The sequence below is a fragment of the Hibiscus syriacus genome, unplaced genomic scaffold (genome assembly GCF_006381635.1).
Source record: "Hibiscus syriacus cultivar Baekdansim isolate YM2019G1 unplaced genomic scaffold, ASM638163v2 tig00110945_pilon, whole genome shotgun sequence".
In the NCBI taxonomy this organism is placed as follows: Eukaryota; Viridiplantae; Streptophyta; class Magnoliopsida; order Malvales; family Malvaceae; genus Hibiscus; species Hibiscus syriacus.
In genome coordinates this window covers 817,804-961,982 of record NW_024062926.1, presented here as the reverse complement: position 1 = coordinate 961,982, position 144,179 = coordinate 817,804, and the positions used below count along the sequence as shown (strand labels likewise).

The following is a 144,179-nucleotide window of genomic DNA, read 5'->3' as shown; positions in this document are numbered from 1 at the left end:
ATGTTGTGAAGCGTCAACCACCGTGGAAGGTAGAAAGAGATTTGCATATATATGGCTCATTGATTCGGGAGAAACATATCACATGACCTCAAGAAGAGAATGGGTCTATCATTATGAACCTGTCTCAGGAGGATCTGTGTATAGTTGCAATGATCATGCCTTAGAGATTGTTGGCGTTGGAACCATCAAATTGAAGATGTATGATGGAACAATTAAATTGTTTGAGATGTGCAGCACATGAAAGGCCTGAAGAAACATTTATTATCCTATGGATTGTTGGATAATAATGCAAGCAAGATTGAAAGATTAAAAGGAATCATGAATGTGTTCCATGAAGCGCTTGTGGTAATGAAAGACTAAAAGATAACAACAAACTTATACATGCTTAAATGAGAGACTTTGCTAGAAGTAGAAGCCTATGTTGCCTCATGTAGTTCAGATTCTATAATGTTATGGCATTAGAGACTTGGACACATGTCAGAACAAGGAATGAAAGTCCTTGTGGAGTAAAAACTACTTCGGGGATTAACAAAGGTATCACTTACTTTGTGTGAGCATTGTATAACAAGTAAGCAACACCAGTTGAAATTTAACATGTCAAATTCTAGAGGCAAAAGTGTTCTAGAATTGGTTCATTTTGACGTATGGCAAGCACCAGTTACATCCCTAGGCGGAGCAAAATACTTTGCCTCATTTATTGATGACTACTCCAGGAGATGTTGGGTGTACCCTATTAAGAAGAAGTCATATGTGTTTTCAACTTTCAAAAACTTCAAAGCGCGGGTGGAACTTGATTCTGGAAATAAGATCAAGTATTTCAGAACAGATAATGGAGGAGAATACACAAGTGAAGAATTTGATGACTTTTGCAGGAAAGAAGGCATCAAAAGATAGTTCACAGTGGAGAACACTCCTCAACAAAATGGAGTGGCAGAGCGGATGAACAGAACCTTGTTAGAAAGAACAAGAGCAATATTGAGGGTTGCAGGCCTAGAAAAATCATTTTGGGAAAAAACAGTAAATACCGCCTGTTATTTGGTGAATCAAACTCCATTAATTGCAATAGAGTTGAAGACACCAATGGAGATGTGGACTAGTAAACCAGCTGATTATTCAAACCTCCATGTATTTAGAAGTATAGTGTACGTATTGTACAACTCCCAAAAAATTTCAAAGTTGGATCCAAAATCCAGGAAATACAAATTATTGGGGTATACTGATAGTGTAAAGGGGTTTCACTTGTGGGATCCCACTGCCCGCAAAGTGATCATCATCAGGGATGTTATCTTTGTAGAAGATAAACTACAAAGAAAAAGAAAATGTAGCGCTGAAAAGTCAGAGACTACACAAATACATGTGGAAAAGGAAGTTGAACAAGGAGATTCTTCTGAAGCAGAACCAACACATGATGAACAAGAACAAGAGAGTTCTATAGCTCCAACAACTCGTCAATCAGATCGTGTGAGAAGACATCCCAATTGGCACTCAGATTATGCTATAGAAGAAAATATTGCATATTATCTTTTAACATAGGACGGTGAGCCATCAACATACCAGGAGGCAATAAACAGCTCAGATGCTTCACTATAAATGATGGCGATACAAGAAGAAATTGAAGCCCTTCATAAAAATAATACATAGGACCTTGTGCCACTACCACAAGGCAGGAAGCCAATTGGTAACAAATGGGTCTTCAAAATCAAGCGAAATGGTAACGATCAAGTTGAGAGGTATCATGCAAGACTCGCGTCAAAGGATATGCTTAAAAAGAAGGTATTGGTTTCAATTAAATCTTTTCTCATGTGGTTGACTAACAACAGTTCGAGTAGTCTTGACAATGTGTGCTACATTGAACTTACATCTAGAGCAGCTAGATGTTAAAACAACTTTTCTTCATGGAAATCTTGAAGAAGAGATTTATATGCTCCAGCCTGAAGGTTTTGAAGAAGACAAAAAGAAGAACTTGATTTGTTGGTTGAACAAATCTCTGTACGGTCTAAAACAGACGTCGAGGTGTTGGTATAAGAGATTTGATTCATTCATTATGTGCCTTGGATACAACAGTCTTAATGCAGACCCTTGTGCTTATTTTAAGAGGTTTGGTGATAATGATTTTGTTATATTACTGTTGTATATGGATGACATGTTGGTTGCAGGACCCAACAATGATCATTATTGAAGAATTGAAGGCAAACTAGCTAGGGAATTTGAAATGTAGGACTTGAGATCAGAAAACAAGATTCTAGGGATGCAAATTCACCGAGATATAAGTAATAGAAAGATTTGGCTTTCACAAAAGAATTACTTGAAGAATATCTTGTCACGATTCAACATGCAAGATTGTAAGTCAATTTCTACCCCTCTTCCTATTAACTTCAAATTATCCTCCAGCATGAGTCCTAGCAGTGAAGAAGAGAGGATTGAGATGTCTTGAGTACCGTATGCATCGACAGTGGGAAGTTTAATATTCGCTATGATATGCACAAGACCATACATTGCACAAGCAGTGGGAGTGGTTAGTCGGTACATGGTGAATCCAGACAAAGAGCATTGAAATACAGTAAAGAGGGTTTTGAGATACATCAAAGGGACCTCAAATGTTGCATTATATTAAGAAAAATCAAATTTACTTATCAATGGGTATGTTGATTCTGACTATGCAGGAGATTTTGATAAAAGAAAATCTACTACAGGATGTGTGTTTAAAATGGCTGGTGGAGTTGTAAGCTGGGTTTCAAAATTGCAGTCAGATGTGGCTACATCCACAACAGAGACAGAATATGTAGCAGCTACACAAGCCAGTAAAGAAGCAATTTGGTTGAAGATGCTAATAGAGGAGCTTGGGCACAATCAATAGTATGTCTCCCTATTTTGTGACAGTCAAAGCGCCTTGCATCTAGTAAGGAATCCAACATTTCATTCAAGGAAAAAACACATACGAGTTCAATGTCATTTCATTCGTGAAAAGGTGGAAGAAGGAACGATAGATATACAGAAAATCCATACCAAAGACAACATAGCAGATTTCATGACGAAGGCGATCAATATTGATAAATTTACTTGGTGTCGATCATCTTGTGGCCTGTCGGAAATGTAAGCAACATGATGGTACAAGGTAAAAAGAATGGTGTGAAGATATGATTGTTCCAATCAAATCTTCAAGTGGGAGATTGTTGAAAATTCTTAATAATGCACCGAAAGTTAATGACATAAATTGTTGACAAAAGAATGAAATTTGTCAACAAAAAATAGGGCACCGAATGAAGGCTAGTTAAAATGGGTTGTTTTTGTTGAAATTTTAGTAAGAGAAAATTACCAAATTTAGTCCCTATACTTTAGGGTATTTACAATATTAGTCCTTAAGCTTCAACTATAAATACCATAACCCATTTATCTTCAAAATCATCCCAAATCATTCTAGCTTTCTCTCAATACTAGATAATTTAGAAAGTTTTCTTGAGAGTTATTTTCTCCTTTTTATCAAGAGAGAATTATCATTGTTTTCTCCTTGTTAGATCGAGAAAAGTTATAATTCATATTTTCTCATAGTGAAATTCTTCTACCATTGCCCGTGATTTTTACCCTATATTTTAGGGGGTTTTTCACATAAAATTTGTGTCTTATTTATCTTTATTTTTATTTTATCAAATTATCAGTTACGATTTTACTGTATCTTTTTTTTCGTTTTTATGTTAGTTTGTTCTGTTGCCCAGTTGTGGGGGAGGAACTTTATAGTTAGATTTGATTTTGAATGATTTTGAGAGCATATTGCTGAGAGAAGTGTCGTAGAGTTGGCATTGAGGTATGCAGCTTTATTCATCCGTAAAGGAACTATGGAAGGTGACACTACCGTATCTACTCCTTCGGCTGGGCTCAGCAATAGAGATGGTACTCAAAGAATCCGACTTATTCATGGTATTTATTATTTTTAGTTCATCTTACCTAAAAGTTTTGAAACCATTACTGGGGTTCTTGGATGTGCTTCCTTCTATAGGAGGACTACTGGTCCTACAAGAAGATCTACTAAAGGACAATGGACAGCTGAAGAGGTATTGTTATCTTTCAGTAGTTTGTTTCCTGGATTTTGTTATAAGTTAACACCTTTGTGCAACTTTATTGCTCTCGTTGTGTTATTTGTTATAGTATTCATTAATTCTAGTCCTGCTGCTCTTTTCCTTCAATGCAATTAGTGTTGGTGTCCATTTAGATATGCGGGTGTATTTTTTTGTCAATCATTGCATGTATATACATATTCTTAAATGATTTTTCAATTTGACAACATAATTGTATGGACTTCCAGGATGAGATTCTGTGCAAAGCTGTTCAACATTTCAAGGGAAAATATTGGAAAAAGATAGGTATGGTTTTGAATGAAAGTGGCATGGCAGCCCTTTGTGCGTCGTTCTGCATAATCTAATTATATTGTGGTTCATCTGCAGCGGAGTATTTCAAGGATCGGAGTGATGTACAGTGCTTACACAGGTGGCTAAGGGTCTTGAACCCAGAACTTGTTAAAGGGCCATGGACAAAAGAGGTGATTGCTTTTTCTACTTATTTATTGTTGGTAATGCTCAATCCCACATAGTGTTGGAAACACTATTGGGAATGATATTTAAGGCTTGACATTCCTCTTCCTTGTTGAGTGATAGAGAACAAGGGGGGCTCTCGTGCATCGCCGCCGTCCGTCCGTCTCGTCTCGTCTCGGCTGCACGGCTCGTTGTCGTGGTCGTGGTCGAGGTCGAGGTCGAGGTCGAGGTCGAGGTCGTGGTCGTGGTCGTGGTCGTGGTCGTGGTAATACATGTCTTCGACACGTCCGCGCGGATACTATCTTTTTAGAGAAAATTCTTGAGGAATTTCTCTTTGAAAGAAACAAATGGAAAATGTGAAAGATATCAACTGATATTTATAGGCTGCTGAGGACTGTTTGAATTTCAAATAATAACAGCTGAATTATTTGTTATCAGAAATTAAACAGTTTATTCCTAAATTAAATCAGAAACGTTAAGATGTACCTGGACTGATTTACAGCTTTGTACAGAGGAGACAAGCTGTTAATATCAGGAGTTACAGGAGTTATTTGATTTAATTCCAGGGGTTACATGATATAATTTCGGGAGTTATAACAGCTGAATAATGATACAATGAACCTGGACTATTTCTGAGTCAGGTTCATCTAGACGTTTCAGCTGTTACAAATAAGAGATTTAATCCTGAAATTTTATAGACGATTTTAACCCTATTTCTAGCCTATAAATAGAGAGCTATATTAAGCTTCTCAACTCATTCAAAAACATTCACAATTCACTTACAAAGTGTTTTCTAAAGTTCTCTCTGTGAGTTCTCTCTGAGTGCTTTCCGATCAGAAGTACAATACCACCAGCAGTCTACTCCGGTTTTGGGTGTACGGAATTCGGAGCGACCGTGTTAACCTCAGGGGACGGTCGCCTACTGCAGCGATTACACACATCGGGGCGAATTCGTTTCTAAGGCAGTGGTTCTTACCACGACACGGTTTAAGAATTTGTTCTTCTTAATTACTGTTTATATTTCCAGTCAGTGCTAACGGTGTATTTTTGCAGTTCATATATCCAATAATTTAGAAACGAATTCCATAAACTGTAATCATGTCGACACCTTTGAGCAAATTCATTCCCGATCTTTCCAAGCTCGATGCACTTGATGGAAAGAACTATAGAAGGTGGTCCCAAAGAATTCTGATATTCTTCGAGCAACTTGATCTTGACTACGTGTTGCTCAAGCCACCACCTACCATGCCGTCAACCCCAGCTGCCGGTAATGATGCGGATGCGGTCCTCAATATGATGCCTTAGCAATTACCGCCGCCGCTCTCGCTACCTACGAGAAATACGAGAAGGACATCTGCCCAGCCACATGTCAAATAAACTATTTGATATGTTCCTTAGAGAAAGGAGTGCCAAGTCAATATGGGACACTCTCGACAAGAAGTATGGTACGGATGATGCGGGGATCAAGAAGTACGTTGTTGGCGAATGGCTCAAATTCCAGATGACAGACGACAAGCCAATAATGGATCAAGTCCATGACTATGAGAACTTAGTCGCTGACATCATCGTTGAAGGGATGCAAATGTGTGAGGTGTTGCAAGCCAATATACTCATTGAGAAGCTGCCCAAGTCCTGGTCTGACTACCGTAACTCTCTTAAGCATAAGAAGAGAGACATTTCGTTTGAAGAACTTGTGGGCCATATGAAGATTGAAGAAGCCAACCGTTTAAAGGATAAGCTTACTAATTCTATGAGTAATTTATCTTTTAGAGCTAACTTGGTTGAGTCTAAATTTAAGAAGATCATGAAACGTGGGAATCAAGACAAGAAGACGAAACCACAGAAGGCTACCAACTTCAAGAAGTCAGGAAAGGCCAAACCGGAAGGAAAGACGTTCAAGTGTTATGTCTGCGGTTTACCCGGCCACAAAGCTTACCAATGCCAACACCGCTCAGACCGCCAGAATGACAACAAGCCACAGATGCACGTTGTAGAAGAATATGATGAGATCATTGTTGCGGTGGTCTCAGAAGTTAATCTGGTGGAGAACAGTTCAAATGGGTAGTTGACACTGGCGCTTCGAAGCATTTCTGCGCAAGGAAGGAGTTTTTCACCGAGTTCGAGTATGGGAACACTGGTGAACGTGTGTATATGGGGAACTCTAGCAGCTCTGAAGTGCTAGGCAAAGGCAAGGTTTTACTCAAACTGACTTCTGGTAAAACTCTGGCTTTAAATAATGTTATGTATGTACATGCCTTGCGTAGAAATCTGATAAGTGGTGGGCTTCTGAATAAGGCAGACATTAAGTTAGTTTTTGAGGCAGATAAACTTGTACTTTCCCGAAATGGTGATTATGTGGGGAAATGGTTTTTAAGCAATGGTTTATTTGTCATAGAAACTCAATTTAATGAAAATAAAGCTACCACTTCTGCTTATATTGTTGAATCCATTGATATGTGGCATGCTAGATTAGGACACGTGAATATTCATGCTTTAAAGAAATTAATGAATATGAATAGTCTGCCTAAACTAGACACAACTAGATTTAACAAATGTGAGATTTGTGTAGAAGCTAAGCATACTAGACCTCACTTTAAGACTGTTTCTAATAGAAAGACTGAACTGTTAGAACTCATTCATACTGATCTAGTAGATTTTAGAAACACTAAAAGTAAAGGAGGAAAACACTACTACATAACTTTTGTAGATGATTATTCAAGATATACAAAAGTTTATCTCTTAAGAACTAAAGATGAAGCTGAAAACTTCTTTCTTATTTATAAGGCAGAAGTTGAAAATCAGTTAGATAAGAGAATCAAACGGGTTAGATCTGATAGAGGTGGTGAATATGGATCTAATTTCTTAAAAGATATTTGTGAAAAGAATGGCATAATTCATGAAACATCAGCCCCTATTTTCCTCAACAGAATGGTATAGCCGAAAGGAAAAATAGAACTTTAAAAGAGATGATGAATTCTTTACTAATAAGTTCCGGGTTATCTAATAATGTGGGGGGAGGCCATTCTATCGGCAACTCATATCTTGAATCGAGTTCCTCATAAGAAATTAGATTCTACTCCATATGAATTGTGGAAAGGATACGCTCCTAATTTACAATACCTGAAAGTGTGGGGGTGTCTGGCTAAAGTGGGCTTGCCAACTTTAAGAAGTCCACCATCGGACCTAAAACCGTTGATGCAGTGTTTATAGGGTATGCTACGAATAGTGCTGCATACAGATTCATGCTTTTACAAGATTATTCTATTTGTGAGTCAAGAGATGTTGTTTTCTTTGAAAATACTTTTCCTTTAAAGGAACCGAGAATAAATATTGAAACACAAATAGAATATATTCCATCAACTTCTTCTAGTAATCCTGCTAGGTCTTCTGAACAAATTGATTTTGAGCATAGAAGAAGTAAAAGGCAAAAGTTGAAACCTCTTTTGGACCAGACTTTATTACTTCCTTTATTTTGAGATAAATGATTTAGACTTCATTTCAGATCCTATAGCTCAAATTTTTCTATTAGATGAGGATCCTAAAATTTTGAAGAAGCTATAAGATTATCGATGCTAGTTTTTGGAAAAGCGTTGTTAATGATGAACTAGAATCGATAATGTCTAATCATACTTGGGAATTAGTTGACTTGCCTAAGGGATTCAAACCAATCTCCAACAAATGGGTCTTCCGGAGAAACTAAGGCCAGATGGTTCGATTTAGCGGTACAAGGCAAGGTTAGTCGTCAAAGGGTTCACTCAAAGGTTTGGTTTAGACTACTTTGATACATACTCTCCGTTACAAAAATCTCAACGATTCGTGCATTATTTGCACTAGCCTCTATTCATAAGTTTCAGGTACATCAAATGGATGTTAAGACTGCTTTCTTGAATGGGGATCTAGATGAGGAGATTTACATGGAGCAGCCACTAGGTTTTGAGGCACCTGGTATGGAAGGCAAAGTCTGTAGACTCAAAAAGTCACTCTATGGACTTAAGCAGGCTCCTAAACAGTGGTATGAGAAATTTCATAAAACTATTCTTAGTTTTGGTTTTGTTGTGAATGGTTCGGATGCTTGTGTGTATTCGAAGATGTTTGAAACTGAATGTGTTATCATAAGCCTTTATGCTGATGACATGTTGATTTTCAGTTCTAACATTGAGTCCATTAACAAAGTTAAAAATTTCTTGTCTACTAAGTTTGAGATGACAGATTTGGGAGAAGTAGATGTAATCTTAGGAGTCAAAGTTACCAAAACTGAGAAGGGATTTTCTTTATGTCAAGCACATTATATAGAGAAAGTGCTAAAGAAATTTGATAGTTTTGATGTCGTCCCTGTTCGAACTCCTTATGACCCTAGCATACATATAGCTAAGAATAAAGGAAGTAGTGTTTCCCAAACTGAATATGCTAAATTAATTGGAAGCTTAATGTTCTTAATGAACTATACTCGGCCTGATATTGCTTATGCTGTGAGTAGACTAAGTAGATATACTCATAATCCGAGTGGTGAGCACTGGATTGCACTTAAACGCTTACTGAAGTATCTTAAGGGTACTGTGGATTGGAAACTTGAGTTTGTTGGCTTTCCTGCGATACTGGAAGGATATTGTGATGCCAACTGGGTTTCTGATAATGATGAGGTAAGCTCCACGAGCGGGTATGTTTTTACTTTGGGTGGAGCAGCAATCTCGTGGAAATCATCAAAGCAGACTTGTATTGCTCGTTCTACCATGGAGTTAGAGTTTATAGCTCTTGACCTAGCTGGGCAAGAAGCCGAGTGGCTCAGAAACTTGTTAGCAGATATTTCGTTGTGGGGAAGACTGACTCCTCCAGTTTCATTGTTGTGTGATTCACAAGCTGCGATATGTGTTGCTAAGAACCAAGCTTACAATGGTAAGAAAAGACATATTCGCATAAGACATGAATCAGTTAGACACTTGATAAAGAATGGAGTGCTCTCTTTAGAGTATGTGAAGTCGGAAATGAACCTAGCAGATCCACTTACCAAAGGGTTAAGTCGAAGCTGGTCCTAGATTCGTCGAGAGGGATGGGTCTAAAGCCCATTGGTTGAGGAATTCATGGTGGATACCCAACTTAGTTATCTAAGTTCCATGTGGTCAAACGAAACCATGGAAAGACTCATAGTGCACATTCCTACTGCCTATCCCTATGATGAATAATGTGCATGCCCAGGATGAGCTTAATTGCTCTTAATAAATTCATAGCCCATGCTTTGGGTGGTCTTAGTGAGAAAGACTTGATGAATTTACCGATAAATGAGGTTGAATATTTATTCTTAATGACTTCTTAGCCCAGAGTTTGGGTGGTTCATTTATAATGAACTTGAAAAAAGTCACCATACCCTTTTTGAGGTTGAGCTATTATAAAAGCTCTTAATTATTTCATATCCCTTTTTAAAGGGTGGTTTATGTGGAGATAAACTTGATGAAATAACCTATGTAAGTGAGAAGGGTTAGCCGCCTTCTATGAAAAATGTTGGGCCATTTTTCTAGCACACTTACTAGAATCCTGAAGTAAGATGGCCAAATATATACTTTTGTATATATATATCTTACACATCGAGGACTCAGGTGGATGAAGGGGTTAGTTGTGTGTTATGAGTTTACCCTGATCTTAGAAAGTTCCAGACTAGTTTCACTTATCTAAGAGAAGGATTGCTCATCATCACTATGTACTAGTTCCAGATATGTTCACTAGTGCTTAAGCAACTAATCTTGCTATTGCTCTTCTGGAAAGCTTGTTTTCGAGTTTCAGAAGATTTCTTTTGCATTAGTGGGGGAATGTTGGTAATGCTCAATCCCACATAGTGTTGGAAACACTATTGGGAATGGTATTTAAGGCTTGACATTCCACTTCATTGTTGAGTGATAGAGAACAAGGGGGCTCTCGCGTACCGTCGCCGCTGTCCGTCCGTCTCGTCTCGTCTCGGCTCGGTATGGCTCGGCTCGGCTCGACTCGTGGTCGTGGTCGTGGTCATGGTCGAGGTCGAGTTCGAGGTCGTGGTCGTGGTCGTGGTCGTGGTCGTGGTCATGGTAATACGTGTCTTTGACACGTCCGCGCGGATACTATCATTTTAGAGAAAATTCTTGAGGAATTTCTCTTTGAAAGAAACAAATGGAAAATGTGAAAGATATTAACTGATATTTATAGGCTGCTGAGGACTGTTTGAATTTCAAATAATAACAGCTGAATTATTTGTTATCAGAAATTAAACAGTTTATTCCTAAATTAAATCAGAAACGTTAAGATGTACCTGGACTGATTTACAGCTTTGTACAGAGGAGACAAGCTGTTAATATCAGGATTTACAGGAGTTATTTGATTTAATTCCAGGGGTTACATGATATAATTTCGGGAGTTATAACAGCTGAATAATGATACAATGAACCTAGACTATTTCTGAGTTAGGTTCATCTAGACGTTTCAGCTGTTACAAATAAGAGATTTAATCCTGAAATTTTATAGACGATTTTAACCCTATTTCTAGCCTATAAATAGAGAGCTATATTAAGCTTCTCAACTCATTCAAAAACATTCACAATTCACTTACAAAGTATTTTCTAAAGTTCTCTCTGTGAGTTCTCTCGAGTGCTTTCGATCAGAAGTACAATACCACCAGCAGTCCACTCCGGTTTCGGGTGTACGAAATTCGGAGCGACCGTGTTAACCTCGGGGGACGGTCCGCCTACTACAACGATTACACACATCGGGGCGAATTCGTTTATAAGGCAGTGGTTCTTACCACGACACGGTTTAAGAATTTGTTCTTCTTAATTACTGTTTATATTTCCAGTCAGTGTTAACGGTGTAGTTTTGCAGTTCATATATCCAACAATCTAATTATATGGTGGTTCATCTGCAGCGGATTGTTTCAAGGATCGGAGTGATGTACAGTGCTTACACAGGTGGCTAGAGGTCTTGAACCCAGAACTTGTTAAAGGGCCATGGACAAAAGAGGTGATTGCTTTTTCTACTTATTTATTTCTAGCAGTTCCTTGAAGTGACTTTTATTAAAAAGCAGAAGTTTTCGTGATACTATAACAACATTCTAAGTTGCTTTTGCAAAATATGAGCAGGAGGATGAGATGATTATTGAGTTGGTGAATAAATTTGGGCCAAAAAAGTGGTCAACCATTGCTCAGCACTTACCTGGACGTATTGGAAAGCAATGCAGGGAAAGGTGTGTGATGGAGCTTTTAATTATGATATTTTTAAATCCAGCTACATTTAGAACTTCTTTGAAGGCCATGAAGAGGGGAATTTTGTACCTTGCAATGTGGCCTTCCTCACGATGGTTTAAAATTACTGGGAAAAGGCAAAAAGCCTGGTCACAATTGTTCTTCCTGTTGAATATTTAACAATTTTTTTAGAGCTTTTCCTTCTGGGATGTTATTGTGGATAACTTCTCTCGGAATTTATGACATATTTTGTTGTTGAAATTTATTGTGGACAATTTTTTTTATGAAATATTTTCACCAAAATTAAGGAAAAATTTTCTTGTTTTACATTTGTGCTCATAAAACTAAGTACTGATGTAGGTGGCACAATCATCTCAATCCTGGCATAAAGAAAGAGGCGTGGACTCAGGAAGCGGAGCTGGCTCTTATTCGTGCTCATCAGATTTTTGGCAACAGATGGGCAGAGCTCTCAAAATTCTTGCCAGGAAGGTACTTATTTTAGAGGCCATACCTTTCCATCAATGTTTCGTCAGGGTTACGTATATGTCTTTGATTCTTCTTACCACTTCCCCTGTAACTGCAGTCTGCAAGTCATCCTCTGATGTTTGTCTAAACCTGATTGCTCTGTTAATTAGAAGTTAATATATTTATTTTGCATTTGAATTTACTGATAACTTGTTTTATTCCCATCTTTGTATGAGTAACAGGACAGACAATGCCATAAAAAATCACTGGAACAGTTCAGTCAAAAAGAAGTTGGATTCTTACGTAGCATTAGGCCTTCTGGAACAATTTCAGTTCCCACTTATTGCAAATCAAAGTCAGCCCATGCCTTCATCTTCTACGAGGATGCAAAGCAATGGAGATGATAGTGGTGCCAAATGCATGAAAGAAGCAGAGGACATGTCGGATGCAGTCAACAGTCGAATATGATTGGTTGCTCTCAATCTGCCAGTGATTTAGCTAAAGCTGCTTTACATACAGGTGAGCAATTACACTTGACTGAAATGCCTGGTGTGGAAAACGAGAGGCATTGCAGTCCAGCACCTTGTGCAGAAGAGTACTACCCATCTTTTGAAGATGGCAACTGCTCTGTTCCAGAAATAACTTGTGAATCTGGGTACTCTTCCAGTGGGAATTACCTACCAGTTTGGTGATAATATGTTGATAATTGATGATGAATGTTGTAAGGTCCTATTCTCAATGGTGATGAATGATGGATGCGTTGCCTCTGAAAATTTTATGCAAGGGTCTAATATGGACGAATTGGGTGGTTGTGCAAGTACATCACTTTGTCAGCCTTCAGTCATCCAACAATCTGAAACTGGAAATACTCCAGCCTCACAAGCCGCTCTTCCTTCAAGGTCTGAGGTATTGGCAACCTCATGCTGTCAGTCTTCTGCATCTCCTTCACTTCCTTCAGTGGAGGATGGTACACTTATGTATAGCCGAGATACCAGTCAATTAAATGGTCAACCTTCTGGAACTCAAGAGCAAGATTTTACTATGAATGGACATGATGGCTTCATCTTTACTAATGATGATCATACAGATGATACAGACCTACTCGACGAATCTTACCTTGCAAAGGATTCTCAGAAGTTGGTTTCAGTTAATAGTTTTGGTTCAGAATCAAATGCATTGCTAACTTGCCCTGCTGATGATGATAAGCAAAATTTGCCAGCAGAACAAGATGCCGAAGGTCTATGTTATGAGCCTCCTCGATTTCCAGGCTTGGATATCCCATTTTTCAGCTGTGATCTTATACCATCTGGAAATGATGTGCAGCAAGAATATAGTCCCCTTGGTATTCGCCAGCTGATGATGTCTTCTATGAACTGCATCTCTCCATTTAGGTTGTGGGATTCGCCATCCTGGGACAGCAGTCCAGATGTTGTGCTTAAAAGTGCTGCCAAAACTTTTACTGGCACACCATCCATACTGAAGAAGCGTCATCACGACCTATTATCGCCTTTATCAGAAAGAAGAAGGGAGAAAAGACTGGAAACTGACATTACATCCAGTTTGACAAAAGATTTCTCTCGTTTGGATGTCATGTTTGATGAGAATGTCACTGGCAACACATCTCAGATGTCTCTATCCGAACATAAAACCAATGCTAGAGCCTCTGATGAAGAAAAAGAAAACCCGTGTCAAGAATTTCAAGGAGAACTTGACAATGGTGAAGATCACACCGAGCCATTCGATGTTGAAGCTCAAAAGAAAGATTCTGATGGAACTAATTTCCAGGGAAACATAAAAAATGAAGCCTATGGTATTGATACCAAGGACAAAACTTATGCTCATGCTTCCGAAAAAATTGTGAGTTTTTCCTCTCTCTATGATTTTGATGTTTTCTAGCCCAAGGTGAAGTTGCCAAGTTTAAATCCATTTCAAAATTTTATTCAAGTCATGTATGATGACTATAGCTCTATGTACAGCGTACCCTGTTTTCTCTTTGGTCTTGGTTTTAAAATCTTGGTCTTAATCATTCTTGTTGTTACCGTAGCATTCCTTTTGATATATCATGCCAATCTTTTCCCTCTCTACTTTTGACAGGTCCAACAGCCTTCAGCAGTTCTTATCGAGCATAATGTAAATGAGCTACTATCGCTTTCTCCTGATCGTGTTGGTCTTAAAGCAGACAGGCCATTATTGTCTTCAGGCATACGAACTCCACAAAATCAGCATCATAAAAGCTTCAGAGCTGTTTCATCAAATCTAGGGCTTGCTTCTGAGTGTTTATTAGGAAATGCATGCTTAATTGTTAGCTCTCCCACTCTGAAAGTAAAGAACAGTGAAGGCCACTCAATTACTGCAACTGCAGCACAGTGTACCAATTCATCGGCGACCCTTGAGAATTTGGCTGATAATGCCGGGATCAATGCTGCTACTGAAAACTATAACATGTGAGCTTCCGCTGCTCCCCGTTATAATTACAATTGTTATAGGACCTTCTATTCAGTGTCTTTTATGTCAGGAGCTGCTTTTCTTTTATTTCTACTTCCAATGCTAAGGTAAATTTGATTGGTTCTTGCATGTGTTTGCTTGACATGGATTGCCAGATTCTCTGGAACTCCATTCAAAAGAAGTATTGAATCACCGTCCGCATGGAAGTCTCCTTGGCTTATTAACTCTTTCATTCCAGGCCCAAGGATTGACACAGAAATAGCAATTGAGGTATATGACACACTTTCAGCCTTAAAGATAGATTCAGACTTTAACCTTCTTTTGTGCTTCTTAATAATCTTATTTTCTTTCCAGGACATAGGATACGTTTTGAGCCCTGCAGAAAGAAGCTACAACGCCATCGGGTTGATAAAACAATTAAGTGAGCATACCGCTGCTAATTACGCCGATGCCTTGGAGGTTTTGGGAAACGTAACTCCGGAATCAATAGTAAAGGGAAGACATTCCAAGAATTGTCATGTGGACAAAGAGAATAACTGGCTTGAGAGCCATTCAAATTTGGCTCCAAATATCTTGGTATTACTGAAAAAATAACATGCTTAATACTCTCCTCTTTTGTTAATAAGTGAAAATCGTTGAAATTAGTATGCGATTTGTCCGCAGGGGGAATGCCGACTCCTCGATTTTAGCGAATGGGAACACCAAGAAAGGAAACTGAAAACGTGAAGTCCTCGACACCAATAGCCGTGAGTTTCTCGGGCCCCTCTTCCTATCTTTTAAAAGGTTGCAGATAGTGCCTTTTTGGTTATCATTTTTTGTGTCTATAGTCCTTGCCACATATGTATGCCATCTTTTTCTTGTTTTCATAATCGCTCCATTTGTTGTCGAAAAGAGAACGAATCCAAGTAATTAAATTGATAAAAATATTATATCAAGTGCACATAAATTCTTCAGCTCTCTGAGTTGGTGTCTGTAGAACAGAGGTCAGCATTTGCTATTGGTTTAACCCGATTTGACCATGAAAAACTCAACAATCTCTGTCTAACCTGACCCATAACTAATTTAAACTAAAAATGATTCGAACAAGAACCGAATAAATCAACATGATCCCAAATTTAAACATAAAGATCAGAACAAGAACTTTATATGTATGGGTGTTGAGTGGGCATACCGAACTCCAACCTTACATGAAGTACATTGTGACAATAACAACTTCCAAAAAAAGAAGGGAACAATCGGTGATAATGTACCATCAGAGTTGAAGAATTTTGTATCTTATTTATTAATTTTTAACATTAATTATGAATATTTAGTTTTTTATGTATAATTATTAGTATCTAGTTTATTAATAGCGATTAATTTGTACTAGTATTGTAAAGACTTATTATGAGAATGATTTTTAACCGAATTTTCTTTCAATTATAACATCAAATTTCAAACCTCCGAACTTAATTAATGGATCAAAAATTTCATTTTATTAGACTAATTGATAATTAGTTAGTTGATGATTTCTTAGAAAGTAAACATTTATATACAAACCTGTTAAACACAGGACCAAGATATATGTTTCTTCGCAAGATTTCAAACAAGTGAAGAGTAAAAAGTTTTTATCTGAAGTGGGATTTGAACCGACGCCCTCTTTCGAAAACAAGAACTTGACTCTGGTGCCTTGGACCACACGGCCATCCTAACAAGTTATAAAAGTTGAATAGAATATTCATAAGTAATAAAATTTGGCAAAAGGTTAAATGGTGAAAATACTTTCCTAGTCCCTCTATCATAGGGGAGTGTATCATTTGGTCCATCACCAAATGTAGAATGTCAGAAGTGGGAATTGAACCCACGACCTCCTTTCGAAGACCAGAACGCGCTTAGACCACTCAGCGATCATGACAGCAAACAAATATCAATTGAAAACTTTATAAAGTCACATAATTATATGGTGAAAAATACCTTCCTAGTCCCTCTATCATAGCAAGTATATCATTTTGTCCTTGTAGACTTCATTTGTATAATTGTGACCGAACAAAAAGCTTCCTGTGGATACATCATACAGGGGCGGGGCCATAATTAAATATTAGCAGAGGTCGAAATATTAGATTATTTAAGAAAAATATAAAGACTTATAGGTATTTAAACTCGAAATTCAGCATGAATTAAGCGACCTTAGTGATTAAGGGATTATTGTTATTCTTAGGTCCCGAGTTCAAGCGCGTATGTAGGTATATGAGCGTTCATTGTCAAATAGTTGAAAGTCTTTGTAAAGATATTACCTTGTATTCACCCTAAATTAAAAAAAAAATTCAAAACTCAAAAGACAACTTCTAATTTGTCTAATATTTAAACTTACAATGACTTAAATTGTAAGTAGACCAAAAATTTGATAACACAAACTTATCATTCTTTAGTTCGACCCCTACTTGATTAAATATTTAATAAATTTTATATTTTTTAAATTTAAATATTTATTTTTACATTAACCAAAATACTATTAAACCAAAGTTATATCGAATATATAAATTTTAATAAGGCAGGTGTCCCTGACATCATACATGGTGTTACCAGGTGTTTGAGAAGCTTGGACCAAGTTTATTTGATCTTCTAAAGAAAAATAACTACTACTCAGAAACTGTGGCAGATACTGACCTGAAACCAGAAAATATATCGACTGAGCATATGATGGAGAGGGTGTTAGGATCTATTCCTGTGCATATGATTCAGAGGGCAAAGTAACTCGAGCCTACTTTTTAATCTCATATATCAACTGGTTATAATTGCATTCTTCTTACCCTAAATTCGATATGATACAGCCGTGGTACAGAAAAATATTTCCGGAGAGGCTGAAGACTAAATCGGTCCGGACTAGTAGTATCTAGGGAGAGTATTAGGGCTGTTAAGAAGCTTGATCGCCTCAGGTCAAATTTCCTTTCATGTGTCCGCTTTTTATATGTAACACAAATAGAAAAAAGTAGGTTAATAATGGTTGGATATCTATGGGAGATGAATGACAAATGCCATGAGAGCTCAAGTGCATGCACATTTGGCAGATGGAGCAATTTTTGGTTTGAACTAAGGGATGGGCTTTTCAAAACTCAATTTGTGTTTCACTGGGCAGTGAAACCATGATGGATCCGTGTTGTGAAGCTGCATGAACTAGGCGGACACAATGGCAAAGTGTTTCGGAGAGTAGTGTTTTGGGGACAAAAAAAATGTCAAAAGTGAAATTTGAAAGCATGTCCTCTTTCGAAGACTAGAATTTGAGTCTGACACCTTAGACCACTCGGCCATCTCGACAATTTCAAATAGCAGTTTGCAAAAATGTATTTAATAAACATGAGTTATTTAAGTTTGATGGGGCTTTTTGTTTTTTTGTTTTTGTTTTTGTTTTTTTTAATAGATGATGAAGCAAGGTTTTACAACTTAAAATATAGCCTTGTTGGGGCCATTGGAATCACGAAATGAAACATCGTGTAAAAAGGTCGGGGGTGTCAATGAAGGAATGATCAAATCTTTGATTAAAAGTGTGTTTTGCAAGTAAATCGACTATTGAGTTTGTTATCACGGAAAATGAGAATGTAATCAACGAGCCATGCACGTTCATGAAGAGAGGTGATGGTCCTAACCAGGGAGGAGGAGCCGAAGTGAGCGTTGGTATCAGAGACCATGTGATAAACATCGATGCTATCAATTTGGCATTGAATTTTTTTGAAGTCTTGGGACCATGCAAGTTTTAAGCCTCGGAATAAATCTTAAAGTTCTGCATGCAGATCCAAGAGAGGATGAAGTGGAAACAGCTCCATCAGAGTTTAAAGCAATCCAACCAGGTGGGGATTTATGCCAAGTGATAGGGAAGTCAGTCGACAAAGAGTTGACATCAGGAGAGTTGGGATTTTCATATAATCTGGACCCAATGGAGACTCAGATGAAGAAAGTTGTCTCTTGATCTGCGTGTGCCAATGAAAATGAAAGTGTTCTTCCTCTCTATAACTGTCAAGTTAGAGATGCGAACAACTTGTTCCATGGAATACTCGTCGCTTGGAGAAGGCCAGAAGTACGAAGATTGGCAACCAACCAGTTTTGATGAGAGGTTGAAGAATCGCCTAATTTTACTTTGTTGATGAGTTTTTATTAATTATCATGTCAAATTTAAATCTCAATATTTTTTTACTTTTTATTATCAATGGAAATATTGACCTAATTTCTCCCATTGGATATATTTTAGATTTTTTTTATTAATTTGGGCAAGTACAAAGAAATATCTGTTTAAACATAACTCTCAACCATTTACATTAAACGTTCACATTTATCATATTTTTTATGTCAAACCCGAAACCTCAATGAATAACAATAATTCATTTACCACTGAGTGACCTGGTTCTCGTAAAACTTTCATGACTAAATTATTCATGAATCATGGTTTATATTTGCGCTAGTAGTATACTTAGATTATTGGATTATTAATTTAATGACTAAACTATAACAAATCAATAATATAAACGATAGTATTGTATATTTTCAAATTACTTTGATAGAAAAATAAACAAAATCAAAATAAAAAGGGTCACCCATGGAATTGGAAGGAAATTACTAGAAAGGAAACGTTAAGGGCGAACAACCTCGGCCGGCAGAGTTTTGTCAGATCTCGCCGTCTCACTCTTTTGGCATCGGAATCCAATCCTACTATTTAGTCAAACATTTCCATAGCTTACTAAAAGGGCCATTGGTTTTCTAATTCTTCACTCTCTCACTCAACAAAAGCATCCATGGCTTCTCCTCTGTCAGCTCCTTACTCAAAATACAAGTCCAATTTTCCGACAAGATATACCGACCAATTGTTTGATTTATGTCTTGTTCCAAGAGATCTTTCACTTTTGAAAAAGGGGTCTCTCAGAGATTTGAGAATCATTAGAAGTTCTAATCAATCTGAATCAATGATTGGTCAGCGTTTCTTTCTTTCTCTCCTTTTTTTCTTGGTTGTTGAATTATTTCAGTTCATAATATCACATCTTTTCTTATAAGTTCATTGTCTGGTGGGGCAGATTCTACTGATAAACTATCGGACATTCCTCTGCTCTCTTGTTTACAGGTTTTGTCTTTCTTTCTTTATTCTTACATGATATCATTGATTTCCCATCTGTGATTTTTTTTCCTTTCATTTTTTCCATTTGTTTTAAGGCTACTGAAAGGCTAAAACAGAACAGAGAAAACAACAGAGGAAAGCATCAATATCTGGCTATGTACTCTAGCATATTTGGTGGAATAGTAACTGATGAAGCAGCCATGGTGATCCCCATGGATGATCACATGGTTCATAGGGGGCATCGTGTATTTGACACTGCTGCAATAAACAACGGGTTAGTCAAGCTTTCAGAAGAAACAGCTGGTTTTTGTCCTAATTTGGAATCTAATTATTTCTTAATTATGGTATTAGTAATCATACCATGATTTTTATAACATAGTTTGAGCCTTTGAATCCATAAGAATTGAGTGAATTAATTGTATGAAGTTTTGGAACTTTATATGAATTGTTAAAATGAAGCCATTGGAACCCCATGCCATTGTTGTGCTTTATTAAAGTTCCAATATGTTTTTTCTACATCTCAGGCACCTCTATGAATTAGATCAGCATGTTGATCGTATCATAAGGTCAGGGACGATGGCAAAAATCGATCTTCCGTTTGATCGCTAGACGATTAGAAGAATTCTTATACAAACTGTAAGTGCATCTAAGTGCATGAATGGATCATTGAGATACTGGATGTCTGCTGGACCTGGTGACTTTCAACTGTCACCTTCTGGCTGTCATCAACCAGCTCTTTATGCCATTGTGATTGAAGATAAATCTTTGTTCGATTCGAGAGGCATCAAAGTAGTTACTTCATCGATCCCCATAAAACCTCCCCAGTTTGCCACCATGAAGAGTGTGAATTACCTTCCGAATGTGCTTTCAAAGATGGAAGCTGAAGAACAAGATGCATTTGCAGCAATTTGGCTGGATAATGATGGATTTATTGCTGAAGGGCCTAATATGAATGTGGCATTTGTCACAAATGAACAAGAGCTTCTAATGCCCAAATTTGACAAAATTTTGAGTGGTTGCACTGCTAGGAGAGTTTTGACTCTAGCGGAGGGACTGATGAGAGAGGGGAAGCTTCGTGGAATAAGAGTGGATAACGTGAGTATCGATGAAGGGAAGAGCGCAGATGAAATGATGCTTCTCGGCAGCGGAGTCCTTGTACCCCTGTAACACAGTGGGATGAACAGGTCATAGGCGATGGTAAGTTTCAATTTTTTTACTTAAGTTACAACATTTAGCCACTAGTTTCTGGCATTCATTGATTCAAATTTGCCTGCATTCCACTTCACTTGCATTATTTTATCCTGAATCTTGATTGATTAAGTGCTTTTTCATACAAGGAAGTGTGTCCTTACTCGAACAGATGTCGAAATATTTGATCCTAAAACATCTCTTGGAAGTTCTCGAGTTGATGCTAAACAGATATTTTTCTCATCTATCGTTTAATTACCAGTCTTTGCAATGTAGCATCGACAATTCCCTTTTATGGGTTTCTTTGTAGGCAAGGAAGGTTCAATAACAAAAACTCTCTTGAATTTTATCCTAGAGGACATGAACTCCGGTCCTTCATCGGTCCGAGTGCCAGTTCCTTACTGAAGCAAAGCTTGATTCATTATCTTGCTCCATATCAGAAGGTTTGACGTCAAATTGTGAGAGGTTGCTGCCATGAATCTGAGAACTTGCTCGTAGGATCGGCATGTAACATAACGACTGTAATTTCCAATAATGCAGAGCATGTAATGGCTCTTTTTACAAATAAATAAATATATTGTGGGATTTCTGGTTTTGGGGTTTATAGGTTATAAATATAACGATTAACTGTACGGATAATCGTTTATATTTGTGTTTTCTTCACTTTTGGTTACCGATTTAAAAAACATAAGATATAGTCGCTTACGTTTTATTTAATTAAGATGTGATCACTCAGAGTTAATTGACGTTAACAACAGTTAAATATTTTAATATAATCACACATTTGGTCCCTATTATTTATGTATTTTCTTAATTTAGTAATATTTTTAATAAATTAAAATAAACCAATCCTCCAATCGAATGATGTCAAATGTCACATTCGATTGGAGGACTAGCTTTATTTGAATTTAATATATTTATTTTCACCAATCAAAGAGTGACATATGTCACCCTCTGGTTGAAAGAAAACAAAAGAAAACAAATTGAGGCAAAAAAGATTCAAACCTTGGTATTTAGAAAACTAAACATGTATCCAACCAAGACTATTGCTTGATTTAAAGTAGACAATATGGTGTATATATTTTATATGTTAGTGTATAAATACTTAAATTCATAAAACTTAAAAATATTTTTTATATTAACTTATTAAATATATTTTATTATTAACTTAATTTAAAAATATTTTATTTTTATTTAAAAATATATATTTCATGTTAAAATTTATTTAAAAGTATAACTAAATTGAGATAATATAAATAAATGGACCAAATGTGTGATTATACCAATTGTCACGTCACATATTTTGTTCATTGTTAACAACATTAACCTTGATTACTCCATCTAATTAAATAAAAACGAATGTGACTATATCTTAATTAAATAAAAACGAAAGTGTTGAACAAAAGTGACAATATCTTTTAATATTATATCAAAATATTAATTAAACAGAAAGTGACAATTTTTTTAATAAGTGGATAAAACACTAACATAAGTGATCATCTGTATAATTAATCTAATATAATATGTTTGGGGGTTAGGAATATGGAATATATGAAAAATATGATATGAATGAAAATGGTTTTTCTTCTTTGTCATTCCGCTTCGCTTCTTCTTCTTTATTGTTCTTACTGTATTATTCTTTGAATCTTTGATTCTTCTTATTTTCGTTATCTATTTTGTTTTGGTCTCTTACAAAGATATCAGAGTTATTGTTCCCGGTCAAGATGGACAACCCAATGATGAGGAGTCAGTTGGCTAAACCGACCCAATTGCAATCAAACGTTTTACGGTGGGAAGTATGCTATATAAGCAACTTCATGAGTTTCGTTTGGAGTTGAATATTGAGGTGCAGACACTTTTAAAGAATTATTTGGGGAAATCAAATATCAACGACTCAATGAATGGCAAGGAGTCGGATGAATCATCAATGACGATAAGCTCATTATAGAAAGAACCTGACGTAGTCAGAATGTTCGATGAAAAGCACGAACGAAATGATGAAGCTAAAGATGGTGAAGTTATAACGATTGAGATGGAGCCAAGGTTTCTCACAGTTATGGTTTCAGATGTTGATAGACTGAAGCTCAGTCAATGGTTTTAACATGTTCATATGACTCGATTAGGGACTCGTCTACATCGTTGAAGGTTACAACTCAAAGCTCTGTGTGACGTTGAAATGATTAAGGGGTTGTTGGGGAAGTCAAAGACCAAAGCCCTGACCTTTGAGGGGTATGATGAACAACTTTATGCAGTTTCGATGATGGTTAATTCGAATTGAACTATGGAGCCTAAAGGAATTTAGGACTCCTATATGCATTGGGAGGGCACTGTTCGACCAATCCAAAATAATTGGATTGATATGTTGCGCAATACGACTATCAATAGAGCAAGATCGCAACTGATAATTTGATAAAATAAAAATGAAGATAAAAAAGAGAAATTTTACGTGGAAAACTCCTAAATAATATAGGATAAAAACTATGGAAAATGTAGAAGACTTTCACTATCGGAAAATATGAATTACAACTTCTCTCGATCTAACAAGGAGAAAACAATGACAATTCTCTCTTGATAAAAAAAGAAAACAACTCTCAAGAAAATTCTCTAATTTCTTTAGTATTGGGAGAAAGCTAGAATGATTTTGGGATGTTTTTGAAGCTAAATGGGTTAGGGTATTTATAGTTGAAACTTAAGGACTAATATTGTAAATACCTAAAATACAGAAACTAAATTGGGTAATTTTTCCGTTGCCAATTTTCAACCAAAATCTGCCGTGAATCTTGAATTTTACCACTGCACCATTCGATGCATTAATGCACCGAAAAAATCTTTGACTTTTAACAATCTCCCACTTGAATATTTGATTGTAACAATCATATCTTCACACTATTCTTCTATATTGTACATTCATGTTGCTTACGTCTCTAATAGGCCACAAGAGGATCGACACCAAGTAAATTTGTCAACATTGACTGCATTTGTCATGAAATTATGGATTTTCTGCATATCTACTGCCCCTTCTTCCACTTTTCACGAACGAAATGGTACTGAACTCGTATGTGTTTTGTCCTTGAATGAAATGTTGGATTCCTTGCTAGATGCAAGACACTTTGACTTTCACAAAACATAAAGACTTACTCTTGATTGTGCCCGATCTCCTCCAATATGATCTTCAACCAAATTGCTTCTTTACTGGCTTGTGTAGCTGCTACATATTCTGCCTCTGTTGTTGATGTAACGACAACTGACTGTAATTTTGGAATCCAGCTTACAACTCCACCAGCAACTTTGAACACATATCATGCAGTAGATTTTCCTTTATCCAAATCTCTTGCATAGTCAGAATCGACATATTCATTGATAAGTAAGTTTGAACCTCCATAACATAGGGAAATATTTGAGGTCTCTTTGATGTATCTCAAGATCCTCTTTAATGTATTCCAATTATCTTTTCCTGGATTCGCCATGTACCGACTACCATTCCAACTTGTTGTGCAATGTTTGGTCTTGTGCATATCATAGCAAACATTAAATTTCCCACTGCCGATGCATATGGTACTCGAGACATCTTCATCCTTTATGCTTCACTGTTAGGACTCATACTGGAGGATAATTTGAAGTTAATAAGAAAATGGGTAGAAATTGGCTTACAATCTTGCATATTGAATCGTGACAAGATCTTCTTCAAGTAATGCTTTTGTGAAAGCCAAATCTTCCGATTACTTCTGTCTTGGTGAATTTGCATCCCTAGAATCTTATTTACTGATACCAAATCCTTCATTTCAAATTCCCTAGCCAGTTGTGCCTTCAATTATTCAATATGATCTTTGTTGGGGCCTGCAACCAACATGTCATCCACATACAATAACAATATAACAAAATCATTATCGCCAAATCTCTTGACAGAGTGAATGAATTAAATCTCTTATACCAATACCTCGTCGCCTATTTTAGACCGTACAGAGATTTGTTCAACCTGTAAACCAAGTTCTTATTTTATTTTTCTTCAAAACCTTCAGGCTGGAGCATGCAAATCTCTTTTTTAAGATTTCCATGAAGAAAAGTTGTTGTAATATCTAGATGCTCTAGATGTAAGTTCAATGTAGCACACATTACCAAGACTACTCGAACCGTTGTTAGTCGAACTATAGGAGAAAAGATTTCATTGAAATCAACACCTTCTTTTTGAGCATATCCTTTGACCACCAGTCTTGCACGATACCTCTCCACCATATCATTGCATGATGTGATCATGACCACACTAACTGATCCCAAAGTCATGCCTAAAGGATCTATCACTCGTGCAAGGGCAAAATAATTCAGGGAAGTACTTTCTCATAAGTGTATTCATGCTTTTAAATCCTTTAATTAAAAAGAACCTTTAAATAATAGGTTATTTAATATATTGCAAGTTGATTATTAAAATAACATATAGTCCACATCTTTATAATATGCAAATCATTATTACTTTATAATATTTCCTATAACTTAATTTCTATATCTTTAAATATAGGTACATTCGACCACACTTAAGGAAGCTGATTTGAGCTAAATGGTGAAAGCTACAGTAAGGAAACTCATATAGGGACACTCAGGAGAACATAAGGAATATTTGGTGAAAAGGTATTCGGAGGCAAGTGAGCTCATAGTTGGGTTGAGCTGAAGATTCGAGCTAGAAGATGACTTCAATTCAGCTGGGGAGCTACACCATCATCATCACCACTCAGAATACTCCAAATATGGGTCAAGTCAAATTTTCAGAAATCATACCTTTTCGCGAAGAGGTGCAATTTCAGGAGTTGACTTTTCACAAAGAGCTTCCATAACATTCACCATGTTACAACTCACCTATGGCCAGCTCACCTCCAGCTTATTCACCTTAGAATTAGCTCAAATATAAAAGATTACCTTCCAACAATTGTGACATTTCGTGAATGTTGTTGCCATGAAGATGTCTTTCAACAAGGTGCACGTTGGTGAAGAGATCTCATCAAATAGAGGCCTAAATCACGAGGATGTATGAGGAAAGCAACATGACCATTCGACCAACCCCCACACGCCTAGCACATGCATAAGACTTGGCGCCAAAGTTGAAATATCACCTAACCATTCGGCCAATAGAGATATCTTCATTCCAGCCGAATCATCAAGTCCTTTCATGAAGGAGTAGTCGAATCAACACAAAGGCCAAGGGACATCTCCATTCGTCCAAAGCATCATGCACCTTCAAATAGCCATGTATTTAGCCAAATAGACATCTAATTATTCAGCCATCCCTCTCATTTCTTATAAATTGAGAGTCTGCCATCATTTGTAATCATCTAATTCATATTATAAAATAACTTTTTTTGTGAGTTAATATATCTTCCAAGTTCTTTAAGAACTTTATCGATTAAACAAATATATTTCTATACTAGTGGCATCATACTTTCCATCTTGATTCTTATAATTCCTAGATTTCATATCTAGTGGGTTTAAGACACCATTATCATCCCTCAAGAAAGTTTGTGAACACCGGGTTGCGCTCTCTAGTATATCTTCTTTTTTAGGGTGTTTGAGGTACAACTTCATCTCCATCATCCATTCAACTTCAACACCATCATCCACCTTCCATTGAAGACCACCAACAACATCATCTTCAACATAATTCCGCAACCAACTCCTCTTCTTTTTATTCATTTTTATATCATTTATTTACCTATCCATTCCATTATATCCTTAGTAATCAATTTACTTATCTTCCTTTGTTGCAACCACACTTATAATTCAAGGGTATTGCTTTTTGTCATTCCTAGATTGTGACAACAATAAGGCTATCTATTCACTTCCTTTGAAGGGTGTAGATTCATCTTATATCAACTGGTATTTAGAGCATAGTTGGATTGATACAAAAAGTACCATTGGAGTGCAGCAAACAAAAAGAAAAAGAAAAAAAGTTCAAAAGGAAATCAAAGCTCCTACATCAAACAAAGGAGTACAAAAACAAAAAGAAAGTTCAAATAGGAAGAAAAAAAATTCTAGCAAAAGAGAAAGTCAAAGCCAAGGAAAGTGCATTACCATTTCAAGACAACTAAGGAGGCATATCTACACCGAGAAAGATAACCTTATTGTGTCTCGTGAAAGGGTACATAAGTATTGTTCTTGGGAGTTAAGTCACATATTCCTTCTTTGTTTTCATTCAATTTCCTAAACCATTTCATTCTTTTAATTTCTTTTATTTCAACCATTTTTTATCTTCCCATTTATTATTTTCCTGTCCATACTAACCTATATTACAACCGACGCACAAGAGAGAAAGTTCTTGTTATAATATTGAGTTAGTTCTTTAAAAGAACCTAACAAGAGATATAGAGTGGAAAAAGGCATAATGAGTGAGTGAGGTCAGAAGGGGAATTGTTAAAAGCCAAAATATATTCCCGAGCGTAAACACGAGCATTGAGTGGAGTGACATCTTATCTTTTCTTTAGAGTGAAGATTGTGAGGCTTTGTGAGTGTGTTGGTAAGGTTTATTTTATTTTATTTATCATTAACAATTTCTCAAGTTTCAAGACAAGTTCTGGTTGTTAAAAGGACTTTAAATATTCGATATATGGAGGACAATCAAAGAGAGAATATCTTTCACACTCGTGCCATATAAACAACAAAGTTTGTTTCATGATTATCGATGGAGGAAGTTGTAAAATGTTGCAAGCACTTCAATGGTGGCAAAGCTCGGACTCAAGACGATTAAACATCCCACACCATACAAGTTACAATGGCTAAATGATGGGGGAGAAGTTAAGGTCACCAAGCAAGTCACTATTCCATTCTCTATTGGGAAATACCAAGACGAAGCCCTTTGTTATGTGGTACCAATGAATGCATGTCATATACTCCTAGGGAGGCCTTGGCAATACGATAAGCAGGTTGTTCATGATGGCTTCACAAATCGGTACTCTTTCTTCCACAATGAAAGGAAAGTCATTTTGACTCCACTTTCACCAAGCCGAGTATCCGAAGATCATGATACTTTGAAAAAAAACATTGAAGCTTCCAAATCTATTAAGGAGGAGGAACCAACAAAGATGAACATCTATGCTGGAGGGAAGGATATTAGAAAGCACATTTTATCCCACAAGGCTCTAATTGTACTTATGTACAAGGAAAACCTGTTTTTTATTAACATTCCAGAAGGTTTGCCTTTTTCAATTTCATATTTATTGTAGGAATTCGAAGAGTTATTTCAAGAAGACATCCCTAGTGGTTTACCACCCATTAGAGGAATCGAACATCAAATTGATTTCATACCTGGTGTATCCATTCCAAACCGACCAGCATATAGAAATAATCCTATAGAGAACAAAGAACTTCAAATGCAAGTTGGAGAATTGATGACCAAGGGATACATACGAGAAAGCTAAGTTCGTGTGTTATTCTGGTGTTACTTATACTAAAAAAAGACGGTTCATGGAATATATGTGTAGACTGTCGTGCCATTAACCAAATTACGTAAAGTATCGACACCCTATACTGAGACTTGATGATATGTTGGATGAATTGAGTGGTTCCACCCTATTCTCCAAGATTGATCTAAAGAGTGGATATCATCAAATCAGAATGTGAGAAGGAGATGAATGAAAAACTACATTCAAGACAAAGCAAGGTTTGTACGAATGGATGGTGATGGCTTTCGACTTAACCAAAGCTCCTAGCACTTTCATAAGGTTAATCAATCACGTACTTCGGTCATTCATCGATAAGTTTTTTATGGTTTACTTTGATGAAATTTTGATTTATAACCATAACTTGAAAACACATGCGCAATATTTGAGGTATTTTCTTGAAAACCTTCAAAAGGAAAAACTTTATGCTAATATGAAGAAATGTGTCTTTTGCACTAACAGTTTATCCTTTTTAGGCTTTATTGTAAGTTAGTAGGGTTTGGAATTTGATCCTGAAAATATTAAAGCCATCCAAGAGTGGCAAACGCCCACTTTAATCAGTCAATTCCGAAGTTTTCATGGTCTTGCAAGTTTTTATAGGAGGTTTGTGCCTAACTTTAGTTCTATTGCTGCCCCATTAACAGTGATTATTAAAAAGAATTCTACCTTTTCATGGGCTAAAGAATAAGAAGATGCCTTCAATGAAATGAAGGGATGTTTGACAAATGCACATTTACTTGCACTACCTAACTTTGATAAGACTTTTGAAGTGGAATGTGATGCCTATAGAATATGAGTTAGGGCTGTTTTGACTAAAAAGGGTGACCCATCACATACTTTAGTGAAAAGTTAAATGGTGTTTTGCTAAACTATCCAACTTATGACAAAGAGATGTATTCTCTCAGAAGAGCACTTGAAGTTTGGTAGTATCATCTTTGCCAAAGGAGTTCGTCATTCATACAGATCATGAAGCCTTAAAGCATATTAAAGGCCAGCACAAGTTGAACAAACGTCATGCCAAGTGGGTAGAATTCTTGGAATCATTTCTATATGTTATCCATTACAAGAAATGTAAGTATAATATTATAGCAGAAGCACTCTACAAAAGGTACATTCTCCTTAGCACTCTTGATTCAAAATTAATTTGTTTTTCATATATTAAAGATTGTTATGCTACTAATCATGACTTTGGAGAAAGGTATAAGGCTTATGAAAAGGGTGCAGAAGAGAAGTTCTATAAGCATGAAGGTATATAGTCAAAGAGGGGCGTCTATGAATTCCTCAAGGGTCACTTCGAGAAGTACTCGTTCGAGAAGCACATGAAAAAGGTCTCATGGGTCATTTTTGGGTAAGTAAAACCTTGGAAATATTGAAACAACACCTCTATTGGCAAAAAATGAAGAGACACGTTGAAAAGGTATGTGAAAGATGTGTTACTTGCAAAAGGGCCAAATAAAAGGTTATGCCACATTGTCTATACATGCCTCTACCAATTCCAAAAGGACCAAGGGTTGATATATCAATGGATTTTGTAATGGGGCTGCCAAGGATAAAGAACGAACATGATTCCGTATTTGTGGTAATGGATCATTTTTCCAAGATGGCACGCTTCATAACATGCCACAAAACTGACAATGCAACTCATGTTGCTAACTTGTTCTTCAAAGAGGTTGTGAGATTACATGGCGTTCCAAAAACCGTAGTCTCTAATAGAGATGTTAAATTTCTTAGCCATTTCTGGAGGACATTATGGAGCAAGATTGGAACAAAGTTACTATTCTCCATGACATGTCATCCACAAACAGATAGACAAATGGAAGTGGTGAACCGAGTGCTATAAACTTTATTGAGATCTGTCATCAAAAAGAATATCAAGGCATGGGAAAAGTGCTTACCACACATTGAATTTGCATACAACCAATCTGTCCAGTTAACAACGAAGATGCCACCATTCGAGGTAGTATATGGATTTAATCCTTTAACACCTTTAGATTTTCTTACTTTGCCGCAGAATATATAGTCAACCAATATGGCAAGAATAAGGCTGAGTTCATTAAGAAGCTTCATCAACAAGTCCGAGACAACATAGAGAAGCGTACAAGATAATATGAATAATAAGCCAATAAAGGACGCAAGCATTTAAAGTTGGAGAAAGTGATTGGGTTTGGGTGCATTTGAGAAACGAATGTTTACATTCACAAAGAAAATCCAAGCTATTACCAAGAGGAGATGGACCATTCCAAATCATCAAAGAGATCAATGATAATGCATACATGTAACACCCCCAACCCGTATCGACCCAGATACAAATCTGAGGTGTCACATTGACGATTCAAAACATATACTTTTATAAAAACCATAGAAAATTTAAACTTTCATTAATATAAAGTTAACCTTTTACATCAATATATTAATAACATTACCAAAATCGATCAGAGCATAAATACTTAACGACTTTGTTTACATCGTTTACATGCCAACATGTCTATTACATAAAAGACATACTTTACAAAATATTTTTGATCTGATCTTCAAGTGGAGATATGATGTTCTGCTGGTCTTAAGCTTGATCCTCTTGCTTATCAGCACCTACGTGTAAAACACTTACACGCTAAGTAATAGACTTAGTGAGACATGTAACCATTAATCGAAATTTCTACTACCTTCAGGTCTATCACTTGTCCTTTCCTTTCGGGAACTCTCACGATCAAACATCTAAAACATAACCATATAATTATATTAGAAGACAACATTGTAACATCCTCAATACCGGGTTAGTGACTAAATTGTAAAATTTTAGAATTTAATAATTAAAGTAGAATAATTGAATAGTTCAAAGACTTATATGGGAAAAATTTGTGTAGGATTGAATTACAAAGAAGAAGGAATAGAAGGAAAAAATGGTCATTTAGTAAAGAAAATAATGAAATTTTGTTATGGTTATATTAAACCCACGTGGATTGAAGGGAGGCAAAAATCAAAGTCTCTAGAGTTTTCTTCTTCTTTTTCTTATTCTTCCTTCTTCATACGTGAAAGCCAAAGAAAAGGTGAGTTTTCTTATTAACTGATTATTAGTTAAAGTTAAGCATGGGTTTTGGTCATTAGATGATACTTAAGCTTAAGGAAACCTTAAGCAATCTTAAAATCAAAGGATGAATGAGATAGGAGAGATTAAAGATTACAAGTTTTTTAATGAAAACTTGGAAAATAGTTGATAAGTAGAATTGGAATCTAAATTTGACTTATCAATAGTTGAATTAAGAGATATGTAGTGATAGAATTGAAATTAGAACATATAGAAAATTTGGTATGATTCTTGATTTTCATTTTGAGGATGAGATTTTAAAGATAAAGAGGTATTAAATGCATATGAATTGGTTTGGGCATGTATATTTGAGTTAAGAGTATTAAAGGGGTTAAAATATAAAGAATTTAAGTTGATATGGAGTAATTTTCGGGCTTAAAAAGGAAAATATGGGCTATGGGTATCGGTGTTGATTCATCAGGTACCGATACTTCAAGAGTAAAATAAGGAAGGCATTCATGAGGTATCGATACCTGAAGAACATTATCGATACCTAAAGAACAATATCGATACCTGAAGAACAGTATCGATACCATAAAGACGATATTGGTACCATCAGGACGGTATCGATACCATCAGGACGGTATCGATACCATCTTTGAAACGAGAATTACATAATGCAATATGGGTATCGATACCTAGGCATGGTACCGATACCACAGTTAGGGAAGTATCGATACCCTATGGGGGTACCAATACTACTTCAAATAGAAAATGAAATTTTGCCTTTCCTTTAGTTTAAGAAATGAGAAATCAGAGTATTCTATTTAGGATACGGATATGTATAAATGTATGATTATGTAGACATCGAGAGTAAGCAAGTTCTGGAACGACCACCGAGTTAGGATTCGATCTAAAGAAAGGAATTCATAGAAGTAGTTGATATCAAGGTGAGTGCATATTATAGGATTAGTTTGGTGGAAATATGACTTGTGATAGTCTATTTCCTATATCAGTTTTCATGATCTAATAATTATGGACATGCATATGTTTTGATCATTATAGATACATGCATGAGTTATACATGTTTATATGATTTAATATATGTTATTTGATTCATGTGAATATATTGGAATAACATGTTATATGATATGAAAGTGATAGTTACACATATATGTGATATGTGACAGAAGAGAGGAAACATGTGATCATAAAATAATTGATATGAATACATGAATATAGTGCCCATGTTATATGATATGAGAGCTATAAGTATTGTTGGCATGCCAAGAGTCGAGGGTTACCTATGTTCTTCAGGACATATGGACAGGTACCTATGTTCTTCGGGACATATGAATAGGTCCTTCGGGATATAGATTTTATATATCACTTAGTGGATTCTTATACAAGCTGTGGTGACATCATATGTGTGCAAAATCTCAAAGTACTCGTATACCTTGAGTTCTCAATAATGTACATGGGATTATAAAAGATGTCAAGAGTATGTACATGTTTGCCTACTAACATGTTATTATTGTTTATATTGATTCATATATGGCATCGTGGATTTATGATATGATAAGCATAATTGTCATTAGATAGTTGACTGTATGTTCATATTTATAGAAATTTCTTATTATATGTTTATGCCTCACTAAGTCTATGACTTAGCGTGTAAGTTCTTTACACATAGGTACTGAGAAGCAAAACGACCAAGCTTAGGATCAGCAGAACAATATACAACCACTCAAAGATCATATTAGAAGTAAATTTACAGTATGCATTTTGTTGTATTTAAAAGTGTTGGCATGTAGAAAACATATAATTTACATATGCTCTTATCAGTTTTGTAATATTTTGGGTTGTACTTATGTAAACTATTAACTTATATTACTGAAAGTTTAAATTTTCCATAGTTTTTATATATTCACATGTATTGAAAAGTTAATGTGGCACCTTGGATTCATATATGGGTCGGAAATGAGTTGGGGTGTTACATTTAATGGTATCAGAGCTATGATTTTGCCGATTCTTGGTATAAACTGGAGTCTAGAGTGTCTTAAAATGTGTACATGCCAACATGATAGTAAGAAATTCTAATATGGTAAGAGTAATAAGTATGATGTTATGCTAATAGAGATATTTGGTTATATCCTATTAGATGTCCAGACAAGATTGCTCCCGAAGTGAAGCGGGAGATGATAGATTAGCTGAGAGCAGTAATTCACCTTCCCTGGCCGGGCAAGGTGAAGGAAAAGCACATTCTGGAGTACCTGTGCAAGATCAAGATGTCTTCTTCAGGACGTTAGACGCAATCTTGACGCGTTTCCAACCTCATGCTTCCTCAACGTAGAGGATGAATGTAGCCAAGGAGTTGAAAGAATTAGGAGCTCCAGAGTTCAAAGGTGAAGCTGAAGATGGTCCTGTTGTTGCAGACCTTTGGCTTAACGATGTAAAGATCATGTTAGAGGGACTCCACTATTCTAATATGGAGAAGCTAGACAAAGTAGTCTCCTTGCTTCGTGGGCAAGCGAGAATCTGGTGGTCGAATGTTACTATAAAGATGATAAGTGATCAAGTAACATGGTTTTTATTTCTTGAAGAGTTTAAGCACAAGTACATAGGAGATCAATTCATCAAGCAAATGAAGCAAGAATTCTTGAATCTGAAGCAAATGAATCGCACTGTGTATAAATACGAGTGCGAGTTTAACAAGTTAAGTCATTTTGTGGCTGAGTTGATTCTAACAGAGAATGATGTATGTGAAGGGTTTGTGGAGGGCTTGCGCCCGAGGTTAAAGGAGTTGTTGATTGTGTTAAACCGTCCTCATTTCAAGAGATAGTAAATCGTGCTAAAGCTCTAGAGAGAGCTCAGAATGAACGGTTTAGGGAGTAAAGAGTCCAACCGTCTAAAAGAACTGAAGCTTTATCAAGTTTTGCATCACCCAATAGAGGCATGGATTCTAGTTTTCGATCTCAAGCGAGGTCTAAATCGGTGGAATCATCTGCTAGAGGATAAAATTAGACGAGGGTTAGACAGACACAATCAGTAGGGTCTGGTGATGGAAGAACACAGCAGAGACACTATTAGACTTTTGGAAGATATCACGGTGGGACATGTAGAGTAAAATCCAGAGCTTGTTTGCGAAGTGAGGAAATAGAACATTTCATGAGAGATTGCCTATTGGGGACAAGAGAGCTTGCACAGTCAGAGCGAACTGCTTCGATGTCTTAAAGAGGACAAGGAAGAGGTAGAGGTAGAAGTCAGACAGAATCCTCTACTCAGCAGAAAGTTCGCTCTACTGCTCGAGTGTATAATCTCAAGACCAATTAAGACCGGGATAATCCAGAGATAATCGTATATACTTTTCTATAGTATGATAAATGTGTTATGGTATTAATTGATACGGGTTCTACATACTCATATATTAGTAGTAAATTGGTGAGAGAATTGGGAATGCAATTAGAAGCTACTAGTAATGATGTGATAGTGACAAATCTACTAGGGCACACTGCTCGGGTTAATAGAGTGTGTCGAGGGTGTTCCATACGGATTTAAGGAATTGAATTCCCTGCTAATCTGATGGAATTACCCTTTGAAGAATTTGAAGTGATACTAGGAATGGACTGGTTATATCACTATTATGCGAATGCCGATTGTAGACTGAAGAGAGTAACGCTAATCAGTTCAGACAAATTAGAAGTGATAATGTTAAGTGAAAGATGGAATCCATTGGCAAATGTTATTTTGGTGATGTCATCAAAGAAGCTATTGCTACAAGGATGTAAGGGTTTCATGGCTAATGTAATGGATACTAGAATTAAGGAGAAAGGTTTAGAAGAAATCCCTATAGTCAGAGAATTCCATGATGTTTTTCCAGCAGAATTACCGGGGTTACCTCCGGATAGAGAAGTTGAATTTCAGATTGAAATAATGCCTGGAACTGCGCCTATTGCCATGGCACCATACAGTATGGCTCCAAAAGAGTTGCAAGAGTTAAAGATATAATTACAGGAGTTATTGGACAAAGGATTCATAAGACCGAGTGTCTCGCCCTGAGGAGCTCCAGTGTTGTTCATCAAAAAGAATGATGGGTCAATGTATCTCTACATCTACTATAGAAAACTCAATAAAGTAACCATTAAGAATAAGTATCATCTCCCTAGGATCGATGATTTATTTGATCAGTTGAAAGGAGCTTCGGTTTTTTTCTAAGATTGACTTGCGATAAGGATATCATCATTTGAAGGTTCAGGAGAAAGATATTCTAAAGGTTGTATTTAGAACAAGGTATGACCACTACGAGTTCATTGTGATGCCTTTCGGAGTTACAAATGCACCGGCTGCCTTTATGGACCTAATGAATAGAATATTTCAACCTTATATACACCAATTTGTAGTAGTGTTCATCGATGACATATTATTGTATTCAAAAACTAATAAAGATCATTGTGCACACTTAAGAATAGTTTTACAAACTCTGCGAGACAAAACGTTATATGCCAAGTTATCCAAATGTGAGTTCTGGTTAAATGAAGTAATATTTCTTGGACATGTAATTTCCATTGAAGGAATTCGAGTTGATCCCCAGAAAATAAAAGCCATTCTCGAATGGGAGGTTCCAAAGAATGTATCTGAAGTTCAAAGTTTTCTAGGGCTGGAAGGTTATTATCGAAGGTTTGTTAAGAACTTTTCGATGATAACCTTACCTTTAACTAGGTTAATAAGGAAATATGTGAAGTTTTCTTGGACTCTGGAATGCCAAGAAAGTTTTGATATGTTGAAGAAGATTTTGACAGAAGCTCCAGTATTAGTTCAACCTGAATCTGGCAAGAACTATGTGGTCTATAGCGACGCATCCCATAATGGCTTAGGATGTGTATTGATGCAAAAAGGCAAGGTAATGGTTTATACGTCCAGACAATTGAAACCATATGAGAAGAAGTATCCAACGCATGATCTAGAATTAGCTGCAGTGGTGTTTGCTCTTAAGATTTAGCGTCACAACTTATATGGTCAACGTTGTTACTTATACACTGATTATATGAGTTTGAAGTATTTGATGACCCATAAAGAGTTAAATTTAAGACAGATGAGATGGGTGGAATTTCTAAAAGATTATGATGTGGTAATCAATTTCCATTCTGGAAAAGCAAATGTAGTGGCAGATGCTTTAAGTCGAAAGACGTTTGCAGCCTTACGAGCTTTAGATACTAAGTTATCTTTGTATAGTGATGGTACAATATGTATAGAATTAACCCTTAAGCCATCATGGCTAGATAGAGTCAAGGAATTGCAAACCAAAGATGAAAAGTGTTTGAAGAAGTTACAGTAAGTGAAGAATGGAGAGTTTTATGATCATGAGATTAAAGCCGATGGGAACATGTACTGTCGAGGGAGACTAGTGATTCCAGATGATGACGAGTTAAAGAATAAACTGTTAATAGAAGCTCACTGTAGTCCTTTGACAATGCACTCGGGTGGAAATAAGATGTATATGGATCTCAAGAGTTGTTTATGATGGCTAGGAATGAAAATAAATATTACGAAATTTGTCTCCAAGTGTTTGTCTTGCCAGTAAGTCAAAGCGGGGAGCATTAAGTTCCATCAGGACTATTGCAACCTATGTCTATTCCTCAATGGAAATAAGATAATGTAACGATGGATTTTGTGACGAGGTTACCTTTGACCCCAAACAAAAGAGATTCAATCTGGGTAATTATGGATAGATTGACTAAGTCAGCCCATTTCATTCTGGTAAAAATCGATTTCTATATGGATAGGTATGTTGAATTGTACTTCAGAGATATTATCGCATTGCATGGTATATCGATTTCCATTATTTTTTATCGAGATCCTAGATTCACATCGAGGTTTTAGAAGCCTTTATATGGAGCGTTGGGGACTCGATTGTACTTCAGTATAGTGTTTCATCCTCAGGCCGATTGACAATTCGAGTGAACTATCCAAATTTTGGAGGATATGTTTAGAGCCTGTGTAATAGAGTTCAAAGGATATTCGGAAAAATATTTGCCACTTGCTGAATTTACCTACAACAATAACTACCAGTCAAGTATCAAAATGGCTCCTTATGAAGCTCTATATGGAAGAAAGTGTCGTACACCCTTGAACTGGTACGAGCTTAAGGATCAAGAAGTTCTTGGTCCTGAAATGATTCAGGAAGTAGAAGAGAAAGTTTATGTGATCCAGACTAATTTAAAAGTTGCTGCTGATAGACAGAAATCATATGTGGATCTGAAGAGGAAAGAAATTGAGTTTCAAGTAGGAGATAAAGTGTTTTTAAAAGTGTCTCCTTGGAAGAAGGTGTTGAGGTTTGGACGAAAAGGAAAATTGATTCCTCGATTTATTGGACTCTATGAGATTGTCAAGAGAGTAGGACAGGTAGTATAGCAATTAGCTTTGCCACCTGAAATGGAGAAAATTCATGATGTCTTTCACGTTTCAATGCTTCAGAGATATAGGTTTTGATCCTTCCTATATTATTACCCTAGAGGAGATAGAGGTTCAGCCTGACTAGACTTATGAGGAGGAACCGGTTCGAATATTAGACTATGAAGTGAAACAGTTAAGGAACAAGACTATTCCATTAGTCAAAGTATTATGGAGGAATCACAAGGTAAAAGAAGAAACGTGAGACCGTGAAGATGACATGAGGAATCAATACCCCCATCTATTTGCACAATGAAAATTTGAGGACAAATTTTTTTAAGGGGAGATTTGTAACATCCTCAATATCGGGTTAGTGACTAAATTGTAAAATTTCAGAATTTAATAATTAAAGTAGAATAATTGAATAGTTTAAAGACTTATATGGGAAAATGTTGTGTAGGATTGAATTACAAAGAAGAATGAATAGAAGAAAAAAATGGTCATTTAGTAAAGGAAATAATTGAATTTTTTATGGTTATATTAAACCCACGTGGATGGAAGGGAGGCAAAAATCAAAGTCTCCAGAGTTTTCGTCTTCTTCTTCCTTCTTCATACGTGAAAGCCAAAACAAAGGTGAGTTTTCTTGTTAACTGATTATTACTTAAAGTTAAGCATGAGTTTTGATCATTAGATGATACTTAAGCTTAAGGAAAGCTTAAGTCATCTTAAAATCAAAGGATGAAAGAGTTAAGAGAGATTAAAGATTACGAGTTTTTGAATGAAAACTTGGAAAATAGTTGATAAGTAGAATTGGAATTTAAATTGGACTTGTCAATAGTTAAATTAAGATATATGTAGTGATAGAATTGAAATTAGAACATATAGAAAATTTGGTATGATTCTTGATTTTCATTTTGAGGATGAGAATTTGAAGATAAAGAGGTATTAAATGCATATGAATTGGTTTGGGCATGTATATTTGAGTTAAGAGTATTAAAGGGGTTAAAATATAAAGAATTTAAGTTGATATGGAGTAATTTTCGGGCTTAAAAAGGAAAATCTGGGCTATGGGTATCGGTACTGATTCATCAGGTACCGATACTTCAAGAGTAAAATAAGGAAGGCATTAATGAGGTATCGATACCTGAAGAACAGTATCGTTACCAAGGGTACCGATACCATAAGGACGGTATCGTTACCATCTTTGAAACGAGAATTACAGAATACAATATGGGTATCGATACCTAGGCATGGTACTGATGCCACAGTTAGGGAAGTATCGATACCCTATAGGGGGTACCTATACTAATTTAAATCGAAAATGAAATTTTGCCTTTCCTTTAGTTTAAGAAATAAGAAATCAGAGTATGCTATTTAGGATACTGATATGTATAAATGTATGATTATGTAGACATCGAGCGTAAGCAAGTTCTGGAACGACCACCGAGTTAGGATCTGATCTAAAGAAAGGAAGTCATAGAAGTAGTTCATATCACGGTGAGTGCATATTATAGGATTGGTTCAATGGAAATAAGACTTCTGAGAAGTCTATTTCCTATATCAGTTTTCATGATCTAATAATTATGGATATGCATATGTTAAGATCATTATAGATACATGCATGAGTTATACATGTTTATATGATTTGATATATGATATTTGATTCATGTGAATATATTGGAATAACATGTTATATGATATGAAAGTGATAGTTACACATATATGTGATATGTGACAGAAGAGAGGAAACATGTGATCATAAAAGAATTGATATGAATACATGAATATAGTGCTCATGTTATATGATATGAGAGCTATAAGTATAGTTGGCATGCCAAGAGTCGAGTGTTACCTATGTTCTTTAGGATATATGGACATGTACCTATGTTCTTCGGGACATTTGGATAGGTCCTTCGGGACATAGATTTTATATGCCACTTAGTGGATTCTTATACGAGTTGTAGTGACAGCATATGTGTGCACAACCTTAAAGTACTCGTACACCTTGAGTTCTCAATAATGTACATGATCTTATAAAAGATGACAATAGTATGTACATGTTTGCCTATTAACATGTTATTATTGTTTATATTGATTCATATATGGCATCGTGGATTTATGATATGATAAGCATAATTGTCATTAGATAGTTGACTGTATATTCATATTTATAGAAATTTCTTATTATATGTTTATGCCTCACTAAGTCTATGACTTAGCGTGTAAGTTCTTTACACGTAGGTACTGAGAAGCAAAACGACCAAGCTTAGGATCAGCAGAACAACATACAACCACTTAAAGATCAGATCAGAAGTAAATTTACAGTATGTATTTTGTTGTATTTAAAAGTGTTAGCATGTAGAAAACGTATAATTTACATATGCTCTGATCAGTTTTGTAATATTTTGGGTTGTACTTATGTAAACTATTAACTTATATTAATGAAAGTTTAAATTTCCCATAGTTTTTATATATGTACATGTATTGAAAAGTCAATGTGACACCTCAGATTCGTATATGGGTTGGGTACGGGTTGGGGGTGTTAGAAGCATACTCATAACTCTATCAGATCATAAACATTCACTTTCTGTTGGCATGTATATTTTTTAAAACACTTTTGACTTCTGTTTAAGCCTAGAATTAGCTAAAACTTAGCTTTGATACCATTAAATGTAACACCCCTAACTCGTACCCGACCCGGATACGAATCCAAGGTGTCAAATTGATGATTCAAAACATATACTTTTATAAAAGCCATAGAAAATTTAAAATTTCATTAATATAAAGTTGACCTTTTACATCAATATATTAATAACATTACCAAATTGATCATAGCATACATACTTAACGACTTTGTTTACATGCCAACATGTCTATTACATAAAAGACATACTTTATAAAATATTTCTAATCTGATCTTTGAGTGGAGATATGTTGTCTTGCTGGTCTTAAGCTTGATCCTCTTGCTTATCAGCACCTACTTGTAAAACACTTACACGCTAAGTCATAGACTTAATGAGACATGTAACCATTAATCGAAATTATACTACTTAACAAATGCATGTATATTTCAAACACCACAAACTTATATGCACAAAAATCATTATTAACATTCTTATCATTCATTCACATAATCATATACTCTTAAAACTAACAATTCATATCACATCACACAGCTCCAGTAATACTTTTCACATTTCAAAGCATATATCTCATACACAATGCACTGGTTTTTATATTTTTTTTTCTTCATTAGCCCATGTATACTTTTGAGAACTTAAGGTATGTGAGTACATAGAGGTTGTGCACATATGTTGTCACCACAGCTCGTATAATTCCCACTAGGGGCACTTAATATTTGTCCCGAATGACCACTATGTCCCGAAGGACCACTATATCCTGAAAGAGCACTCCTTAAGAACCATATACATATTCCAATGGACCAAATAAGTGTACGGAAGTACCGCATATATGTTCCAAAGGATTACATATATGTCCCGAAGGACCACGTAGAACCCTCGACTCTTGACTTGCCAACTATACCCCTAGCTCTCGTAACACATAACATGGGCATTATTATTTATATTATCACACATTCATATAATCACATAGTTCACTTACATGTAGATCATTTCCATATGAATCATATGTCACATATCACATGTCTTATATCTCTTGATGATTTAATCACATGAAGTCTTATCACATAGCTCATAATCATATACATGTTCTCATATAGTTCATATCCTTTCTCACACAATCACATAATTCAATTATATCATTTAACATAAGTTATCATATCAACAAGCATTCACATAATTCATTTAACATACATAGTATATCATGTAACTTATTCAATAACTTATTAAACATACACTTTTATTCATATGCTATACATTCTTGTATCCTTGTACTAATATAATCTACTATCATAATTAGACTCATCGCAAGTTTTAATTCCAAATCATAACTTTCACTTAATATCATGTACTCACCTTGGTTCACTTGCCAATACCAATCTCTTATTTCCCCTTGAAATTGTTATTCTGATGACCTATCCGAACTTTGCTTTCGATCGATATCTACACGAATATAATCCAATGAATATTGGGATTTGAATTACTTGACAAAATTCATATCAAAGTAAACTAAATAAAACACTATTTTCCACTTTCCAACTTAAGTAGTATCGGTACTACCAACACAGTACCGATACTTCTATGCTAGGGTACCGATACCCCACACTGGTATCAATACCAATATTAGCTTCGATGTTGCCTAGTATCGATACCCTCTACACTGGTATCGATGCTCCTAGTATCGATACTATCACTTCAGTACCGATATTTCACGAAGATTTCTTACTCTATTTCCTTATGGTATCGACAATGTTCATGCAGAATCGATACCCCTTGCATAAATTTCTCATAAATTTCTTTGTAGTATCAGTACTAACTCAACCAATACCATTACTACTACCCAGAGTATGGTTCCTTAAACCCAAAAATTTCAACACTTTACCCCAAACTCTACTTGTTTGTCTCTCCTCATGTCTTAAACTAATATATACATACTTAAACCCGCTTTTAACATTATAATACTTCATTATCTTCAATGTCTCACTATAACTCTTGAATCAAAGAATTTCATTAAACTTTCCATGTGTTCTAAATTCATTTATAATGCTTTAAACTTCTTAATCCTTCTTATGACAAGTCAAATTTATCAATATAACTTCAAAAACCTCTTGATACCAATAATTCATTTCTACACCCTTATTACAATTCCCTTATTAATTCTCTTCTCTTGATGTTTTAATATTATATAATAAGCTTTCCTTAAGCTTATATAACACCCAAAGAATAAAAACCAACTTAAAAATCCAAGAATTAACAAATAAAATTAAACTCACCTTTGGAGCTGAAGCAAACGGGAATAAGAAGAAAAAAACAAGAAGAAATAAGCTTCCAGAGATATCTCTCAAATCCCACGTGTTTATCTCCTAATAAATGAGATAAAATATCCTTTAGGCTAAAATTACCATAATGCCCTTCACTTCTTCCATAATTACTATTTAATCCAACACCAAAAATATTCATATTTAAGTCCCTAAACTTTTCCATTTTCTTAAATTAGTCACTAAATTTCAAAAACTTTTATTTTAGTCACTAACCCGATTTTTGGGATTTTACAATACAAGTTGGATTTACCTGGTGAATACAATGTAAGTGCAACTTTTAATGTTTCAGACCTCTTCCCATTTGAAGACAATAGTGTTTAAGGACAAATCGCTTAAAAGAAAGGGGGATGATGCGATCATGACCACACCAACTGATCCTAAAGTCATGCCTAAAGGATTTATCACTCGTGCAAGGGAAAAACAATTCAGGGAAGTACTTTCTCATAAGTGCATTCATGATTTTAAATCCTTTAATGTAAAAGAACCTTTAAATAATAGGTTATTTAATATATTGCAAGTTGATTATTAAAATAACCTATAGTTCACATCTTTATAATGTGCACATCATTATTACTTTATAATGTTTCTTATAACTTAATTTATATATCTTTGAATATAGGTACATTCGGCCACACCTAAGGAAACTGATTTGAGTGAAATGGTGAAAGCTATAGTAAAAAAACTCATATATGAACACTCAAGAGAACATAAGGAACATTTGGTGAAAAGTTATCCGGAGGCAAATGAGCTCACAGCTGGGTTGAGCTGAAGATTTGAGCTAGAAGATTACTTCAATTCAGCTGGGGAGCTGCACCATCATCATCACCACTCAGAATACTCCAAATATGGGTCGAGTCAAACTTTCAAAAATCATACCTTTTCGCGAAGAGGTGCAATTTCAGGAGTTGACTTTTCACAAGGAGCTTCCATAACATTCACCATGTTACAACTCACCTGTGGCCAACTCACCTCCAACTCATTCACCTTAGAACTAGCTTAGATATGAAATGTTACCTTCCAATAATTGTGTCTTTTTGTGAATGTTGTTGTCCATGATGATGCCTTTCAACAAGGTGCACGTTGGTAAAGAGATCTCATCAAATGGAGACCTAAATCACGAGAAGGTATGAGGCAAGCAATATGACCATTCGGCCAGCCTCCACATGCCTAGCACATGCACAAGACTTGGCACCAAAGTTGAAACATCACCTAACCATTCGGCCAAGGGAGATGTATCTTCATTCGAGCCGAATCATCAAGTCTTTTCATGAAGGAGTAGCCAAATCAACACCAAGGCCAAGGGACATCTCCATTCATCCAAAGCATCATGCACCTTCAAATAATCATGTATTTAGCCAAATAGACATCTAATTATTCGGCCAACCCTCTCATTTCATATAAATTGAGATGTTTCCATCATTTGTAATCATCTCATTCATATTATAAAACAACTTCTTTGTGAGTTAATCTCTCATTCAAATTTTTTAAGAACTTTATCGATTAAGCAATTATATTTCTATACTTGTGGCATCATATTTTCCATCTTGATTCTTATAATTCCTAGGTTTCATATTTAATAGGTTAAAGACACCATTATCATCCCTTAAGCAAGTTTGTGAAGACCATGGTTTTGCTCTCTAGCATAGCTTCTTCTTTAGGGTGATTGAGATACAACTTCATCTCCATCATCTATTCAATTTCAACATCATCATCCACCTTCCATTGAAGACCACCAACAACATCATCTTAAACATAATTTCGCAGCCAACTCTTCTTTTTTTTATTCATTTTTATATCATTTATTTAATTATCCATTCCATTATATCCTTACTAATCAATTTACTTATCTTCCTTTATTGCACTCACTTACAATTCAAGGGCATTGATTTTGTCATTCCTAGATCGGGATAACAATAAGGCTATCTATTCACTTCCTTTGAAGGGTGTAGATTCATCTTACATCATTACCATTTCACTTGATTTTAAAGACTCATTTATTACCAATTGGCTTGTTTCCTTGTGGTAGTGGCACAAGGTCCCATGTATTATTTTTATGAAGGGCTTCAATTTCTTCTTCAATCGTCATTATCCATTATAAAGCATCTGAACTGTTTATTGCCTCCTGGAATGTTGATGGCTCATCGTCCTCTGTTAAAAGACAATACAAAATATTTTCTTCTATATTATAATATGAGTTCCAATTGGGACGTCTTTTCACACGATCTGATTGAGGAGTTGTTGGAGCTTCAGAACTCTCTGGTTCTTGTTCATAATGTGCTGGTTCTTCTTCAAAAGAATCTCCTTGTTCAAACTCCTTTTCCATATGTATATATGTAGTCTCTGACTTTTCAGAACTACCATCTTCTTCTTTTCTTTTTAGTTTATCTTCTACGAGGATAACATCCCTGCTCGTGATCACTTTGCGGGCAGTGGGATCCCACAAGTGATACCTCTTTACTCCATCAGCATACCCCAAGAATTTGCATTTCCTGGATTTTGAATCCAACTTTGAAATTTATTGGGAGTTGTACATCATGTACACAATACTTTCAAATACATGGAGGTTTGAATAATCAGCTGGTTTACCAATCCACATCTCTATTGGTGTCTTCAGCTCAATTACAGTTGATGGAGCTCAATTCACCAAAAAAACGGGCGGTATTGACTGCTTCTACCCAAAATGATTTTTCTAGGCCTGCATTCCACAATATTGCTCTTTTTCTTTCCAACAAGTTTATGTTCATTCGCTCTGCCACTCCATTTTGTTGAGGAGTGTATGTCACTGTGAATTGTCTTTTGATGCCTTCTTTTCTGTAAAAGTCATCAAATTCTTCACTTGTGTATTCTTTTCCATTATCTGTTTGGAAACACTTGATCTTATTTCCAGAATCAAGTTCCACTCACGCTTTGAAATTTTTGAAAGCTGAAAGCATATCTGATTTTTTCTTAATAGGATACACCCAACATCTCCTGGAGTAGTCATCAATAAATGAGATAAAGTACTTTGCTCCACCTAGGGATGTAACTGGTACTTGCCATACGTCAGAATGAACCAATTCTAGAACACTTTTACCTCTAGAATTTGACGTGTTGAATTTTAACCGGTGTTGTTTACTTGTTATACAATGCTCACACAAAGTAAGTGATACCTTTGTTAAGCCTAGAAGTAACTTTTTCTCCACTAGGACTTTCATTCTTTGTTATGACATGTGTCCAAGTTTCTGATGCCATAGCATTGCAGAATCTGAACTACATGAGGCAACAGAGGCTTCTGCTTCTAGAAAAGTCTATCCCTTCAGCATGTACAAGTTTGTTGATATCTTTTTGACTTTCATCACCACAAGCGCTCCATGGAATACCTTCATGATTCCTTTCTACGTTTCAATCTTCCTTGCATTATTATCCAACAATCCATAGGATAATAAAATTTTCTTCAGGCCTTTCATGTGCCGCACATCTCGAACAACTTTAATTGTTTCATCATACATCTTCAATTTGATGGTTTCAACGCCAACAATCTATAAGGCAGAATCATTGCAACTATACACAGATCCTCCTGAGACATTCTCTTCTTGAGGTCATGTGATATGTTGCTCCCGAATCAATGAGTCATATCCACAAACCTCTTTCTACTTTCCACGATGGTTGACGCTTTACAACATAAAGCATCTCCATCATCTGAAGTGTTTGCGGTATTGCCTTGTGGATTGGATTTTTTACTTAGACTCTAAGAATCCTTCTTGAAGTGACTCTTCTTTCCATAGTTATAGCACTTTAAATTCTTCTTGCGTCTCGACTTTGATCTACCATGTTTGTGATTGTTGCTTTGGCCACGTTCTGTTGATATCCATCTCATTGTTGTCAACACTTCTGCTTATTGCATATTTACTTGTTTTTTTCCTTGCACTTGTGCCGATTTTCTTCTTGTAGAACAGCAGCTGCAACGTCATCGAAGACTATAATGGTGACATTACTATTTTTCAAGTTGATGATGAGTTGATCATACGAATCAGGTAGACTTTGAAGTAAAAGTTCAGCATGTTCTTGTTCTCCTATTATACAGCTTAAGGATGTAAGCTGAGAAAATAAAGTGTTCAGTGTGTTTAAGTGTTCTGTCACTGAAGTAGATTCTGGCATCCGGAGAGTATACAATTTCCTTTTAAGGAAAATTTTATTGTGCAATGATGTGGCCTCGTACAGTTTGTTGAGATGATCTCATATCTCATTGGTTGTCTTCTTCTCCACAATGCTTGACAATACTTTATCTGCTAATGCTAGATGAATGTTTGCCATAACATTCTCGTCTATCTCATTCCATTTGCTGTCATATGTGAAATCTACCGGCCTTTCACTGATAGCCGCTAGACAATTGTCTTTCCTCATGATGGCATTTATCTTCAATTTTCACAATGAGAAATTTCTTCCATTGAACTTTTCAATATCAAATTTCATTGACATAGCTTATATTACGGATAGCTCCCACTATTTCACTATCGTGAATAGTTCTCTAGAACCTTCAAAGAATGATTAATATTTTCTTATGTTTGAGGATCCACTTTTTGGTGGCAACCACCAAAAAGATAATAAGTAGATATTACACACTCAAATCTGGCTCTGATACCAATTATTGCGCAATACAGCTATCGGATATAGCAAAATTTCAACGGATAATTTGATAAAATAAAAGTGAAGATAAAGAATACACAAATTTTACGTGGTAAAACCTTAAATAATATAGGGTAAAAACCAAGGACAAAGGTAGAAGAATTTCACTATCGGAAAATAGGAATTACAACTTCTCTCGATCTAATAAGGAGAAAACAATGACAATTCTCTCTTGATAAAAAAGAGAAAACAACTCTCAAGAAAACTCCCTAATTTCTCTAGTATTGGGAGAAAGCTAGAATGATTTTGGGATTGTTTTGAAGCTAAATGGGTTAAGATATTTATAGTTGAAGCTTAAAAACTAATCTTATAAATACCCTAAAGTATAGGTACTAAATTGGGTAATTTGTCCCTGCCAATTTTCAACCAAAATCTGTCTTGAATCTTGAATTTTACCACTGCACCATCTGGTGCATTAATGCACTGAAAAAATCTTTGACTTTTAACATGATAATGTTGGAATTGTTGACCCGGCCCAAAGTTTCATTGGTATTCCGAGAGTATAGAAGTTTACTTATTTGAATCTAATTGGTCCTAATAGGGCAGCAAGAGAGGTGGAGTCTTTGAAGGTTTCAAAGGCAAATGTTGATCAACTCCAAATATGTCAACACAGTGATAACTCAAATACACATTTTCTCTAATTCAATCTTTGTTTAGAGTAATTTATCCATTGATGTTTATGAATGTTGATAAACTCGTTGCTATCCATATCCTTTCGTATTTATACTTTTGTTAATGGAAAGAAATATGATTGAAGGTGCTAAAAGTCTAAGTCTGAATAAAAAATCAGTTGCGATTAGTCTAGTTTGTAGGTCAGCATATGTGGTATTAGCTATCAATGGATTGACTGTAATACACAAGTATAATTTTTTCGAAGCCAAAAATAGGTTGAGGACCATGTACTCGAAGTGTAGATACTTAAGTGACTTGGTTAAGGTGTTTGAACAAATTGAGTTGAAAGATTATACGACTTGTAATGCTTTGATTTTGAGCTATTTGAGACTTGAACTAGAGAAACACATTCATGGTCGGGGTGTGGACCATATTGAGTTTTGTGGAGATGGTTATGCCAGATGAGGATCCACATTACCTAAAGAATGCTTTTTATGTTGTGGAAAATGACCTTGGAGAAAAATGCACATTATCACAATAGTAAATATACAATCAATGTGGAGAAAGCACTACTTAAAACTGAACCCCAAGCAATGTGTGATTATTACTCCTTAATAGCTTGCCATTAGAGTATGAAGAATACAAGATCTACGAACATGAGTGGTCAAGTGATTGGTTACAAACTTGCAATTGGATTGAATTGTCTATCTTTAGTGGGTTCTAAGGTCAAGGCTTTCAAAAGACACACTTTCCTTATTTTAATCCTTGAGGCCAATGATTCTTTCTGAGCAGGGAAGTATTGTTATACTGCTTTGGAGTCAGATGCTAATAAAAGGAACACTTGTGAAAGTGATTAAATCTTTTAATTCGTTTATTCCGTTTGGTGAAATGCTTAATATGATTCAAGTTGTCAAATATTTTGTTGTTGTTGTCCCCATGTTAGAGTGACACCCCAAAAGACATGCCTCATGTTTTAAAATTTCATTTAATATCATTGTCCAAGGGATTATCTGAGGTGGATAGTTTCACTTCTGATGTCTTAGTTGTATTTACCTATGCCTTACAAACAGTTCTTGAGCAAATCCCTCAGGTTATTATTCGGCTTGTAGTATACTAGGTTATTATTGGTCCATGGAATGATATACTAAAGGTGGATATTGAAAACTCATAAAAACACTTTTTTCATAAAACACAAAGAATACAAGCTTGTCTATTTACAACAGAATACTACCCTAACTTTATACACAACCTTGAACCCACATAACTGCAGTTGGCTACATGCAGTTAAAGTTTAACAACTTAACAACTTACAACAAACTACAACAGTTTCTTCCACGTAGATGAAACGAACACATGCACACTATCATCCTTCAATATTCTTCCTGCTTCTCTCGCCCTCCATTGAAACTTGAACTTGCACACTCTCTCGAAACATTTTAAACAAACTGCGTGATAATGGTTTAGTCAAACCATCAACCACCTGATGACTAGCTGGGATGTAATTTACTTGCAGATGATTGTTGGTGACCTTCTCCCTTACGAAATGAATGTGAAGATCGACATGCTTCGCCCGAGCATGGTACAATGGATTTACAATCAGAGCAACTGTACTGGAGTTATCGCACCAGACTACCGGAACTTCAGGCAAAGCTACCTTCATATCTTCAAGCAAGGCCTGAACCCAAGTAACCTCTGCAGCAACATCGATAACACTCATGTACTCATCCTCCATTGTTGACCGTGATACAACTTTCTGTTTCCTCAAATTCCAAATGACCATATTATCTCCTATGAAACATAATTTCCTGAAATAGAGCGTCGATCTTCGGAGCTTGCACCCCAATCAGCATCAGCAAATGCTGAAACACGAAGAGCAGACAACCCTGAGTAAAAACATATACCATAATCTAATGTGCCAGCCAAATAACGTAAAATCTGCTTGACTGTAACCATGTGACTGTTATGAGGCTCATGCATAAACTAAGCAACTTTACTTACACTAAACGCAATATCCGGCCACGTGTGGCAAACGTACAACAAAAATATGACAATACTGTGATATTTTGCACCATTACTCAGCTTCTTATCAGAGTCCTGGATCCGTCTCGAAGCTAAAATCTTTGGTGTGGGAACTGGCGAAGCTCCTAACATCTTGGCCTTTACTAACAACTCAACGACAAACTTTCTCTGGCTTAACAGACAGTCTGTGCTACGCTTAACCTCTATGCCGAGGAAATATTCCAATTGTCCTAGATCTCTCAACGAAAAAACCACATTAAGTTGCTTGACAACTTCCTCAACCATCTTACTTGAAGACCCGATGATGACAATATCATCGACATACACTAATACATACGTAAATGTCTCTTTCTCCTCTTTATGAACATTGAAGTATCAGCTCTCGATTCCCTGAACCCTATTTTCAACAGATGATTTTTCAATTTTGAATATCAGTTCCTGGGTGTCTATCGCAAACCATACAAAGCTTTCTGCAATTTGCAAACCAGCTTTGTGCCATCAGTCGATCGCTCTTCAAACCTAGGAGGCTGCTTTATATAGACATCTTCATCAAGATCTCCATTCAGGGTGGAGAACTTGACCACATTTAGGGACTTGCCTCAACTCCCAACATCTCTCTACAGCTAACGCCAACACCACATTCAGGATGGAGAACTTAACCACAAGGTTATACATGTCTCTAAAGTCATGTCCAGGTACCTGTGAATAACCCTTTGCAACCAATCTCGCTTTATGTCTATACATCGACCCATCTGTATTTTTCTTTAACTTGAACAACTACTTGCAGCCTATTACAGAACTCCCCTCAGGAGCCTTAACTAGAGACCAGGTACCATTCTTTCTTAAGGCATCGAACTCAGCATTAACGGCTTCACTCATCTTAGTCGACTTCAAAGCCTCATGAACACTGCTAGGTTCTACATCAGCAAGAGCCCTGTAAATCTTGGGTTTAAAAATGCTATTTTTACTTCTGGAGGTCATTGAGTCACATTTGTGGGGCCCTATAGCACAACTTCACCAGATTCAGAATTGGACACCGACTCATTATGAAAACCACTAGGTAAAGATTCTGAGTGATTGGGTTCTACACGTTGGTTATTAGAAACTTCTACATTACTGATAGGATCAACATGTTGCTCACTAGACAATGGTTCTTCATGAGCCACCTGTTTCTCAAAACACGATCGTGAGCCATAACTTTCGCTGACATGTTCCTCGAAAGCATCACTCTCACATTCAGCTGGATTAGATTGTTGCGCTGCTACAGGTTGTTGGCATTCGACTTTCCATAGTAGATCATCGTGAAGATTGTGCCTTGACAGGAACAGACAAAGCCCTTGATCTTTGTATACATTGAATTGCTTTTGCAAAAGGGAGAAAAAGCTCATCAAACACAACGTTTCTCGAAATTACTACCAGCTTCCCTCCGACTGTAAGGTACTGTATGACTGGGGCTATATCCCAGAAAGGTACTCGGCTGTTACCTAAAATCCATTTTATGCACATTAAACACCCGTAAATGAGGAAAGCAACGACAACCAAATATCTTAATTTCTTTGTATTGCTTGCCAAACAAAACTTCCATGGGTGATTTCCCTCCTAATACACGAGTTGGCAGTCGATTAATCAAATACGCAGCAGTCGTGGTAGAAAATGACCAAAAACGAATGAAAAGTGATGCTTGCGCTAGCAACACAAGAGTAAATTCAACTAAATGTCGATGCTTTCGTTCAACGACCTCATTTTGCTCGGACGTGTGAGAGCAGGTAAGTCGATGAGAGATTTCAGCCTTAAGCAACTCTGCAGATAGAGGTAAGTCGATGAGAGATTTCAGCCTTAAGCAACTCTGCAGATAGAGGTAAGTCGATGAGAGATTTCAGCCTTAAGCAACTCTGCAGATAGACCTCTATATTCTACCCTCAATTACTTTGCACAGCTTTAAAATCAACGTCGAATTGAGTCTTCACCATCTTCTAAAATCTATGTTGCACTGATACGGATACGGGATCGGGATAGAAAACGATAATTTCTAAAATTACAAGATACGGGATGGTAAAGGTACGACATATAAAATAATTTTAAAATTATAAATAGAAGTAAAATTATAAATAAAGTCAATATCAATTCTCAAACCACAATATTAAGTTTAAAACAATAAAATTCATAAACAAATCAAAATATTAAAATGTCAAATCTTAATATTTAAACTATAATATTAACTTTAAAAAATAAACTCTATAATCAAACATTCATAAATTTCAGGTGGTCCATAACTCTAGAAAGAAAATAATGTAAAAGATTCATATTCATACAAAATTCTTTTTGGGTCAAGTTCCGGTGATCTATAAATTTCAGGTTTAGGAAAATATTTTTTTCCTTCAATTTTATATTCAATAAAGTATCAACTGTTCGATTAAATAAATTATTAAGTTAAAAACATTGGCGTGACCGTCAGATTAATTGACATTATCTTCATCGATCAACCTACACCAATAACTTTTATATATATAAAAAATTGCCACAATCTGTGCTAATATGTTATTATTTTAGTTTAATTTATTAAATATTATTAATTAAAATAAATTCTAGATTCATTTATAAAAATATTCTCTCTTGTCCATATATGTAAATTACATATATCTCCACTACACCTGTAATTCCATTACATACATAAATAACGTTCATCTCTCCAAGGAAAGAGCTCCCACCCAAGCCAAGAACAATTCCGACCATGGCAAAAGAATTTCATGCAGGGATTTGTGGAGAAACATGGTGGAATCTGACAAAAATCATATCGGAAGCTTCGGATGGGGCACCGATCCGACGGAAATCAAGGCGAGGACTAACGTTTCAGTTTTCCGTCATAAGCCAGATCAGCTGCAGGCGGGTTCTGATCATAATGGCGGCAGCAGTGTTTTGATTGATTCCAGCTTACCAATGATGGGTTCGGCTTTTCATCGTCCACATTGATCATCTGCTTTTGTTTCTGCCCTTTTCTCTTTTGTTTGTCTGGAGATAATTTACCCGAAAGTTGCATCGAACGTCGAAGTCCAAAATCAAAGGGGGCGGCAGAGGAAGGGGTTTCAAGTACTCGAAACGTCCTCGTATTGTTCGGCCGTACCCTACCACTGTGGCACGTCTCCGGTACGTAGGGGACAGTCCTCATAACGTCCCCGTGCCAGGGATGTTTTAAGTACTTGAAACGTCCTTCCTCTGCCGTCTCCGTGCAACATAGTCTGAAATAACCAAAACATCGAGGCAGCTTGTGACTTATCCTTGACCAGGTATACCCATGTATGCCGAGAAAAGGCATCGACATAAGAGACATAGTAAAGAAAATCGTTCAAATTTACATGAGAAGGTCCCACATATCAGGAAAAAAAAACTGAAACGGTGAAGTATAGACTTGCTAGAAGAATTAAAAGACAATTTATGACTCTTTCCCATATTGCAAGTAACAAAAATCTTATTAATATTCTTTGAAATATTTACATAAGTAGAATTACAAGCTTTAACAAGAGTTTCGTGGCTTGGGTGGCCAAGTCTTCGGTGCCACAGTTCATACACATCAGGAATAGTTTGAGCAGAATTAACTTCAACTCTAGCACCCCCCGTTGGAACATTATTTTTGACAGCAAATGTGTACAAGCCTCAATCTTCTTCTCCTTGCAACAAAAGTTATCTTGTGACCTCATCACAAACAAAGCAGGACCTAACATTGAACTCAATAAATACATTGTTGTCTCTAGCAAGCTTAGAGACAGACATGAGATTTTTCGTTATATTGGGAACGTGAAGCAAATCATTTAAGACCAAAGCACGAGAACTAGGTGACGATAAAGACAACACAGTTTTACCAAGCATTTTTACTCCTAACGAAACATCATTGCCAACAAGTTTACCTGGGCCAATGTAATCAACCTTGTGGTCGATGTTGTCTGCATCAGGTGTTACATGGTGTGTAGCTCCTGAATATACCACCCACTTCTCACGCCCACCTTGACTCTGAGAGAAGCGTACACCATCAGTAGAATACCCATGAAAAGTTTTGGGACAACACCCACACTCTGAACGCCGAGCATCATATCCAATATAGTGAGCACTACCCGAATCAGTCGACCGATCAGGGGCAGTTGAAACACAACTAAAGTCATGATCGTATCGGTGCCAACACCGATCCACCAAGTGACCAATCTTACCACAGAGTTGACATTGTACCCGTGTACGGCCGCGACCTCGTCCACCACCACGACCGCCAGAATTAGAATTAGTGTGATAGTTCTGCTTGTAAGGCCTCTGACTAGAGTTCCCAGACGTTTTCGGAACAAAAAAATCTGCAACTTACCATATGAGCAGTAAGCGTCATATTATCAAACTGCTCGTTAAACCCTGCTAACTGAGCTTCAGCGTCAATCAAAGCTTGACTGACCATTTCCAGTGAGGGTGAGTCTTGACAGGTACTTAAGGCAGCCATGAAAGGCTGATACTCTCTTGGCAAGCCTTTCGAAATTCTCGTGATATGAGCCATTAGGGACATCGGACTCCCAAACGAGGATAAAGCATCACAAACTTCTTTCACCTTAGTCAAATTAACCCTCATACAATCTTCACCCTTCTTAAGAGATTGCAACTTATAAAGAAGACTCATAACAGAAGTAGCAGATCAACCAGTAAAAAACTGAAGAACAGTTTACCATACGGCGGCAGCCGTTTCCGCTCCAACAAATCGAGGCAGTAAGTGAGAACTTACCGTGGATAACAACCAAGAAGAAAGCACACTGTCCTGCGCCAAGAACTCCTCATACTCTTCATTGACAATAATAGACCCAGTATCATCTTCAACCGTTTTTGACGCCAGACAGAATAGTGATTATCCTGTAGGCTAGCTCCGACAGACGATTCACAAGAGAAAATTCGCCCAAAAACCAGAGAAAAAAAGTCTCTAGGGTTTAATAAAATATCATAAAATCAATAACTATCTCAAAAGCAGTCCACAAGCCGGACTGTTATAGCAAAAAAATCGTCTTTATTCGAATTTTGCCAAAATAGCAAAAATCGTATTTATTCGAATTTTGCCAAAAATAGCAAAATCCCGAAAATCACTCTAAATTGAAATTCGAAATAAAATAAGCAATCTCCCAAAAATCCGGTCTAAATCGGATTTAAATTGACTTCCTAATTAACAATCGAAATATTACCATAAATAGTAAAAAATAACTAAATCTAGTGATTCGGAGGGGAAAACGGCAGAATTTGAGGTTGAAAAAAAGGCCACATGGCTCAATGTGGAGAGCGTGCGCGTCGAAAAGAGCTTTCCGGATTGGGGTCTTATGCGCGATTCTGACACCTGTAGCCAAAGTTATGGCCAAAAGACTGAAACATACTCAAAACGACCCCAATAAGGAACATGTCACAATCAATTCCCGCCTTTGCGCTGATCTGCCAACTCATGGTATCTCAGCGCCATCAACGTGCAATCTGACAGCTCAGCATCATCTGTCTCGGATCCCCCTGCATCAGTCGCCCCGGGTTGGAAAGAACTCGTCCTCGAGTTCAGAGTAGTGTCATCAGGATCCACAAAACAATGACTCAGGTGCTTCACATTAAAGACATCAGAAGTCTTCAAGTGACTGGGAAGTCGCAACCTGTAAGCATTATCATTGATCTTCTGCACGACCTCACAAGGTCCAATCTTCCGATCCTTAAGCTTATTATACTCACCAACAGGAAAACGATCACGAGTTAATACAACCCAAACAAAATCACCAACATCAAAAAGTACCTGACGACGATGATTGTCGACCCGAGTCTTGTACTTGGTATTGCTCTCATGAATGGTCTGTTTCACCTGCTCATGGATACCCCGAAGATACTTTGCCATCTCATCTGCTTTAGGACTGAAACGTCCTATACGTGGAATAGGGGCTAAGTCCAACACCCCGGATGGGTTCTGACCATAGACAATCTCAAATGGGCTTAAACCTGTGGTTCTGTTTTTGATCTGTTGTAGGCAAATTCTGCCTGAGGCAATGCCAAATCCCACTGCTTCGGCTTCGTTCCTGCCAAACACCTTAAAGGTTTCCCAAACTTCGGTTCACCACCTCAGTCTGGCCATCCGTCTGGGGGTGGTAGGCGCTACTGAAATTCAACTGTGTTCCCAGTTTCCCCCACAGGCTCTTCCAGAAATGACTGATGAACTTAGTATCACGATCTGAAGTGATGGATCGAGGAACACCATGTAAACGCACAATCTCCTTGAAATAGAGATGGGCAATCCGGTCAGCATCCATAGTCTTTCTGCAAGCTACAAAATGAGCCATCTTGGAAAACCTGTCAACCACAACAAAGATAGAATCAGAGGCCCTTTGGGTGCGGGGTAAGCCTAGTACAAAATCCATGCTGACATCGAACCAAGGAGCTTCAGGAACAGGTAAGGGAGTGTACAATCCCGCATTGGTGAGAACTCCCTTAGACCGCTGGCACACATAACAACGGTCCACATAATGGGTCACATCACTAGTCAACTTGGGCCAATAAAATTCAGAAGAGATAAGGGCCAATGTCTTATCTCGGCCAAAGTGTCCCTCATTATGGAGTTCACTTATAATTTGCTGCCTCAATGACAATCTGGAATTCACAATTGTAATCCACGAAACAGATACCCATTATGCAAAACAAAATCATGACGGTGACCCTCAGTTACCTCCTGAAATATCCTTCCAAAGGAAGGATCAGCTGCATACATATCTGTGAATGTCTCAAATCCTGCAACTTTAGTACTCATGGTGGTGAGAAGTAAGGTACGACGGCTCAAGGCATCTGCGACGCGGTTCAAACTCCCTACTTGGTGCCTCAGCGTAAAAGTGAATTCTTGCAAGTATGCTACCCACTTGGCATGACGTCTACTCAGCTTGTGTTGGCCATTGATGTACTTCAAGGCCTCATGATCGGTAAACAGAATAAACTCCTTCTGTACTAGGTAGTGACGCCAATGCTTCAGGGACTGAACTATGGCATAGAACTCCAGATCATAAGTGGAATAATTTTTCTTTGATCCCGATAGCTTCTCACTGAAAAAAGCAACCGGACGACCTGCCTGACTCAGAACACCACCAATGCCAACGCCAGATGCATCACAATTTACCTCGAACACTTTGTCAAAATCTGGAAGTGCCAAAACTGGAGCATCGGTCATCTTCTGCTTGACCAGTTGAAAACTGGCCTCTGCCTCCTCAGACCACTGGAAATCACGCCCCTTGAGGCACTCTGTGATAGGGGCGATCAGAGTACTGAAATTTCTAATGAATCGACGGTAAAAAGACGCCAAGCCATGGAAACTTCGGATGTCATGTAAGGTTCTTGGTCTGGGCCACTCCAAGACTGCATCTATTTTTGACTGATCTGCATGAACACCATCAGTAGACACAACAAAACCAAGAAAAGTCACAGAAGTAGTGAAGAAAGAACACTTCTTTTGATTGACAAACAAGCACTCCGTTTTCAGCATCTCAAAACAGCACGGAGGTGATCGAAGTGTGAAGTCCATGTCGGACTATAAACGAGGATATCATCGAAGTAAACTACAACAAATTTCCCCATAAAAGGCCGCAAGACCTGATGCATAAATCTCATGAATGTACTGGGCGCATTGGATAACCCAAAAGGCATGACCATCCACTCATACAACCCTTGTGGCGTTTTAAACGCCGTCTTCCACTCATCTCCAGGCCTTATTCTGATTTGGTGGTAACCGCTCTTAAGGTCAATTTTTGAGAAGATCTTAGAACCAGATAGCTGATCCAACATATCATCTAGACGGGGAATTGGAAACCGGTACTTCACTGTAATTCTGTTGATCGCTCGGCTGTCAACACACATACGCCAAGAACCATCTTTCTTTGGCACTAACAGAGCAGGGACTGCACATGGGCTCATACTCTCTCGGATATAGCCCCTCTCCAACAACTCTTCCACCTGTCGCTGCAACTCTTCGGCCTCCTTGGGACTGAGGCGATATGTTGGTCGATTTGGCAAACTTGACCCAGGAACAAGGTCAATTTGATGCTGAATATCCCTCATAGGTGGTAGTCCAGGAGGAAGATCCTCTGGCATCAAGTTAGAGAATTCTGCTAGCAGCCGCTGCACCTCTACTGGTAAATCTGTATCCACGTCTACTGCATTGTTCTCGCAAGGTAGCAAGGCATAGACCACGCTGCCATGCTCAATCTCATCTAAAAACCTGGACATAGAAAGCAGATTAGTATTATGGGTTACTGGGGTAGGAGTAAGTCCTTCCCGCCGGGGTGCCAACACAATCTTTTTTCCCTTGATGCTAAGGGAATATGTATTCTTCCGTCCATCATGAATGACACTGCGATCATACTGCCAAGGTCGACCCAACAATATATGACACGCATCCATAGATACAACATCACACCAGGCATTATCAAAATATTTTCTACCAATTGAAAAAGACACGAGGCATCACCTATCAACTGTTACCTCACTGTCTTTATTTAGCCATGACAACTTGTATGGCTTAGGATGACGGTCCGTCTTCAACTGCAATTTCTGGACAACCTCCTCGGACACTACATTCTCACAACTGCCGCTGTCAATGATCATTTTGCAGACTTTATCTGCAACTGTGCAAGTCGTGTGGAAAATATTGGTTCTCAACCAATCGTCCCCTGAATCGCCCTTGGGGGTAAGTAGACTCTTGCGAACGACCAGAGTCTCATGACCATCTCCATACAGCACATCATCAGTCTCATCATCGTCATACACGGGTTTGCCAATCTCCTCAGTCTCGTCTTCCACGTTTTCCTCAATCAACAAATTTTTGCCCTTTTGACTAGCAGGCTTCCTGCAATCAGTAGCCCTATGCCCTTGTTCACCACAACGAAAACATCTAATAGTAGGGTTAGAATTACCCTGCGGTGGCTGCTGAGCAGGACGGGACTCTTGAGGGCGAACTGGTCGACTGTTGTGATCGCTCCTGATCACTGGTCTCCTGTTTTGCTGTTTTTCAACAGCAAGTGCACGCTGGTATGCTTCCGAAACACTCCACAATGAATGAAGGCTGAGGACATCTTGCAAGGGCTGGCGTAAACCCCCCAAATATCGCGCCACCATCTGCTCCTCCGTCTCAGATAAATCGTTCCGGGCGACCAATTGGTAAAACTCCTCCGTGTAATCATCGACTGATTGCGCGCCCTGCCTCAACGCATGAAGTCGCTGAAATAAGGTTTGCGTGTAGCCGAAGGGAAGGAAGTGGCCCTTCATCTTCTTTTTCATCTTCTCCCAATCAGTGATCTTGGCTTTGCCCTGTCTTTCTCGTGAACGTCGTAACTGTTCCCACCACGCAGATGCTCTGCCCTTGAGTTTGATGGCGATCAGTTTCACTTTCACACGATCGGGGACTTCCTTATATTCAAAAATACGCTCCACTTCATTAATCCAATCCACGAATCCCTCGGCCTGTAATGTACCAGAAAACTCAGGGAGATCGACCCGAAAACCGAGGTCTCCATGACGCTCCTCCCGACCACGGTGCTCCCGGAATCCTGCGCCCCGGAATCCTGCGCGATTGTGATATGGGTTTTCGAAAGTGGAATTGGTATCGTGATCAGAGGCCTCACGATCCTCGAAATCCTGCGCCGCCAGGCGCTGGGTTAATTCTGCGACTTGCCTCTGCAAATCCGCAATCATCACATCCTGAACGCTGCGATCACGGCGTTGGGCTTCCTCATTCGGAACCTGCTCACGACGACCACGACCACGACCTCCAGCCATTGAAACTGGTGAAATTTCCCAAGAAGATGTTGAAGCTCTGACACCAACTGACGCCAGACAGAATAGTGATTATCCTGTAGGCTAGCTCCGACAGACGATTCACAAGAGAAAATTCGCCCAAAAACCAGAGAAAAAAGTCTCTAGGGTTTAATAAATATCATAAATCAATAACTATCTCAAAAGCAGTCCACAAGCCGGACTGTTATAGCAAAAAAAATCGTCTTTATTCGAATTTTGCCAAAAATAGCAAAAATCGTATTTATTCGAATTTTGCCAAAAATAGCAAAATCCCGAAAATCACTCTAAATTGAAATTCGAAATAAAATAAGCAATCTCCCAAAAATCCGGTCTAAATCGAATTTAAATTGACTTCCTAATTAACAATCGAAATATTACCATAAATAGTAAAAAATAACTAAATCTAGTGATTCGGAGGGGAAAACGGCAGAATTTGAGGTTGAAAAAAAGGCCACATGGCTCAATGTGGAGAGCGTGCGCGTCGAAAAGAGCTTTCCGGATTGGGGTCTTATGCGCGATTCTGACACCTGTAGCCAAAGTTATGGCCAAAAGACTGAAACATACTCAAAACGACCCCAATAAGGAACATGTCACAATCAATTCCCGCCTTTGCGCTGATCTGCCAACTCATGGTATCTCAGCGCCATCAACGTGCAATCTGACAGCTCAGCATCATCTGTCTCGGATCCCCCTGCATCAGTTTTCAATGGTGGCTTCATCTTCCCGGTCAAGAGACGTTCAAGACGATGACTGCGCCCTATCAATAGAACTTGCTGATTCCACAGTAAATAGTTTGATTCATCAAGAACAACGTTAATCTGTTCGTTAGTGAATGACCTAACATTTCTTGAAGAGAATTCCACTAGAACATCATCGGAACCCTCATGTGAATAACCCATTGAACTTTGAGCCATGTGAACAAGAACAAAGCACCTCGTCCAGCAACGGAAGCGCTAAACAGCTCCAGAAATTACGGCGAAAGATACCACGTTGAAAACTCACAAAAAACACTTCTTCATAAAGCAGAATACAAGCTTGTCTATTTATAACAGAAGACTACCTTAGCTTTATACACAACCTCGAACCCTCATAACTGCAGTTGGTTACATGCAGTTAAAGTTTAACAACTTAACAGCTTACAACAAACTACAACAGTTTTTTCCACGTGCATGTAACGAACACATGCACACAAACATCCTTCAATAGTGGAGAATAAATTTCAACTAATTTCTGGTGTTTTGGTTGAATATGACGATATATCCGAGTTTTGATTATTATTAGCCGATGCTGCTTATCAAATGCTAATTGATTTTTGGGTGTGACATCTTCCACAGTTTATCAATATGTTGTTCGAGTGAAAACATTTGACAAGGAAAAATATGAATTGAATCGAGAGGTTTTTGACCCCGGGGACCATGACAACATTATTACTAGTTCACATTCAAACATTGGATATCTTGAAAAAAGCATTCAAAAATGTTTGGTCCAACCACTTGAAAGGTTATCCGGAAAGAGAACAAGATCTCATTGTTATCTGAATTTTGTTCTATGTTTTTAATCCTTGAGGACAAGGATATTCCGATCGGAAGAGTATTGTAACTGGTCTTTTTATAAATAAATTAATAAATATACAGTAGGCTTTTCGAGTTTTGTGCTTCAATGATTATAAATATGATATGTTTGGGGTTAAGAATATGAAATAAATGAAAAATATGATATGAATGAAAATGGCTTTTCTTCTTTGTCCTTCTGCTTCTCTTCTTCTCTATTGTTCTTACTCTTTTTTTCTCTAAATCTTTGATTCTTCTTATTTTCGTTATCTTCTTTTTGTTTTACTCTCTTACATATCACTATGGTATGTATGTTAAACAATTAGTATTTAGGTTTGAAAATTTTAAAATTGCTCGTTAAGTCTTTAACCCAACATCAAAACAATACATTTTTTGGGCTTTTTGTTTTTGAAATTGACTTAAACTTTTAATATTCTTCTTCCCCAAAGTATACCCTTATCCACCGTCATTTTATCACCGTCAATTAATATTTATGATGTAAATAGTATCATAATTTTCCCCTTATCCCTTATTTCTTCTTCTCAATTTGATTTTATTTGAAATTGACAAAACTTAACCAAAGTTTCAACTTCAACTTTATTCGATCTACGATATCTATAGTTAGATCAATATGGAATCGAGGCATTATTTTTCTCTTTCTCAATTTCTCCATCTTTCAAATTTGAATGAAAATACTCAGTCATGTATGAATTATTGAGTCTGAAAATCTATGTTTGAGGAAAGAAATTCCAAGATTTTCTTTCATTAATTTACCCAAAAAAATTGAATGATATTCAACACTTAATGATCAAGTGATTAAAGGAGTAACATTTGAAAGTTGAGTGATTAAATTAAAATTTATAGAGTTGGTGGTCAAAAAAGAAATACAAACAAAAATAAGTGACCAGAAGAGCAGTTTAATAAAAAGAATCCTTTGACGTACCACGGAGGGTCAAAACCATCGCTATTAGCTGGTGGATATGCCACGTGTATGCATCAATTAACAACACGTGGTGGATTTTGGTTGAGCTATCCTATTTTTCCTTGCAATCATTCTCAAATGATTGGGAGAAAGGTTAAAAAATATTTTGAGAAATTAATTTTCCAAAAATAAGAAAAAGACAGAGAAAAACAATTGGATTTGCATTTAGATGGATAAACAGTGAGAGAAGCGAGGAGAGGGGGAAGAGGGAGAGCTCCTGCCGAATTTGGACTGCTTTGATTTTTTTTAAGAGAAAATAATTTCAGTGACAAAAAATGCCTTATAATATACGATTTTAATCAACTTTTTTTAGATTTTCCAAAATGACCAACTAAATCGCAATGCGATCGATAATTCGTAACGCGATCTCCGGTATCGCAAATCAGTTTTCAGATTCGCAACGCGATTCTGACTATCGCATTGCGATTTCCCAAATTCGCGTTGCGATTTTCCTAATTCGCAATGCGAATACGTAAATCGCAACACAATTACGTAAATCGCAACGCGATTAAGTAAATCGCAACGCGAATACGTAAATCGCAATGCGAATCTGACTATCGCAATGTGATTTACATAGCGCCATTCATATTAACGCGTATTTTTTTTTCAAATTCCAAACACGAATTTTTTCTTAATATATTGGAAACTGAACCGTCCACAGTAATCGCAACTCATAACCTCAAACCTAAAATCACAACACTCAGTCCCATCTCCATCTCTCACTCTCTACGGCGAAATCCGTCCCCATCTCTGAATATTTCCGTCCCCATCGCCGGCGAAATCCCTCACAACCATTCACGGTCAGAAATCCCTCACAATCATTCAGAAATGGAAAATCAACCTCCGAGGGTTAATTTTTTTAATTATTTTTATTTTGAAATTTTTGTATTATTTTAGGTTTTTCATATTGAAATTAATGATAAGTTTACTGGTAATTTCAATAATAGATTAACCATTTCACTTAGATTTCTTATTAAATTAATTCGATTGCTGCCAATACTGCTAAACTGTTTAGTATTTAACCCTGTGAAGTTAATATTTGTCTTTTGGTTGAAGTAATGCAGAAGAAGAATAGTTTCGATTTCCCAAATTCGCATTGCGATTTTCATTTCGCGTTGCGATTCTCTCATTGCGATTTTCATTTCGCGTTGCGATTTTCATTTCGCGTTGCGATTCTCTCGTTGCGATAGTCATTTCCGCGTTGCGATTTTCATTTCAATCAAAAGACAAAACAGTATTGCAAATTTTAGTTTCAAAAATAAACTACTATTTATGTTTATTGTTTTTGGTATATCTTCATAGTGTAGTTTTTGGTATATCTAACTTGGTATGTTTATTGTTTTTGTAGAAAGTTTTTTCGGCTTCATTGACATTAAGGAATAAAGTTAGCCTAGCCACTACAATTGCTTCGAAGCTTTCACCTGCACAAAGAAAATTGTTTGAGGAAACCTGCTTCGGGCCATGGATGAGAGTACAACATCCTGGTGGATATGCTAATTTGACCCATTTGTGGCTTCAGACCATGACTAGCGATCTACCCGACAATATACAATGTGGTGAAGAAGAGATATGATTTCATTTTCCACCGGCGTATACTTGTTTTGGGCGGAAGGAGTTCTGCTTAATCATTGGTCTACGATTCGGACACGATGATGTAGGCCGGTACACTTGTCATATCACTCGCCCATTATGGTTATCCAGGGTTTTTCCTGATGAGTCAATAGAGAAGCCGAACTTACACGTCGACGACCTGAAGAAATTGTTTAATAAGAAAGATGGTTTTACTTGGATGAATGACGTCGATGTTGTCCGAGTATGCCTTCTACTACTTTTGTATGCCGGCTTTTTAGGCAAAGAGGCCAGACAACCTATTCCTCAAGAGCTAATATTATTGGTAGAGGACCTAAATGCATAGAATCTGTTTCCGTGGGGTTCGTATATATGGAAAGCTACCTGGAGTAAGTTGTCGTCTGCCTTTGATGACCGCAAAAGTTTGCGGGGCGATGGGTCGAAATACACTTTGTTAGGCTTTGTTTGGGCCTTTAAGGTAAGAATTTCTATATAATGTTTTCAAAATTATAATTAATTATTTAACAATTACTAATGTTTGTTATTATATTGTTTGTAGATTTGGATATTCGAGGCTTTCCCCAGCATGCAGACATATGCATTAAAAACCTCAAATGATATTCCTATGGCTATTTCCTGGAAGAGGAAACGTCTGTTGGATTGGGAAGACTTAATACCATATGCGACAATAAATAATGTAAGTTAACACAAATACTATCATATATAAACAATTTATTAATAGTAGACGTTTAACTTTGTTTGAGTTTTTATATTTTTAGGAGGCCAACACTCCATTAATGAGACTGACACCCACGGAGGCTGAGCTTGCCACTGATTGATGGCAAGCTAGTCAGCGTTTTCTTGATGGCACGAATGATGAGCAGCCTCCACTTCCTCCACTTCGAGAGCCATCACCTCACCCAGAGCCATCACCTAATCGACCCGACTATACACCTCTACAACGAGAGCCATCACCTATCCCGTCACATCATCGAGCCTCTTCTCCACCATCACCTCATGATAGGCGACCGACAAAGATGCCACGACTTCTATCTCCCTGTTCTCCACCTCCACGGGATGAGTCAAGGGAGTTACGTGATGATGTCAATGCCTTGCGTGAGGAGATCGGTACTCTACGCGATAACGATGGTGCATGGCGTGTGGAGGTGTCTACTTTACGTGGTGAGGTTGCTGCTCTACGTGAGATGGTAGTATCGTTGTAGAATGAGGTTCATACTCCACGCAACGATGTAAGTTTAAGATTTTCCATATTTAACTTGATGATAAATTTACTCGTAATTTCACTTAGATTAACCATTTCACTTAGATTGCTTAGTAAATTTATTCGGTTGCTGCCAATACTGCTAAACTGTTTATTAACACTGTGAAGTTAGTATTTGTCTTTTGTTTTGTCTTTTGGTTGAAGTAAATTTATTCGGTTGCTGCCAATTCTGCTAAACTGTGTATTCTTTAACACTGTGAAGTTAGTATTTGTCTTTGTTTTGTCTTTTGGTTGAAAGTAAATTTGTTTGGTTGCTGCCAATTCTGCTAAATTGTGTATTCTTTAACACTATGAAGTTAGTATTTGTCTTTGTTTTGTCTTTTGGTTGAAAGTAAATTTGTTCGTTTGCTGCCAATTCTGCTAAACTGTGTATTCTTTAATACTCTGAAGTTGGAATTTGTCTTTGTTTTGTCTTTTGGTTGAAGTAATGCAATCCATTCAAGTTTCAATTTGAAGAAGAAGAAGAAATAGTTTATTCTTGAAACTAATTTAGTAACACTGTTTTGTCTTTTGGTTGAAATGAAAATAACAACGAGAGAATGAAAATCGCAACGCGAAACGAAAATCGCAACGCGAAATGAAAATCGCAACGACAAAATCGCAACGCGAAACTATAATCGCGTTGCGATTTTTGGTTTCGCGTTGCGATTTTCATTTCGTGTTGCGATTCTCTCGTTATGATTTTCATTTCGCGTTGCGATAGTCATTTTTCACGTTGCAATTTTAAGTTCCATTCTTCTTCTGCAAATTGAAACTTGAATGAATTGCATTACTTCAACCAATAGACAAAGACAAATACTAAGATGACAGTGTTGCAAGTTTGAAACATATTTGCCTTTGTTATCTGATGCATTTTGTGAACTATGATAGAATAATGACTTGGGTGAATTCAATGCAAGTTTGAAACATATTTGTCTTTGTTTTCACTGTTTAAATATCATGTCTGTTTATTTACTGATATTTGTATTTAATTATTTAGTGGCCCGATAAGGTGGATGCTTTACTTCGGGTTTTTCTTGCACGACAGAGTTCGCGCATCAGACGACGTGCACGTGCTATTAAGTCTCCGTACACCCCAATAGTGCGAAGACACCGCAAGAAGAAGCCCGACTCGCCTGTCATTCCTCAAGAGTCCACTCCTATCGTTGAAGAGGCCCCTATCATTCCTCGAGAGTCCCCTCCCACCGTTCAAGAGGCCACTGTCATCGTTGAAGAGGTCCCTCCCACCATTCAAGAGCCCGATTCACATGGCGTCATATGTAGGATTCTTGAGAAACCCTCTGACGTACCGGACATGATGGATTCAAGTTGGCTCTCGTATGAGTTACCAGCCAGTACCATACCGGTATCTGAAGTGGAGAGGAGACAACTACCGGACACAATTCTGGATAACACCCTTTGGGCTAAGACCGCAATTGATTTTTATCTACATGAGCGGAGCCAGGGGTGTTTCACTGACATATGCAAGCTCAACGATGATATCTATTTGTTGCTTGATCAGTCTTGGTGGGGCGTATTATTAGGGGTCGAAGACAATGGCTATTTCGATGGAGGGGTAAGTCTTATATTTTTCTTATATTTCAATTTGATTATTTTTTTTTAAATTTATGTAAGTTACTAATATATGTCTTTTTTTGTAAAACAGCATATCGATGCGTGGGTGTCACGTCTTCTAATAATTAGGAAACTTAAGGAAAATAAAAGAAATACACGATATACAATTATGCCAACGTCTTTTAACGCCGTTCACTTGAAGAATCAACGAGATGAATCATTTGCGTTGGGCAATGGATAAGCTAAACTTTATCCTGCATGGTGGGAGGTCGATAAGGTTGGTATTTATTTTAGATTGAGTTTAAAGGTATTCATAAATAAGTGCGCAAATGAATGAATTATTACTTATGATTGCAGGTGTTTATCCCTATTTTGGAACGTAAACATTGGCTTCTCGTCGAGCTTCAGCTCCCATCCCTTAAGGCAATAGTATATGACAACATGATAAATTACATATCATTGGTTGATTTAAGAGATATTATTAAGGGATGGAGCTCTCATTTGGCTAAATTCTTGGATGCGATAAATTATTGGACTCGTTCTGGAAACAAGAAGCCAAAGAAGCTCAATATTACAGTTAGCAGAGACGAGACCGCACCACAACAAACGAAAGGACTCAGAGGGGATTGTGGTCCTCTCGTATGCTTGGCGTTGGAGCGTTTGATCACAGGAAGTATAAAGTATCTACCTTCCACCGATAGAGATAGAGCTGCAGTAGGCTTGTGGTTTCGGCATTATATGGCTAGATCGATATATACAAGACGTTGCCTACCTGCATCTGCGTTATAAAAATGTCCATAAATAATTGGTAAGTTTATAGGCTTGTGGTTTGAAAATGCTTGGTTAAGTACCTAGAATTCAATAATTTGCTGTTTGTAGGTTTTAGATGTGTAGAAAGTGTTGTTTGAGAAAATGTTTGGTTTCTGCAGGTTAATCTCAAAAGTGAGCTGCGTGAAAATGATGTATGGCTGTAAAAGTTGATTCAATAGTAGATGAGGAAATAAGAATTATTGATTATTTTTTTATTGTTTAATTAATTTGTAAAAGATGATTTGTAAAAGTTGATTTGTTTAATTGATGTGAACATAATTCTTATTTGTGCTTGTTTAATTGATTGAAATGTAATTGTTGATTTTGTTGATTTCAATCTACATTATGTTGAAGACAAAAATGACTATCGCAATGCGAAATGAAAATCGCAACGAGAGAATCGTAACGCGAAATGAAAATCGCAACGACAAAATCGCAACGCGAAACTAAATTCGCGTTGCGATTTTCATTTCGCTTTGCGATTCCCTCGTTGCGATTTTCATTTCGCATTGCAATTCTCTCGTTGCGATTTTCATTTCGCATTGCGATTCTCTCGTTGCGATTTTCATTTCGCATTGCGATAGTCATTTCCGCGTTGCGATAGACATTAAGATGATTGCGAACGTCATTTCCGTGTTGCGATAGTCAAATGAATGCCTCATAAGTGATAACAACTGAACAGATCATAACAATTTTCAAACTCAAGTTACTAATACATGCCTAACTGAAAATGTTAAAAGTTCACACATAAAATCCACATAATACAACGTTTGCATTTAAAAATCACCTAAGTTAATAGTCCCAGAAGGTGAAGCCAGTTGTGATTGGGATTTTAAAGATGATTGCGATTTTGATTGCCTTTTGCTTGACACCATATGAGCTTTGGATTTTGATGAGGATCCATATTTTGGTAGAGGAAAAGATGATTGTGATGGCACTGGTGATCCACATGTCAACCTTGTATGACCACTTTCCTTGCACCGACTACATATCGATCTCTTCTTTTCTTCATCCTTAGACGGTATACGATCATGACTTTTTGGTCGGTCAGGTAGCCTTCTGTCCATGGCTGGTGGCAAAACTGTTTGTAAGTCATCTGGAATGTCCCACTCAGAAGGATGTGGAATAGGGTAGACAATCTCGCCGTAAGTCTGTCTATATACTTCTGTAGTGTAGCAATCCATAGCGTATGCGCTTGAATCATCTTGATTTAGATGAAGAGAAACTTTTATAACATGGCCACACGGATAACCAGATGTTTGCCATTTCATACAACTACACGTCTTTGCATTTAGATCGACAAGCCCATTTAAGTTATTATCCAGTACTTCAAACAAAGTGTTTGAACATGGTTCAACTCTCCATGACGTTGACTTCACAACACGTTTCGTTATCTTTTTTTCTATCCATGGTGTAACACGATGTTCCAATGTTCCTGTAAATTTAAATAAATAATACTTAGTAAAATATATGATAAGTTACGAATTTAAAGAAATAATACCTGCATGGTTTCTTTTCTTGTAGTATCAATGTTGAATAGAGGCTCAAAAAAACTCCATTAACATAGTAATGAGTAATTTCCGGGAATGACGACTTAGAGCGTTGATTGATTCTGCACTATTAGACGTCATGAAACCATATCTTGCTCCAAGTTGATGTACTCTTGACCATCTTTCAAACCTGACATCTTCTAGTGTTTGAGCACACTGAGGCAAAATACGTCTTAAACAATTTATATGCTTATTAAAATCCACTTCCCGATAAGCTTTTACAGCCTTCCAATATGTCCATTTGTGATTTTTTATACCAGCAGACCTTGATTTTAGATTTCTATACAAATGAACACCACAAAGTCCATGAAAAGCATCTGGGAAACACCTTCTAACAGCGTTGTCAATTGAGTTTGCCCTATCGGATATGATTGTCAGATTGCTAATAGGACCTATACAATCCCTAAGATGCCCCATAAACCATGTCCATGAATCAGAGGTTTCAGATTTTCCAAACCCGTAAGCTATTGGCAGTATCCCATTGTTAGCATCCATGGCTACTGCTAATAAGTTTACTCCAAGGTATCGACCTTTTAAATGTGCTCCGTCAACTATAATAACTGGGCGCATGCAATTAATAAACGAACGAATCTACAAAATCATATACACAAGAAATATAATCATTTAAATGTGAAATGCATGTAACTAACAAAAATGAGTCAACAAAATTATATTGATTTACTAACCGTAGCACCAATGGCGATAAACAACAACTCAAAGCGTCCATCTCTATCTGTTTTGATATGAGTTACCGACCCAGGATTTTTCAACTTTAAATTATGACAATAAGCCGGCAGTTGGGCAAACGATGCTTCTTGCGACCCCCTCAACAATTCCAAGGCATAACATTTGGCTCTCCAAGCTTGAGAATATGAGATACCAATCTTGAACCGAGCATTCATGTCAGTCATAATTTCACGTCCCCGATATACCCTACCATTCAAAAACATTAACTCAGCCAGAAAACCACCCAACACCTTTTTGTTTGCCTGTCTATGGTGAGAAAAAACTTGGGTTCTTGAACATGTACGTTTATCAATAAAAGTCCTAACTTGAAACATTTCGCAATCTTTTATCCTCTTTGCAATCATACGCCACATACAGTTTTTGTCAATCATACACCTTGTTTCGAAACGATCTTTGCTTGATCTGTTAATTTTTAGTTGATAGCCATCTTCCACACATTTCGTATACAAAGCTATCTTCAAGTCTTCATTTGTATCAAAACAATCATCTTTCTTGATACGAATAATTTTTGTGTGACAATCAACTGCTATCTTTACCAACTCTTCTTCCGGTATCTGAAGTAATTCTAGCATATTCCAGTTATACTCCCGTGGCATTTTCTTCGGGGACTTTTCTTTGGGGATTTCTTCTTCTTCTTCTTCTTCTTCTTCTTCAGTGTTATATGAATTACAGAATGGATGTTCAACATGTTCATTTACAGTCGTAACTTTCTCCTCATTATCATCAACAACATCTTCCTCGACAACGGCTGTTTCATCATCAAAATTCGAGTATTGACCAATATCAAAATCATTACACGTAGGGTCTGTTTCTTCTTCTGAAAAATCATCAAAATCCGAGTATTAACCAAGATCAAAGTCCGGGTATTGACCAAGATCAAATTTCGAATACTGACTAGTACTCACAATTTTTTTTGTTGGCTCATCATCGTCTAACTGGTCAATACGAAAACCGAAATTTGGTGCTGAAAGTTGATTGGGATTTGGATTTGGATTAGGGAAAGGTTGTGGGTTTTGAGATTGTGTTTGGTATTGGAAATGTGGTGAAACAATATTTGCTTGGTGATGAAATTGTGGTGGAACCATTAAATTTTGAGCATCATAAACTGGGGTTGAAAAACTTAGTTGATTACTACCCGCTACTGACCCAACTTCACTACTTCTAGGTTCAACAACATACAATGTAACATCATCACTTGAAACACTAATGTAAGAAATGAATCGTTCAACATCTTCATTGTCGGTTAACAAATAAACTTTACCATTTTTCTGATAAGATAGCCTAAATCCACTTAGGGTCTCTAAATTCAATTTATTTGCAACACGTAACATTAGAGTTTCATAAGTTAACTTTTTTAATGACAGTTTTAGTTGAAGATTCATAGGTAAAGGCATATATTGTAAAACACCATGAACATTCTCCCATGACCCTCCAAAACACAAATATATCCAAACACGATCAACATTAGATGATTTCATTATTGTAAATTAATTTACTAAACAAACGAGCTGCGAAACTAAAATCTGTTACCGGATGGGGAAAGATGTCGTTGGATATAGGAACGGATGTCGCCGGAGAGAGTGATAGATGGAGATGGAATGAGTTGCGATTTAGGGATTTAGGTTATGAGTTGTTGCTGCTGCGTATTTATATACCCAAAACATTTGTGTTGCGAAATTAAAACCTGTTGCGAATTCAGAAATCGAGTTGCGAATTTGAAATTCAGTATTGCGATAGTCAGAATCTCGTTGCGATTTACTAAATCGCAATGCGATTACGTAAATCGAAGTGCGAATTAGAAAAAACGCAATGCGATTACGTAAATCGCAATGCGAATTAGTAAAATCGCAATGTGATTACGTAAATCGCAATGCGGTTACGTAAATCGCAATGCGGTTACGTAAATCGCAATGCGGTTATGTAAATCGCAATGCGAATTAGGAAAATCGCAATGCGATTACGTAAATCGCATTGCGATTACGTATTCGCATTGCGATTTACGTATTCACATTGCGATTTACGTATTCACATTGCGAATTAGGAAAATCGCAACGCGAATTTGGGAAATCGCAATGCGATAGTCTGAATCGCGTTGCGAATCTGGAAACTGATTTGCAATACCGGAGATCGCGTTGCGAATTATCGATCGCATTGCGATTTAGTTGGTCATTTTGGCAAATCCAAAAAAAGTTGGTTAAAATCGTATATTATAAGGCATTTTTTGTCATTGAGGTTATTTTCTCTTTTTTTAATTGTTAATGAGAGAATTTGTGGGAGTCTCCTGAATATTCCTCAACTTCGCCGGGCAGTGATCGGAATCATATTTTAATTTTTAAAATTTTCAATTCTATCTTTTTTTTTTTGAGGGGGTGAATTGTGGACGAGGATGGTGATTTTTTTGGTGGAAAGAGCTACAAGCGATTCCCTGGTGGGGCCTGATTGGGCTAAGAACACTGAGATCTGCCAAATACTTAATCATAACCCTGGGTACGCGTCCCACTGGATCCCTACCCCCTCTCTCATTTTGAGAATTCGATTCAAGAGAAATCAAATTCTCTGTTATCGCAAGCATCTTTATCAGGATTCATTGAACAACTAATCCAGAATGTGTTTGTAATACATCTTTAAATATGTCTTTTGTTTGATTTATAGGCGATTTATATCCCGTGTTTAAATTAGGGTTGAGCATTTTTGTTTAAATTTGCTCATGAGTGTGTCTTATTGACATTTATTATGATTTTTTAACCTAATTATTCAGATAGCATAATGTAATCGTGAGTTATTTATCAGGCAAGTGAAATATGTTGTAAAAGGCATAAAGAAGAAGCTCAAAAGTAAACGTCCTAAAGTTCAAATCCTTGCACTCTCTGTAAGTTCCTAGAAATTTTTACTCTCATTTTCTTTATAGTCGCTGAATACAATTAGGGATAATTGCCGTGCAGGGTGGCTCAGTTTTTTTTAACCTTTTGAATTTATCCTGAATTTTAGGAGTTAAAATTCGTATCGACCCAAGTTAGATAATTTTTTTTTATTAATCTAGGATGATATATGCTCTAAAAACTTTCAACCATTTAACAATAAACGCTCAAATACTCTACAATCGCTAGTGTTCGAACTTTGGTTCTCTAGGGAGAAAGAGAAGCCATTATAATAATTATTTTCGAAAATATAGAGCAATATTATAGTAATTATATGGATCGGGCAGTGATTTTTATTCTAAATCAAACTTTGTCCGGAACTCATCTCTCTCCTCAACAAAATCAACCCGACCCTTTTTTTAATAAAAAAATCTGGCCAATCCCAGTAAATTTGGAGTTTAAATAACTTATTTTGTACCTTCTATCACCTTTTTGCTTACATGGAACTAAACTTGTTTGGATTTTGACCCATGTTGTTATAGCTACTAGATTGTATGCTAAAGAACTGTGGAGACATTGTCCATATGCATGTTGCAGACAGAAACATTCTCCCTCGGATGGTCAAAATATTCAAGAAAAAGGTAGCAAGTAGTAATTCTTTTAACCCCCATTTTTGGCATTTCTTGTTTCTTCCATTAAAGGTTGTTCTGAGTTTTTTACTGCCCTATTGTAGAGTGATTATAGTGTCAAAGAGAACATACTTGTTCTGGTTGATACTTGGCAAGAAAATTTTGGAGGGGCAAGGGCTATATATCCACACTATTTTGTTGCATACCAAGAGTTACTGGTACGTTCGGTTTAGGCCAAGTTTTAGAAAAGGTCCCTATAATACGTGTTTTTGGTAATTAATTTAGTCTTTTTATTATAATTTCATCATTTTCAGCTCTTCTACTTTTCGAACCATGTCAGCAGTAATTCTACATAGCATGACTTTTCTCTTCATTTTCCTCTGTGGTAAACTGGTTTATAATTTCAGCGAGCTGGAGCAATATTCCCCCAGAGAACTGAGAGGCCTCAAACTCAACCTGCAAATCCCCAAAATATACGAAACTCCGATCAGCAAGACGTGGATGACCCTTCTGAAGAGGCTGAGTTCCCAACCCTGAGGTATTTTTGTTGCATCTCAGTTGTTTGAGTCGTAAAAGCCTAAGTTACTCGGATTCGGATGTGACATATTTCGTTAGACATTTATGAGTTTTTCCATATATTTGGAGGATTTTTTTTTTATCTTGAATGATGCAGCTAGTCTTTTAATTGGAGTTTCATTTATTAGCTTGACAGAAATTCAGAATGCTCGGAGTATCATGAATGTCCGTGCTGATATGCTAAACGCGTTACATCCTACAAACAAGGAGGTATGTGCTTAAAAATTGAAAATCGAGAGAAGGACAAATCCGGTAACTTTTCTATGGAGCTAAGCAGGAAGTCATTATTGACTTGGTGGAGCAGTGCCGCACCAACAAACAAAGAGTCGTTCACATCGTTAATTCAATTTCGTAAGGATGATCTTTTTTCTTTTACTATAACTTCCTAGTGCCCACGGTTCATTTTTACAAGTCGATTACTCAATTTTTTCATCTGTTTTCATGTCGATTACGGTTGGTGTTGCATGAAATAATATATATGTAAAACATATATCACTTTTAAAACTCTGTATCTTGTAGGGATGAATCACTCCTATGCCAAGGTTTAGAACTGAATGATGATTTGCAGCGCGTACTAGCCAAGCATCAAGCAATAGTTTCAGGAAATTCTTCTCTTGCAGACAAAAATAAGCCTGAGCCTGTTAGAGGAACCGGGAATGCTAGTGATCCTCTAATTGATACTGGTGATATCAGCAAGCAGTTTAATGAGAGGTAACACTTTTTTGAACAGAATGCAGGGAATTAGTGATTAAAAAATTTGTGTTTCGTGGTGTGCTAATCATGTTCTTATTTCTGGTGTCTCGAACTTTGACTAACCAGATTTCTTCGTAGATCCATCTCCGGCGCTGCTGCAAGTTATCAACCAGGTAATACCGCTCCAGCAGCAGCGAGTCCCGAAGTAGACTTGCTTAGTTGCGATGACTTCAATTCACCAGAGGCAGATAATTCACTGGCCATTGTTCCTTCTGGAGAACCACATCAAACAAGTCCTGCACCAGAGCAGATAGCCATTGTTCCGTTTATGTTATCCGATGGTAACAACACCTATGGTTCCTCTTACACACAAGGTTTCGCTGGACAAACCAATCCTTGGACTCCTCCGTTTCAGCACCAGCAGAACTTCCATGGGAACATGGGTCCTTCCTGGAATAATCAGCTGGATCAGCAGCAGCAGCTGTCCCTTTCACCTGTCTATGGTTTGTTTCTGTTTACGTTAAGCTTTTTATGCATATAGATTGATCCTACTTCTGGCGCAGAGTGCTGACACAGACGCATAATTTGATCACAATATGTCGCGTTGTTAACACCGTTAGTATCATCAGTCAAATTTTACCCTCAATAAAACTCATGCAAATTCGTACTAACTTTAGAAGGAAATTATTATAAATTCAGTAAACAAACCTGATAGTAAGCAACTCTTGACAGAAAATACTAACATCAGTATGGTCTTTTCTCTTATCAAATTCATGTGGTGATGTTCTAGGCTCCTTTGGCAGGCTGAATGCTATATATTCTTGATATACTACATTAAAACCGATGACACTTACTTTTTCCATGTTGAGAAGGTCACCAGACCGGTGGCGTACTAACACTACCACTGCCACCCTGGGAAACACAACCAGCAGGCTCTAGTCCAGTTCCAGGTGCTCAGTATCCCCAGCCAATGGTAGGCATGCACATCCAGCCGATCACAACCGGTAATTTCTCCACAATCGATAATAACCGGACGATGCAGGGAAATCAGTTTGCTAGTTTTCACCCCCAACAAAGCCAAGGAGTTCAGTATATTGGCATTGTTCAACATCAAATGGCTCCTTATAATCAACAAGCTCAACAAATGTATGGAAAACCACAAATGGGAGCATCATCAGGGTATGTCCAGCGGCAGTATCTTGATCAGCAAATGCATAGGCTACCCATTAGAGATGGCAATGGCTTAAACAACTCTTCTTCATACCAGGTTCCAAGTTCCTCTTATGCTCCACCAAGCAAGCCATCGGAACCAGAAGATAAGATGTTTGGAAACCTTGTTAATATAGCAACAGTTAAACCAACAACAAATAATCCTGGAACACCTGGTACCATGTGAACCCCTGAATTTCTTTCAATACTCGGATAAGTTAATTTGAGATTGTTATTCAGGTTTGTAATGATTGATTCGTATCGAAACTGTTGATATAGTTGTAACTCGTAACTTCAAAAATATATTATTTTTCGGAATTTCTATTTGCTTTGTGTTTGATTGAGACATTCTTCCATCATTTTTTCACTCCCAGAGTATCTGTTAAAACTGCATCGGATCTGGTAATTTCAGACATGATCCAAAAACAATATAATAACTATGGCATGAAACGATGAACATGAACTTACCGTATTTAATACATGTATCGTATAAATTTGTAATGTTAGTGCATTAATCGTAGCTACCAAACAGTCAGATTACAGCTTGTTATTAAATTGTACTTCTTTCTTTGTTCAGTAAGGAGGGTATTAAATGTTTGTCATCAAAAGTGACAAATCGAGATCAAATAGATGATAACGTGACTGCCATGAACCTGAAACTACAAAATTTCCATCTAAACATGTAAAACAAAGATCATCGATGCTAATCACAAGAGAAGCAGAACTGGAACAACAAGCCATAGGCCTTAACAATAAACTGTGTTAAACTAATTTTCGGAGAAATGAAACATATCTGTCAATTCATGTCTGACTGGTTTCTCATTGATCAACACTTCCAGAATTCATCATGTATCATAACAAACAATGAGAAAATTATTATGAAGTAACCCTTACAGATTTCAAGTACGGAATGAAACAACACTCCATTTTGCCAAGAAAAATAACGATCACGGACCAGGGGTGCTGTTATAAAGGCATGCAGATACCTGCAACATTGAAAAACATGAATTAGAAAAAAAAAATGATATGTTACCGTAACTGATCAATGATCACTATGCTCAAATTGAAAACACACGAAATAACAGCATGAACAAGATATTCATCGGTTTTAACATTATTCAATCAATTTATCATCACTATAAACAGCAGTACTTTATCAAGCATACAAAATGCAGGCCTTTCACAAAATAAACTATCACCATGCATGTCTTTACTGGTGAATGCTGGAGGGCATCACAAATGCATGCTATAAGCTATGCTCAATAGAGGAACATCTGACATTTAAATGTATGCAGAAAACTTCTAAATCGTAAAATATACAATTCTCAATCACAAAGTCAGGGATTTTGCATTGGGGTCAAGATAAAAGGAGCTTCGAGTAGAGAAGGGAAGCCAATGCCCTTACCAACCTCCCACAGATTCGGCCCATCATCTCACAAACAGTGACTAACAATAAGCCGAAAGGATTATATGAAACAGTATGACATAATTCACCAATTGATCAACGATTCTTACAATAAAGACATTTTCCCCCTAAAAATCCAATTATGTGGCGTAATACGGATTAACCACAATGGCGTAGCTATTTCACACAATCATTTCTTCACAATCACTCCATTTTTTAGTACTAATAAGCTTTAGTGCTATCAATCTAAAAACAATTAATGTTATTCAGAGAGAGAGAGAGAGAGAGAGAGAGAGAGAGAGAGAGAGACCCTGAGGAATCAAACCCCAACTCTGAGATTCCATAGCAAGAAATGATCTGAGGCGAGCTGAAGCAACCGCGCTGTGTAATGGCATCATTGACATTAAGCAACTCAGCTCCATTGGTAATCTAAATTAAGGGGAAAATGAAAAACTTTAAAATTGTTAATTTGGAGACCAGCAAAATTAATAGTTTAGAAATTCAAAAGTTTTACTTTATGAAAAAGCTCACCTTGAAATCCCAGAAATGCGATTCACTGAAGAAGAAACCTGAAACTGAGAGCTCGATTTCAATGGGGAAACCGTGGGTAACACTGATTTGTTGCTTTGAAGCTTTAAAGGAAGGGACTTTAACCGAGCCGATGATAATCTCGAGATAATAGTCGAACCAGCCATCTAAAACTATCTTCCTCTTCTTCTCCTTTTACCTTCTGGAGTCTGGATCCTAAGTTGCTGTTACAGAGGTTTAAACTTTTGTAATTTCTAGGGTTTATGCCACATTTTTCATGTTTGGATACGCTTCTTAAATCATCTTAAGTCAGTCTTATCGTATTCGGATCGGGTCAAGGGTCATGACAAATTTCAAGTTTCAACCAGTTAATGTACGTGGTCATCATTTAATCTAAGTCATATTTAAATTATATTTAAAATTGAATGACGAATACGAATCGAAGTTTTAGATTCGAGCAATTGAAATATTAAAGTGTGAGAGATATTGTCTTGTATTTATCTTAAATTAGTAAAAAAATTAATGACTAAATTGATAATTATTCTAATAAAAGGGATTTAATTGATACAATTTTAATAATTTAAAATTTTATTTGAAATATTTTAAAATTTAGATGTTAATTTAAAATATGATAAATTAAGAACGTTTTGTATAATTAACTTAAAATGTAGATTACAAAACACAAAATAAATTATTTATAATTTTTTTCTTTTCATCATCATCGATCAAATAAATTTTATTTTATTTTTATTAGTTAATATTTCTTAAATTTTACCAATATTATTAGTTTTCTTTTAATATTTATGTGATTAATATGATAGTGATTCGTTAAAGATTCATTTGAAATGTTTTGAAGTTGAAAGATTAATATATAAAATAAACAAGAGTTTGGGATCGTTCTATCCAATTAAGCCAAAAATAAAATAGATCGCTGAGCAAAGAATCAGAGGTGCATTCACTTTTCAACCTCATCAATATAAAGAAGGCGACCAAAGAAGCTTTATTTTCTCTCTTCCCAGGTAACCTCTTTCAGGTTCGGTTCTAATAAGCTCTCTTTTTTTCTTCTTTTAATTATCAATATTAATTATTTTTTTATTAATTTCATTAATATATATCTTATTTGATTTGATCTCTAAAAAACAATTGGTAATTAATCATTTTCTCTGTTTGCAATCTGCAAATACTACACACTTAATTTTTGGTGTAAAATCGTATCAAATTACTTGTTTCCTTTCAATTTTGCAGCTATTTACGAATATTGAATCTTTTTTTTTAGGTGTCTTTGAATTTCCAGCAAGAAACGAAGTATGCAGGTTAGCTGGTATTTACGTAGATTGCTTGGGTTTTTTTCTTGGTTTAATTATGTTTTTTGTGTGTGTATTAGATCAAATAAATGGTGATTACCTTAGAATTTAGTGTGGGTTGTTGTGAAAATCAATTCTTTCTTTGATTAATATGTTGAAATCTTTATGTGAAGGCATCAAGAGCAAGGTTGTTTAAGGAATATAAAGAGGTCCAGCGAGAGAAGGTGGCCGATCCCGATATTCAACTAGTTTGTGATGATTCTAACATCTTTAAGTGGACTGCTCTTATCAAGGTTGGTTCACACAAAGTGAAAGGGAGGAAGAAAGAAATATGGTTTGGACATTTTTGTTCTTTGGATTTTTTCTTGAATTATATGACCCTTTTTTATATAGGGACCATCTGAGACACCGTATGAAGGTGGAGTGTTCCAGCTTGTTTTTTCCGTTCCGGAGCAGTACCCTTTGCAACCTCCTCAAGTGCGATTCCTGACAAAAATATTTCATCCCAATGTGCATTTCAAGGTATGCTTTATGTGGCTTGATTGCGTTGTATGCTTTACTTGAATGGCACATCATAAAATCAAAGGAAAGGAAGATGTAAGATTGTGTGCTGATATCTTACTAAGCTTTGTTGATCTCCCATTCCATTTGTTGAACTGGGACGAGTGGTGATTTCATTTGGCAGCCACGACTGCCAAACCAAAGATCTTAATGGAGAAGCAGTACTTATTCACCATTGAACATGTATTAGTTTCTTTGTTATTATGCATAAATGAATGCAGTGCTTACTTTTTAAATACATCATGTAACATTCAAGGTTGCCAATTCATCTAGACGGGAGAAAACATGCGGAGAAATTTACGTGAACCCTTTATGCCAAAATATTGCATAGGACTAACAAATTGTTTCAGGTAGTAAACTTAATCTTTTCCAAGTTGATGCAAACCCTTCTGTCTATGAACTTCACTTTAATTACCAGCAAGAGATAGGCAGGAGAAATTGGATCATAATGTCAGAAGTTGACTATAAAATTAAAAATCTGTAACTTTACAATCGTCTATATAATACTCTCCCCTAGATCATGTTTTAGTGATGGAGAAAGCTAGAGTTGGGCTGTTAGTTCTGTTGCCAAGCATGTATTGTAGGATTACATGTTGTTCGATTGAGAATTTTGTCTCTATTTGTCATTACTTTCTTGTACAGACAGGAGAGATTTGCCTTGATATATTGAAGAATGCTTGGAGTCCTGCATGGACACTTCAGTCTGTTTGTAGGGCTATAATAGCTTTGATGGCTCATCCTGAACCTGATAGCCCGCTTAATTGTGATTCTGGTAAGTTGGTCCAATTAGTGCCTTTTTTTTTCTGATGTTTCATTACAAAGTTATTTGGAATGTTAGATGATTATATTAAACCTAAACTTGATAAATAAGTTCTTTTACTCGTTTTTAGCAGTGGTCTATGTACATTACCGTCCATTGAGAAACAAACATCTCTCTGATAGAATAGGTATCAAAAAGGCCGTTTTAGCGAAACAGTGTGGCCATGTGAAATGAGAAAATTAAAAATGAATTGCATAGCATATAAAATTTTCTCGAGAGTAAATCAGAATTGAAGATGTCTCCTGTGCCAACTCCCCATAGTCTCTTTTCTTTTTCCTGCTCCATTGCTGTCCCCATTTCTTTGAGCTTTGATATATTGGCACCCATACAGTACTCGGATCTGCTTTTTTTTTTGATATTATCCTTAACAGACGGCCCTTCCTACTTGTTGGCAGGCAATCTTTTAAGGTCTGGTGATATCAGAGGATTCCAGTCTATGGCACGAATGTACACCAGACACGCAGCCATGCCCAAAAAAGGGTGAAGTCATGATGCTATAAACCATCTTTAAACATCGTTGTACAAGTTCAAGAATATCTCCATCCAAAAATATTAGTTTCAGCTATAACTTATCTTACGTTCAGTTTCTTTCTCAAGCAATATATGTTTGTATGAACAAGATTTTAGACGAAAGAAAGAGACTGCATTCACCAACAATGACTAGTCTTTTGTCGGTAGGTACATCCAATTAAATAAGAGTTTCAGCAAAGCGGTTAAAGAACACTTATTCCTAAAATCCTAAATTTTGAAAATCCAGAGTTCGTTCATCACCTAAATCAATTTAAGATTTTCACCATAATTTAGATCCGTTTATAAAAACATGATTGTAGCATTGAATGAGACATCGCTGTAAATATTAATTACATACAACAGTCTCTTCTCATCGATTTCTCAACCATAGGTTGAGGGGAACATAGAGAAAATACAACAAATTCTACAAACGGAAGAAGAATGTTTTGCTATTATTTTTATGAATCATAACTACATCAAGAGATTGTCCCTGAGATCATCAAATCATTCATAAAGAAAGCACACATATTACGAAATACATTCCCATGCTGTACCCGAGCTGAATGAAACTATTATTTGAGGAACTGATCAAACCAATCACTGGCTTCTTTCACCATTAATGGTGCCATCTTGTGCCCTATGCCAGGTTGCGCGACGACCTGCTGATACTGGCCGGTCAGGATGTAAAACATATATATACACACACAATATAAAAGCAGCAAAACTTCGGCGGTGGTGAGACATTCCCTCCGTCCTAATTATATTCATTATTATTGACTTTCTAAAAGTCAATTTTTAAATTTTGACTATAATTATTTTAAATATTTTAAGGAAAAAATAAAATATATGTTTAAAAGCGGCTTGATTTAAAAATTTTAAAATACAGATTTTCATATTTTATCAATAATAATTTTTTTAAATAATAATGAGTCATAATAAAATATAAATAATAAATGAGACAGTTAAAAAAATCAAAAATAAATCAACATTTTAAAATAAAAATTTTCATATTTTTATCAATAATAAAATTTTAAATAATATTGAGTCATAATAACATATAAATAATAAATGAGACAAAGTTAAAAAAAATAATAAAAACTGAATCAACAATGAACAGATTAACATGCCCTTGTAAATTAGATTAACATGCATTACAATATGGCAAGCATGAATATAGAACATGCACATGCACCCGTCACACCAATGCTTAATGCACACGTGATATTTATATTCCGGCTAGACTTGTAAATTAGATGGTCAGATTAGTAATAGTCAAATCAGAACCGAACTCAACGGATTCTGATGCAACCGATCAGAGATGATATATATTTTTAAAAACTCAGGTTTAGGATAGATTTTGTAAAAGAGAGAATTAAGGTCAAGGTTGGGATAGAGCTGGATTTAGCGTAAAACCAACCTGACCTGATATTTATTAATATAATATCCTATATATATTTAGGGACAATTACAATAGTATCATATATCTATATTTTTTTAAATTATCTATCAATCTTACCAAATATAAATGAAAAAAAAATTATTCCTATTAGGACAGGACATATTTATACCCAAAATTCAAGGTGGTTGGGACAAGCCGGGATCGGATGAAAGTTTTTTAATTTTCTAGTCAAAATCATGACAACCGAAAAAACCAACTCATCTTATCCCGTGCCCATATGATTAAACCAGATTGATCGTGTCAGTTTCGGGTCTAATTCTGCACTAGTTGTCTAGCACATAAGTTCCACCAGTTTTCTCTTTTGTATCTTCAGGGGTTTCCCATGCCAAAGTTGGCTACTTGAACTTGTCAATAAGAGAACCTTATTGACAAACATTGGTAGAGGGATTTCGATGATTTTATAATTATTCAGAAGTGATCCCTTACCTTAAACTTGTCTGCACAATGGGCCTCTCCATAAGCCTTGCATGCCCTTGTCTTGGGAATTTCTAGGCCATCAAGAGGACAACGGGGATCTTCGGCTCCTAAATACAGTTAAAGCCAATAGAAAAGGGTATTAACATACATGGGAAGTTCCAAAACAATTAAATTCCAGAGAAATACAAAAAAAGAAGCACGGTACCATTTACAATCAGAAAAGGGCGCGGTGCGATGGCCGAGACAGTGTTAGGTGCATCAAACTGAGAAGCTAGACCAGGAGCAATCCTATCCCAGACCTGGTCAGATAAGTAGAACCATAAATCGAGATTAACATCAGGTGATATAATAAAAGCACCCCTAATTCAGTTGTGTGTGCATGCGTAAGCATGTCTTTCTCTCCACTTTTATAAAGTAGGTAAATAGAAAGTTACATGGCATATATACGTCAAACATGAGCAGGTAGAAACATAACTAACCTTCTCCACCACTTCTTTATCGATTTCTTTCTTGCCTAAATCAGTACTTGCGGCTGCAACAAAATTATTTAAGAACATCAGAGAAACCAAAGCCAAAATACTTTCTACTAGAAATGAAGCCAGAGAAGGCAACTAGTTTCAGTTAAGTGATACAAATTTATCATAGTTGTATGAATAACTTAGCCATTTCTCTGTGTGCTATACTGGCATCAACTTCAGAACGTCTAGTTGAAGTAGAGGTTAGTAAGCTTGAAATCTATTGATTTTAAGTACGTATATAGATTTAAGATCAACTTCATGCGGACTCTTGGTTTGGATAAAAGATAACCGTCCCTGAATGAACATAAATTGGTAAAACCAAACATTATTAAAAGTTTTTTCCAAGAATCCTGGCACCAGTTACCTTCAAATACAGCCTTTATACTGTCAACTCGAGCCTGCCACTTGTCATTGTCTATTGCCCATCGAAATCCCTACAAATAAATAACATGGTATATTCTAATAACTTTAAAAGTAAATTTATTAATGCTTATATGAATTACAAATTTTCAGTTTACCTGAACGCCAATTATTGGGGCTGCCACCGCATAGCGGGTGTCAGCAAAAGCAGCAAACCATGCATGCATTCCTGCATTTAATGATATTCACATAAACTCAACACGAAGCAGTGAGCAGTTATTTAGTATTTCAGTCCCTTCAAATCTCAGTCAACAAACCTCCAAGTGATTCGCCGGTAATTCCAATCTTAGTAGGATCTATATCATCTCTCTGACTTAAATAATCTGCAAGTTTTATCATATCCCAGACCTAAAAGATAGAAAACTTAAATGAATTGAAATGCTAAAAAAATAACACCAAAATAGTTTAAGGCTAAAATCTCAGAAAAGCTTAAATTAGCATCTCCTTTAAGCCAAAGACTATAAGTATATAATGGAAATTAAACAGCAGATCAATAGTTTGCTCAACTCCCGACTAGTCAGGAATTTCCTCTAAATTTTATCGTACTTTTTTACCTTCGACAATTCTTTGAATATAATAGAAACAAAACATATAAAAGTATAGATAAATCAACAGGATCTGAAGGGATTACCGTATCAAATATGAATGGCATCGTATCCCCGTTTCTCCATGATGATACCAGAGCCTACACAGAGACAGTCAAATGACATTAGAATATCTTCTGAATGGTTTATATCTAGAAACTATAAACAAAATTAAAAAAAAATAAAAATAAAATAAGGGTTTCTTAGAACTTTCCATTGGCACCAATTACTCTTGCGATAGAATTACGGTAAGTTAATCTCCCGGTACATTTTATCAAATCATACAATTAAACAAAACAACCCAGATTAAAGAAATATAGAAGGTAGAGACAATTCAATTACATCTTTGTAAGTTGTTAGGCTGCTGGCACGTTCACCATGGTAGCGGGAATCAACACCGATGGCTACATATCCCCGTGAAGCATAAGCCTAAAAAATGAAAATAAGACTTAGTCTGGCAAAATTATAGATGATAAAAGGAGAAATTGACAAATTCAAAGCCTTGTTACCTCAAGCAATGGACGTAACCACTCTTTGCACTTATGAGTACTATGCAGAAATACAACAGCAGGTCTCTTTTCTTGATTATTTTCTTTCATACTTAAAATTAATAGGGGCAATTTTCCTTGATCCCCAGCCTATAAATGACCAAGATATACCAAGTTTTAATTTTTCAAGAGCAAATATACATATATGTATATACACAAAATGGTAATTGAATTAGCTTGTATTAATGCTTCTTTATTGCCCTAATTAATTTACCTCAGTCTGGAGATAAAGATTTTCCTCTTTAAGCATTTCCTTAAGGTTTTCAATGTTGGCTTTTGGACAAGACTCCATTTCCTGGTAAATTTGCAAATGAAAATGCAGTTAAAAACAGCTTATTAATCACATAAATTCAAACAAAAAAAATCTTGAAGGAGAATTTTACCTCACTGAAAGTTGGCGGAGTAACATCTTGGAACAACGGCTTAACCACAGGCTTTGCAGGTTCCACAGTCAACGGAACTGATATTAAAAAAAGTAAGTATATTCACAATAGTACAGCTATATAAGCAGAGAAACAAATTGGAAATATATTTCAGACTTACAGAGTAGGTAAGTAATAAGTATCGAATACTTCTATCTATCCGATATATAACGTATGGTTAGATTTTTTCTAAATTTCTCATCATATTTAGAGGATTTTGGATTCACGAATTTTTCAACAAAAACGAAGGTCGAAGAATCAAACGCGAGTACTTAATAAAATGAAGAATCCCAGCTAGATAGTGCGTATATGTAAATTACCTTGAGCATTTCGTCTGGTACGAAGTAATTCAATGAACTGAGATCGGATATTTTCAGGATCGGTAACGGCGCCGTTAGATTCCATTTCAGTTATACTCACTCTGCTTCCGCTGCTGCCGGAGATGGCTGAGTTGACGATTTGGATTTGGTATTTATAGGGGATGATTCTTGGAAGGTGAGGTGGCACGTGTGGAAGACAGCACACGTGTCTCGTGGTTGATAACGTATGTCGTCGAGTTATAGTCTGAGTAAACTGGTGGAGGTGAGAGGCAAAAGCAGCCATTTTTATTTTTAAGTGAAGCAATTGGAGGGGAAAATATATATAGAAAAAAAGGTACGAAAGGTAAAATTGAGTATAATGGACAACGTGAGCATGTGGGAAGGAAGCAACCCTGGTGAAGATCCAAAACGAAAATGTTTTGGATATTTGTACTGTTTGAGGTTTATAGTAATTACAATGTCATTTTTTAAATTTAAATATAAATTCTCACATTATTAAAAATATTTAACATTTGTTGGATCATAAAAGATAATATTGCTTCCATCACTTGTTTATTAAATTATGATTATAAAAGTATAAATCATAAAGAGATTTATTATTATTTTCTGAGATTCCGAATTCAAACATCGTATATATAAGATATAAATGTTCATTCAAATGGTCAAACATCTTTAAACAAATACAATATTGTATTCACCTTAAATTTATGGAAAAATATTATTATAAAATAATTGTATTAGCTCATCATTATTTTGAATATTAATATTAATCCTAATATGATAATTGTATTTAATTTACAAATATTTTCACCAATCCAAAAAATTAATTAAAAATCTGACTCTAATTTGATCCGCCTTAATATAACTTTTAATTTTAATATTTTTGTTAAAATAGAACAATAATCAAATAAAATATTAATTTATTTAATTTAATAAAATAACACTAAAGTAAATTTTAATCTAATACCAATTTTTTTTGTAATTTATATGCTAGTTTTATATAAACTTCTATTAAAATAAAACTAATAATATATAAACCCATACAAATACTATTTTTCATAATTATCTCATAACTTGTCAAATTCTTAAACTCGAATTTAATCCGATCATTTTTAGAAAAGTTCTACTTGATCCAATCCAAAACCCAAATTTCATAATAAAAAATATAGTAATTTAACTCTAACAAATCATATTGGGTCAAGATCCGTCCTGCATATTTAACTGCTTGAGCCTTGAAGGTAAAAGGAAAGGGAAACTTAGGGGAATCATAACCATAAAAATCCAAGCAGAGCTTTGTTTGATTCTTTTTCAAAGGCAATATAACGAGGAACGAAAGTGGAAGGTAACCTCGTTTTTTGTTAACCTGCCAGTTTAGGAAGTTGCTCGGAAACCCCACCCAAACATCAACAAAGTACCTACTCCGATGCACACATATTGTTGTAAAACAACCGATTTATAACAGTTAAAATGGTAAACACCTGACCAATCATGTCGAGATCGGATACACAGTGCCCTCCTGTATAACTAACGTTATTAAGAAATATACAACTTGAGGGTTTTAACTGAGATTTCATTACCCTGTATGTACTAGCATGACATCCCCAAAAATAATCCAAGATAATTACTTTACCTGTTCCTAATGTTCTAAGATGGTAAGGGTCTAAAGTGTCTAGCTATCATGGTTAACTCTTAACAATATTAGAATTTGGACCCAATAACAGATCCAAGAATCAAAAGCAGGGAGATGGTGAAACATAAAGAAAGAATGCTGGTTGATAGTGAGAATTATCTTACTCGCTAATTCGAGCTCTGAATCTCTACATTTTCGCATCTCCATTGGGCAATTAGTGCTTTAAGGGCTGATCTGTATTCAAAGCAGAAGATGCTGAACGGAGAGTCTGACCTGTTTGTACAGGTGCTGGGTTCGGAGACTTTACAATTCCATTAGGATAAGGCTCCTTCACTACTGGATTTCCGGATTTTATGGCACCATTTCCCATGGATTCTTGTCTTGGAGACCTCATTGTCTCTGTAACGTGTATTAGGACAAATCATCATTTAAGAACATTACTTGGAACTAACATCTAATACTTACAATGAGAATCTAAAATCTATGACGGAAAAATCGAATAAATCTAAAGAAGGGATGGAGGGAAGAAAAGTCAAATAGATCTCAATAGGGGATGGAGTGAGAATTGTAATGGAGGCAGAAACTTAACTACTTGGAGAATTTCTGAGAAGGAACCCTCATTGGACTTTGCCCCAAATAAAATTTTCGATATTGGTATCTAGAATTATGAAACCAACCAGCTTACCCTTTATGCTCCCACAAGTAATGAGCTTATTGAGAAAATCACGAAACATTGTTAAAACAAGCCCTTCCTGCTCTGCATAGATCTCTGTGTACTCGTGCCCATTTGATGATTTCTGAGTAATATTTCGAGAATGATTTGTCAATAAATTAGGTGACTTCGCTTCCACAAACATTGTATCTTCTTCATCACACATCAATGCACATGTTCCAGGAGACAAAGGCCTTCCATTTTGCACATCGTTCTCATTTGCTCCAGTGTCACCATTTCTATCTGTGTCTCCCTGGTTCGCACTCTTACAGTCATCAGAAGCAGCGCTCGGGACACTACTAACCTTCAGACTCGTTTCATGCACATGACCAGATGAAACAGTAGTTTGAATAGAGCCTCCCTCTGTTTGTTGATCCTTTTTGCAACTTTTCTCTGGAAATTGTAACTGTCACATTAGTACTGCTAAATGCCATCTTCAACAGAAGTAACAAGTATTTAATTGTGAATTTGTGCAGAAGCCCAAGGTGAATCCAGAATGCTAACGATCTAGATTACAAGATCCGTAGATCATGGAGGGACCAATATATTTGACGAGAAACAGAGTTCAAACCATCCCCTTTTTTTTTTCCTTTCACTTAATGTATGAAACAGGTATTACAAATAGGATGACATTCCTGGAGTCTATAGGAAACAATTTTTATTTGCAAACAGATAGCAGATAAGAGTCTATTACAATGCATATGTCAACCATCAGTATTCCAGAGTCCAGACCGAGTTATTTGTCATACATATAATTTTGAAGTGTAACCAAAGGATCACAAGGCCTTCTAAAAGATTATTGTTCTTCTCACCAACTATATAATATCAAGACATTGTTAGGTCAAGTTTATTTATTGTTTTTCACTTTTTCAGCAATATTTCTATATGATGCCCGTTATGCCATATAAATACCATAAAAGTTGTTCCAATTTCTTTACAAAAGGAGGGCTCTGATTACTATGATGGCTTTCAAAAACCATACTAGGACTAATGACTTCGTACCTTTGGTACCTATCATTTAATGGCATTCCAAGAAAGCAAATGCTCAGTCATTATTTTTCTAATAAATAATTGACTGGTTTCACCTATGCAGGCCTAATGGCAGAATTATTACCTTTATCTACATAGTTGCAATTTTCAAACAAAACATCTAAAATGCAAATAAATAAAACAAGATGTTTTACAGATTCGCTATAATTCTATAGATGATAAAAGCTTCTGTCAAGGGGAACTGTATTGAGAAGATGCAGATTGCAGGAAAATAGTGTTATAAGGATAAATTTTGGAAATGTGTGATAGATTGATAGTACGTACAACACATTCTTCATTGTGGTAAACTCAGCCATATGATTAATTAAAAAGTTGAAAGTGATACTGCAATGAAAAGAAACAAGAACTTCAGGAATTTATGGATAATAATTAGTACCTGCAGCAAGTGCCTTTCCAGCTTCAGATGAAACTACCACCCAAAAGGAGCACAGATCCTTTACATCCTGTGGTTGGAGGATGTTCGCCAATGGTGATCTTAAATAATGTAGGTGACACTATTTAGCTCATAAAAGGGGGAAATGAAACAAAAATGGATGCTTCTGTTAATTACAAGCAGAATAAAATAAACACACTTCCTACTTGTATGTCAATTTTGAAGATCCCAGTGATGCAGTATTAGCAGTGCCAGAGACAGTAGCAGATAATGGAGAAGATGCGGCCAACAGATCTTTTAGATGATTTTCCTGGTTGGAATTAGAGAGATATTAGTATCCAGTTTCCCCTTGAAAGAGGAGAGTAAACATCAAGTCATATTTTGGTTGCATTGTATGATAATTAAAATCTAAAAGCAGCTGAGACAAAATCGAAGTGCTTTTTCTATTCATCTGCAAATACCATCCTTTGTGTCGATGTGTGAAGGTACCACACAAATTATATTATTCTTGGTGAAAGGACCACAAAATCCATCAATGAAATGAGTTCTCATGAAACAATCATGATTACAAAACTTGTGGTGCTTGATAGTAAAGGTGGCTATAAGGTGATCACATAACATAAAAAGGCTAAAAAAGAATGTTTTTCTCTGAAGATTGTACAGATCCTATCAGTGTTTTTGACCAAACAAGATGATTCTTGCATGTAATCACAATTCAAGGAATTACCTGTTGCTGTTGAATAACTTTTTGACCAGATTTATCTTTCACTGCTAGACCAAATACGAGTTCTTCACTTTTTCTTTTCTTGGATGCCAAAGGAATCCCAAACCCAGATGAACCAACAGCACCACTAATGGCTGCATTTGCAGCCTGTTGCATGTAAGCTGAGTTATGATCACCATGAACAAGAGCTTTTCTTTCTTCACTTCCTTTGAAGTTCTTGCAGTCCATGCACTTGCAATTTTCAGAGCATAAAATATTAGCTTGGAAGCACTCACAATACTTCTTGAGACAACTGGATTTCTTGCAGTGACATCCTTTATTGTGCTTTCCGACCATTTGGACATCATGTGCATCATCCTAGATTTGTTTCAAGACGATAAGAAACTTTTAAAAGTCGATAAAATCAATTTTTCATTTTTCTATATAAACAAATATATTGATCTTTTCATATCAACTGATGCAATGACATAATACCATACCTCAAGTAAAAAGAACTAAACCAAAAGAATAATAAAATAGACCCAGGTTAACATTATTCTCAATGTAACCCTCAAAGAAGGAAATTAAAAGGGGAAAATCTCATCACTATTACTTGGTACCACTCATAATGAAACTGCTAGAAGATGCCAGATAACATACCCTGATATCCTGAGGTCTGTGGGGACTGCTTGCAATCTTCGGTCTAAATGCATTTGGATTGCGTTCTAAGGTTGCTCCAACTGCTTCTTTCCTTGCCGCCTCATTTTCCACATTGTTATGGCAATTTACACAATTGCAACCGTTACAATAAATTCCAGAAGTAAAGCACTCACAGTACCTAATAATGACAAAAGATAAAATGCTAAATAGTAACAGATAAATAAATACAAGAAAAAGATATAGACCAAAACCTTGAAGCCACAAGTACAAAATACCTGAAAATACTGGTCCAATTTAGATAAGACAATCCTATTGATAATAGATCAAAAATACATGGTAAATGATAAATCATATAAACCAAATCAGTGTTTTTCAATTGTAATCTAACAAAGATTGTTTCATATTTCCACAAGCAAACCACTAGCAAGAAGAAGGTAATTGATGTGACTAAAAAGTTTTCCTTGAAAAGAACTTCATATATACACCGAGAATAATGGATCATCTACCGCAGACAAACAACAAAAATGGAGTAAGCAAAAGTCAAGCTACAATTTGAATACTAGTACAATGTTTCCTGAAAGTGAAACATTAAGCATTTTGCTTTGTCACCACAGAGATCAACATCACAATACCATGTAGCACTTTGATATGCATGACTTATGGATCAAACGTGTAATTAGAGAGGTGACAAAGAATTCAAATAAATGTTAATGAGCTTACAACTTCAAGCACCGAGAATTTTTGCAATTACACTGCTTTTGTTTCTTTGGAGTTCTATCTTTTGCTTCAGCATGTGCTCGTGGCCTGGACCTCGGGGACTCTTGCTTGCTGCACAAACATATATACACAAAGAGTCAAAAACAACATTATGCAACAACCATATTTCTAGTTGTAAACAATGTTCTCATTATTCAGCTGTCTACATTGTCAAAAATGTCCAGAAATGTCTCTTTAAACAGAAAAGACCAAAAAACCAAACAGATCACATTGATCTTATAAAAATTAGATTCTAAAATTAGAAGGAAAAATATCCACGAAGATGGAATGAATCTGCTTTAGGATAAACCAAAAGCTTATTTAAATTATAAATAGGCTTATTTACAAGATAAATATTATTTTAAGGTATAAAAAGCATGATAATTATTTCTAAAGAGGACATTCATAATCTAGACGGAATTTGAAGATTTCATGAAACAACTACCTCAATTGAAATTTTTGTATCGGAAGCTTCTGAACTGGATGAGGCACCCGTTGCATGAAGGTAACCGGCTGCGAAGGGGGAGGCGGCGGCCGTGCTTGAACTCGTAGCGTTGACGGTGACTGATGTTTTAATTGTTGCAGCGGCTGCGATTGCACCGTTTGCGGCTGTAAACTTAACCGCAATTGCAATTCCTGCGGTTGCTGCTGAGGCTTTGTCGGCAACGCTGTTTTAGATTGCCATTGCGGTTGAGGCTGCGATTGTAAATGCATCGAGTGATCCGGTAACGTCGCACTTCCCGACGCGAGACACCCCACGGTGAAATCTAATTGCCTCGCCAATTTCTTCGGTGTGAAATCCGAAACCGTTTCTCCTTCCCCCATTACTCAATCTTCACAACATAAAAAAACAGTAAATTAAATTGAAATTCAAAATTAATAAAAAAAAAATCGCTGAGCTATGGTTTTTATTCAGTTTACCGTTCAAAGTTCCGTTAAATAAAAAAAATTAAGGTCAAAAGGAAAGCTTTGAAGAGTGAAGAAGCTAAGCCGCCATAAGCATAGAGCTCTGTACTGAATTGTACGGCTTTTCACCTTCGGCCTTTGCTTTGCTTCGCTTCTCTCGAAATATATAAATTTGAAATTTTACAAAAATCGTCGGTTAGATTTGTTTTAGATTGAATCGAACAGGTGAAATTGAATTTTTTGATTGACGGATGAGATTTGGGAGAAGAGTCTATAATTGTTGATAGCCGTTGGATTATGATATGTTTAGGGCCTTTTTTTTCTGGCGAGGTAAAGGAAGTGAGATTTGGCGCTAATGGAGTCCGAAAGCGATTGGATTCTTGTCTTATTGAAGACATGTACGGTTAAGATTATTTTATAGTCTAAAATGGATGGACGATATTCTTCTAAAGCCTTCAAGAAGAAACGCTGTCGCTTTGATGGATATTCTACCCAGTGAAGCAAATAAATTTAAATTTCGGGAGTATAGATATTTCATTTGTTCAATTTGAATTTCTATTTTATCTTTTGAACTTTATAAAAAGTAAAGATAAAAAACAGAACCAGAAAAAAAAGTACAAATAAAAATATATATTGGGTTAATTTAAATTAATCTTAAATTTAAAAACATTCTAATCAAATCCTCACTCTTTTCAAGATTTTAAATTGGTCCTAAACTTCGAAACATTATAAATTTATAATTGAATCTTCAAAGTGTTGATATTACATCAATTACATTATTTGAGTATCAACTATTATTTTCATAGTGATCTTACTAGTTAAAGAATTATTAATATTTTTTGAAGTTTCATGTTGGATCATCATGTAGAGGCGGAACGTAGTTGGGATAGATAGGGGCCATGGCCCCCAAAAATTCAAAAAGTTATAATTTAGATTCTTAAAAAATTTAAAATTTATTTGGCCTCACAAAATTTTTAAAATTTTAGGTTAAGCTTTAATTTTTTTGAATGATCTTAATTAAACCCTTCTCGTAATTTCAAAAAATTCTCATTAAGTCTCTCAAATTTTCAAAAATTTTAATTAGACCCAACTTTTTTGAAGAAAATATAATCTGAACCCTTCAAATTTTTGAAAATTTTAATTTAAACTTCTAATTTTTTTAAGTTCCCCAAACTCTATCATCAAGTTCTGTCAATGTCATCATGTATGCCAGAGATATAAACGTTCAATATTAAATGGTTAAAGGTCTTTGAACATATATTATAATGTACTCAACCCATATTAATAACTAAATTAAAAGGATGTCGTATAATAAACTTTTACAGTATTTCATTTGAATTAAATAATTAATAAATTAGATACCAAAAATTACACCACAATTAAATTATGTCTATCATAATTACGAAGAAAATGTAGGTTACCTCATCTGCATTTAAGCATGTGTGTTTGATTGGATCATGGCCATCATACGTTTAAAGTTTAAAAACATCATTCATTATCCAAATCAAAAGAAAATAATTATTTTATTCTTAAATTAAAAAAATGAATTAGTTTCATGTTAATCTATTGAAATTGAATTCGAAGGTACGTCCGAATTTTGGGATGATTTCAATGAAAATATTAGATCTCATAACTATATTTAAATTAAAAACAAAACAGACTCATTTAATATATTAAATGAGTTTGGATTTTAACATTTAAAGTATAATATAAGATGCATGAACTTATTTATCTCAGTGATTAAAGGAATTATAATAGTAAGTGATTGAGTGTTCATTGTCAAATCGTTAAAAGTATTTAGAACATATACTACTTTGTAAACACCTTAACTTAATAAAAAAAAGTCTAATATGAGAAAATGTCACATATTTTTTTATAGAAAGTTGTTAGTTTTATTAAAAATAGAAAATATACAAAATTACTACGAAGATTTACAAGCATAACCGTAAAATTAAAATATAATTATTACATTTTCCTATTACCATTAGGACAAAAGTTAGCAACCTATATCACATAAAACCAAAGAATGAAAATGTTAAAAAATCTAACAAAATAACTCTAACAAAATAACGAATACCAACAAATCTGACTGCATCGACAAACGAATCACAAAATGGGATGAAACTACTGAAAGACCACCGACAACTCGCAAATCAGAGTTGAACGACGTGAGAAAACTATCTATGAAAACAAAGCGTGTATCCAAATCAATTCGAGAGTCCAAAGCAGGGAAAATCACTTTAATAACAAATAAGTGTAATCTTGATCAGTTGTGGCGATGTCAAATTCAACCCGGAAAAAAAAACGAAAACAACGGTCAAAAAACCGAAAACTATCAAAAGACAGAGATAAACGTGTCACAAAGGCAAAGATAAATGTGTCACAAAGACAAACTTATTTTTATTAAAAAACTAATAAAGAAACAAAGAAAAAAGATAACCAGTGGTCGACAACCAATATCAAAACTAGTGTCGTCGCCCGATTAAACAAAATCAAATAAAAAATATAATTTGATCTATAGAAAATGACACAAATTGTAAAAACAAATGTAGGGAGAGAGGGACTATCGTTTTTTTGATTTCCAATGGAGATTAATTTTTTTCTTTTTTTCACTTGATCAATTTATTGTTGATTTCATTTAAAGGTAAAAAATTCTTACATAATTTATAATATATTATATTATATTATTTATATATAATATAATTTATATCACACAAAAATTAATTTTATAATATATTATGAGAGACCTCTACAAAAACAATTGATAATACACATACTCTGTAAAAATAACTGCTCGAATCCAAAATCTTAAAACAAAAATATTTTATTTTATCACGGTAGTCATTTGATGAATTATATAACCCTTATGTTATATGATACATATATGTTGAGTTAATCGATCGATGGAATTGGCCAAGAGGAGGGTGAATTGACAATTAAAATTTTGGTGGAAGCTTTTGCAGAAAATTGAAAATATTTGCACATCGATTTAGAGTGGTTCGACTTTCTCAACCAAAGTCTAAGCTATCCACACTAAGGATTTTCCAACAAATCCACTAATTTGTTCTTTCTTTTGAGGACAAAGAGTAACCTTACAACTCCCTCAAGAATTATACCCCAAATTCTTGAGCACATTCTTTTTCAAAGAGAAATACACAAATTTACAATCTTACAAGAAAAACCTCACAAGGTAGGTTATTTGCCCAATTGTAGAACAAAGAAAAGAACACTCAAGAATGAATACAATTGAGTAGAAGTAGTGTTCTTGAAAGCAAAATGAATATTGAATGAAAAATAGGCTTGAAGTGCTCAAACAATGAGTTTGATGTTTTCTCTTTGATTCTCTCTTGATTCTAGCTTCTTGTTGCTTCTATGTGTTTCTTCTTGTTGATCAATGGCTTCTAAGCTTGTTTAAATACTCCTTCAATTGATTCTGAACGTTGGGGATGATTAATGGAGTCAATAGAGCCGTTTGAGTGTTAAAACAATTAATAAAATCAGTTGGGAGTGTCAGTGCATCGATGCATTCACAAGGTGCATCAGTGCATCAAGTGTAAAATTCAAATATTTTTACCGTTGGAGCCTTAGTGCATCGGTGCACTAAGAGTGTATCGATGCATAAAGTGCATTCGATGTTTCAAAATAGCAAGCATCGATGCATGTCTTGTGCATCGATGCATCAAATGCATTCGATGTTTTCATAAAACCCTGAGTGCATCGATGCATAAAATGCATTCGATGTTCAATTTATTCAATGGTGCATCGATGTATGGATTGGTGCATCGGTGCATCCCTCTGAAAAATTGATTTTAAGCTTGATTTTGATTCAAAATATTTTGTGAAAATTGTTTCAAAAATATATTAAGTATAAAACACAATTTTACACATTTAGTAAGGTTTTAAATTGATCTTGATAGACTTGGAGTAATAATTTGATATTCGATTAATTGAATCGAATATACTTATAAAAATATTTTGTAAAATCTTAAAATTCATTTAACTTAGTTTGTTATATCGAAAAATCAAAATGTTTTCAACAATCTCCCCATTTTGTTATAACAAAACATTTGTGTAATTTTAAGATTTTGAAAATTAAATTTTGAAATCAAGTTTGAAATTACTCCCCCTTACTCTAACACTTCTCCCCTTTAACACTTTTACACTTCTCCCCCCTTTTTGTTAAATCAAAAAGACTCTAAAATGTTTTAAACAAGGTTTTGAAAAGCATAGCCAATTGATAATAAGTAAATAAGACTAAGCTGCTAAGATCACAATCAAAAGAGAGATTAGCCATTAGTTTCATAATCAATATTCATAATCAAATGTGAAATGGCATAATTGGTCATATATGTCTAATGATGCAAAAATAAGAAAATTCAAACCGAACTAAATAAATATGTATAAGTTCAAAATCCATAAAGCATCAAATAAGTTCAAACATCCAAAATAAACAATCCAGAAACATCAAAATCAATCCAAGTTTTAATTTCAAGAAAACATAACAAGGAAAAATATACTCCTTCGGAGGATCGGGAGGAGGAGGAAATCGTGCTTGCATCTCAAGGGAGAGAGCATCCATACGTGCAAGCATCTGCTGTTGAAACTCCATTTGTTGAGCTTCCAAGGCATCTAAGCGATGATTCACCGCTTCATTGTTAGAAATCAAATGGGATTCGATGGAAGCAAACCGTAAATCAAATGTCTCCAAAAACGAACGAAAATATGGAGGCACTTGATCCTCTTGAGGTACTGGTGCATTATCGGGATCGTCAATGTCTTGAAATAATCCTTGAAGCTCGGGATCATCATCTGCAGCCGGTGCCGGAGGAGAAGGAGGAGCACGAGAAGAGCTAGGAGCAGCTCGTGAAGAATTAGCTCTCGGAGTTTGCTTAGAGGGTCGAAAGACCCATTGACCAGTTTCCTCGTCCTGTTTCCAATCAGCTTTCTTCAACGAGGTGAGATTGATTTGGTTTTGGAGAGGAATGGGATTGTCAAGAGAGACGTTTAGACCGAGTTTGATAAAAAGGTTACTAAGAAGACATCCATAAACTAATGTTTCAACATGTTTTGAAGGAATAATGTTTATGATATCCACTAGCTGACTAAATATGATGTGAGGCAATTTTATTTTGTTCTTATTCTTGATACAGTGCATCCACCGTAAATCCCTAATACGAAGAGTGGAGTACCTACCTTCGGATGATCTAAACCACTAAGAGATCATCAAATGAAGAAGACGATCATGATGAGATCGTAGAGTACTAACACTAGCATTTGGAACATAGAGATATTCCACAGTTTCATTCTCATTATAAACACCATCATCATTTAGCCCAAAATGTGAAGCTATAGTTTTCGGGTCAATATTAATATATTGTCCTAAAAGGTAGGATCTGATTGCTATAGTTCCACATTGAGCCTGGTTTTGAATACATACCGCATTAGAGTAGAAAATGCAGACTAATTGATGATAGACGATTGGTTTGAGGTGAAACATTTTATCAAACTTCCATGTTTTGAGAATCGGAAGTTATTCGAAGTCAATATCAATCATGGCTTGAACAGAAGGAATATGTTCTTCCCGGATTCTATAAGATTGGAAAGAATTTATATACCTATGGTACATGTCATCTCTACGACGTTCAGGCATATTAAAACACAATCCTATAAGACTTGAAGGTGGAGGAGGAATGGGATTAGGAGGTTGGTTTGAATGACTCGATGAAGTCCTAGGATGTTTAGGGTTTGATATGATTAAGGAATCAGAATAAGGATGTAACCATGAAAATTTTGGATTTGAGAGGAATGTGATGTTGTGTTGCACGATTTAATGATAGTAGCAGTATATAGAGATAAAAAGCTCGAAGAATCCGACAAAATTTCGTTGATTTTGAGCAAAAGGAGAATTTAGAGAGGAAGAGAGGCGTACGGCTAGAGAGAGTTTAGTTTTAGGGTTTGAAACAAATAAGAAAATAAGCCTTTTAAACCTAATATCCGACGGATGCATCGATGCACATTCAAGGCGTGCATCGGTGCACCTTCATGGTGTATCGATGCACATTCAAAGGGATGCATTGATGCACTATTAAGTGTATCAATGCATGAAGCACAAAAATGTCAAAAATCTGTTTTAAACACTCAAAATGCTAAATTAATTAGCTTTAGTGATATTGGAAACTCATATATTAAAAATTAATCATGTTCAATCAATCAAATTAATCCTTAAACTACATTTGAACATAAAGTTAATTTTCACCAAAGAACATAAACTCCCCCTAACTAATAGCAATGAATGCAATAAAAATTACTATTATAAGCATTTTTTCATTTATTCTTAAAAGTGCTAAAATTATTTTAAACACTAAGTGAAGATAAGTCAGTTAAACCTAATTCTCTCCTAAGTGTCCAAAATCTTTCTTTGTCTAAAGGTTTTGTAAAGATATCCGCTAATTGGTGCAAAGTATCAACAAATTCTAGAACTACAACTTCCTTAGCGACATGGTCTCTAATGAAGTGATGTCTTATTTCAATGTGCTTAGTTCTAGAGTGTTGGATGAGATTTTTAGTGACACAAATAGCACTCGTATTGTCACACTTGATAGGAATGGTACCTACTTCAATTTCATAATCAAAAAGTTGTATTTTCATCCATAAACTTGTGCACAACAACTACCAGCTGAAATGTATTTCGCTTCAGTGGTAGATAATGTAACACAATTGTGTTTATTTGAAAACCAAGAAATCAGCATATTTCCAAGGAATTGGCAAGTTCCAGAGGTGCTTTTTCTATCTAATTTGCATCCTCCATAATCTGCATCAGAGAAGGCATGCAAGCTAAAGTTAGAGTCTCTAGGATACCAAAGTCCTAAACTAGGAGTGTCCTTAAGGTATCTAAAGATTCTCTTAACGGCTAGTAAATGTGATTCCTTAGGGCATGATTGAAATCTAGCACATAAGCAAACACTAAACATAATGTCCGGTCTACTTGCAGTTAGATAGAGCAAAGAGCCAATCATTGACCTATATAATTTAACATCCACACATTTACCTCATTCATCTATGTCAAGCTTTGTTGATGAGCTCATTGGAATGTCATGAGGTTTCCCATTTTCCAGTCCAAATTTCTTGAGCATATCTTTGACGTACTTAGCTTTATTGATGAAGATGTCATCTTTTCTTTGTTTGATTTGGAGTCCCAAGAAAAATGAGAGCTCCCCCATCATGCTCATCTCGAATTCACTTTGCATTAGCTTAGAAAATTCTTGGCAAAGAAAATCATTAGTAGAACCAAAACAAATGCATATTGTTTTCCACCCAAGCTAGTAGTTCTAGATGGCCCAAAAAGATCTAAATGGATCAATTGTAATACTCTACTAGTGGATACGTCATTAATGGATTTAAAAGAAATTCACTTTTGTTTTCCTTTAACACAAACATCACAGGTTTTATCATTATCAAATTTTAATTTAAGCAACCCTCGAACTAAATCTCCTTGAATTAGCCGTTGAAAAACACTCATACTAGCATGTCCTAGTCTACTATGCCATAACCAACTATCATGCTTATCCCTAGCAACTAGGCATAACGTAGTCATATCAATAAAATCTAAATGCACTATGTATATGTCCCTATTTTATGACCAACAAGTATAATCAAAATAGATGCAATGTCAATCAATTTTGCAGTCATTTAAAATAAGACATTGTATCTTTTATCAAATTCATTTTTCAAAAGATTATGCTTTTAACTCATTCACATATAAAACATTATACAATGATGATTATAGAGATTAAGTGCATATGCATAAAGTTTTAAAGATGTTTTGCATTAAAAGTTGATATCATTGAAAATTTGAAATCTATGCATAAACATTAAAATGTTTAAGGTCAAAAATTTGTAAAACCAAAGTTCTTGAAAATTCGATATCAATTGTTAAATAGATATCAATTACATTTTAAAAACAATTTTGACCAAAAATTAATATGATGAACTAGAGTTTATAAAACATTACCAAAAATTACTATGTTCATCATACAATATCTTTCAACATACATGAGATAACACATAATCATTTAGAACATTTAAAACCTCATGCATGCATAAACTAAATGAGCAACCAAATAAAATAAATACATTAAGTTTAGAGGTTACCCATTCCTTTTTCATGTGTGGCTAGAGAATATTGAATATCATCATCTTCATCACCATTGCTCCCACACACCTACAAGAGACATTTAAGTAGATTTTGGTATCCAAATTGCTTTGGATCCGTGAATGTTCGTTTCAATGCCCCTTGTTCCTTTTGGAACCCATACTTGTCTAATTTTAAATCTTTCTCCTTTCTTTAAAGGACAAGTATGTTCCTTATGACCATGATAATGAGAATGTGAACATATTGTCATTATTGAACTAGATGAATTATTTAAAATGATCTCATTTTCTTTTGTTAAGCATTCAAGCTTAACTTTCAAATCAAAATTTTCTTTTTCAATACTTTCAAATTTCATTTTTGAAAGCTCTAAATCCTTCTTCAAGAGTTTATTTTGATTTTCAAAATCCATTTTCGTTTCTAGAAGAAGTTTGTTTAATTTGAAAATTTCTTTTTCAAAGTTTTCAGATTTTAGTTTTGAAAGCTCTAACTCCTTTTTCAACATTTCATTTTTTTCCAAGTCTTTTTTAGCTTTCAAAAGAAGATCATTTTTAGCTATAAATTTAAAAATCAAATTCCTATATTTTGAGTTCATGGTCTCAAACTCCGAAAATAATTCATCATAAGCATCTTGTAACTCATTAATAGATTTTGAATTTAATTTATTTGAGTTAGAAGATACCTTTGGCTCTGTGAGAGCTAATAGAGACATCACCTTTATTGGTTCTTCTTCTTCTTTGTCTCCATAGATCTCCTCAAGCTTATCCCACATTACCTTGGCACTTGAACTTTCTTCCGTTCTTGATCACTCCACTTCTTTTCCTTTTTCGTAGGAATGTTTTATATGTGAATGAGTTAAAAGCATAATCTTTTAAAAAATGAATTTGATAAAAGATACAATGTCTTATTTTAAATGACTGCAAAATTGATTGACATTGCATCTATTTTGATTATACTTGTTGGTCATAAAATAGGGACATATACATAGTGCATTTAGATTTTATTGATATGACTACTTTATGCCTAGTTGCTAGGGATAAGCATGATAGTTGGTTATGGCATAGGAGACTAGGACATGTGCATAGCCTTTGTGTTTTGTTGAGCTTTCTTCCGTTCTTGATCACTCAACTTCTTTGCCTTTTTCGTAGAAGAGGAATACCCTTTCTCAATTATCATCCAAGCTTCCATATCAAATTCTTGGATAAATATCATCATAAACCTCTTCCAACGATGATAATTTGTTCCGTTGAAGTGTGGATGCACGTCAATTGGTCTGGATTCTTCCATGGAGAATGAACCGGAAGTGGACACCATCTTTATCGATTTAACTCTTCTCGAATCGACTCAAAAGGTGGTTAAACCATCAAATGAGTGAGGCTCTGATACCAATTGTTGAGTTAATCGATCGATGGAATTGGCCAAGATAGGGTGAATTGGTAATTAAAATTTTAGTGGAAGCTTTTGCAGAAAATTGAAAATATTTGCACAACGATTTAGAGTGGCTCAACCAAAGTCTACGTCCACAACCTTAGCTATCCACACTAAGGATTTTCCAATAAATCCACTAATTTGTTCTTTCTTTTGAGGACAAAGAGTAACCTTACAACTCCCTCAAGAATTATACCCCAAATTCTTGAGCACACTCTTTTTCAAAGAGAAATACACAAATTTGCAAACTTACAAGAAAAACCTCACAAGGTAGATAGTTTGCCCAATTCTAGAACAAAGAAAAGAACACTCAAGAATGAATACAATTGAGTACAAGCTGTGTTCTTGAAAGCAAAATGAATATTGAATGAAAAATAAGCTTGAAGTGCTAAAACAATGAGTTTGATGCTTTCTCTTGGATTCTCTCTTGATTCTAGCTTCTTGTTGTTTCTATTTGTTTCTTCTTGTTGATCAATGGCTTCTAAGCTTGTTTAAATACTCCTTCAATTGATTCTGAACGTTGGGGATGATTAGTGGAGTCAATAGAGTCGTTTGAGTGTGAAAACAATTAATAAAATCAGTTGGGAGCGTCAGTGCATCGATGCATACACAAGGTGCATCGGTGTATCAAGTGTAAAATTCAAATATTTTTATCGTTGGAGCCTTAGTGCATCGGTGCACTAAGAGTGCATCGATGCATAAAGTGCATTCGATGTTTCAAAATAGCGTGAGTGCATCGATGCATGTCTTGTGCATCGATGCATCAAATGCATTCGATGTTTTCATAAAACCCTGAGAGCATCGTTGCATGGTATGTGCATCGATGCATAAAATGCATTCGATGTTCAATTTATTCAATGGTGCATCGATGCATGGATTTGTGCATCGATGCATCCCTCTGAAAAATTGATTTTTGGCTTGATTTTGGTTCAAAATATTTTTTGAAAATTGTTTCAAAAATATATTAAGTATAAAACACAATTGTACACATTTAGTAAGGTTTGAAATTGATCTTGAAAGACTTGGAGTAATAATTTGATATTCGATTAATTGAATCGAATATACTTATAAAAATCTTTTGTAAAATCTTAAAATTCATTTAACTTAGTTTGTTATATCGATACATCAAAATGTTTTCAACAATATATTATAAACTAATATGTTATATGCATTAAACACCTAAAAACCCTTGTATAAGAAAAATCTACCCACCGATTTTAAGGACCAAACACCCCCATCCATTACCATTTTTAGGAACTTCCACGAAAAGAGAGAGAAAAACGATTGAATAAATCGACAAATCGCATGTAACCAATAAATTATATCCATTTTTCAACGGTTAAATGGATCGTTGTTGTTCCTAGAGGTCACGAGTTCGAGCATCAATGGCTGCAACAGAGTGATTGAGCGTTCATTGTCAAATGGTTGAGAGAATATTTAGAACAAATATTACTTTATAATTACCTTAGTTTAACAAAAAAAAATCTATCTTTCGGTTTGATTATTTTTCTAAGTTTTATTAAATAAAGATACGAATCGTCATAATTTTTTAATAACTTTTATAATTTATTGATTTTTTTAAATTTTAATAAATTTTATATTTATTATTTTTTTATTTTTTGATAATTTTATATTTTTATAAAAGTTATATTAATTTCTTTTATAATTTTATATCTCATATTTATAATTTTAAAATATTTTATATTTTGAAACATTTTATAAATTTTATGATTTTAATTTTTTAATGATTATTTTATATTTATGGCATGACACTTCTAGAATATATCACATGTTATTATCTTATTGATCTATTAGTGATTTAGTGATCAAAGTTAATGAATGATGAAATATCGTTAAAATAATTTTTATTTTTTATTTAACGATAAAAAAACTTAATTAAATACAGATTTTATTTAAAAATTTAATTGATTTTGATTATTTTTATTCTTTTGAAAATAATTGTTATTGTGCCCTAAACCAATTATATGTAATATGTAAATGTTCCAAACTAAACCTATCCAATTTATTGGTTACTTCAGTACGCTAGAGTTAGGGATATAATTTATATTGTTAAATTGTGTTTTAATCAAAGAAAATCATTCACTAAAATTAGGTATACAACAATTAGTTAGGGACTGTTTGTTTGGCTCTGAATAGAACCATTAAGCGTTGAATGTTGAACCGTTCATCATTCAGCGTGTTTGTTTTTCACCTCTGAATAATTCAGTGCTGACTGATTCAGCGCTGACTGATTCAGCGCTGACTGATTCAGCAAAATAATGTTGAATGATTCAGCATCAAAGTACATTCTGAATGATTCAGAGCCATTATCAAACAGCATGTCACATTCATAACTAATTCATACAGAGCCTTTGAATCATTCAACATTTGAATCATTCAGCGCTTAATCATTCTGAAGTAAACAAACAACCCCTTAGTCTAGTTAAATGATGTATTAATTTTTTAAAATATAATCATGTGTTTAAATTCTTACATTGTAAATAGAATAAATTAAATTAGTCAATATGAACCTTACTTACATGGAGTATTAATAAAATTTTAGGATAAATTACACATTCAATATTTAAACTATTAGTTTTAGTCCGTTTTAGTACCTAAACTTTCACTTTTTTAAAATCATACCTAACGCTTAGTTTTCATTTCATTTTAGTACACCGCCGTTAAAAATTTAACACGTTTAGTACTTAAACTGTCAGTTTTGATCTGTTCTAGTACCTAAACTTTCAATTTTTTCAGAACTTAATGTTACTTTTTGAACGGGGTCTAAAATGAAACAAAAACTCAAGTTTTTAAAGGGTACTAAAATAAAATAAAATAAAATAAAAACTAAACTTTATGTATGATTTTGAAAAAAATTGAAAGTTTAGATACTAAAACAGACCGAAAATTAATAATTTAGATACTAAACGTATAGTTTATCTAAATTTTAACTAAATCAAACTTAAATTTATTGACAAATTGTTTAACTCAATTAACACCCCTAAACTCTGCTCTACCGGATACATTGAAAGATATTTAACAAATTTGGTTTAGCGCTACCGGAAATGTTGAGTAATAATAATATAGTAGGTCTAAATCATGAATAAATATTAAAAAATTTGGCAACCGGCAAACTTAACTTGTCGATTTGTGTCGATCCAAATTAAAAATGTATCGATCCATATCAATATAACAGGTAAAAATATGACAAAACCGGTCACGAAAAGACAATACCGGTAAAGCCCCACCGGATATATTTAGAGTGTCAATACTTTAATATAAGTATCGACACTTTGTGAATTTAAAAGAGAAGCAGTTTTAGCGCCTATAAAGTGTCGATACTTTATAAAAATGTATCGATCCACAACGATATAACAGGTAAAAATATGATAAAATCGGTATCAAAATGATAAAACCGGTAAAGCGTTACCGGATATATTGAAAGTGTCGATACTTTAATAAGTACATGTAATAAATTATCGATAATTTCAAAGAAATAGGTAATTATCCTATCGAAAGTATCGACACATGACATAAAAGTATCGACACTTTGGTAGTTGTATCGATTAAATATAAATAACATATCCGATGAAAATATAAAGGACATAGCTAAATATCCTCTGAAAATAGATAGAACATACGAGTTTTTGAAATCGAAGCGTAATTGTTGTTGCATTTCATAAGGCGTTTCTAAAGCGAAGTTTGTTTGTTGTTGTTGTAGTCGAATCGAAAAGTATGTTGTCGAAACCCTAGTTTTTTATTATTACAGTAATCGCAAATAGGGTTTTTATATGTTATTTGGGGTTTTGGAGTAAAGAAGCATTTGAGACTGATTACAGGTAGAAAGTGATATTCAAGGTAAAATATAAATGTCGATACTTTTATTAAACATTATAGGTAGAAAATGATATTATAGGTTGTATAAATGTACCGACACATTTTGTAGTGGCCATTCAAATTCTTTTGAAGAAAATCATTTTTCCACAAGAGTATTTGATTTGCGTAAACTGATATATGAAGGAAAAATGGAGTCAATGGGTGGAAAAATTGTTGGTGGCGCAGATGACTTTGAAATTGAGGCCGAGACTCGAAAGCAACCAAAGGGTGGATATATGTACTTCTAGTAAGTATCAATGTCTTTTTGTTATTATTGTTGAAATGGTAATTGGATTAAAGTATTTAAGAACTTTAAATTGATGACAAATTTTAAATGTTTACAGTATGGCCGAATGCAAAAGGATGAAGGAAGATGGCACACAGAGCGGTTTGGTATGTAAAATGAAATTGACATTGAGTATTATTTAGTGTTAATGTATTGAATAAGAAACGTGTTGAAATCATTTTGATATTTCGATATAACAAATTAAGATAAATGAATTTTAAGATTTTCCAAAAAGATTTTCTAAGTATATTCGATATAATTATTCGAATATCAAAATATTACTCCAAATCTTTCAAAAGTCATTTTTAATCCTTACTCAAGTGTAAAATTAAGTTTTAATCTGTTTCAAAGCCAAAAATTCCAGAATGTCCAGAGGGAACCGATTCCCCCTTGAATGGTTTTACTCCGAGAAATTCCAGAGGGAACCGATTCCCCATAGGGGGTATCGATTCCCCCCTTGTTTAACGGTCGAAATATTTGAATTTTACACTTAGGGAACCGATTCCCCATGAGGGGTACTGATTCCTCCCACGCTCCAAGCTGTTTTATTAATGGTTTTCACACTTAAACGGCTCCATTGACTCCACTAATCACCCCCAACGTTCAGAATCAATTGAGGAAGTATTTAAACAAGTTCTGAAGCCTTTGATCAATAAGAAATCATAGAGAAACAAGAGAGAAAGCATCAAACACAAAGTTTGTGCAAATCAAGCTAATTTTCCTTTCAATATTCATTTTGCTTTCAAGAACACCATTTGTGCTCATTTGTAATTATTTTTTACTGTTCTTTTCTTGTTCTAGAATTGTGTAAACATCTTAACTTGTGAGGTTTTCCTTGTAAGTTTGCAAATTTGTGTATTTCTCTTTGAAAAAGTGTGTGCTCAAGAATTTGGGGTATAATTCTTGAGGGAGTTGTAAGGTTACTCTTTTTCCTCAAAAGAAAGAATAAATTAGTGAATTTGTTGGAAAATCCTTAGTGTGGATAGCTAAGGTAGTGGACGTAGACTTTGGTTGAGAAAGTCGAACCACTCTAAATCGTTGTGCAAATATTTTTAATTTTCTGCAAAAGCTTCCACCAAAATTTTAATTGCCAATTCACCCCCTCTTGGCCATTTTCATCAATCAATTAACTCAACAATTGGTATCAGAGCCTAACTCATTTGAAGGTTTAATCGCCTCTTGAGTCGATTCAGGAAGAGTTACATCGATAATTAAAGTCATCAATGGCCTCTACTTCAAACTTCGACTCCGGTCTCGATTCGATGCCCGTCAACAAGCCTCATTTCTTCAATGGGGCTAACTATGCCTATTGGAAAAATAGGATAATGTATTTCATTCAAGCAAGTGACATGAGAGCATGAAATGCCGTAGAAAAATGATACATCAAGCCTCTCACTCATCCAAGATTGTGGAGTGAAGGAGAGACAAGAATGTTCCAGCTCAACTCCAAAGCCATCCATATCATATTTTATGCTCTTGGACCAGATGAATATAGAAGAGTTTCATCTTGTACAACTGCCAAAGAAATATAGGACAAACTTCAAGTCACTCATGAAGGTACCGATGAGGTAAAGAAATCTAAAATTTCTATTCTAACGCATAGCTATGAAAATTTCAGGATGAAACCAAATGAAGATATCAAAGCTATGCCAGATAGATTTTCAACGATTGTCAATGATCTCAAATCATATGGAGAGATCATTTCAAATGAAAAGCTTGTGAGGAAGTTAGTCTACTCCCTTCCAAAATCGTGGCAATCAATGAAGACGGCAATCATCGAGTCTAAGGACCTAACGTCCTTAACTCTTGAAGAACTAATCGGTTCCCTTCTCACTCATGAAATGATGCTTGAAGATGAAGTGGACCTCGATAAGATTGACGAGACACCAAAGGAGAAGGAGAAGAAGAAAAACATTAGAGTTGCTCTCAAATCCATAAAAGATGAGAGTGATTCGAATGACGATGATGATGATGATGATGAGGATATGACATTATTTAACAAACGATTCAGAAAGTTGATGATGCCCAACTGAGGAAGAAAATTCAAACGTCATGAAGGCTTCAAAACTGAATCAAAGGAGAAAGACCCGCTCATTTGCTATGAATGCAAAAAGCCGGGGCATATCAAATATGATTGCCCACAATTGAAGAAAAATGGTCAATCCAAAAAGAAGCACAAGGCTCATGTAGCTATATGGAGCGATGAAGAAGGTTCCGATGAAGAGGAACAAGAAGTTGCAAACTTGTGCTTGATGGCTATCGGGGAAGATTATAAGGTAACCTCTAACTCATTCGATATGGATGAATTATCTTATGATGAGTTATTAGAGGATTATAATGGGTTGGCTTTAGATTATAAGACTCTATTTTCAAAATAAAAAAATGATATTTCAAAATTGAAAAACGAAAATAGTCTTATATCCAAGACCAACAATGAGCTTGAAAGTAAGATCAAAGAATTGCAAATCAAAATTAATGATTTTGAAAAGAAAAATACTGATTTGCATAACTTACTTTCAAAAGTTCATGATTATCATCAAAAGAAGATTGATGATCTTAAAACTTCTTTTAATAAGGTTGGAACAAAAAGTTTTGAAAAAGGTGAGAATTCAAAATCCAACTTTGTTAAGAAAAGTTTTAGAAGCTACAATCATAGAAGTCCTCAACGAACCTTGAATGGTAAAATTATTAGGAGTATATGAGTTCCTAAAGAATTCATTACTACTAAAGATAAGGATGTCCTTCATAAATGTTTACAAAGGGGACAAGTATTTTAGAAACTAATGAATATGGACCCAAAGAATTTTGGTACCAAAAATTAGAAATTAATCTATGTTTGTAGGAAAAGGAGCATTGCTACAAGGCACGGGAAACAAATCCAAATTCATGGTACTTTGATAGTGGATGCTCGAGACACATGACGGGTGACAAAAGCCGGTTCATAGAGCTTAACGCCAAAAATGGAGGAGAAGTGACTTTTGGTGATAATTCAAAAGGTCACATTGAAGGTATTGGTACTATAGGTAATACCTCTTCCATACAAATTAAAAATGTGTTATATGTGAATGGATTAAAGCATAATCTATTGAGTATTAGTCAATTATGCGGTAAGGGATTCAATGTCATGTTTGAAATTAATGGTTGTAAAGTCATTGACATTGCATCTATTCGGGTTATGCTTGTTGGTCATAGAATAGGAAACATATACATGGTGCATTTAGATTCTATTAATATGACTAATTTGTGCCTAGTTGCTAAGGATGAGCATGATAGTTGGTTATGGCATAGGAGACTAGGACATGCTAGCATGAGTGTTTTGCAACGGTTAGTTCAAGGAGAATTGGTTTGAGGGCTGCCTAAACTAAAATTTGATAATGATAAAATCTGTGATGCTTGTACTAAAGGAAAACAAAAGCGAGTTTCTTTTAAATCCATTAATGATGTGTCAACTAGTAGAGTATTACAATTGATCCATATAATCTTTTTGGGCCAACTAGGACTACTAGCTTGGATGGAAAACAATATGCATTTGTCTTGGTAGATGACTATTCTAGATATACTTGGGTTCTATTCTTAAGTACTAAAGATGAAGCATTAGAAAATTTTATCACATTTTCAAAAGTAATCCAAAACGAAAAAGGTTACTTAATCACTAGTGTTAGAAGTGATCATGGCACTGAATTTGAAAATCTTGGATTTAATGAGTTTTGTAATTCTAATGGTATTAGCCATAATTTTTCAGCACCTAGAACCCCTCAACAAAATGGAGTTTTTGAGAGGAAAAATCGAACTTTAGAAGAAATGGCTAGAATCATGCTTTGTGAAAATAATTTGCCAAAATATTTTTAGGCAGAAGCCATAAATACTGCTTGTTATGTTGTAAATCGAGTAATGATTAGGCCAATTTTAAAGAAAACTCCATATGAAATTTTCAAAAATAAAAAGCCTAACATTATCTATTTTCATCCTTTTGGATGTAAATGTTTTGTTTTAAACAACACTAAAGAAAACCTTGGCAAATTTGATGCTAAAAGTGATGAACGAATTTTTCTGGGTTATTCCTTAAATTCTAAAGCTTATCGAGTATTTAAGAAAAGAACTTTAGTTGTACAAGAGTCTATACATGTTGTTTTCGATGATAATCTCCTTCCGAGGAAGGATTCTTGTGTTAATGATGATGTAGGTATTATAAATACAAATGACGTTAGACATGACGTTGAAGAATCATCATCAAAGGAAGAAACGAAAGATGAGGAAACTCATGATCCTCTCGAGAATCCAACCATTGAAGAAATGTAAGTATCTTATCCAAGAGAGTACAACTCTATCAAGGATGGTGAGATTATAGGTGATCCATCCAAAGGGGTAACAACTCGATCTTCTCTTAGAAATATTTGTAATTATATTGCATTTATTTCATGCATAGAGCCTAATAATATTAAAGAAACATTAAATGATGAACATTGGATTATGGCTATGCAAGAAGAGTTAAATCAATTTGACAGAAGTAAAGTATGGACATTAGTTGAAAGACCTAGTAATAAATCTACTGTAGGTACTAAATGGGTATTTAGGAATAAGCTTGATGAGAGTGGTAATATAGTGACAAACAAGGCTAGACTTGTTACTCAAGGGTATACTCAAGAAGAGGGCATAGACTATGATGAAACATACGCTCCCATAGCTAGGATGGAAGCAATTAGAATGTTATTAGCATTTACATATTTCAATGAATTTAAATTATATCAAATGGGTGTTAAAAGTGCATTCTTAAATGGTTTTATAAAAGAAGAAGTGTATGTGGAACAACCTCCAGGCTTTGAAGATTCAAAATTTCCTAATCATGTTTTTAAATTGACAAAAGCACTTTATGGTTTAAAACAAGCTCCTAGAGCTTGGTATGAAAGATTGTCAAATTTTTAATTGAAAAAGATTCAAAAGGGAAGGTTGACAGTACATTGTTTTTAAAGAGAAAAGGTAAAGATTTATTAGTAGTTCAAATTTATGTTGATGATATAATTTTTGGTTCTACTAATGATGTTATTTGCCAAGAATTTTCTAAGCTAATGCAAGGTGAATTCGAGATGAGCATGATGGGGGAACTCTCATTTTTCTTGGGACTCCAAATCAAGCAAAGAATAGATGGCATATTCATCAATCAAGCAAAATACGTCAAGGATATGCTCAAGAAATTTGGATTGGAAAATGAGAAACCTTATGCCACTCCAATGAGTTCTTCTACAAAGCTTGACTTGGATGAAGGAGGTAAATGTGTAGATGTTAAATTATATAGATCTATGATTGGTTCATTGCTTTATCTAACCGCAAGTAGACCTGACATTATGTTTAGTGTTTGCTTATGTGCTAGATTTCAATCATGTCCTAAAGAATCACATTTACTAGCCGTTAATAGAATCTTTAGATACCTTAAGGACACTCCTAGTATAGAACTTTGGTATCCTAGAGACTCTAGCTTTTGCCTGCATGCCTTCTCAGATGCGGATTATGGAGGATGCAAATTAGATAGGAAAAGAACCTCCGGTACTTGTCAATTCCTTGGAAATATGCTGATTTCTTGGTTTTCAAATAAACAAAATTGTGTCGCATTATCTACCACTGAAGCGGAATATATTTCAGCAGGTAGTTGTTGTGCACAAGTTTTATGGATGAAACAACAACTTTTTGATTATGGAATTGAAGTAAGTACTATTCCTATTAAGTGTGACAATACTAGTGCTATTTGTCTCACTAACATCCAACACTCTAGAACTAAGCATATTGAAATTAGACATCACTTCATTAGAGAACATGTCACTAAGGAAGATGTAGTTCTAGAATTTGTTGATACTTTGCACCAATTAGCGGATATTTTTACAAAACCCTTAGATAAGGAAATATTTTGGACACTTAAGAGAGAATTAGGTTTAACTGACCTATCTTCACTTTGTGTTTAAATAATAATTTTAGCACTTTTAAGAACAAATGAAAAATGCTTATAAATAACACTTTTGAATGCATTCATTTCTTTTAGTTAGGGGGAGTTTATAATTTTTTGTGAAAATTAACTTTATGTTCAAATAATTTTTAATGATAAAATTTATTGATTGAACATAATTAATTTTTCAATATATGAGTTGCCAATACCACTAGAGAAAATTAATTTAGCTTTTTGAGTATTTAAAAATCAAATTTTAGCATTTTAGTGCAGAAGGAATCGATACCCCCCTTGAAGAGGAACATATTCCCCCTTTGAATGGGAACCGATTCCCTCCTTGAGGGAATCGATACCCCCCACGGGTTCTGGATATATCACGACCAGAAAACCCATTCTCTCAAAACCTCTCTTATTTCTTAAACGTCGTCCATCATCTCTTTCTCTCTAAATCTCCATTTTTGCCAAAATCATTAAATACAAGTCGGAATTAGATCGTTCTTCAACTTCTAATCCTTGCAAACAATATCACATTCTCATAAAATCCAAATTTTCAATGTAATATTTCAAAATCCTCTATTTCATTGATTTTTGAACTTAGGACTAGTTTTGATTAGTTCTAAGATTAACATTACATCGAGCATTGGTTATATGATGATTTTACAACCAATTTCGTCAAAAACACTCAATTTTTCAAAAAATATTTTAAATTTCGAAATAAAAAAAAATCGAAAATTGTTGTTTTAATTGATGTTTTTGATTCAATTATGTTTTCATAAAAACTATACGTATTATGATTTTCAAACATTATTTTCCAAATAGTTTTTCAAAATATTGCCCTTTAGGATTCGGTTTAGAGAACCTTGAAATATTGAGGACTCATTTGAGTTTTGGGTTTGATTATATTGCATACATGTGTTTAAATTTACAGGTTACATATTCTATTCTGATTCTTAAACCATGTCAAATCCTAAATGACCTAGGACATTGTCTAGTAGCTCAAGTCAAAATCGACCTCTTATTCCTCCACCCAATCCAAATAACCCAAATATGACCATTATGAACTCTTGTTTCAATGTACCTGGTTGTGGACAAGATCTATACCATATGCACCATACTTGTTTTGAGTCATACAAAATCTGAGAAGAGCGTATCCCTTCGATCCAAGCTATAGAAGATATGAACTTCCAATATCTTCCTACTCTTAAATCCTAGAAGTTTGATAAACTCTTTAAACTCAAACCTTTGGTTTATCATCAATTAGTCCGCATTTTTCTATTCCAATGTGGTATGTGTCCAAAACGAGGCCGATCTGAAACTATAGGAATTTGATCCTATCTTTTAGGACAATTCATTTTTATTAACGCACAATCGCTACCCATTTTGGACTAGATAACTCAGGTTTAATGAAAAAGAGACTGTGGATTCACCCTATAAGTCTAAGGATAGAGAGAGTACCATAAGAACTCATCGTGATAGATTCTTCATTATTTGATCTCTTGGTTGTTTAGACTATCCGGAGGTAGGTACTCCTCCCTTAGGAACATAGATATATGGTGGATATATTGTATCCAACATAAAAAGAAGATTAATCTGCCATAGATCATCTTTAGTGAGTTTCCATAAACATTGTTCCTTCCAAGAATATAGAAACCTTGGTTTATGGTTGTCCCCTTAGTAATTTGTTTATCAAACTCGGTCTTAGGGTCAATGGGTTTATTGTCCCGATCTCAGAACTTTTAATTGTGAAACATTTTGATGTTCATGGATTATTTTATTTTGGGTGTTTGAATTTATTGAATAATTGGATATTTTAACTTACATGCTTATATATTTGGTTTGATTTTCACTTTCATTTTGAGCTTAATGTTTATTTTTGCATCATTTACATATTAGTTGCATTATGACCAATTTTTGTCATTTCACATTGTTTATGAATATTGAATTACGGAACTAATGGCTAATATTTCTCTTGATTATGATCTTAGCAGCTTACGCTATATTTAGTTATCAATTAGCTAATTGTTTTTCAAAGACTTGTTTAAAATCTTTTAAAGGTCTTTTTGATTTAACAAAAAGGGGGAGAAATATTAAAGTGTTTGTGTTTTTAAAGGGGAGAAGTGTTAGAGTAAGGGGGAGTAATTTCAAAAATTGATTTCAAAATCTTAAAATTACTAAAATGTTTTGTTATATCAAAAATGAGGAGATTGTTGAAAACATTTTGATATTTTGATATAACAAATTAAGATAAATGAATTTTAAGATTTTCCAAAAAGATTTTCTAAGTATATTCGATATAATTATTCGAATATCAAAATATTACTCCAAATCTTTCAAAAGTCATTTTTAATCCTTACTCAAGTGTAAAATTAAGTTTTAATCTTAAAATTATTTCAAAATAATTTTACAATGTATTTCGAACCGTTTCAAAGCCAAAAATTCCAGAATGTCCAGAGGGAACCGATTTCCCCCCAAGGGGGTACCGATTCCCCCTGAATGGTTTTGCTCCGAGAAATTCCAGTATGCTCGGAGGGAACTGATTCCCCCCTGGGGGTATCGATTCCCCCCTTGTTTAACGGTCGAAATATTTGAATTTTATACTTAGGGAACCGATTCCCCATGAGGGGTACCGATTCCTCCCACGCTCCAAGCTGTTTTATTAATGGTTTTCACACTTAAACGGCTCCATTGACTCCACTAATCATCCCCAACATTCAGAATCAATTGAGGGAGTATTTAAACAAGTTCTGAAGCCTTTGATCAATAAGAAATCATAGAGAAACAAGAAAGAAAGCATCAAACACCAAGTTTGTGCAAATCAAGCTAATTTTCCTTTCAATATTCATTTTCCTTTCAAGAACACCATTTGTGCTCATTTGTAATTATTTTTTAGTGTTATTTTCTTGTTCTAGAATTGTGCAAACATCTTACCTTGTGAGGTTTTCCTTGTAAGTTTGGAAATTTGTGTATTTCTCTTTGAAAAAGAGTGTACTCAAGAATTTGGGGTATAATTCTTGAGGGAGTTGTAAGGTTACTCTTTCTCCTAAAAAGAAAGAACAAATTAGTGAATTTGTTGGAAAATCCTTAGTGTGGATAGCTAAGGTAGTGGACGTAGACTTTGGTTGAGAAAGTCGAACCACTCTAAATCGTTGTGCAAATATTTTCAATTTTCTGCAAAAGCTTCCACCAAAATTTTAATTGCCAATTCACCCCCTCTTGGCCATTTCCATCAATCAATTAACTCAACAAAACGTTTATGCTTAATATTAGGTAACAAAAGATGTGAGGTCCAAATAGAATTCGATGAGTGATGCTGAAAAGGAACCTTACATCACACAGTCAAGGAATGATAGTAAAGAATACAAAGAACGGAGGAAAGCACATGAAAATAAGATATTCATTAAACTTGTAAATACGTTGATACAAAATATATAAGAACTATAACATTATATATTGTTAAAAAATATATGAAGTGTCGACAAGGTGCAGCATTAAAAGGGTGATTTCATTAGTTAAACACCTTAAGAAGAAAGGTCAGTTGAATGTGCTGGGAGAAATAGGGTTTGGATCGTTAGTAGGAGTAATGGATCAACATATTCGGAGGGAATTGTGTCGATCCTTAATGGCACAATTTGATGTCAAACAATGTATTGCTAAGTATGGTGATTTTTCATTTCCTCTCGGGATCCCATGTGTTGCAGCCGTATTGGGGGTAGAAAATGAAGGCAAAAGTGTTGTAGAAGTCTGTAAGAGTAAGAACTGGAAATCACTTGCCTCCAAATATGATTTGAAGCAGAAGGTGACATATGCTGAACTTGAAGAAGAAATAAAAAGTGGATCTTACGGGGGGGGGGGGATGAGCTAAAGGCCAGAGTTTTATTGTACCTTGTCGATATCTTTCTTTGTCCAACGGATGATACGTCAACGAACAAGGACTATATGAAGCTCATTTGCGATGAAGGCTTGAAGGGTGAATTCAATTGGGCTGAATATGTCCATTCGAGATTGATTGAATCAATAATCACCTTTAAAAAGGGCAGCTAGGGATACCTCAAAGGGTGCATATCAATCTTAGAGGTAAATGACTTGAAGAACTTTTTTGTGTTTTTATATAAAATGATAGTATAGTTATTATATAAAATTATAAATTTTATTATAAATGCAGGTTGCACTGTTCAATTTTTGGTCGGGCTATTAGGCAGTGCCGGCTTATGAAAGAACCGGAGTGGCACGTATCCATGCATGGGGGAAGGAGGAGGTGGTTAGAGTGATGGCGAAGTTGAAGTTGGATAGACCGAGGAAGCACGAAAGGGTAATAAATGTAATTAAATAATATTAAGAATATAATCAATGTCTTAATATTGTAATTTAATTTTGAAGGTTATTGGCAAGAAGGTAGATGAGGCAGTGGAGGCAGAGGAGAAGAAAGAAAATATGGTTGTATTAGGGGATGACGGTGAGGGGGATGACGGTGAGGGAAAACAGAGTAACTTCGACATTTTGATGTCTAAATTGGCTGATATAAAAAAAATCCAATTTGATATCATGCAAAGACAATCAAGAGTCGAAGAGAAACTTGAGAGAGTCAAAGATACACTTGAGAGGCATAAGGGGGAAGTGGAAGGAAAAATAGATGGAGTGGTGAAAGAAGTAGAGGTGTTGAGGGGTGAAGTGGTGAAAGAAGTTGAGGTGTTAAGGGGTGATCTTAAGATGATGACGGGTGAAAATTTTGATGGAGTGGTGAAGGAGGTTGTGGAATTAAGGAGTGAACTTACGGGGGTCAAGGGGGTGGTTGATCAATACTTGGATGAAGGAGATCAATTGAAGGGTGAAATAAAAGAGATGAAGAGCTATGTAGAGCAAAAATACGATGAACTGAAAAAATATGAAGATGAAAAGAGGGAGGAGGAAGAAGAAAAGATTGAAGAAATGAGGAGGAAGGAAGTCGATGTCATTTATACATTGGAGAGTATTATAGCAGTAGATTTGGATTCAGAATGTCCTGCACCCCAGAGGAAGAAGCAGAAGGTAAGTGTAACACCCTCAACCCGTAACCAACCCAGATACGAGTAAGAGGTGTCACATTGACTTTCAAACTTTGACTCTTGACGAAAAAAATCAAGGAAATTTAAAACTTTCATTAAAATAACATTGTTACTTTACAAAAGTTAACCAAAACAAGACAAAACTGATAAGAGCATTTGTAACATACATTTTTCTTACATGCCAACACTATACACAACAAAAGACATACTTTATCCGTTACTTCTTATATGATCTTCTAGCAGTGCTGCTTTTCTTGCCACTCTATTTCAGCTCTTCCTGATTCTTGGTACCTACGTGTAAGTCACTTACACGCTAAGTCATAGACTTAGTGAGACATATAAATATAATAATGATGCATTCCGTATGAATATGAACATGCAATCTATCTATTCAATCATGTCATATACAATTCAATGTAAACAATAATAATATGGTAATATATAACTATAACAATGCAATTACCTTTGATAACCTTTTATAGTCCCATGTACATTTTTGAGAACTCAAGGTATTCGAGTACATTGAGGTTGTGCACTATGCTGTCACCACAGCTCGTATGGGTCCCACTAGGGGCTATGAAATTTTATCCCGAATGACCTATGTATTTTATTTGTCCCGAATGACAACTCCTTAAGAACCATATACATATTCCAGTGGATCAAATCTATCTCAAAAGACACTGTAAATGTTCCAAAGGATACATATATGTCCCGAAGGACTACGTAGAACCCTCGACTCTTGGCATGCCAACTATACCTATAGCTATTGTATACCATGGGCATTATTCTTATATTTCATATGTTCATGTATTCATGTCATTTCTCTTGTGATCATATAACTCATATCACTTACCATTTCACATGTGCATTTAAATCTATTCATATATATCATTTATCAAATCATATGAACATATATACTTTATGCATGTATCATAATAATTATCATGTATGCATGTTCATAACTATTGTGATATGAAAATCATCATAGGAATTAGACTTATCACAAGTCTTATTCCATTGTACCATACTTCTTATATGTACTCACCTTAGCCTTGCTTTGACTCGATTCTAATCCTTCAATTGTTCCGGAACGAGATTACGTTCTAAATCTACATATTAATACATTGATACATATCAATATACTAATTGATATATTCTAAACTATCATTCCTTAGGCTAATAAGAAAGATATATTTATCTTTTAATGAAGGTATGCATCGATGCACTACACCATGTATCGATGCATCCCTTAACTTATCAAAAATAGTTCGTCCTCCATTTTCTTAACTTATCAAACCTTCATTCTCACTTATCCATAATACAATTTCCTTGGTTTGCATTCAAACATTCCATTTACCTTTGTCTTATAAACTGATTACTGATGTACATATTTTTCAATTCCCCCAAAATAATAGTATCCATCACTTGTTCTTTTAATATTCCCCTAATAACACCCATTCCTTCTACCTTACCTTGTCACTGAAGTAAAGAAACTACTTTATTTCAGAACGATAAAGATCCTCTAATTCTATAGTTTCCAATCTTACTTCAAATCATTTGAATAATAATTCCATCAATTTAACAGGGAATTCAATTCTCTAATTTCTAATAAAACATTCTCAACATATCTTATTTATCATAACACTGTACCCTAATAAATTTGTCACTTCCACATCACTATAAATAACTTCTAATTGAATTCTCAATTCTCACATCAATTTACTACTAATATATAAATATGCAAGTCCAGATCAATCAATATCATAACATATCTATTACATAATAAAAGGTACCTGTTATCATCTCTGGATCATCAAAATCTTCATTAGTATTCATATTATACACTCAAGCAATGGAACGTATTTCCTGTTGAGTAGAGGATTCAGGTTGACTTCTACCTCTTCCTCTACTTCTTCCTCTTTGAGACATCGAAGCAAATCGCTCCGACTGTACTGGTTCTCCTGTCCCCAATGGACAATCTCTCATGAAATATCCTACTTCACCACATCAAAAACAAGCTCCAGTAACTACCCTACACGTTTCGCTATGGCTTCTTCCACAAATTTCACATTGTCTAATTTGACTTTGTTGTGCTCGTCCATCACCAGACCCTACAGATTGAGTCTGTCTAGCTCTAATCTGATTTGATTCTCTTGCAATGGATTCCATCGACTCTGATTGTGCTGGAGATCAGAAACCAAAATCTCTACTTCTCTTAGGTGGTGCAAAACTTGATGAAGCCCTAGTTCTTTTAGATGGTTGGGTTCTTTGATTCCCAAACCTTTCATTTTGAGCTCTCTCTAAGGCTTTAGCATGATTTACTACCTCTTGAAACGAGGATAAGTTCAACACTGTCAGCGTCTCTTTTAAACTTGGGAGTAAGCCCTCAACAAACCACTCGTAAGAATCTTTCTCTGTAGGCACTAACTCTGCTGTAAAGCGACTTAATTTATTAAATTCGCACTCATACTCATATACAGTGCGGTCCAATTGCATCACGTTCAAGAATTCTTGCTTCATTTGCCTGATAAACTGGTCTCCTATATATTTGTGTTTGAACTCTTTTAAGAACAAGGACCAGGTCACTTCATCACTTATCATTCTCAGAGTGACGTTTGTCCACCAGATTCTCGCTTGCCCAAGAAGCAAGGAGACCACTCCATCTAACTTCTCTACATTAGAACAGTGGAGATCATCTAACATAATTTTTATATCATTAAGCCAAAGGTCCGCAACAACAGGACCTTCTTCGTCTTCACCTTTAAACTTTGGAGCTCCTAAACCCTTCAACTCCTTTGCAACATTCATTCTCGGAGTTGAAGTAGCAGGAGGTTAGAAACGCGTCAAAACCGCATCTAATGTTCTGAAGAACATATCTTGATCAGTTACATACACTTCAGAAGGTGTCTGTTCTTCACCTTGCCTGGCCAGGGCAGGTGAATTACTACTTTCAAAGGGCCTATCATCTCCCGCTTCACTTCTAGAGCTACCATGTCTGGACATCTATAAGAACATAAATATATCATTCTATTAGCAAAACAACATACTTACTATTATATCAGATAAGAAGTTTTCACTATTTTATTGGCATGAATACTTTATATGACACTCTAGACTCTAGTTTATGCTGAGAATCGACTAAACCGTAGCTCTGATACCATTAAATGTAACACCCTCAACCCGTACCCGACCCAGATACCAGTTCGAGGTGTCAGATTGACTTTCAAACTTTGACTGTTGACGAAAAAAATCAAGGAAATTTAAAACTTTCATTAAAATAACATTGTTACTTTACAAAAGTTAACCAAAACAAGACAAAACTGATAAGAGCATTTGTAACAGACATTTTTCTTACATGCCAACACTATACACAACAAAAGACATACTTTATCAGTTACTTTTGATCTGATCTTCTAGCAGTATTGCTGTTCTTGCCACTCTATTTCAGCTCTTCCTGATTCTTGGTACCTACGTGTAAGTCACTTACACGCTAAGTCATAGACTTTGTGAGATATATAAATATAATAATAATGCATTTCGTATGAATATGAACATGCAATCTATCCATTCAATCATGTCATATACAATTCAATGTAAACAATAATAATATGGTGATATATAACTATAACAATGCAATTACCTTTAATAACCTTTTATAGTCCCATGTACATTTTTGAGAACTCAAGGTATTCGAGTACATTGAGGTTGTGCACTAGGGGCTATGAAATTTTGTCCCGAAGGACCTATGTATTGTATTTGTCCCGAAGGACCACTCCTTAAGAACCATATACATATTCCAGTGGATCAAATCTGTCTCAAAATATACTGTAAATGTTCCAAAGGATACATATATGTCATGAAGGACCACGTAGAACCCTCGACTCTTGGCATGCCAACTATACCTATAGCTCTCATATCGTATACCATGGGCATTATTCTTATATTTCATATGTTCATGTATTCATGTCATTTCTCTTGTGATCATATAACTCATATCACTTACCATTTCACATGTGCATTTAAATCTATTCACATATATCATTTACCAAATCATATGAACATATATACTTTATGCATGTATCATAATAATTATCATGTATGCATGTTCATAACTATTGTTATATGAAAATCATCATAGGAATTAGACTTATCACAAGTCTTATTCCATTGTACCATACTTCTTATATGTACACACCTTAGCCTTGCTTTGACTCGATTCTAATCTTTCAATTGTTCCTGAATGAGATTACGTTCTAAATGTACATATTAATACATTGATACATATCATTATACTAATTGATATATTCTAAACTATCATTCATTGGGTTAATAAGAAAGCTATTTTTATCTTTTAATGAAGGTATGCATCGATGCACTACACTATGTATCGATACATCACTTGACGGGTGTATCGATGCACTGTTTATGCATCGGTGCACAAATCCTATTCGATGTTTGTATTTTAAGCAGGTGCATTGATGCACTCCTTATGCATTGATGCACTAATGGCATTCGATGTGTCCATTTTTAATGGGTACATCAATGCACGAACAATTTCTGGAAATACCCTTGATGCATCAGTACACATTGAATGTGCATCGATGCAAATAGCCCAGAAATGTCATTTTAAGCTCGAAACCCATAAACTCTTCACTCAATTCTTCTATTTTAAGCCCCTATCATGACATTAAACTCAACTACCATTACTTAAACCAACTTATATCCATATAAACCCTCTTTATCTTCCATATCTCATCATGATTCTTAAATTTTAAGAATCTTACCAAACTTTCAACTTTGTTATTAATCTTTTCCAACTTCACAAATCTCTTATTCTTATTGATGGCAAGTCAAATTCAACTTTCAATTCTTATTATAAACTCTATTTCAAGATTTCACTCAAGAACTCCAACCCTTTAATCTTCTCTAACTCCTTTATCTTTTGATTTTAAGATAACTTAAGCTTTCCTTAAGCTTAGTTATAATCTAATGATCATAACCCAACCTTAATTTAACCAGAAATTATCTAAATAGAAAACTCACCTTTGCTTGGCTTCACACGTGAAGAAGAAGAGAAAAGAAGAGAACTCTAGAAACCTCTAAACTTTGTTTCCTTCCTTCCACGTGTATCTATATATATCATTATTAAATATTTTTTTCTTTGCAATTGACCATACTATCCTTTCATTCCTCATTCTTTTCAATTTAATCCTATACATTTCTCATATAAGTCTTTAAACCATTCAATTATTCTAATTAAATCTCCAGATTTTGAAATCTTACAATTTAGTCACTAACCCGGTATTGAGGATGTTACAGTAAGTTGAATAAAAGAAAACTTAATTTGATCTTTATCATGTTTTTGTGACAAAAATTTGTATACAAAATTGTAGGTTTAAAAAGCGGATATTCCAAGCGGAATTGATGACATCGAAGCTGCAATTTGTGATTATTTATGGAATAGTGAGTTAGAATCGGGGTAAGTGAAATATATTGATTTGTGAGTGATATTTAAATATTTCATGACAACATATTAATCCTAATGATTCATACAGATATTCTGTAATCTCAATAGGAAATCAATTCGCTAGTGTATACGACGTTGCAACGTTGAAGCCTACAGAATGGGTTGGCGGTGTGGTAAGTAGAAAGTAGAAAATGTTAAAAATTATTGAATATGTTCTGATTATGTGATTAATTTGGTTAGGTTATTGATTTGCTCACCTGGACAGTATGCTACGATTCTCAAAAGTCACTCCGGAGGATTGGCTACCTTCCATACCTCTTAGCGGTTAGTTAAATTAATAAATGTTGAAAAGTAGTGTTATAGACGGTAAATTAAAATGTTTGTTGCGTAATTGTAGCAACAGGCGTTGGATGCCAACAACAAAGAAAGTGTTGAGAGTATTGCTACCTTTTGGGGTCCCATATTGGATAACTATGTGAAATTCACCGACTGTGAGAAGGTAAGACACCATACCAATTGCAAATGATGTTTTCGGATATAAAATATTGAATTTTGTCAAATTGGGTGTGAAATTTGTTGCAGATCATGATCACAATAAACTACCATAATTCACATTGGTATCTGTTGGTGTTGGATATGATAGATTGTGTTGCAACAATATGTGATAGTATGTTTACATCTGAAGCAGCTAAACAGAGAGTGAAGGATGCTAAGAGATTGGTATGTATGTATGTATGAAAGGATATTTTGTAAATTATAATGCATAATTTTTTTGGATCATAACTTCTTTTTTAATGCAGATTAAAATATTAGATTTTTATAATAAGAAACGCATTTGGGTTGAATACTGTGGATCTTTAGGAAAATTCCCCTTTAAAAATTTCAAATTTGTGAAGCATAAGAAGAATAAGCAATTGAATGGGTATGAGATGTTATCATAAATAGAAAGCTTAATTTATGAAGGATTCATAATTGACATGTGTGGTTTTCAAATTTTGTAACAGATATGATTACGACATGTATGTGATGATGTGGATGGAATCGATCGGTTCTACAGGGGCAACTGGTGATTTTGTAAGTGGAATTAAAATTTCGTTTGTGGTAAAATTGTTAAAAGTTGTAGATTGAATGATGTGGTTTACAATACTTAACGTTCTGACAATTTGAATATAGGTTGTTGGAGAGTGGGATCGATCGCGAATATTAAACGATCTCGTAAGCCACAATCAAAATCAACGAAGACAAGAGATAACAAAAGCTGCCATGAGACACTACAATAACGAAAGGATGCAATGATGTAAATGTAGGGTTTATTTTTTATAAGATTTATAATTTTGTATATGAATGTAATTATGTATAAGATGAGAAAAGTTAGCAGTAGGTTGTTGTACATTTTCTTATACACATTAAGAGTCATGTTGATACGAACGATATATGGAGATTGTTGTAAAAGGTAAATTGATAATGTAGTTGGTAAAAATAAACTTTTTAGTGAAAAATTAATAAACACTGATTTGTTTCCAACATTTTGTCCAGTATGATTCCCAAACGTTAAGTTTCCAAAAAATAAGTCAGCATATGTGCAACGTAATAGGTAAAATTTATCGATCTCAGAAACATATGCATCCATAATTATAATGTAATAGGTAAATTTTCAATGTAACCGGTATAAATATACCAGTTTTATGAGAGAATATGTCTACAACATGTATCGACACTTTTTTAATTTTTTGTCGATACTTTTGGTCCAGAATGGATGCCAAAAAGGGTGAACTCATAAAGTGTCGATACATTTTCAAAAAGTGTCGATCCCAAAAATATCGAAACCCATAATTATAATGTAATAGGTAAATTTTCAATGTAACCGGTATAAATATACTAGTTTTATGAGAGAATATGTCTACAACATGTATCGACACGTTTTTAATTTTGTGTCGATACTAATTTAAATATTGTGTGTTTTTCCCCCTTCATTATTTATTCGATACAAACTCCAAAATCGACAATCAAACCCTCAACCTAAAGGCTTCTGAACTCTTCCTCTCCGATGAATACTAGCGTTATCATAACAGTGACGATCAGATATTCAGGTAAATTTATCGATATTTTATGGGTTTGATTGATTTATATATTGGAGTTTTTTTCCTGAATGTGTTTGTGTTCCATTGTAATAGCATCCACACCCAAAATGGCTCCAAAACGTCAGCGTCAGAAGCACAGTCTTTCTCAAAGATCTTCTCAACCTAGTTCTTCTCAACCACAACCTCCTTCTCAAACAAACAATTCTTCTGAGGAAATCAGGTCCTTCGAAACTCTGAACTTTAGATCCGATATGGAGAAACAAAGATGGCAGATGAGTTTTAAAGTAAGGAAGATTCGTCCCGAACGTGTCATTGACCTGGGTTTCTTGTTTGATGATAAATATGCATTTAGTTTTAAATCCACATTTACATCTTGGGGTTGGCTTGAATTCCTTGGTGTAAAACCAAAATATTACCCCAACCTAGTTAGAGTCTTCTACAACAATGCTTCCTTACAACACGAGCGTAATAAGACTAATATAATAGGAATTAATACCCATGTCATGGGGAAGGAAATATATATCTCCGGAAACTGTTGCGGAGGGTCTAGGTGTCGAGAATAAAGGGGATTCAGATGAAAATAATTTAGATACTACAATACAACGGGTTACTAGAAATAGCCCAATTCACCTAGATGTAGAGTCGAGAGTGTTTCACAAAATGCTCACATGGTATATCCGACCTAGTGGGGGAAAACATTGAACGCTTTGAGACATCGATTATTGGTGGATAACAAAGTATAAATCCAAATCCAAAACGACTCCAAACATTGCTAAACTGATATTTAATACAATTATATATGGTCACAAAGGGAGCAACAATTTCAACTTCACTACCATATGGATGTGTCATCACCCATCTGTTGAAGAAGAAAGAAGTTGATTTTTCGTATGACGCCCCTGTTCGATTAACCCGCAAGATTGACATGTTATTATTAAAAAAGCGGGATATGATTTTGTTGAAAAACTCAGTTGGAAGCGTGTCAAGGAGGTCAGATTAGATCAAGAGAGTAAGGAAATAGACCCCATTGGCCATGAAGACGAGCAACCAATTGGAGACACAATGATGGAAGAAGCTCCAGTTGGAGAGGATGTCACAATTAAGACCGTGATGGAATACATGGTCAATTTTCGGGAGCATATTGATTCCCTTATGAGTGGAATGTGAGCCGATATTTCATCATTTCGCGATGAAGTCTCCATGTTGTGTGACGAATTATGTCAACGACATCAAACGAGTTAGGTAATTCATTATTTATGGTTCTAAACATTTACACGTTCTAAAATGTATTTTATTTTTCTTTTAACAGATGTGGACAACCAAGCGGTCAATGAAGATGAAGATGACGATGACGATGATGATGATGATGATGATGATGATTCAAACAAGTATATCGTGCCTGCAATGCCGCCTTCAAGAAAACTTTTAATTTTTGATCTCAATGGAGTCCTTGACTACATCCCAAGACTGCCTGCAGGTTTTAATTCTGTTCTTTTGTATCCATTATTTTAACATATAAGCGTAGAACTTTAATCTCATTTTCTTCATGTTGTAGATGTTGTCCTCAGAACAGGATTATTTGAATTTATGCAATTTTGTGTAGACAATTTTGTTGTTGCCATTTGGTCTTCCAAGATGAGGTTAGAACTGTTGAGGAATTGAATTACTATAGCCAAAATCGTTAATATATAATTGAATGTTAACATTCAAACTTGATTACAATCTCAGGCATAACGTCGACCGTGTACTTGAGAAACTACCTTTATTTTCTGAGCATTTTCTATTCGTTTGGGTAAGATGAAAGTCATTACAGTTTGCTGACTTTTCTTTGTCTACGATTCCTACATATTTATGTTCGACTGTTTGTGAAAAGGATCAAGCAAAATACAAAACATACGATAATGTTACCTACTGTAAAGATTTCTGTAACACCCTGAACCCGTACCTAACCCGGATACTAGTCCGATGTGTCACGTTGACTTTTCAAACTTTAACTCTTGACGAAAACCAAGGAAATTTAAAAACTTTATTAAAATAACATTGTTATTGTACACGAGTTAACCAAAACAAGACAAAACTGATCAAAGCATTTGTAACTAAAACTTTTCTTACATGCCAACACTATACACGACAAAAGACATACTTTATCCATTACTTCTTATCTGATCTTCTAGCAGTGCTGCTGTTCTTGCCACTCCTATTTCTGTTCTTCCCGATTCTTAGTACCTACGTGTAAATCACTTACACGCTAAGTCACAGACTTAGTGAGGCAATAAACATATAATGTGACTTTAACTAATAATCATATATAAATAATTATTACCATCATCTCACACAACTCATATACTTTTACATGTAACAAGTACATACATACATATATGTCATTATCATTTATATCTCTTATCTCATATTCCTATGATCTTTTATATCCCTATCATATATCTTATAGATTTGTTATTATTTCATTATGTCAATCAATTATACTCATTCACGTATACCTTAACATGTACTCACGTATACCATACAACATATATATATCATGTCATGTAAAACATATATCCTATCGTAAATCAAATACACACAAGCAACTATATCATCATCTTTATTCTTATCACTATTATTGATTCCTTTTATCATATAATCTTATAATTACCATTTGTACCATTATATATTACCTATAATATTTCACAAGGAAACAAACATATCATCATATCCAGTTTATTAATATTATCTCTTTATTAGCCCATGGTACACATGCGAGAACTGTAAATACGTGAGTCTATTGAGGTTGTGCACCATTATGCTGTCACCACAGCTCGTATAAATATCCCGAAGGACCTATCCAGAGGTCATAAAGATCCTCGGTAACTATCCAGAGGTCATAAAGATCCTCGGTAACTATCCATAGGTCCCGAAGAACCTAGGTAAACTATCCATATGTTCCTTAGAACATAGGTAAACCCTAGACTCTTGGCATGCCAACTATACCTCTAGCTCTCAATATACATAACATGGGCATTTTCACTTAAACACTTTCATTGCTCTTATGATCACATATTACTTTTCTTCTGTCACAAATCACATGTGTATATAGTCACATAGTTTACTTTCATGTAATTCATGTCAATTTTCATGTAAACATATGATTCACTTTCACGTATCACATATACTTTCTCTTTCATATAACTCATGTCTTGTGATCATGTAAACACGTATCACATAAAATAACATGTCAAACCTATCATTCCACTGATACAATATTCTCATATATTCCTATAGTTCAGTATCATATATCATATGAATCATATAAATCATGTCACATATACTCATACATACATAGAATTCACAAATCAAATAACATTTGACGAGTTACTTATTACCATAGTAACTCCGTCACTGGCTCATCGCAAGCCAATGCTTATTCTATAACATAAGTACAATGAAATTGCACTCACCTTAGCCTTGCTTGCTTTGATTTGATTTTAATTCTTCAATTGATACGGAACAAGCTTTTATTCTATATCTACATAATAATAACACATTGATACATATCAATATACTAATTGATATATTCTAAGCTATCACTTCATAGGCTAAAAGAAAGCCATTTTCATCTTTTAATGGAGGCATGCATTGATGCACTACACCATGTATCGATGTATCCCTTGACAGGTGCATCGATGCACTATCCATGCATCGGTGCATAAATCCTATTCGATGTTTGCATTTTAAGCAGGTGCATCGATGCACTCCTTATGCATTGATTTACTCTTTATGCATCGATGCACTAATTGTATTTGATGTTTAATTATTTGAGAGTGCATCGATGCACTAATTGTATTTGATGTTTAATTATTTGAGAGTGCATCGATCATATTGAAGATGCATCGATGCACACAACCCAGAAATGATACTTGGAGCACGAAAATCCCTTCTTTATTCTCTTAACTCTTCATATTTCATCCCTTTTTCTATTCTTAACTCTTATACACCTATTTAAACTAATCTATACTCATTTATTTCATCTTAAACCCCAAAATCATATCCTCCTTATGAGATTCAAGAATTATACCAACTTTGGAATAAGATTTAATTCCACTTCTAACACTTCATATGTCTTAACTAGATTGATGACAAGTTAAATTTAACTTTCAATTCTTATTATAAACTCTATTTCAAGATTTCACTCAAGAACTCCAAATCTTTAATCTTCTCTAACTCCTTTATCTTTTGATTTTAAGATAACTTAAGCTTTCCTTAAACTTAGTTATCATCTAATGATCAAAACCCATACTTAAAATCAACAAATAATCAACTAATCAGAAAACTTACATTTGCTATGTAGACACGGGAGGAAAGGAAGAAGAAGGAAAAAAAGAAGAAAGAAGAAAGCTCTGGAGAAATCTCTCCTTTCACACGTGTATAAATCCTTACCATATCCCATTTTTAATTCATTTCTTGGTCAAATGACCCATTTGCCCTTTAATACCTTTTATAATTACTAGCATCTTTAAGGTAATATTTCCAAATAAATCATTGAATTTTTCAAATATTCCGTTTTAATCACCAAATCCTGAAATATTACAATTTGGTCACTAACCTGGTATTGAGGATGTTACAATTCTCCTCTCCTTTAAAGAAAATTTCGTCCTTAAATTTTTCACTATACATCTTAATAAGAATAAGAATATATCTTCTAATGTTCTAATGTTACTTTTTCAACTTATTCCTTCGTAATTTATAATCAGTGATTTACCTTCAATTTCCAAAGAATCCAATATTTATCTATTTTTCCACTGTTTCAATTTTTTTACATTTTCCGTTGACCTTCATAAAATCCATATAATGTTACTCATCCCGTAGGCAGTAACCAACCTCTTATTTCATTATCATTTAACCATGAATATAATCTTGAATCTTCTTCAAATGTGATTAAACATATATTTTACAAAATCAAACAATCTTTTCATATCACCTTGCACATTTTCCTTCACTTCTATATCAAACTTATCATCTACCCTTCCATATAGTCTCTCTCATATCTGATCCTTTAAACTCAATTCTTTTCATCTCTTTATCCACTTATCCTGTTATAATCAAGATCTTCTTATACATAACCAAACTATATTATATCCTTCATACTTTCATAACACTTATATTTATCTTAAAATAACATTCCATATCGTATTTCCATAATCATGATATTTAACATTACTTGCACAGCCTTATCCCTTGTAAAATTCTTATTCAGTCAAAATATATTTATCCCTTTTCATCTAAAACTTTTTTGTTAAATCTTTAACTTCCATCAAACATATAAATCCTTTAACTTTAATACATTCCTCCTCACATTACTTTGTTATTCAACCCACTTCTCTAAAGAAAAATGTAAACCTTCGTCAAATTATCCACATATATGTTCTTTCTAATCAAAATAACTCATCCTTTATCTCCTTAACTTATTAAACCTTCTTTCTTTCTTTCTTTTTTCTTGATTCAAATTCAAACATTTCATTTATCTTTGTCTTATAAACTGATCACACACACACACACACACACACATATATATATATATATATATATATATATTCCAAACTCTTCCAAAACCTACTCTTATCACTTGCTCTTTTAATATTTTCCTCATAACATATATCCTTCAACACTGACATTTCTAATCCGTCTAAGCTGATTAGTTGTACCTCTTCCTAATTTACAATTATCATTTGCATACTAACTATATAACTAGTCCATCTCCAATATTACTTTTAATCCCTTGAAAAATAACTCCATTAGGTTAACAAAGAATTCAATTCCCTAAATCTGAATGGAACATCTCCAACATATCTAATTTACTTGAGCACTGTGCCTTACTAAATTTGTCACTTTAATATTACTACAAATAACTTTTACCTACAATTCTCAATTCTCTCACCCATTCACTACTCATGTATATATATACAACTCGGATCAACCAATATCATAACGCATTTACTATATAATAGAAAAATACCTGCTATTATCTCTGGATCATCAAAATCTTCATTGGTATTAATATTATACATTCGAGCAGTGGAACGTATGTCCTGTTGAGTAGAGGATTCAGGTTGACTTCTGCCTCTTCCTCTACCCCTTCCTCTTTGAGACATATAAGCAGATCGATCCAACTGTGCATGCTCTTCTTTCCCCAATGGACAATCTCTCATGAAATGTCATATTTCCCCGCATCGGAAACAAGATCCAGATTTAACTCTACACATCCCACCGTGATATCTTCCACAAGTCTGACAATGTCTCTGTTGTGCTCTTCTATCACCAGACCATACTGATTGGGTCTATCTAGTTCTTGTCTGATTTGATTCTCTAACAGAGGATACCACCGATCCAGTCCTTGCATGAGACTAAAAACCAGTATCGCTACCTCTCTTGGGTGGTACAAAACTCGATGAAGCTCCTGTTCTTTTAGAGAGTTGGATTTTTTGATCCCCAAACCTTTCATTCTGAGCTCTTTCTAGAGCTTTAGCATGATTTACTATTTCTTGAAATGAAGACAAGTTCAACACTATTAACATTTCTTTCAACCTTGGGTGCAAACCCTCTACAAACCACTCACACGCATCATTCTCTGTTGGGACCAACTCAGTCGCAAAACGACTTAACTTATTAAACTCGCACTCGTACTCTACACTGTGCGATTCATCTGTTTCAGATTCAAGAATTCTTGCTTCATTTTCCGAATAAACTGGTCTCCTATATACTTGTGCTTAAATTCTTCTAAGAATAAAGACCAGGTTACTTGATCACTTGTCAATCTCAGAGTAACATTCATCCACCAAATTCTAGCTTGCCCACGAAGCAAGGAGACCACTCCATCTAATTTCTCAACATCAGAACAGTGAAGTCCTTCTAACATAACCTTTACATCATTAAGCCAAAGGTCTGCGGTAACAGGACCTTCTTCGGCTTCACCCCTAAACTCTGGAGCTCCTAAACCCCTCAACTCTTTTACAACATTCATTCTTGGAGTTGAAGTAGCAGGAGGTTGGAAACGCATCAATACAACATCTAATGTTCTAAAGAACACATCTTGATCAGCTATAGGCACTCCAGAAGGTGCCTATTCTTCACCTTGCCGGGCCAGGGCAGGTGAATTACTACTTTCAGCGGGCCAATCATCTCCCGCTTGACTTCGAGAACTATCATGTCCAGACATCTATAAAAACATACCCATATCATTCTATTAGCAAAACAACACACTTACTATTATATCAGATCAGAAGTTTTCACTCTTTTGTTGGCATGTATACTTTATAAGACACTCTAGACTTCGTTTTATGCCGAGAATCGACTAAACCGTAGCTATGATAGCATTAAATGTAACACCCTCAACCCGTACCCGACCCGGATACGAGTCCGAGGTGTCACATTGACTTTTCAAACTTTAACTCTTGACGAAAACCAAGGAAATTTAAAAACTTTATTAAAATAACATTGTTACTGTACACGAGTTAACCAAAACAAGACAAAACTGATCAGAGCATTTGTAACTAACACTTTTCTTACATGCCAACATTATACACGACAAAAGACATTCTTTATCCATTACTTCTTATCTGATCTTCTAGCAGTGCTGCTGTTCTTGCCACTCCTATTTCTGTTCTTCCCGATTCTTGGTACCTACGTGTAAATCACTTACATGCTAAGTCACAGAATTAGTGAGGCAATAAACATATAATGTGACTTTAACTAGTAATCATATATAAACAATTATTACCATCATCTCACACAACTCATATACTTTTACATATAACAAGTACATACATACATATATGTCATTATCATTTATATCTCTTATCTCCTATTCCTATGATCTTTTATATCCCTATCATATATCTTATAGATTTGTTATTATCTCATTATGTGAATCAATTATACTCATTCACATATACCTTAACATGTACTCACGTATACCATACAACATATATATATATCATGTCATGTAAAACATATATCCTATCGTAAATCAAATACACACAAGCAACTATATCATCATCTTTATTCTTATCACTATTATTGATTCCTTTTATCATATAATCTTATAATTACCATTTGTACCATTATATATTACCCATAACATTTCACAAGGAAACAAACATATCATCATATCCAGTTTATTAATATTATATCTTTATTAGCCCATGGTACACATGCGAGAACTGTAAATACGTGAGTCTATTGAGGTTGTGCACCATTATACTGTCACCACAGCTCGTATAAATGTCCCGAAGGACCTATCCAGAGGTCATAAAGATCCTCGGTAACTATCCAGAGGTCATAAAGATCCTCGGTAACTGTCTATAGGTCCCGAAGAACCTAGGTAAACTATCCATATGTTCCTTAGAACATAGGTAAACCCTCGACTCTTGGCATGCCAACTATACCTCTAGCTCTCAATATAAATAACATGGGCATTTTCACTTATACACTTTCATTGCTCTTATGATCACATATTACTTTTCTTATGTCACAAATCACATGTGCATATAGTCACATAGTTTACTTTCATGTAATTCATGTCACTTTTCATGTAAACATATGATTCACTTTCACGTATCACATATACTTTCTCTTTCATATAACTCATGTCTTGTGATCATGTAAACACGTATCACATAAAATAACATGTCAAACCTATCATTCCACTGATACAATATTCTCATATATTCCTGTAGTTCAGTATCATATATTATATGAATCATATAAATCATGTCACATATACTCATGTATACTATTAACTTTCTAAAAATGTTACTTTTAAGGCCTTTTTCACTTAAGTTATTGTTTGTTTAAAAGCTCATCTTAGGCATTTTAGGATCATGTAGTTGCATATAGTGCATTTGTGGTGGTTGTTCTATTTTATTTCTTAATGGTGTTGTTTGAGGGAAAGGTGCACTTTGTTTGTGGTGTGCAGGGAATAACAAGAAAAAAGGATTCTTTGGGAAGTAATGATGCGGCATCACACGTTGCTAAAGCAGATTGAAATGCCTTGGCATTTCCAGCACAGAAAAAGACAAAAAAATATTTCTGCATAAGGACAGCTGGCACTGGACAGCTGTCTCTGCTCGTGAAGGACTGTTGTAACCGCCTACTAGAGCTGTCAAAGGACCACTGCCACTTTAAGGATGAGGTTCACACCCAACATGTGATTCTAGGGGTATGAGGGGTATTTTGCACCCAACAACCTCATCATTACCCCTAGATATTTTTTATTATATATGACACCTCATGAGAAAAAAAAGGGGGAGGACACATACGGTAGCAAAAATTAGATTTTTATTTTTCCTTTTCCCTTCTTTTTCCTTAGGATATTCCTCCATTGATAAAGCTCCAAGGAGTGGCGAGCTAGGAGCCGAAAAGAGCTAGCGAGCTAGGTGGTTCACGGTGGCCGAGAGAAGACCTCCAGTGGCACGTCGAAGGCTTCTTCTCAACTTCCCTTTTTGCTGCTATTTTATATTTATTTGTGGGTTGTTGGAAAAAATATTTTCATGACTTTGTGTTTGGATATTTTGAACCACACCATGAACTAACTTATTTGGTGGTGGTTGATTTAATGGTTGTTTGAACTTTATTTTTAATGGTATAATTAAGTTTATTTTGGTTCTTTATTTGCTTTGCTTATGAATGCTTCACCATCTAGGCTTGTAAGAGGCATGGAAATGTCCATTTCTTAGATGAAGGTTAGATATTCGGAAGAATCCTAAGCTAAAAATACTTGTAAGTATTCGGAAGAAACGCAAGATAAGATCCTCATAAGCAATGGGTTATAGTACTTTCAAGAGGCTTTGAACCGGTCTAGGAGTATTATAATCTAATCCCTTAGATCTTGGAAGAGACTAGGATAGGATTTCAACGACTAAAAAGGGTGTCTTTATCAATAGGGTAGGCTGTCCAACATCGTTGAGTGAGAGCAGATGCCTTGGCATCTTATTCTGTTAGGTTCTTTAGAACACTTTAGGAAAGCCCTGTCGAGTAAGTAAAGACCAGTTAGCTTAAATATACTTGAGAAATAAGTTTAGCATCCGTAGATCAATCCCTACCATTCATTCTCTTGGAAGCTTATCACGTGAGGATTATTTTCTTTTCATTTTATTTTCATTTTATTTATTGTTTTTACCATTTTTCATTGCCTTGACATTTCACCATACTCAACATCAAACATCATCATTACCCCTAGATATTTTTATTATATATTACACCTCAAAGAGAGAGAGAGTTTGGAAGAAAGGAGACGTATATTGTAGCATAAAAATTAGATTTTTATTTTCCCTTTTCCTTTCTTCTTCCTTGGGGTTTCCTCCATTAATAAAGCTTCAAGGAGTGGCGAGCTAGGCGCCGAGAGGAGCTAGCAAGCTAAAGCGGTTCGTGGTGGCCGAGGATACCTCTGGTGGCGCTCGTCGAAGGCTCTTTCTCACTTTCTTTTGCTGTTATTTTTATTTATTTTGTTTGTGGGTTGTTGGAAAGAATATTTTATGGATTTTTCTATGAATATTTCGAACCCCACCATGAACTAACTTATTTGGTGGTGGTTGGTTTAATGGAACTAACTTTCAATGGAACTAACTTATTTTGGTTCTTTATTTGCTTTGCTTGTGAATGCTTCACCATTTAGGCTTGTAAGAGGCATGGAAATGTCCATTTCTTAGATGAAGGTTAGGTGTTCGGAAGAATCCTAAGCTAAAAATACTTGTAACTATTCGGAAGAAACGCAAGATAAGATCCTCATAAGCAATGGGTTATGGTATTTTCAAGGGGCTTTGAACCGGCCTAGGAATATTATAACCTAATCTCTTAGATCTCAGAAGAGACTAGGATAGGATTTCAATGACTAAAAAGGGTGTCTTTATCAATAGGTTAGGCTGTCCAACATCGTTGAGTGAGAGCAGATGCCTTGGCATCCTATTCTGTTAGGTTCCTGTGAGAACACTTTAGGAAAGCCCTGTCAAGTAAGTGAAGTCCATAAAACTTAAATATACTTGAGAAATAAGTTTAGCATCCTTAGATCAATACCTACCATTCATTCCATTGAAAGCTTATCACGTGAGGATTATCTTCTTTTTATTTTATTTACTATTTATTTACTGTTTTTTACCATTTTCCTTTGCCATGACATTTCCTTTTGTTACTCATACACATTTCATTTGCTTCAACATAATCATTTGTGAATACCATTAGCTATACTTAATTACTTTAGAATAGTGCATAAACTTTACTCAATATCCTTCCAATCCCTATGGAGACGATACTCACTCATCACTTTATTACTTGAGCGATTGTGTATACTTGCACATTATTTGCGTATAATTTTATAGTACTCACAATACGCAAACAAGTTTTTGGCAAATAATGTGCAAGTATACACAATCGCTCAAGTAATATAATGATGAGTGAGTATCGTCTCCACAGGGATTGGGTGAAATTAAAAAAGTCTAACCAAAGCAATGCACTATTCTATCTAAGTATAGTTAGTCTTGATATATACAAATGTCACGGCAATGTAAATGTGTATGTTGGTGGATATGTAGTGATGGTCTGATGGTGTAGCAAATGGAAATGCAATGGCAATGATGGATGTTTGATGTTGAGTATGGTGAAATGTCAAGGCATTGAAAAATGGTAAAAACAGTAAATAAAATGAAAAGAAAATAATCCTCACGTGACAAGCTTCCAAGAGAATGAATGGTAGGGATTGATCTACGGATGCTAAACTTATTTCTCAAGTATATTTAAGCTAACTGGTCTTTACTTACTCGACAGGGCTTTCCTAAAGTGTTCTAAAGAACCTAACAGAATAGGATGCCAAGGCATCTGCTCTCACTCAACGATGTTGGACAGCCTACCCTATTGATAAAGACACCCTTTTTAGTAGTTGAAATCCTATCATAGTCTCTTCCGAGATCTAAGGGATTAGATTATAATACTCCTAGTCCGGTTCAAAGCCTCTTGAAAATACTATAACCCATTGCTTATGAGGATCTTATCTTGTGTTTCTTCCGAATACTTACAAGTATTTTTAGCTTAGGATTCTTCCGAATACCTAACCTTCATCTAAGAAATGGACATTTCCATGCCTCTTACAAACCTAGATGGTGAAGCATTCATAAGCAAAGCAAATAAAGAACCAAAATAAACCTAAATATACCATTAAAAATAAAGTTCAAACAACCATTAAATCAACCACCACCAAATAAGTTAGTTCATGGTGGGGTTCAAAATATCCAAACACAAAGTCATAAAAATATTTGTTCCAACAACCCACAAATAAATATAAAATAGCAGTAAAAAGGGAAGTTGAGAAGAAGCCTTCGACGCGCCACCAGAGGTCTCCTCTCGGCCACCATGAACCACCTAGCTCGCTAGCTCCTTTCGGCTCCTAGCTCGCCACTCCTTGGAGCTTTATTAATTGAGGAATATCCCAAGGAAGAAGAAGGGAAAAGGAAAAATAAATATCTGATTTTTGCTACCGTATGTGTCCTCCCCTTTTTTTTTCTCATGAGGTGTCATATATAATAAAAAATATCTAGGGGTAATGATAAGGTTGTTGGGTGCAAAATACCCCTCATACCCTTAGAATCACATGTTGGGTGTGAACCTTATCCTCAAAGTGGTAGTGGTCCTTTGGGAGCTCTGGCAGGCGGTTACAGCAGTACTTCACGTGCAGAGACAGCTGTCCTTATGCAAAAATATTTTTTTGTCTTTTTCTGCGCCGGAAATGCCAAGGCATTTCAATCTGCTTTAGCAACGTGTGATGCCGCGGCATTAGTTCCCAACGAATCCTTTTTTTCTTGCTATTCCCTGCACACCACAAACAAACTGCACCTTTCCCTCAAACAGCACCATTAAGAAATAAAATAACACAATCACCACAAATGCACTATATGCAACTACATGATCCTAAAATGCCTAAGATGAGCTTTTAAACAAACAATAACTTAAGTGAAAAAGGCCTTAAAAGTAGCCTTTTTAGGAAGTTAACACACCCCCAAACTTAAGCTATTGCTTGTCCTCAAGCAATGGATATCAGTTACATAAGCAGAATGTCATGGCAATGTTCGACAGTAAGACAGTAGGATAAAATTGAATTTCAACCCTCAGAAAAAAAATAGGCTTCAACATACTAGACTTATAAAGAATTCAAGTACTTTTCCCTAGGTTAAGTTCCTTTGTGGTAGTGTGTGTGCGTGATTGTATCCAATCTATACTTAGCAAACTTAGACAATTTCTAATCTAGTCCTCTAGTTTTTGCTAAGGTATTTACTTATTCATTAAGCACATTTTTACTCCATTTTCTTTGATTTTTTTAATGCTGTTACGAAAGGAGTCAGCTCATCACACCTACTCTCCCACACTCTAGATGAAAGGGAGCATACCTTCCACCCCCGAGCTAGTTAAGTAGAGTCATCTCGTGACTACTTTCATTCACTCATATGCACAAGGCTGCCATTTATTAAAGAAAGTTCCAGACAATGCCATGGCAAAGAGGAGTGTCCCTCTACATCTATGCCTAAGCATTTATTCACAGTTTCATTTTTAAGGGAGTTTGTTTTTGATTTTTCTTTTAAGCACAAAACTATATTTCAATGCCAAAACTAACTAGTGTTCTTTCATAAAAAATTTCTAAATTTTCTAAGTATAGATAACATACAAATCATGTAAAAGTTTTTCCACAAAGGATCAAGCCCTAGAGTGAGTTCTATCATTCTCAACAGTCATTTACATTCAGATTCTAGCCTAACATTATCATCATCGGGTATCTTCAAAACATTTCATCTAACTGTCCTACCATTTTCTGATGCCATGGCATAAACCTATGCTAATGCTATCATGCATATGACCTACCAAGAACCATACCTCCCCCAAACTTAAGGGAAACATTGTCCTCAATGCTTAAAGAGAACAAAATGAAATAAAAATTAAATGCCATACAATGAAATGAAACTAAATGAAAATGGATGCAGTACCTCAATGTTTACATGGTGGTGTTGCCTTGGAGGTGCTAGTAGCTCCTCGTCGGGTACGCTTGCGTATAGGTGCTGGGCTGGACTCGAATAAAGTGGAGTAATAATGCGCAATGTGTCCAGCCATGGTCTTGGTGCGTCGACCACTATGTGGTGCAGGAGAAGGATTGGGTGTTGGGACAGGGCTGTGTGTTTCTTCAACAAGGACAGTGACCAGATACTTAGGAGTTTCGAAACGGTGCGGAGTAGGACTCGGATCATCAGCGTGAGGATCGGCTGCATCTTGTTCGGGCTCTGAAGATACCTCGGCATTAAATGCCAACAGAATTTTGTCTGGGAAGCCAGGGAAATTCCGTTGACCGTGGGGAATAATTTCTTGAAACATTGATTCCACCTCAGCATCTCTATGCTTCACGTATCCAAAGAAGTTACGGATGTCACTGTGTAAAGCATGCAGGTGTGTCTGAGTCTGCATCACAGCTTCCTCGAGAGCAAGTAACCTTGCCTCGGCATTTGATTGTGTAGTACCTGCAGATTGCTCATGAACAGATTCTTTAGATTTAGGATTTTCAAGTTCTAATAGAAGTGGGAGTCTGGCTCTAGTGATGCCCGATAAACCAGGTAAAATTTCATCAAAAGCATTTTCCTCAACTTTTTTCTTACGACATAAAGCGGTAATTAAGTTAGGAAACACCAAAGCACTTGCCTTTTTACCCAAACAGTCGTTAACTTGTTGAACAATAATACGACCCACATCGATCGGACGGGATTCCATTATAGAATGTAAAATCAATAAGCGTGAAAGTGATACCGTCGTGTTGTGAGAAGTCGGCATGAGTTTATGCTTAAGGAAGTGATTCTATAACTTGGCGCACGGCTGAAGACGTTCTCGGTTGACCGAGTATCGACTCGTTTGACGCCCATTCCACTCAGTGTTTTCAAAACAAAGGTCCTCCAAGACCCCATCGTATGTGTTGCTATCAGCCTCCTCTTCGAACTTGGCATGGTTATCCACAACATCCTGCAAATGAAAATAACGATTAATAGCAGAAGGAGTAAAACGGATCTACTTACCTCGAACGAAGATGAAGTGTTGGTTGGGCTTGGAAATATTCGCGTAGAACTCCTTAACCACCGAGGCATTCACCGAACCAGGATGACGGGTAAATTTCTTCCACTTGAGCGGTGTCACGATGTCCATAACATCGGGTCCAAAACCACCATCAGTTTCCTCGATAAAATTAAATCCTAACTCAAAAAAGAGTTTCTGGTTCTTGAAGTTTTGGAACCGAGCCTTGGCCTCGTCATCTTCGAACTGTTGCCAAGCGGTAGTGTCGGTTGGAGCCGGTCTTGAACGCACCATTTTCGTGTGTATATGAAGCAAGAAAAATGATAAAGGAAGAAACTTTTGAAAGCTTTAAAAACTTGGATGTATTTTGGCTATGGAGAGAATAACAAAAGAAAAAGATGAATTAAGGAAAGAGAAAGTAAAAGTTAAAATGAAAGAGAAAAATTAATAAAGAAAGAGAAAAGAAAAAGTTAAAAATTTAAGAGGGAAAATGTGTGATAGGACGGTTAAGAGAGGAGTGAGTGGGTGGGGGTTTGTGCGTGCATGGGGAAGGAAAACAACTGCCAAAAGGTAATGATGGTAATAGGACAAGTCTGTGGAAAGAGAAAAAGAAATGTCAGAAATTAAATTAAATAAAAAGAAACAAATCAAAAGAATATCTCTCCAATTAATACATTGTCCTTTCCTCCCTTTGGTAACCGCTCCTTGTACGGTTTGCAGCACTGTGGTCCCTACAAATCATATCAAAAATTAATTACAAAATGAAATAAAAATAAAAATAAAGAAAAACTTAAATTTTAAATTTTTATTTATGCACAGACACAAATTCAATGCTGTGGCATCGAATTTTGGTTCTCCTCTGGGTACGCTTCAGTATCGTGCAGACGTAACACGTCCTTGTTGTGTGGTGGTAGAACTCCATTGTAGGCTTTCAGACGCTGGCCATTAACCTTGAAGATCGTCTCATTGTCTATTCTCTTGATGTCAACAGCTCCATGGGGATAGACATAATGCACCTCAAATGGTCCTAACTATCAAGATTTGAGTTTCCCAGGAAAGAGTTTGAGTCTGGAGTTGTAAAGAAAGACTTGTTGCCCCTCATGAAAATGCCGTGGCATCAGTTTCTGGTCATGCCACTTCTTGGTTTTCTCCTTCTATATCCGAGCATTCTCATATGCTTGTGCTCTAAACTCTTCCATTTCGTTAAGTTCAAGTAATCTCTGCTCCCCAGCTAGTTGAGCATCGAAATTCAATCGCTTGATGGCTCAATAAGCTTTGTGTTCAAGCTCAACCGGGAGATGACAAGCTTTACCATACACCAACTGAAAGGGTGACATCCCCAAAGGAGTCTTGCATGCAGTTCTGTACGCCCAAAGTGCTTCATCCAACTTTGGCGACCAATCCTTACGCCTTGGGTTCACCACTTTCTCTAAAATCTGCTTGATCTCTCGATTAGATATCTCTGCTTGGCCATTTGTCTGCGGATGATATGCCGTGGCAATCTTATGTCGAACTCCATATCTCTTCAATGCCTTGGCAATCAACTTGTTATCAAAGTGGGTTCCCTCATCACTAATGATAGCACGAGGTACTCCAAACCGAGTGAAAATATACTTGTGCAAAAACTTGAGTACGGTCTTGGAGTCATTCCTTGATGTTGCTATTGCTTCCACCCATTTTGACACATAATCCACAGCAAGCAATATATATAATTTTCCTTCAGAAGATGGGAATGGTCCCATGAAATCGATACCCCACACATCAAATAGCTCTATCTCCAAAATATTTTGCAGTAGCATTTCATGTCGTCTGGAGATGTTTCTAGTCCGTTGGCATCAATCACATCCTTTGTAAAATGCTTGGGCATCTTTAAACATAGTTGGCCAGCAAAAGTCTGATTGCAGGACCTTAGCAGCAGTCTTTGCTCCACCAAAATGGCCTCCACTTGGGGTCGAATGATAATGGTACAAAATATCACTTTGCTCCTCTTCAGGTACATATCGTCTAATGAGCTGATCGGCACAATGCTTGAATAAATATGGCTCATCCCAAAAATAGTGCCTTGCATCGTGCTTGAACTTCTTTTTAGTCTGACTATTCAAATCAAAAGGCACAATTCCACTAACAAGAAAATTAACAAGGTCAGCGTACCACGGGATTGTCGTGGCATATAAAATTTTCTCATCAGAAAATTCCTCTTGGATATCTACAGTGTCATGGCATTTAGAATTGTTCTCTAGCCTAGATAAGTGATCAACAACTTGATTCTCAGTTCCTTTTCTATCTACCACCTCTAAGTCAAATTCTTGCAAAAGTAAGATCCACCTAATAAGTCTAGGCTTGGCATCCTTTTTGTTCACTAAGTATTTTATAGCCAAATGATCAGTGTGAACAATAACTTTAGTGCCTATTAGGTAGGGTCTAAATTTATTAAAAGCAAATACCACGGCAAGTAATTCTTTCTCAGTGGTGGTGTAGTTCAATTGTGCTTCATTTAAAGTGCGACTAGAGTAATAAATAACATGAAATATTTTACCTCGGCGTTGCCCCAAAACAGCTCCTTCGCTTGCATCACACATCAGCTCAAATGGTGATGTCCAATCGGGAGGGACTACAATGGGTACCGAGATCAGTTGTCGTTTCAGCTCAGTAAATGCGCCGAGGCATAATTCGTCAAACACAAAGGGTTGGTTTTGTTGAAGCAATATGCACAAGGGCTTAGAAATCCTGAAGAAGTCTTTGATAAACCTTCTATAGAATCCAGCATGTCCAAGAAAACTTCTTATGCCCTTGACCGAAGTTGGTGGTGGCAACTTTTCAATCACTTCAATCTTTGCCTTATCAACCTCAATACCCTTGTGAGAAATTTTATGGCCTAATACAATGCCTTCAGTCACCATGAAGTGACATTTTTCCCAATTTAAGACCAACTCAGCCTCCTCGCATCTCTTGAGAACTTTTGCTAATTTGCCGAGGCATCGTTCAAAATCGTCCCCACAAATAGAAAAGTTGTCCATGAAAATATCCAGAAAATCCTCAACCATGTCTGAAAATATGGCTTGCATACAGCGTTGAAACGTTGTCGGGGCAATACAGAGTCCAAAAGGCATCCTCCTAAAGGCAAAAGTGCCATAGGGACAAGTAAATGTAGTGTTCTCCTAGTCCTCTGGTGCGATGGCAATTTGATTGTACCCCGAGTACCCATCCAAAAAGCAATAGAATACTTTGCCGGCTAATCGATCCAACATTTGGTCGATGAAAGGTAGAGGAAAATGGTCTTTCTTTATAGCTTTGTTGAGTTTTCTATAGTCCATGTATATCCTCCATCCGGTCACAGTGCGAGTGGGTAATAGCTCATTATCCTCATTAGTAACCACCGTCGTGCCTCCTTTCTTCGAAACACATTGGATAGAGCTCACCCATGAGCTATTTGAGATAGGGTAGATCACTCCAGCATCAAGCCATTTTAGAATTTCTTTCATCACCAGTTGCTTCATAACAGGGTCGAGTCTTCTTTGTGGTTCTATTGATTTGCCGTGGCAATCTTCAAGCAGAATCTTGTGCATGCAGATCGTGGGACTAATGCCTTTCAAATCGGCGATAGTCCAACCAATTGCTTTTTTATGCTGCATCAACACACTTAACAAACTTTGCTCTTGGTTAGCAGTAAGGTTAGCGGAAATAATTACCGGTAATGTCTCATTGCTACCTAAGTATACATATTTAAGATGCCCTGGCAAAGTCTTAAGCTCTAGAGTGGGTGCATGCATTAATGAAGGCTTAGGAGGAATAAATTCATCAAAATTTAGAGGTTCAAAATTCATACCTGATCTAACTTGTAGTAAGCTAGATTCTTCCTCAAAAATTGGAAAGTTGTCGGACTCCACTAAGCTTTCATCATCCACACAATATTCATTTTCTGCTAGCTGAATGAAATTTTTCTGGCAAAGATGTTCAGTCTCTTCTTCAATCACTGAGTTCAATTCAGAAATGCCTTGGCATTCTTCAGTGTCATCAACATATTTGAGCGTTCGAAAAATATTGACAGTCACACACTGATCAGCCACTCTCATGGTGAGTTCACCTTTTTCACAGTCTATCAAGATATGTCCAGTGGCAAGGAAAGGTCTTCCCAGAATGATTGGTGTCTTGGCATCAACTTCGCAATCCAGAATTAAGAAGTCGACTGGAAACACAAACTTATCCACCCTTACTATGACATCCTCGACTCTCCCTTTAGGTTTCACATGGGATCTGTCGGCAAGTTGTAAAATAACTGAGGTGGGTCTTGCATCTCCTATGCCAAGCTTCAAGAATATCGATTTTGGCATTAAGTTGACACTTGAACCAAGATCACACAAAGCCTTTCCAATGAAATTAGCTCCAATTGAACAAGGAATAATGAAGCTGC

At 35.5% G+C, this 144,179-nt stretch overlaps 6 protein-coding genes and 2 pseudogenes across 7 annotated transcripts; 5 read left to right on the top strand and 3 right to left on the bottom strand.

Annotated features, from left to right (window-relative positions):
• Window positions 1–3,683: 3,683 nt before the first annotated feature.
• Window positions 3,684–15,429, top strand: LOC120147960 (annotated as a pseudogene).
• Window positions 15,430–19,249: 3,820 nt separating this feature from the next.
• On the top strand, window positions 19,250–21,465 carry LOC120147989 (annotated as a pseudogene).
• A 6,136-nt stretch (window positions 21,466–27,601) lies between these two features.
• On the top strand, window positions 27,602–28,303 carry LOC120147896. The gene is made up of 2 exons (XM_039161145.1): window positions 27,602–28,030; window positions 28,109–28,303. The coding sequence occupies exons 1-2, from the start codon at window positions 27,602–27,604 to the stop codon at window positions 28,301–28,303; spliced, it is 624 nt and encodes a 207-aa protein (XP_039017076.1).
• Window positions 28,304–46,678: 18,375 nt separating this feature from the next.
• LOC120147941 (TOM1-like protein 9) lies at window positions 46,679–76,004 on the top strand. The gene is made up of 14 exons (XM_039161171.1): window positions 46,679–46,683; window positions 54,739–54,746; window positions 60,908–60,910; window positions 66,427–66,432; window positions 72,234–72,339; window positions 72,643–72,721; window positions 73,253–73,351; window positions 73,444–73,557; window positions 73,747–73,877; window positions 74,044–74,129; window positions 74,185–74,266; window positions 74,435–74,626; window positions 74,747–75,111; window positions 75,481–76,004. The coding sequence occupies exons 5-14, from the start codon at window positions 72,239–72,241 to the stop codon at window positions 76,002–76,004; spliced, it is 1,773 nt and encodes a 590-aa protein (XP_039017102.1). The 5' UTR covers window positions 46,679–46,683; window positions 54,739–54,746; window positions 60,908–60,910; window positions 66,427–66,432; window positions 72,234–72,238.
• Window positions 76,005–76,563: 559 nt separating this feature from the next.
• LOC120147949 (protein NONRESPONDING TO OXYLIPINS 2, mitochondrial-like) lies at window positions 76,564–78,020 on the bottom strand. Its single transcript, XM_039161175.1, has 3 exons — window positions 77,754–78,020; window positions 77,533–77,651; window positions 76,564–76,803 (listed from the first exon to the last, which is right to left on the bottom strand). The coding sequence occupies exons 1-3, from the start codon at window positions 77,915–77,917 to the stop codon at window positions 76,784–76,786; spliced, it is 303 nt and encodes a 100-aa protein (XP_039017106.1). The 5' UTR covers window positions 77,918–78,020; the 3' UTR covers window positions 76,564–76,783.
• Window positions 78,021–78,748: 728 nt separating this feature from the next.
• On the top strand, window positions 78,749–81,090 carry LOC120148008 (protein PEROXIN-4-like). 2 transcript variants are annotated; one of them, XM_039161210.1, is made up of 6 exons: window positions 78,749–78,783; window positions 79,027–79,063; window positions 79,228–79,347; window positions 79,448–79,576; window positions 80,258–80,387; window positions 80,831–81,090. In XM_039161210.1, exons 2-6 carry the CDS (start codon window positions 79,058–79,060, stop codon window positions 80,917–80,919), a joined length of 474 nt encoding a protein of 157 aa, XP_039017141.1. In that variant the 5' UTR covers window positions 78,749–78,783; window positions 79,027–79,057; the 3' UTR covers window positions 80,920–81,090. The 2 variants fall into 2 exon arrangements, with proteins under 2 accessions (XP_039017141.1, XP_039017140.1); XM_039161209.1 differs by lacking the exon at window positions 78,749–78,783 and having other exon boundaries at window positions 78,964–79,063.
• A 277-nt stretch (window positions 81,091–81,367) lies between these two features.
• Window positions 81,368–85,931, bottom strand: LOC120148007 (putative hydrolase YtaP). Its single transcript, XM_039161208.1, has 13 exons — window positions 85,634–85,931; window positions 85,275–85,351; window positions 85,106–85,186; window positions 84,853–84,981; window positions 84,686–84,772; window positions 84,391–84,444; window positions 84,017–84,107; window positions 83,858–83,928; window positions 83,704–83,773; window positions 83,301–83,353; window positions 83,027–83,120; window positions 82,831–82,928; window positions 81,368–81,604 (listed from the first exon to the last, which is right to left on the bottom strand). Exons 1-13 carry the CDS (start codon window positions 85,914–85,916, stop codon window positions 81,518–81,520), a joined length of 1,275 nt encoding a protein of 424 aa, XP_039017139.1. The 5' UTR covers window positions 85,917–85,931; the 3' UTR covers window positions 81,368–81,517.
• A 1,061-nt stretch (window positions 85,932–86,992) lies between these two features.
• Window positions 86,993–92,570, bottom strand: LOC120147952 (protein tesmin/TSO1-like CXC 6). Its single transcript, XM_039161177.1, has 9 exons — window positions 92,439–92,570; window positions 91,963–92,350; window positions 91,482–91,589; window positions 90,762–90,939; window positions 90,126–90,479; window positions 89,605–89,708; window positions 89,402–89,499; window positions 87,949–88,368; window positions 86,993–87,662 (listed from the first exon to the last, which is right to left on the bottom strand). The coding sequence occupies exons 2-9, from the start codon at window positions 92,340–92,342 to the stop codon at window positions 87,478–87,480; spliced, it is 1,827 nt and encodes a 608-aa protein (XP_039017108.1). The 5' UTR covers window positions 92,343–92,350; window positions 92,439–92,570; the 3' UTR covers window positions 86,993–87,477.
• Window positions 92,571–144,179: the final 51,609 nt, after the last annotated feature.

Excerpts from the sequence above, each read along its gene's own strand:
- LOC120147896 (XM_039161145.1), top strand. The coding sequence starts at position 27,602 with ATGGTGGCAAAGCTCGGACTCAAGACGATTAAACATCCCACACCATAC. Across the intron at positions 28,031-28,108 it reads TATCCCACAAGGCTCTAATT|GAATTCGAAGAGTTATTTCA; the intron begins GTACTTATGTAC and ends TATTTATTGTAG.
- LOC120147949 (XM_039161175.1), bottom strand. The coding sequence starts at position 77,917 with ATGGCTGGTTCGACTATTATCTCGAGATTATCATCGGCTCGGTTAAAG. Across the intron at positions 77,652-77,753 it reads CGCATTTCTGGGATTTCAAG|ATTACCAATGGAGCTGAGTT; the intron begins GTGAGCTTTTTC and ends CCCTTAATTTAG. Across the intron at positions 76,804-77,532 it reads TTGGGGTTTGATTCCTCAGG|GTATCTGCATGCCTTTATAA; the intron begins GTCTCTCTCTCT and ends TCAATGTTGCAG.
- LOC120148008 (XM_039161210.1), top strand. Across the intron at positions 79,348-79,447 it reads AGTGGACTGCTCTTATCAAG|GGACCATCTGAGACACCGTA; the intron begins GTTGGTTCACAC and ends TTTTTTATATAG. Across the intron at positions 79,577-80,257 it reads ATCCCAATGTGCATTTCAAG|ACAGGAGAGATTTGCCTTGA; the intron begins GTATGCTTTATG and ends TTTCTTGTACAG.
- LOC120148007 (XM_039161208.1), bottom strand. The coding sequence starts at position 85,916 with ATGGCTGCTTTTGCCTCTCACCTCCACCAGTTTACTCAGACTATAACT. Across the intron at positions 83,354-83,703 it reads TATAAAGGCTGTATTTGAAG|CCGCAAGTACTGATTTAGGC; the intron begins GTAACTGGTGCC and ends ATTTTGTTGCAG. Across the intron at positions 82,929-83,026 it reads CCCTTTTCTGATTGTAAATG|GAGCCGAAGATCCCCGTTGT; the intron begins GTACCGTGCTTC and ends AACTGTATTTAG.
- LOC120147952 (XM_039161177.1), bottom strand. The coding sequence starts at position 92,342 with ATGGGGGAAGGAGAAACGGTTTCGGATTTCACACCGAAGAAATTGGCG. Across the intron at positions 89,709-90,125 it reads AAGTTATTCAACAGCAACAG|GAAAATCATCTAAAAGATCT; the intron begins GTAATTCCTTGA and ends AATTCCAACCAG. Across the intron at positions 89,500-89,604 it reads TCTTCAAAATTGACATACAA|ATCACCATTGGCGAACATCC; the intron begins GTAGGAAGTGTG and ends ACATTATTTAAG.
- LOC120147941 (XM_039161171.1), top strand. The coding sequence starts at position 72,239 with ATGGTGATTTTTTTGGTGGAAAGAGCTACAAGCGATTCCCTGGTGGGG. Across the intron at positions 72,340-72,642 it reads ATACTTAATCATAACCCTGG|GCAAGTGAAATATGTTGTAA; the intron begins GTACGCGTCCCA and ends GTTATTTATCAG. Across the intron at positions 73,558-73,746 it reads TTGCATACCAAGAGTTACTG|CGAGCTGGAGCAATATTCCC; the intron begins GTACGTTCGGTT and ends TTATAATTTCAG.